The 144179-nt window shown below is 42.0% G+C and overlaps 5 protein-coding genes and 1 long non-coding RNA gene across 11 annotated transcripts in view; 3 read left to right on the top strand and 3 right to left on the bottom strand.

Annotated features, from left to right (window-relative positions):
- LOC139746753 (uncharacterized) overlaps positions 1 to 38032 on the bottom strand; it is a 279420-nt gene extending 241388 nt beyond the window's left edge. The window contains exon 1 of the long non-coding RNA XR_011712219.1: positions 37928 to 38032. This is a non-coding gene — a long non-coding RNA (uncharacterized lncRNA). The remainder of the gene's footprint in view (positions 1 to 37927) is intronic.
- Positions 25613 to 28160, top strand: LOC139746751 (actin, clone 403-like). The gene is made up of 3 exons (XM_071658256.1): positions 25613 to 25770; positions 26617 to 26756; positions 27025 to 28160. Exons 2-3 carry the CDS (start codon positions 26631 to 26633, stop codon positions 28027 to 28029), a joined length of 1131 nt encoding a protein of 376 aa, XP_071514357.1. The 5' UTR covers positions 25613 to 25770; positions 26617 to 26630; the 3' UTR covers positions 28030 to 28160.
- Positions 38033 to 46042: 8010 nt separating the features above from the next.
- LOC139746752 (actin-3-like) lies at positions 46043 to 48460 on the top strand. The gene is made up of 3 exons (XM_071658258.1): positions 46043 to 46188; positions 47066 to 47201; positions 47346 to 48460. The coding sequence occupies exons 2-3, from the start codon at positions 47076 to 47078 to the stop codon at positions 48348 to 48350; spliced, it is 1131 nt and encodes a 376-aa protein (XP_071514359.1). The 5' UTR covers positions 46043 to 46188; positions 47066 to 47075; the 3' UTR covers positions 48351 to 48460.
- A 6612-nt stretch (positions 48461 to 55072) lies between these two features.
- On the top strand, positions 55073 to 59818 carry LOC139746825 (actin-3-like). Its single transcript, XM_071658405.1, has 3 exons — positions 55073 to 55223; positions 58430 to 58565; positions 58684 to 59818. Exons 2-3 carry the CDS (start codon positions 58440 to 58442, stop codon positions 59686 to 59688), a joined length of 1131 nt encoding a protein of 376 aa, XP_071514506.1. The 5' UTR covers positions 55073 to 55223; positions 58430 to 58439; the 3' UTR covers positions 59689 to 59818.
- Positions 59819 to 61915: 2097 nt separating this feature from the next.
- On the bottom strand, positions 61916 to 116524 carry LOC139746823 (acyl-coenzyme A thioesterase 9, mitochondrial-like). 5 transcript variants are annotated; one of them, XM_071658400.1, is made up of 13 exons: positions 116389 to 116516; positions 102463 to 102604; positions 100595 to 100648; positions 99051 to 99178; positions 98040 to 98161; positions 96956 to 97076; positions 94113 to 94336; positions 91437 to 91620; positions 88500 to 88636; positions 78325 to 78410; positions 72179 to 72266; positions 68749 to 68899; positions 61916 to 66785 (listed from the first exon to the last, which is right to left on the bottom strand). In XM_071658400.1, the coding sequence occupies exons 2-13, from the start codon at positions 102582 to 102584 to the stop codon at positions 66685 to 66687; spliced, it is 1518 nt and encodes a 505-aa protein (XP_071514501.1). In that variant the 5' UTR covers positions 102585 to 102604; positions 116389 to 116516; the 3' UTR covers positions 61916 to 66684. The 5 variants fall into 5 exon arrangements, with proteins under 5 accessions (XP_071514501.1, XP_071514502.1, XP_071514503.1 ...); XM_071658401.1 differs by lacking the exon at positions 78325 to 78410 and adding an exon at positions 75125 to 75210; XM_071658402.1 differs by lacking the exon at positions 102463 to 102604 and having other exon boundaries at positions 116389 to 116524.
- An 11257-nt stretch (positions 116525 to 127781) lies between these two features.
- Positions 127782 to 144179, bottom strand: part of LOC139746805 (ATP-binding cassette sub-family F member 2) — a 53837-nt gene continuing 37439 nt past the window's right edge. For both annotated transcript variants that reach the window (XM_071658369.1, XM_071658370.1), the window contains exons 9-11: positions 143936 to 144179; positions 140065 to 140313; positions 127782 to 131478 (exon numbers count right to left, since the gene is read on the bottom strand). The exon at positions 143936 to 144179 is cut by the window's right edge and continues 59 nt beyond it. In XM_071658369.1, coding sequence (XP_071514470.1) covers positions 131350 to 131478; positions 140065 to 140313; positions 143936 to 144179 — 622 coding nt within the window. In that variant the 3' untranslated portion in view covers positions 127782 to 131349. The remainder of the gene's footprint in view (positions 131479 to 140064; positions 140314 to 143935) is intronic.

Here is a 144179-nt window from a genome sequence, read left to right as displayed (position 1 = left end):
GCCGACCTAGACATGGACAAATAAGCACCGCGCTCATTGTCCAGACATACAGCGTCAAACGCTCGTCCGTCAAGGGCATCTCGGCGAGGTGGCAGTTTGAGTGGGTCTATAGCCAGCAACGGCCGAGATGGATCCGACCCCCCGCCTCCTCAGCACCTCGCAGGGATGACACCCACACACACACACGTCCTCAGCCGCTGGACAACACTAGAGGCATTACAGGGGTGTGCAGGGAGAGCCACCTAACCTCGCCATACCTACCGTAAGTGAACCCAGGATTATATATACATATTGTACGTGAAGACTTGACCACTCGCTGGCTTTCTTCCCACCGCTATCTTCACATTTCCCTCCATCGGGTGGGAACAGCTGGCGATCATCAACCTAACCAAAAGGCAGTCAGTAGACAACTATGCCACCAGCACAACACCTAACGAGGCCTCATTTCCTCGCCTCATTTGGGCGGGAACAGCTGGCCATCACCAACCTAACCAAAGGCAGTAGACAACTATGCCACCAGCATGACACCCTCCCCACCTAACATTACGAGACCTCAACGCTTCTAAGCGTGATCGAGACAGAGAGGGAACACAAGAGGGCCACAAAACTAGTGGCCTCCCCCCCATCCTTCACTGAACACCACCGTCTCGTGAGACATTTGGTCAGTCAGTCACAATATTCCATCTTTGGCCGAGTCACCCGTGTTACCACAGTCTTCCAGCACACACACACACACACACACACACACACACACAAGCAACGTCACGCCTTAAAGCAATAACAATCCTCCATGATAATCAATAATGACTGAACGATCGTTTCCCCACCACGCCTTCGCTCTTTTGAGCGTCATTTAACTCCGTCGGCCCTGATTCTACAACTAATAAAAAGCCCCAACGAAGACTGGACGTGCTGGTGGTGCTGCCGCCGACAGGTGTTTAATGCTGACGAAGAAACGACGGGAAAGAGCGAGCGACGGGTGACGCTGAAGTCGCCACGAGCGGCGGTGGCGGCGGATACCACGGTCAGTCAGCTGGTCGCCCACCTGGCCTTATTCTCCGACTCCATCTGTCGCCTTCGCCATCAGGAGGCCCGACCAAAAGGAGTCTGTCTCCTCTGGCTCGAGCCGCTACACCCGCTGCGCCCACCCCGTCGCGCGATGCTCTGCCTGTCTACCACACTCCCTATTCCTCTGGGGGACACCTCTGATACTCGACCATGGAGCCAGATCTCCCTGTGGGAAACAGAGCTCACAGCCTCACTCTCGAGGATGATCCTCCTCCTCCTCCTCCTCCTCCTACACAGTACCGTGGGGAGGAAAGGGTGCGTAGAATCCTCACAAGGGGCTCTGTCCTCCCACTAAGTTCCTGACGCAAGTAGAGACACGTAAGGAAGCGGTGTTGCGTCTCGCTCAGCAGCAACAGCGAAGGAGTGTGGAAGACAGATGCGCGCAAGATGGCGTCCAATCTAAGCAGACATCTGTATTCCACGACACACCATTTGAACTGGCCCATCAATGTAGCCGGAGAAACTGAGGGGAAAAGAAAATGGAATAATCCCAGTCATACATACGACCCCTGAGGGAATGACGTGCTTGGCCTTTTGATCAAACCTTTAAGGGCCAGGTCAAAGGCTAATGATAATAATAATAATGATAATAATAATAATAATAATAATAATATTGATAATAATAATAATAATAATAATAATAATAATGATAATAGTAATAATAATAATAATCATAATAATAATAATAATAATAATAATAATAATAATAATAATAATAATAATAATCACTGTAGACACATCGATCCGGTTGGAACTAACAAATCCTAAAGTAGATATACTACTACTACTACTACTACTACTACTACTAATAATAATAATAATAATAATAATAATAATGATAATCATAATAATAGCTGCAGACACATCAACCCGAATGGAACTAACAAATCCTGGAGGAGTTAACAAAATACACGCAGAGCACTACCAGAGGAGGAGGAGGAGAGGGTGGCAGCTGCCTGCAGTTGCCATACAGTGATGACTCACTGTGCGGGAGGAGGCCACATTACACACCACCAACCCCACGCGAGCGTCATCTACAGATCCCACAAAAGCCTCCTCCTCGAAAGCCTAAGAGCTTCAGCGCCAGACCTCCCTAATTACCCACCCCCCCAGAGCACTGGATCCTAAGCTTACAGAACTTATAATGAGCCATCATCATAATATGAAGGTTCCAGAGGCCAAGCCACGGGACGAATCATTCATTCCCACAAAATATGTGAAGAGGTGAAGGTGTTGAAACTGATGAACCTCACGCTTATAGACACGACTGTGAAGAGCCTTTGAGAACGACTCGAGCGCGCCGCTCCTGGGTACGACGCTCTGGCCTTTGGATCTGTCCCTTTACCACGTCCAGCCACAGGTGAGGGTCGTCCCTGAGCGACCACGTCCAGCTACAGGTGAGGGTCGTCCCTGAGTGACCACGTCCAGCCACAGGTGAGGGTCGTCCCTGAGTGACTACGTCCAGCCACAGGTGAGGGTCGTCCCTGAGTGACCACGTCCAGCCACAGGTGAGGGTCGTCCCTGAGTGACTACGTCCAGCCACAGGTGAGGGTCGTCCCTGAGTGACCACGTCCAACCACAGGTGAGGGTCGTCCCTGAGTGACCACGTCCAGCCACAGGTGAGGGTCGTCCCTGAGTGACTACGTCCAGCCACAGGTGAGGGTCGTCCCTGAGTGACCACGTCCAGCCACAGGTGAGGGTCGTCCCTGAGTTACCACGTCGAGCCACAGGTGAGGGTCGTCCCTGAGTGACCACGTCCAGCCACAGGTGAGGGTCGTCCCTGAGTGACTACGTCCAGCCACAGGTGAGGGTCGTCCCTGAGTGACTACGTCCAGCCACAGGTGAGGGTCGTCCCTGAGTTACCACGTCGAGCCACAGGTGAGGGTCGTCCCTGAGTGACTACGTCCAGCCACAGGTGAGGGTCGTCCCTGAGTTACCACGTCCAGCCACAGGTGAGGGTCGTCCCTGAGTTACCACGTCCAGCCACAGGTGAGGGTCGTCCCTGAGTTACCACGTCTAGCCTTAGCTTGGAACTGTCCATGAGTTACTACGTCTAGCCTTAGCTGGGAGTGGAACATGACTTACCACGTACAGCATTAGCTGGGACCCTTAGCTGAGAACCTTAGCTGGAAACCTAAGCTGGGAGCCTTGGCTGAGACCCTTAGCTGAAACCCTTAGCTGGAAACCTAAGCTGGGAGCCTTAGCTTAGACCCTTAGCTGGAAACCTAAGCTGGGAGCCTTAGCTAAGACCCTTAGCTGGAAACCTAAGCTGAGAGCCTTAGCTGAGACCCTTAGCTGGAAACCTAAAATGGGAGCCTCGGCTGAGAACCTTAGCTGAGACCCTTAGCTGGAAACCTAAGCTGGGAGCCTTAGCTGAGGACCTTAGCTGGAAACCTAAGCTGGGAGCCTTAGCTGAGACCCTTAGCTGGAAACCTAAGCTGGGAACCTTAGCTGGAAACCTAAGCTGAGAACCTTAGCTGGAAACCTAAGCTGGGAGCCTTAGCTGAGACCCTTAGCTGAGAACCCTTACCTGGGAGCCAGCACTGCCGATGATAAGTGTAGAGACGAGTGTGTGTTAACAAATGAGAAGCCTCTGTACAATAGGCAGAGACGTTTACGAGCACAGGCGGAGCCAACCTTCCCATTCGAGACGAGAGCCTCCAGCATGACGATGTACGGCTCCCCGCCACCCTGACGTGACCTCTCTTCTCTCCTGACCCTCGCGAATCAGGTCAACAACTAGTCACCGACCGTCCGGCTAAAAAAAAAAAAAAAAAATCGTATATTTCTTTAACCCGAATCTGTCCATGAGACCCACACACACACACACACACACACACACACACACACACACTGGTAAAGCCAACAGGGCTGAGAGGGAGGGAGTGACTGGAGGACAGACAGATGACTGACTGGATCACGAAGGCATGTCTGGAGACACCGTCCTAGCACCAGTCACGGTGGTGTGTGTGTGTGTGTGTGTGTGTGTGTGTGTGTATAATATACGTACATTATCAAATAAAAATATCTTTATTGCTTATTAATAAGGGCAGCCAATCGGGTCTAAAAGTACACAGCTGAGATAAGAGAGAGATTACAGAAATGAAAGGTCATGACAGTTACTAGTTAACTAATCAGAAATGAGCATAAGCTGGCAATTTGGACAAGCACCCATGTGTGTGTGTAGTGTGTGTGTGTGTGTGTGTGTGTGTGTGTGTGTAGTGGCGGGAGTAAACGTCTTCATTTGGTGCGGGCAACTTTAAGAGCGCCACCCCATGACACAGGCGACCTTGCCACACAGTTTAATTAACCCCACTCCCCACCACCGCAACCTCCCTCCCTCCCGAAAACTACCCACAGACACACACACACACACCCACCCTCTCTCTCTCTTTCTCTCTCTCTCTCTCTCTCTGTCTCTCTCTCTCTCTCTCTCTCTCTCTAACTCACCCCTTCCATCACAACATGGAGAGCCCACTCCACTACAGAGCATAACCGAATCATCACACGCTCGTGTCTTAACGGTAAAAAAAAAAAAAAGATCGCTATGGTCTTTTTACAATAACACAAGACTGGGTTGGCCCCGGGGCAGGCAGCCGCCCGCCCGCCCGCCCACTGCCGACGCTGACGACGTCTGGCAGCGGCGTCACACGTGCAGCGGGGGTTTCTTCCTTATTTGGTCACAAAATCATTCATTCATGGGAGAGGCTGCTGGCGGAGGCACGACGATGCTCCGGGCGGGCGGGCGGGCGGGAGGAGGTGGTGGTGGTGGACGGCGGCGACGAAGACGACACCACCAGCGATAGCGGCGGCTGTCCCTTCTCCTCCTCCTCCTCCTTCCTCCTTACGACCCTGGTGAGCTGAGGGGGATCACAGGGGCAGGTCGTGTGGTGTGGTCAGCAACATAGCGACCCCGGGCAAGGTCGTCACGGGAACTTTGACTCTAAAATATATTTTTGGGGGAGGAGGAGGAGGAAGGGTGTGTGTGTGTGTGTGTGTGTGTGTGTGTGTGTGTGTGTGTGTGTGTGTGTGTGTGTGTGTGTGAGGTAAGGAAAGGGGTTACCGCGCAACGGTATTGTGCGGGAAACGCTCATGTGCAAACAAGTGCATCAATCTTATGGACTGATTCCTATTCTCTTCCCCTGGGGGCTGTGGGAACTTATTCTCTTTCCCTGGGGGCTGTGGGAACTTAGTCTCTTCCCCTGGAGGCTGTGGGGACTTATTCTCTTCTCCTGGGGCTGTGGGAACTTAAGTCTCTTCCCTTGGAGCTGTGAGAACTGTTTCTTCCCCTGGGGTTGTGGGGACTTATTCTATTCCCCTGGGGTTGTGAGAACTATCTCTTCCCTGGGGTTGTGGGAACTTATTCTCTTCCCCTGGGGTTGTGGGAAGTTATTCTCTTCCCCTCGGGTTGTGAGAACTTAGTCTCTTCCCCTGGGGTAGTGAGAACTTTGTCTCTTCTCGTGGGGTTGTGAGAACGTAGTCTCTTACCCTGGGGCTGAGAACTTAATCTCTTCCCCCTGGGGTTGTGGGAAATTTATCTCTTACCCTGGGGATGTGAGAACTTACGTCTCTTCCCCTTGGGTCGTGAGAACTTAGTCTCTACCCCTGGGGGCTGTGGCTCCTCTACACCGCGTACGCGTACGTAAAGTGTGTGATTCCCCACTGGTACTGTATAGGGAGGGAGTCCAGCTCCACCCGTGGGGCACCGTTTCTTGCGTGCTCTGTGTGTATGTGTGTGTGTGACAGCCGGATAACTTGCGTTCAAACCCTTTTGGAAGGATAGGTCTAAGCAAACCTTGCAAAGAACCGCCACAACAACTTATTCTAAAAAAAAACAAGAGACCTGAAATTCAAAGACTATTGTCCATTTTTTTCTTCTTCTTTTGCATCCAGTTCGTAAACTTTACACGATCTGAACGTCTATGGAATGGTCGTAATGAAGCTTACGTAACGGGCCAACTTCTGTAACAATGTCATCATGTAAGCCCACTGAGGTGTGGGGTGAGGAGGAGGTGGTGTGGTGGTGTCTGACTTTAAAAGACCCTTTGTGGGGCGCCCCCCTCCTGTAAATCCTTTTGCCCTGCCGTTCACTCACGGGGTGAGCATGTGGGGTGGTGGTGGTGGGTGCACACACACACACACACACACACACACACACACACACACACGCACGCGAACCAGCCCGTGATGACACAGGCCCAAATCAAACAGGGTAGTGGGGTCGAGGTCACGAGTGGACTGGAGGGACACGTCATCCTCTGAGGTCACTACCGGCGTCCGGTAACATTCGTCGTTCGTGGACTGGAGGGGACTGGGTGAGGAGGGGGACTTCAGTCACGGAAAGAGGATCTCACTTGCAATCTTTACCTGAAGAAGATGATGATGAAAGGAAAAGGAGGATGTAAGACGGTTCTGGGGCATCCTCTAAGTCAAGAGTGTTGTACTTCCCTGGGGTGGTTGTTTGTCTACGACCTATTGACACGGAGGGTGGTGGTGTAATAAGATGGTTCCGGCCATCACCCCAACGCTCCCAAATCAGTATGGAAATGATGGGAGATACCAGGCCCTATAGAAAGAACACACACAGTTACAACAGCGAAAGCAATCATGAAGTGAATCGGTCGTGACACTACAAACATTGGGGCAATTTTGACCATTATCATCAATCTAAAAAAAAAGAAAATGAATACTCAAGTTAGTTGTATATAGTTCGCCTTTCCCCCTAATTTTTTCCCCCCAGTTCTCGTACCACTGTGAAGATGAACGCCCGCGACACTAGCGCAGGCAGTCGTGACATACATACATCACTGTCACATTGTGGCCTCAGTCCTCTCAACATTACCCTTTGGTGGAGAACTGGTGCCGTGCTACCCTTCCCTTGAGGAAGAGGAGGAGGAGGAGGAAGATTGGGGGAAGGGGGGCGCGCTCTCTCTCTCCACACTGACGTAACGTGGAAGGGAACGTCACTGAGATGCGTCACACGGAGTAGGACACCTGATCCCGTGGTAACGTGACGTCACACCGCCAAACCACCGCTCCCGCTATGGTAACGGGCCGCTGGCCACCGGTTCCAAAGTAACCTAATTTATTTATATATATATATATATATATATATATATATATATATATATATATATATATATATATACATATATATACTATCCCTGAGGATAGGGGAGAAAGAATACTTCCCACGTATTCCCTGCGTGTCGTAAAAGGCGACTAAAAGGGGAGGGAGCTGAGGGGGAGGGTGGAGGGGAAATCCTCCCCTCCCGCTTTTAATTTTCCAAAAGAAAGAACAGAGAAGGGGGCCAAGTGAGGATGTTCCCTCTAAGGCTCAGTCCTCTGTTCTTAACGCAACCTCGCTAACGCGGGAGATGGCGAATAAGCATATGCATATCAGCTGACATATTTCTTTCTTGTATCTCCCCTGATGATGTGATTATTACACGAGAGTGCACTTGGGAACTTATCGTGTTTCATTTTCTCCGTGAACTCATAGGAATATACTTGATCACGCGCAAAATTGTGATCCTTTCCAATGAATAAGAGGCAGACAGTATGAATTACGTACATGGGTATATATGTGTGTGTCTGTGTGTATATATATATATGTATACATTGAGATGTATAGGTATGTATATGTGCTGTGTGGACGAGTATGTATATACATGTGTATGTGGGTGGGTTGGGCCATTCTTTCGTCTGTTTCCTTGCGCTACCTCGCTAACGCGGGAGACAGCGACAAAGCAAGATAAATAAATAAATTAATATGTATATATATATATATATATATATATATATATATATATATATATATATATATAAGTGCGCATGTTGGATGGGCTTTAATACACACTGACACATAACCAGACGGTGTGTACCATAGCCTTAAGGTGACTGAATTCTCCCCACTTATGCCCTTTTTAAACCCACCCTCCCAGGACGCTGAAGGTGGTGTCACCGCTCGCTCGCCCTCCGCCGAAAGACAGCCCGGGACAACCATTACATCTCAAATGGCTCTACGGTACGTTGAGTTCGCCGCTTACGGCGTCAGGAGGGATGAAGATCCTCTCAAGGATCTCCGGGAGGCGTTAGGAGGCCTTAATATGGACGGGCGTCTCGTTCCCCCAGGGCCGAGCTTGCTCGGGTTTCGCTAACATGGCCCTGCCGTCTCCGGTTCGAGGCGGCAGCGACAACGCACACTCACTCACACACACCACACACACTCCATATCAGGATGACGGGAGGGAGATGGACATATGCAGTGTGTGAACCCCCTGAGGGAGGGCTACGTGTGGCGTGGATGCCAGAGACTGCTGTGCCCGTGTGTGTGTGTGTGTGTGTAAGTTTGAATGGAGACCTTGCACGGGGTCTCGTCTGACGAACCACTCCACGGCGCAGAGTGGACAGGTACGAGGCGCAGACGACCTGCTTTGAGTACAGCGAAGCGACGACCCTTAAGCATGCCGGTAACGACCCAATTACGCAGACTGTAAGACCCTTGGGTATGACGGCTTTGGTGTAAGACCTGAGCCTTATCAAGGGTCAGGTCAAAGGCTGGGTCATTGTACTCAAGGGTCGTGCCGTCGTACTCACAACGGGGTATGTGGGAGACCTTAGCCCTGGGCCCTTGGGGTCACCACAGATGGAACCCTTGGTCCACCTCAGTGGGACACCGGGCCCTTGGTCCATCCCCGGTGAGCCACTGAGCCCTTAGTGCACCCCAGGAGGGACACCGGGCCCTTGGTCCACCCCAGGTGGGCCACTAGAGTCCTTGGTGCACCCTAGGTGGGACACCAGGCCCTTCTTGGTCCACCAACCAGACGTAGACAGGAACTGGGTCAACAGGTGATGCACAGGGACAGGCACGTACAGGAACTGAGAGGGTGAGGAATACGCTCGGGTCCGTTGCTAGGAGACTGGAAGCGGTGTGTGTGTGTGTGTGTGTGTGTGTGTGTGTGTGTGTGTGTGTGTGTGTGTGTGTGTGTGAGGTAAGGAAAGGGGTTACCGCGCAACGGTATTGTGCGGGAAACGCTCATGTGCAAACAAGTGCATCAATCTTATGGACTGATTCCTATTCTCTTCCCCTGGGGGCTGTGGGAACTTATTCTCTTTCCCTGGGGGCTGTGGGAACTTAGTCTCTTCCCCTGGAGGCTGTGGGGACTTATTCTCTTCTCCTGGGGCTGTGGGAACTTAAGTCTCTTCCCTTGGAGCTGTGAGAACTGTTTCTTCCCCTGGGGTTGTGGGGACTTATTCTATTCCCCTGGGGTTGTGAGAACTATCTCTTCCCTGGGGTTGTGGGAACTTATTCTCTTCCCCTGGGGTTGTGGGAAGTTATTCTCTTCCCCTCGGGTTGTGAGAACTTAGTCTCTTCCCCTGGGGTAGTGAGAACTTTGTCTCTTCTCGTGGGGTTGTGAGAACGTAGTCTCTTACCCTGGGGCTGAGAACTTAATCTCTTCCCCCTGGGGTTGTGGGAAATTTATCTCTTACCCTGGGGATGTGAGAACTTACGTCTCTTCCCCTTGAGGTGTGAGGACTTAAGTCTCTACCCCTGGGGGCTGTGGCTCCCCTACACCACGTACGCGTACGTAAAGTGTGTGATTCCCCACTGGTACTGTATAGGGAGGGAGTCCAGCTCCACCCGTGGGGCACCGTTTCTTGCGTGCTCTGTGTGTATGTGTGTGTGTGACAGCCGGATAACTTGCGTTCAAACCCTTTTGGAAGGATAGGTCTAAGCAAACCTTGCAAAGAACCGCCACAACAACTTATTCTAAAAAAAAACAAGAGACCTGAAATTCAAAGACTATTGTCCATTTTTTTCTTCTTCTTTTGCATCCAGTTCGTAAACTTTACACGATCTGAACGTCTATGGAATGGTCGTAATGAAGCTTACGTAACGGGCCAACTTCTGTAACAATGTAATCATGTAAGCCCACTGAGGTGTGGGGTGAGGAGGAGGTGGTGTGGTGGTGTCTGACTTTAAAAGACCCTTTGTGGGGCGCCCCTCCCTCCTGTAAATCCTTTTGCCCTGCCGTTCACTCACGGGGTGAGCATGTGGGGTGGTGGTGGTGGGTGCACACACACACACACACACACACACACACACACACACACACACGCACGCGAACCAGCCCGTGATGACACAGGCCCAAATCAAACAGGGTAGTGGGGTCGAGGTCACGAGTGGACTGGGGGGACATCCTCTGAGGTCACTACCGGCGTCCGGTAACATTCGTCGTTCGTGGACTGGAGGGGACTGGGTGGGGGAGGACTTCAGTCACGTAAAGAGGACCTCACTTGCAATCTTTACCTGAAGAAGAAGAAGATGAAAGGAAAAGGAGGATGTAAGACGGTTCTGGGGCATCCTCTAAGTCAAGAGGGTTGTACTTCCCTGGGGTGGTTGTTTGTCTACGACCTATTGACACGGAGGGTGGTGGTGTAATAAGATGGTTCCGGCCATCACCCCAACGCTCCCAAATCAGTATGGAAATGATGGGAGATACCAGGCCCTATAGAAAGAACACACACAGTTACAACAGCGAAAGCAATCATGAAGTGAATCGGTCGTGACACTACAAACATTGGGGCAATTTTGACCATTATCATCAATCTAAAAAAAAAGAAAATGAATACTCAAGTTAGTTGTATATAGTTCGCCTTTCCCCCTAATTTTTTTCCCCCAGTTCTCGTACCACTGTGAAGATGAACGCCCGCGACACTAGCGCAGGCAGTCGTGACATACATACATCACTGTCACATTGTGGCCTCAGTCCTCTCAACATTACCCTTTGGTGAAGAACTGGTGCCGTGCTACCCTTCCCTTGAGGAAGAGGAGGAGGAGGAGGAAGATTGGGGGAAGGGGGGCGCGCTCTCTCTCTCCACACTGACGTAACGTGGAAGGGAACGTCACTGAGATGCGTCACACGGGGTAGGACACCTGATCCCGTGGTAACGTGACGTCACACCGCCAAACCACCGCTCCCGCTATGGTAACGGGCCGCTGGCCACCGGTTCCAAAGTAACCTAATTTATTTATATATATATATATATATATATATATATATATATATATATATATATATATATATATATACATATATATACTATCCCTGAGGATAGGGGAGAAAGAATACTTCCCACGTATTCCCTGCGTGTCGTAAAAGGCGACTAAAAGGGGAGGGAGCTGAGGGGGAGGGTGGAGGGGAAATCCTCCCCTCCCGCTTTTAATTTTCCAAAAGAAAGAACAGAGAAGGGGGCCAAGTGAGGATGTTCCCTCTAAGGCTCAGTCCTCTGTTCTTAACGCAACCTCGCTAACGCGGGAGATGGCGAATAAGCATATGCATATCAGCTGACATATTTCTTTCTTGTATCTCCCCTGATGATGTGATTATTACACGAGAGTGCACTTGGGAACTTATCGTGTTTCATTTTCTCCGTGAACTCATAGGAATATACTTGATCACGCGCAAAATTGTGATCCTTTCCAATGAATAAGAGGCAGACAGTATGAATTACGTACATGGGTATATATGTGTGTGTCTGTGTGTATATATATATATGTATACATTGAGATGTATAGGTATGTATATGTGCTGTGTGGACGAGTATGTATATACATGTGTATGTGGGTGGGTTGGGCCATTCTTTCGTCTGTTTCCTTGCGCTACCTCGCTAACGCGGGAGACAGCGACAAAGCAAGATAAATAAATAAATTAATATGTATATATATATATATATATATATATATATATATATATATATATATATATATATAAGTGCGCATGTTGGATGGGCTTTAATACACACTGACACATAACCAGACGGTGTGTACCATAGCCTTAAGGTGACTGAATTCTCCCCACTTATGCCCCTTTTTAAACCCACCCTCCCAGGACGCTGAAGGTGGTGTCACCGCTCGCTCGCCCTCCGCCGAAAGACAGCCCGGGACAACCATTACATCTCAAATGGCTCTACGGTACGTTGAGTTCGCCGCTTACGGCGTCAGGAGGGATGAAGATCCTCTCAAGGATCTCCGGGAGGCGTTAGGAGGCCTTAATATGGACGGGCGTCTCGTTCCCCCAGGGCCGAGCTTGCTCGGGTTTCGCTAACATGGCCCTGCCGTCTCCGGTTCGAGGCGGCAGCGACAACGCACACTCACTCACACACACACACACACACACTCCATATCAGGATGACGGGAGGGAGATGGACATATGCAGTGTGTGAACCCCCTGAGGGAGGGCTACGTGTGGCGTGGATGCCAGAGACTGCTGTGCCCGTGTGTGTGTGTGTGTGTAAGTTTGAATGGAGACCTTGCACGGGGTCTCGTCTGACGAACCACTCCACGGCGCAGAGTGGACAGGTACGAGGCGCAGGGCGCAGACGACCTGCTTTTGAGTACAGCGAAGCGACGACCCTTAAGCATGCCGGTAACGACCCAATTACGCAGACTGTAAGACCCTTGGGTATGACGGCTTTGGTGTAAGACCTGAGCCTTATCAAGGGTCAGGTCAAAGGCTGGGTCATTGTACTCAAGGGTCGTGCCGTCGTACTCACAACGGGGTATGTGGGAGACCTTAGCCCTGGGCCCTTGGGGTCACCACAGATGGAACCCTTGGTCCACCTCAGTGGGACACCGGGCCCTTGGTCCATCCCCGGTGAGCCACTGAGCCCTTAGTGCACCCCAGGAGGGACACCGGGCCCTTGGTCCACCCCAGGTGGGCCACTAGAGTCCTTGGTGCACCCTAGGTGGGACACCAGGCCCTTCTTGGTCCACCAACCAGACGTAGACAGGAACTGGGTCAACAGGTGATGCACAGGGACAGGCACGTACAGGAACTGAGAGGGTGAGGAATACGCTCGGGTCCGTTGCTAGGAGACTGGAAGCGGAGGTCCTCCAGCAACACACACTCCTACAGAAGATGCACATCCCACACTTCTCTACCCCTGGCTTGGCTGCTGCCTCAGACGTGAGAGCATCTGTAGAAAGGTCGAATTGGGCCGGAAATTTTCCTGACCAACGTAGAATCACAAGAAATAAATATAATAATAATAATAATAATAATAATAATAATAATAATAATAATGACAATAATAATAAGCAGAGCGGGAGAGGAACTTGGAGTTATCTTTTATGAATGACACAGAGGACGACCTACTGACGGAAGGGTGCAAGTCTGGGTAGGTAAAGAGGATGACGGTGAGGGTGGCAGGTAAGGAGGCAAGGTGGGGGCTGTTGGTGGGAGGCTAAGAGAGGCAGGGGGGAGTGTGTGTGTGTGTGTATGTGTGTGTGTCTATACTTAAGTCGAGACATACAAGTACAACCTTGCTGCTCGTCCTGCAGTATCTCGGCCACTCTGTCCCTGGCACCCTCGCCTGCCTCTTTCTCCCTCCCACTCCAACCCTCGCGTATCCCCTGCCTCTTTCTCCCTCCCACTCCAACCCTCGCGTATCCCCTGCCTCTTTCTCCCTCCCACTCCAACCCTTGCGTATCCCCTGCCTCTTTCTCCCTTCCACTCCAACCCTCGCGTATCCCCCTGCCTCTTTCTCCCTCCCACTCCAACCCTCGCGTATCCCCCTGCCTCTTTCTCCCTCCCACTCCAACCCTCGCGTATCCCCCTGCCTCTTTCTCCCTCCCACTCCAACCCTCACGTATCCCCTGCCTCTTTCTCCCTCCCACTCCAACCCTCACGTATCCCCTGCCTCTCTCTCCCATCCTACCCCACCCCTCGCGTATCCACCCCAATAGCAAGTCGTTCTCACCACCTGTTGGCAGGTGGTCTACACCGCCTCCCAACATGGGGCAGCTGGCACAGTCACCCATCTGTGCTCCACAGGGTTACCATGTAAGCTCTCCGACACTCAGCGGGTTGGACCAGTGCACACCCAGTGCAATAGGTGATGCTGCTGCCCTCATGGCTTAGTTATTCTAACCCCCAGGAGAGACTCACTGCCTAGACGATGTTACTTCGGTATCTCTATCGTCGATTAATCACGATCGGGTTCTCCAAGTTACAGTGTCCATACGCCTCAGGCCCTTGGAGAACTAAGGCGCGACCCATGATAACGACACTGTGCGACCCTTGGATACGAGGGCACATCTCTACGACCTGAACCTCCTTCAAAAAGGGGTCTTGGTCGAAGACTAGGTCATCATACCCAAGGGCCGTGCCACTGTGCTACAGCTCGGGATCAGCAGCTGGTGACACTGGCGTAAGCTGCTGTCCCCAGCGGCGACGCCTCCACCGGGTGGGTAATGTGTGTGTGTGTATGTGTGTGTGTGTGTGTGTGTGTGTGTGTGTGTGTGTGTGTGTGTGTGTGTGTTGCTTCCACAGCTTCACTTCGACGCTTTCTGACAAAACAATAATAAAACTTGGCATCGCTAATGTGTATATATATGTACATATTCACACATATACCTACAGTTACATATATGTATGCAAGGTGGAGTCTCACGAGTTAGGATGTGTGTGTGTGTGTGTGTGTGTGTGTGTGTGTGTGTGTGTGTGTGTGTGTGTGTGTTGACACCAATAAACCTTCGCAAGTTTTGTCTGCCATTACCGTCTGGGTGGAACCAACTGTTCTCCGTTATTCACTCGCTGATTCCCGTTACACGACCACCATCCTCCGTCGTGTTCCTCACCCCCCCCAGCTGGCTCCCCTCGTCTTCCGTCTCTCTCTCTTCCCCGTCAGGAGTTCCTCTGCCATGCCCCTTCCACTACATCATCCAATCCCCTTCCTTGTTGACCTCTGACCCTTGAGAGCACGAACCGTCCGATCCTTTGGGCATGGATGACCTGGCTTTCGACCTGACGCTGAAGGGGGCCCCCCCCACACACACACACACACCCGTCGTGCTGGCGAGGTTAAGCGAGGTGCTGGCGGTGAGGTGGGGTGGATTGGAGGCGAGGCTCCGTAACGGGAGTAGAGAGAAGGCGCTAGCCTTACCGCACACACACACAACGTCATGACCCAACGCATACGCGGGGCTTCACAAGAGGCTTCCCTTATACAGTGACCCACCGGGAAGGTGTTGTCACCGCTGTAGTGGACTACATCACTCCTCCTTGGCCGGAGAGTAGAACTGCGTTCCCCTTTTCTTGTTTTTTTCCCCCCGGCCGCATTCATGAAAACGAGGAATACACACTGCGCCACGAGAGGATCACAGTCCCCCACTGGAAAAGCGACTTGCCCTGAACTCATGGAACCTGGCCCCGTTCTACGTCATCCAGACATATTCTTAAACGGACTGTCGGCTTGGAACAGTGATGACAAAAATGCGGAGAGTCGTATATCCATTAGGAGCAGCTCATGTCTCCCTCGCCTCCCTTACCTTCTCACGGTGGCCCCAGCCAAGACACATGACTATATTAGGCAGGGAGAGGCGCTCCTGACACGTCCATATTAGGCAATCCTGGTGTGTGTGTGTGGCACTTCCCTCACACATGCTTGTCCGCTAATCTCTTTACCTGTCGTCACCCATATCTCCCTGTTGTCAAGACCAGGTCACGCGGTTAGCCTATCTAAATACCGTCCGGCATTATCCCCTACCCCTACGTAGGCTTAATTAAACCGTGCCTCAAATACTGGCTCGGACCACAGCTAGGGTCGTCTAGCACGAGCAAAATAGCTGTATGGTGACAGAGCCCAAAGGGGTTTTGGACGTATGACGGACCCCTGGGGGTTCTGGACGTATGACGACTCCCGGGGGTTCTGGACGTATGACGACTCCCTAGGGGTTCTGGACGTATGACGACCCCCGAGGGTTCTGGATGTATGACGACTCCCTGGGGTTCTGGACGTATGACGACTCCCGGGGGTTCTGGATGTATGACGACTCCCGGGGGTTCTGGATGTATGACGACTCCCGGGGGTTCTGGATGTATGACGACTCCCGGGGGTTCTGGACGTATGACGACCCTCTGGGGTTCTGGACGTATGACGGACCCCTGGGCCTCTAGACGCAATACAGATGGAGCCATCTGTCGCCACGCCACAACACGACCTAATGAAAAGATATCTCAACCATCGAAGGACGAGGAGAGGCGCCGTTGGGTTCGGGCGTGATGGCCGGCTAGTTGCATGGCCTCCCTCCCTCGCCCATACCCACACATGTAGTAGATTCGGACACTTACGCGAGATCGTTCGCGTGACATGAGAGAGGCTTGACTGTGCAGAGGGAGGTGAGGTGGTGTGGGGGTCACCTCTAAGATATATGGTATGGTCTGGGGAGTCGACTGGCCGGGTGGTAGGATGCGATGGATGGTTGCGCGAAGCTTGGACGTCCTCAATACGTTTGTCATGATAATGCAAGGGCGTGTTCGATCCCTTGAGCAGACGGCGGTACTACGATCCCTGAAGCAGACGGCGGTACTACGATCCCTGAAGCAGACAGCGGTACTACGATCCCTGAAGCAGACGGCGGTACTACGATCCATAAAGCAGACGACGGTACTACGATCCCTGAAGCAGACGACGGTACTACGATCCCTGAAGCAGACGGCGGTACTACGGTCCCTGAAGCAGACGGCGGTACTACGATCCCTGAAGCAGACGACGTTACTACGATCCATAAAGCAGACGACGGTACTACGATCCCTGAAGCAGACGGCGGTACTACGATCCCTGAAGCAGACGGCGGTACTACGATCCATAAAGCAGACGGTGGTACAATCCCGTAAAGCAGACGGCGGTGCAATCCCTTAAGCAGACGACGGTACGATCCATAAAGCAGACGGCGGTACTACGATCCCTGAAGCAGACGGCGGTACTACGATCCCTGAAGCAGACGGCGGTACTACGATCCCTGAAGCAGACGGCGGTACTACGATCCCTGAAGCAGACGGCGGTACTACGATCCCTGAAGCAGACGACAGTGCAATCCTCGAACCACGTCTTTTACGGCCCTCAGGTCAGACGACGTGGCCTGTGTCCTGACCCGCCCAGGTTATAACGAAAGCGTCTCGCCGTCGTGCTCAAGGGCTGGAAAGAAAGACGCATACATAACACTCTCTCATCTGTCATGGCTGCTCAGATGGGTCCCCACACACACACACACACACACACACACACGCACACACACCGAAGAAGATTCCCTTGAATTTCTTCCTTGACAGAAAACGATGGGAGCCAAGTTTCTATCTTCCCACCCTAACTCTCTCTCTCTCTCTCTCTCTCTCTCTCTCTCTCTCTCTCTCTCTCTCTCTCTCTCTCAATCTCATCCCACCCCTCCTCCCTCTCTCTCTTCGCTGACAGGAGAGGCGCCTAACGAACGGGAATGGAGGGAAAGCTAACGACAAGTCGGATCTCAACACAGTCGATTTACGTACCCAGGCCCTCGACTGAATCAGTAGCCCCACGTTGCTTCCGGGACCGCTACACGAAGCTCCAGGCCGCTCAACTAGTTACCCGCTAACATCTCTCGCTTTGTCGCTAAACCTAACCTGAGGGGATAAGTCTTTTAATCTCACTCGCTAACTTTGCATCTTCAGAACTGCTTTTTCTGAATCATACATCCAGATTCAAGCTGGACATCACAGCTTGACGGTAGAGAGAGAGAGAGAAAAAGTTACTACTGACTACAAAATAAGCCACGGAGCGTCATAATCGTAGACGAAAGCTTGAGCACCTTGTGGCGACTGACCACTAAGCTGGCGGTGAAGCTGTAAACAAGCGTGAGTGCGCTTACTGAGCGCATTCCTGAGCGGCCGCGGGGCGCTGTTCGGGGTTGGGAGGGGAGGACCCAGTAGGCACCAGTGGCCCGCTACCAGCCAGCCACCCAGCACCATCATCACCTGTTGTTTGGCCACTGCTTCAGGAACCGTGAGTCAACAGTTCCCTCCCTCCCTCACTGCTTGCCTCTCCCTTCACCCACCATGTCTGCCACTTCCCTTCGTCCTGGTTAGCTTGCTTCCCCTTCGCCTTGCTTGCTTGTAACCCTCACTCCCTTCCTCCATGCCTGTTTGCCTCATTCCCTCCCTGGTGGCATGCAACCTTCACTCCCTACCTTCCTGCTTGCTGGCTTCTCTTTCTCCCTGTATGCCTCCCTCCCTCCCTCCTTCCGCTTCCTCCTTGCCTCCGCCACAACACCTGACCATCTGCTTCCTGTGCACGGGTCTATCATTCTGATCTTTTACTATTGCCGACAGGGCAAGGGAGTGACCATGCCCCAATCGTGTCCACATCACATGAGAGAAAAGTAAAGAACATGAGAGAAAAAAAAAAAACGAACTGTAGAAATAAATCTGAGGTCCTCGGGTGTTTGAACACCTCATCCTTCAAGGAGGAAAAGTTGAAAGGAAGAGTGAAAGAGGAGAGACGGAGGTGGATTCCAAAGTCTCGCCGTTCGAGGGGAGGAGGCATCATAACGGTCAACCCTCGTGTGGCTGGCACCATACACATAAACTATGGGAAACAGCAGCAGCCAGCCAGGAGCGCGCTACGGGTCCGTCCCACTCATGTCAGGGACATGCGCAGACAGCTCACGAGAGCAGTGGTCGAAACAGTACCTGTAGACGGCAGCATCACGCCGGAGGGGAAAGAATAGTTGAGGAGAATTGATAACTGGGGAGCTGACACAGTGGAAGGCTCCTGATTCCATTCCGGCTGGGAGAAAGTTGAAAGAAGAGCACCCCTTCTCCTTAAACATGGGAGCCGCGCTCCAAACTGGGCTGAATGAGACGCCTGCAGATGGGGAGCAGCTGTTCACAAGAAAAGTTATCTAAGCACCTGCACAACACCTCCAGCTTTTGGGAAGCAGGTTTTGGTAATGATGGTTCAGTGCGGCTTCCAAAAGAGTACAGTAGAGGCATAAAAAACAAGTTATACCAACCATATTCTGTATTTCTACTTATGCAGAGACATTGGTAGTGTGGTGCCATTTCTACTTGTGCAGAGACATTGGTAGTGTGGTGCCTTGTGGTGCCTTGAAATCTAGAAGAACACGAGTGAGATCCAGATGGATATAAAGGGAGATGTGTTACATTGGTAAACCGTTCAGTTGGCCAGGTTACCACCGCCAACCCCATTATGAGATGATGTGCCCGTCCGAAGTGACACACACGGTGTATACACCGACGGAGGAACAATGCACACTGCAGCCTGTGAGGAAGAGAGAGGCAGTGAGAGAGAGAGAGAGAGAGAGAGAGAGAGAGAGAGAGAGAGAGAGAGAGAGAGAGAGAGAGAGAGAGAGAGAGAGAGTTGAAGCATGTATTGCAGAATCATCATCGGCAGGAGAACGAACACGGTTAAGAAGTTTGAGACATTTCATTTACGGTGTGGTGATGGAAAGAGCGTGGGTGACGGGACAGAACCTTAAGGGACACTGCAGTTCACAGGATACTATGGCACGACTATAGAGACCTATTACATTAGAAGACGTCGACAAAAAAAACTCCAAAAGGGGGATGGAGGAAGAAGACCTTAGAGCAGAGACTTCTGCCACACCTTTCTCAGGAGCTTCCCCATACACCGAGGGCCATGAAGACTACGTACGACTCACCAAACTACTACCTCCGAAGTGGAGACCCGAAGGTTAATCTCATCGAAGTGACCCCTACAGGCCGTTTTGGCGACTCAAAAAAAAACGAATAAGACTGGGGACTTGTGGGTTCTGAAGGAAAATGAGAGGAAAGGAGAGTGTCACAGGAATTTCGTACATGGACGAAGCAGGAGGCAGCGAGGCGATAACTATAGACGACTGTTGCCGTCTCTTTCCTTAGGGGATGGGCTTCACCGAGGCATGTGTGCCTCTCCAAGGGAAAAAAAGAGCCTGGTACCTAGTTTTTTATATAAGACAAGAGACGACACATGTGAGCAGCAATGATCCGATCTCCACACTCCCTCACGGCACTGGAACATATGCCATCCGGCACCTTTCGCTTTGGCTCACCACCAGTATGTACAGTCACACGACTCGAGCGACAATGCACGGGGGAAAACACAGGAGCGAACATGGACTGTACATTACATCTTACAAGGACTAAGTCAGTAACGTGTGTGTGTGTGTGTGTGTGTGTGTGTGTGTGTGTGTGTGTGCGTGCGTGCGTGCGTGCGTGCGTGCGTGCGTGTGTGTGTGTGTGTGTGTGTGTGTGTGTGTGTGTGTGTGTGTGTGTGTGTGACTTCATTATCACTATCTTCATGATAACATAACCCTAGAACACACACACACACACACACACACACACACACACACACCTTTATAGAGGCTAATGCAAGTTCCAGGGGTCGCTACAATCAGGAGCAGGGGAATGGTGGACTCCTTTACCTCAACGAGGCTATACACTCACCTTCGTCAACTAACGATGGTGTTGCGTAATCGCGGCGCAATCACATGCAGGCGGCGGAGTCCGGTAACACACACACACACACACACACACACACACACACACACACACACACACTTCAGCCTCAGCCAGTTACTCAATTATCGACCAACCCTGAAGCAGGAGGAACAGCTGGGTATTAGCTATGGGCCCATCTGCCTCGCCTAGGATTCGAAACCCTGGCGTGAATCATGATCATCGAGGCTAACCACTACACCATGGAAACCCTTGTGTGTGTGTGTGTGTGTGTGTGTGTGTGTGCGTGTGTGTGTGTGTGTGTGTGTGAGGAGAGTATGAGGGAACACAGCAGTGCCAACAGCGAGTGTGTCAGACAAGGGTTCAATCGCTAATAATTCACAAGGAACCCATGCGCTGCACAACCTTGGCAGCTGTGTCGCTATCGTTTCGTTCATCGCTATTCTCTCCTGCCCTCTGGGTCAAGCACGACCGGGACGACCCTCAGACCACCAGCACGACTGTACGACCCCCTTGGGAGCGACGGCCACCAGCACGACCCCCTTGGGAGCGACGGCATGGCCTCTGACCTCAGTTTAAAAGGGTGTCAGGTCAGGGGTTGCTGAAGCCCCATCACACGCAGGCTGGTGCCATACCGTTGGACTGAAGGGCCGTGTGCCGCCGTGCACAGTGGTCGTAGCGTCCTGCTCATGGGTTGTAGCGCGGTGCACGAGCGCCGCCGTACCGTCGAAGTCGAGGGTCTTGTGACTTAGGTCGCACCTTCGAGGTCGAGGGTCTTGTGACTTAGGTCGTATCGCCGAGGTCGAGGGTCTTGTGACTTAGGTCGTACCTTCGTGCTCAAGGGTCGGTCGTGCAGTCGCATCCAACCATGGGCAAGGACCAATCCAAAATTGTGGCGTCTTTACGTCACCACCACCACCACTCCCCCTGACCAGCAGCGCCTGACACGGGAATCTTGCGCCTCAAGAAGTCACAATCCCTCCCTCCTCTCGCTGGAATGCCACCGGCGTCCTTGAAGGCGGGGCGCACTAGAAAGAGAGGGGGAAGAGGGAGACCGTGGCCTGAGCACACAATTCAGATCACCTGGTGTGCCTGTAACATGCCCCAGCAGGAGGAGGAGGAGGAGGATAAGCAGTAGTCTACTCTCGATGTGACCCCCGGCTGCCGCGGGGAACAAGAGCAGCAGCACCAGCAAGTAGAGTAGAGAACTACCTTCGTTAGCAACAGATGCCGGGGCCCGGTGGCAGGAGAAAGTAACGCGACGATGGCGGCGCGTCCGAAAATGGTGGTGAGCGTTGCCTGGCCCCCCACCCCACCCCAACCTTACCATAGCTTCGTTGGGCCTCCCTCCCTCCTCCTCCTTCTCTCTCTACCCCCTACCTCACACCCACCCTTCACCTCCCCACACTTGGACACACTACATCCCCCCACGGTGGAGGGCAAGTGACAGTAGCAGGTGCTGGCGATGATGAGGTGAGGTTTTGGGTAAGGTCACACACCTTTCCTTTCCTTTGCCACCTCTCACCCACTCCCTTCATCTAGCAACCTCATCCCCAAATCGCCCGCCCCCTCCCCATCAATCAATCATACCCCCTCCCCCTCTCCTGACCGAGCCAAACAAGCACCAGTGCATGAGTCTTGCTGGGAGTCGCCAGAACTAGAAAACGACAGACCCAGGGGACGGTAAAGTCAAATGACATACACATAAATGGACTTGGGGGTCCTCTCTCTCTCTCTCTCTCTCTCTCTCTCTCTCTCTCTCTCTCTCTCTCTCTCTCTCTCTCTCGTGTGTGTGTGTGTGTGTGTGTGTGTGTGTGTGTGTGTGTGGAATGACGTGGTCTGGACACGACGACGGAGCCGCTGGAGATCGTCGGCGGGTCGCTGGCTCTCCCCACTGGTGCAATAACACCCGAGGCGCCAGCTGGTGAGGTCGAGCCTCCCGCTCCTTAAAGGTAATGCTAATCACCCAATGCCTCCTCCCAGCCTCCCCACCGCCGCCCCCTTCCTAAAACGCCTAGCGTGTGTGTGTGTGTGTGTGTGTGTGTGTGTGTGTGTGTGTCGGGGTTGGGAGTGAGGAAGGGCCTTCGTAAAACCTGTCCTTCATACCGCTGCCTCCACCGCCGGAACTAGACTGTGCAATATCCCGGACCGTATAAAGGACATCCAGCGCTGTTGCCATACTCGACCTTCATATCTTATCTCAGCGTTCGCGGTGGTTGCCATTTTTCCACACCTTACGTCCTATCACGTCTATATACTTGTAGTCATTCTTGCACTCCATCACAGGAGGATGCGGGGTAGGGAGTCTGATATGGGGTGACACATGTGGGCCATAGGCTGGGGTGAGTGGGGGCGCCCAGGTGGTGATGGCGGAGGAGGTATAGCCTGCTGGTGGTGGACCTTCACCCACGGCTCTGACTCACGGGGATCCCGGCCAGCCAACAATCGTCAAGGCAGCGATAAGCAGTGCTCGACCGGAAACACCTGCAGTACAGGTATATGGTGCAGGTGTGTCTCCGTGTGCGTGCGTGCGTGCGTGTGCACGTGCGTGTGTGTGTGTGTGTGTGTGTGTGTGTGTGTGTGTGTGTGTGAGTCAGGAGGAGCGAAGCAGGCCTGCATCCCAACACAGAATAGACATAGTGGATGTTTTTTGGCATGACTGTACTGAGCACGACGGTACGACCCTTGAGCACGAAGATGCGACCCTTGCGCACGACGGTACGACCTTTTGAGCACGACGGTACGACCCTTCGAGCACGACGGTACGACCCCTTGAGCACAACGGTACGACGATCCCTTAAGCACAACGGTACGACGACCCCTTGAGCAGAACTGTGCGACCCTTGAGCACGACGGTACGACCTTTTAAGCACGACGGTGCGACCCCTTGAGCACAATGGTGCGAACCCTTGGGTACGACGGTGCACAGGCCTTTGACCTGATCCATATAGGTTCTCAAGCTAAAAAAAAAACAAGAAGCCAGGCTATGATACATCGTCGTGCTCAAGGGTCATACCATCGTACTGAAATGGGTTAAGCCATCGTACTCAAGAGAGGTCCCAGTCGTCGTATGCAAGCGGGATCCGTCGTCGTACTTCAGAAGCTGGATGGCCACAGGCACAGCCGAGTGTGTACGTGGTCTCTGAATCATCCTGAAAAATGCTTACCTTCTCCCGCCTACCATCATGGCACCATCAGCCTTCACCACTCCCGGTGGTGGTGACCTTCCACGCCCGCAATCAGGGCAAACGCGTCGTACCCACGCCTCTGTGGACTGACTGTGCCTCGCCCTCTCCCATACCAAAGGGGGAGATTTAAACGCCCAGGCTGAGGTAACAACCCCTCCCCCACCAGGTCATGTCCTGCATACCATGCCTGAACTCTAAACGGCCATTGGGAATACCCTAAAAAAAAGTCCCTCTTTTAACGACCACATCCCATCCTCTTCCTCCCACACCGTTAACTTCACTGAACAAGACGTAACCCTCCGCTGAACGCCGAGGGCACGACGCAACCACACACTGAACCCGGGTGCACGGCTCGAACCAACGACCTAACCACACAATGAGCACGGCCCAGGAGCACGAGGGCACGTTGCCTCAGCATGACGACCCGACCCCCGAGAATTATGGACTACCCTCTTAACCTGACCTTTAAGGGTCATGTCGGAGACTAGACCATCATACCTAAGGGCCATGGGGGCGTGCCATATGAAGGGCCGTGCCGTCGTGCTCTAGGGAAGAGGGAGGGAGGTAGGGGTTAACATCTACTCCCTTAACATTTGCACCGTGCGGTACACCTCCGGATCAATACTTTTTTGAAGTATAAACTGACTCAGAGCCACACCCCATCCTCCATGGAAGAGGAGGAGAGAGAGAGAGAGAGAGAGAGATAATGCACCAGCCATCCCTGCCTCTTGTAGATAGACAACACTCCAACCACGTCACTTCCTTCCGTGGCTACATAAGCCGGACAACAACACGTCACTTCCTCCATCGATAAACAAGACTAAATCACCACCACGTCACTGCTTCACCCCCACCCCTCCGTGGCTACACAAGCATGACAACGCGTCACATCCCCCATAGCTGAACAAGCCTAAAACACCACCACGTCACTGCCCCTCCGTGGCTCGACAAGCCTAACACACACTACGTCACTTCAACCGTTGCTACACAAGCCTTAACAAGACGTCACTTAGCCCGTGGCTACATACGCCCAGCTATCCAAGCCACGCCTCTCCCCCCCACTAGCCGAACTCATCCCCCATACCTAGAAACTGGACTACGCCTATTCTGCGCCTTTACCCCCATAGCTGGACAAGGTTTTAAGCCACGCCCCATCTCCCCCGGGGGGGGCTGGGCTCCCGAACCATGCTTTGTCCATGAACTACAAATTTTACCAAACATCAGCGGCGAAAACCCCATCGTCAGCAATAATTAAACAAAACCAGTTTCATCTCTCTCTGGCGACCTAACGTTCCACCGTCTCATTACCTCGCTCTCTTGTTCCTTGTGGCAGAGTTGCTCCCTCCCACACCGACAACTATACACACTACTATGATACAACCCCCGCTCCCCCACTCCACTCCACTCGTTCTTAAGCTGAGCGATTATCGATTAGTGAGACCGTGTCTCCTTCCACGCCCTTTGATCTGAAGGGCAAAACACAGCAGTTATGTGCTACAGAGAGACACCCCTCCCCCCCATCCCTAGATGGACGGATGGTCGGAGTCTGTAGCACTACGAACAAAACGGTTATAGATCGAGAGAGAGAGAGAGAGAGAGAGAGAGAGAGAGAGAGAGAGAGAGAGAGAGAGAGATCCCCCCCCCCCACTGGCCACAGCAGCAGCAGCAGCAGCAGCAAAACCAACCCCCAACGGCTGGCTACAGCGTCCGCGGGGCTGGCTACACCTCGCCACAATGCCTACCCTAATATGGTCATTGTTGCCGCATTCCGCCGAATATCACTCCATGTCGGAAACTCTTCACGGTGTATGTTCAACTAAGGCGAGACACATACTCGGGCTTCGCCCATGGTCACTCACGAATATCACACGAGTGAAAGCGCGCCAAATCAGGTGGGGCCTATAGATGACCTTATTAGCACAAAAGACGATTCAGCTCTCGTGAAATAATCAATATCGACGTCTACCGTCATCAACACGAGAAAGGCTGTGTATGGAAAGGAGGAGGAGGGGAGGAACATTCAAATTCGCGTGTAGCAACAGCACCACCAGCGTCAACAAGAAAGGTCCGCGTGGCAACTCAGTCGGCTTTCAGATGTGTGACGTCACGGTGGATCTTGCTATAAGACGGGGAGCGTCACCGCTGGTAGTCAGTCCCTGGCAAGCTACAGCCAAGAGAAGGTCTTAACTTCGCCCACTCGATACTCACCAACGGTAACTATTGAAGTTCCCCCTAGTGATAGTGTTGTGCTGCTTCCTCTGTGTTGAGACACGAGTGTCTTTCTTCAAAAACTTGTGTAGGTGTCACACACACACACACCACTTAATCGACTGGACTTTATAATCTGCCGAGTGTCTTGCATACTCCTCGAATTAAGAGGAAAGACACTTTAGAAGTCTTAAGTGGGGAAAGACACTCTCACAAGTTTTTAAAGTGTTATCGAGTGATGATGATATCTCGTAGAAAGAAGTGAAATTAGTGCATTACCAACAGATCAAGCCGTGACCGACCAGTCTCCGACACTGAGGGGGATTTCAACGCTGCGACCCTCAAAGCCGACATAGAATTTCAGGGTGTTCAACGCCATTCATTTTCTATCTTGCTAACCGGTCTTAGTCTTAAATGTTTAAACGCTAATTAAACCTACACATAGTATATTTTAAACTAACACATACGACACCTAGTTGACGCACAAAACGTTAAAAAAAAAAAAAGATTTTAAAAGTCGGTTAACGTATTTTTAAAATTGCCAAGTTGTGGGGAAGTAGGGTTTACTGACCGGCTTGGTAGGGGAGGACGCCAGGTGGTCGGTCGTCACGCACGGTACCCGCCCACATTAACGGCCGCTCGCCCGTAGCTGTAACTGTTTGCTCGCTCCGGTCCAGTCCAGTCCCTTCCCTTTATTCGATTTTTAAACTATTGATATTCTGTTTTCCCTTTGTACATTACGAGGCATCTGTTCAGTTAAGCCTCCTGTATACATCTGAGTCTAAACGTTTTTAAATTGAATGACGATGCTCGTGCTCTCTGACTAAATGTAAATTTTCTTCCCTTTCCAGTATCCAACTCCAAGATGTGTGACGACGAGGTTGCTGCCCTGGTTGTGGACAATGGCTCCGGCATGTGCAAGTCCGGGTTTGCCGGGGATGACGCCCCCCGTGCTGTCTTCCCATCCATCGTCGGCCGACCCCGTCATCAGGTGAGTTAACATGTAAACCCAACATTCAATATTCTACCACTGAAATATCCGTCACAGAGAGGAATGACAAACTTACTCTATGCAGACCCGCCTGTTACCCTCCCATTTTGATGTACGCGACATCCTTGCCTCCACGTACCCCCCTCACCCATGTTGTCATTACCATGCTTTGTCTGTATTTAATAAGACTAATAAAACTTTTTAAAATTTGATTCATTTCGTTAATATTGGAATCTGAATAACCAACCCCGAACTTGTTTATCGCCAGGGCGTGATGGTCGGTATGGGCCAGAAGGACTCCTATGTAGGTGACGAGGCACAGAGCAAGCGTGGTATCCTGACCCTGAAATATCCTATTGAGCACGGTATTGTCACTAACTGGGACGACATGGAGAAGATCTGGCATCATACCTTCTACAATGAGCTTCGTGTCGCACCTGAAGAACACCCTGTTCTACTGACAGAGGCTCCCCTCAACCCCAAGGCCAACCGTGAAAAGATGACCCAGATCATGTTCGAGACCTTCAACACCCCTGCCATGTACGTTGCCATCCAGGCTGTGCTCTCCCTGTACGCTTCCGGTCGTACCACTGGTATTGTGCTGGACTCTGGTGATGGCGTCTCTCACACAGTCCCCATCTACGAGGGTTATGCTCTTCCTCATGCCATCCTCCGTCTGGATCTGGCTGGACGTGACCTTACCGACTACCTCATGAAGATCCTTACCGAGCGTGGCTACACCTTCACAACCACCGCCGAGCGAGAAATCGTTCGTGACATCAAGGAAAAACTGTGCTACGTCGCCCTCGACTTCGAACAGGAGATGACTACCGCCGCTTCTTCCTCCTCACTGGAGAAGTCCTACGAGCTTCCTGACGGTCAGGTGATCACTATTGGTAACGAGAGGTTCCGCTGTCCTGAGGCTCTCTTCCAGCCTTCCTTCCTGGGTATGGAATCCTGCGGTATCCACGAGACCACGTATAATTCCATCATGAAGTGTGACGTCGATATTCGTAAGGACTTGTACGCCAACACCGTGTTGTCTGGTGGCACCACCATGTACCCAGGAATTGCCGATAGGATGCAGAAGGAAATCACTGCCCTTGCCCCATCCACCATGAAGATTAAGATCATTGCTCCACCTGAACGCAAGTACTCTGTATGGATCGGCGGTTCTATCTTGGCTTCCCTGTCAACCTTCCAGCAAATGTGGATCAGCAAGCAAGAATATGATGAATCTGGCCCATCCATCGTCCACAGGAAGTGCTTCTAAGTCAATCACCTAAGATATAGCTTTAATATGTAGATATCTATATATATAATGTGCACAATGCGAAGATTTTTACTATGAAAGTTAATGTAATTGTAAGGATGGCTATTTAATTAAATTAATGATTTTTTTAATTACTGTCTTTTTTCCCCGAGTATTTGGTTGTATGTTTGATGAAAAATATTATCCCAAGTCTTACAGAAAGATGCAAATCTATACAAAATAAGAATCAATTCTATTTCAACTACTTGTGGAAGTGAACATCTGGATTAATTATATGATGATTGGTGATAATTTTGAGCACATGACCTTTCTGTGCTACAGTGCAAGACTTAAAAGCCTTTGGAAGTAAACCATTTAAAAGGCAATGACTTCTGAGACATATCTTTCTAACAGTATTAACATTATAGTGAACTATCCTGACGTTCCCACGTACATGGGTCAACAATTCAACAAACCTAACTTGAGAATATAGTCATATCTGCAACCAGCTAGATAACTCGTTACATCCAAGAAATTCACTGTAATGACACAGTAAAGATAATAGAGTTCAAAAATTAGCAACAGACACTAACCTTGCAGTATGCAAGCTTTCATTGACATTGTTCACACGGTGGAAGAGGAAAGGTTTTGCACATACAGCTCAAACTTGGTTACTATTTACATCTGAGTGAAGTAATTAAAAAGTTTTGGTAAAAGAAAATCATCCATGATCAAGAAAATATACTATATATATATATATATATATATATATATATATATATATATATATATATCTTTCAAACTATTCGCCATTTCCCGCATAGCGAGGTAGCGTTAAGAACAGAGGACTGGGCCTTTGAGGGAATACCCTCACCTGGCCCAAGTCTCTGTTCCTTCTTTTGGAAAATTAAAAAAAAAAAAAAAAAAAAAGAGAGGGGAGGATTTCCAGCCCCCCGCTCCCTCCCCTTTTAGTCGCCTTCTACGACACGCAGGGAATACGTGGGAAGTGTTCTTTCTCCCCTATCCCCAGGGAAAAAACTTTCATACTTGTCTGCCGTTTCCCACATTTGGCAAACAGCGCCAAAACCATAACGAAGAAAATGTTTCATTCGTTCACATCTCATGCATCAAAACCACAGCCTCTTACCCACCCACGGTCCCTTACATACCTTTTTTCCACATGTACACACAGACAGATGTGACGTGAATTAATGTGGCAATATACATATGACAGTGAACTTAGTTAATTACCCAGAATAGCACATAAAGTATATACAAATATTGATTTCCAATGTGGTCCTTACATTGCATTCAAAACGACTTCATGTAATAAGATATGATTAATAACACTGAGAATATATAAAAGATAGTCAAGCTAAATACAAGACAGAATGCCTTCATTAGACAGCCGAGCAAAGTTACTAGCGACAATGAACAATTAAAAATTAGTTACAAAGCGCATAAGATGTCAGCAATTTCACCGCCAAACGGGTGAGGTTCAGTGTCAACATACAATCTTTAGCTGTGCATATGTTAGTGTTCAGACTCTCATGTTGCTGAAAGGAAACAACAAAAATACTACTAAGCCAGTCTGATATTCGGTAGTATTTGGCGAGATGGAATACAGGCCAATCAACTGCCAAGATCATTATGTCCATTTACGATAACATAAACCCACCAACCGAGAAATTTGGAACACTAACACACCTTTGCAGCCTAGGCTGTGATTTAAATGAAATTCAGGTTGAGAAATCTCATATGTTTGCGAAGTCTTATGAAATGAGAGAAAACCTGAGATATACAAGTACCAAATACTGTGACAAACATTTTTTCATTTAAAAATTTCTAAGAGTCGACTGAGTGTTGAAAACCTATTATGATCACACGGAAAAACCTTTAAATATAATGCATAATGCTATCAATAAAATATTCCTTAGTCACCGCTACACGTTCTTAAGAGGATGCCATCAGAGAAAATGTCGATTCTAATTTGGGATAACAATTACTAGTTTTAACTTTTTTTTTTAACATTTCCATCATCCGGTATTTTCAAAGGGATGAAAAGACAATGCTTTTGAGTTCAGGATAAAATCACAATTCACATTTCCTTCGTCTGCCATAGAAAACCAATCTAATCTCATCAACACTTATATGTCTTATTATGCTACTATGTGTTCAGTCTACTGTCTGCAAGTCAACGTAAGTAATAATCATGGGCAGGACACTTCCGAAGCAAAAAGACAGAATATTTTCTGTATGGAAATGATTGGGATTCATTTTCTTCAGCTTTTAACTATAAAAGACTAGTGCTGTTCGTGCACAATTATGTTATCAAATCAAACGTTTTTCGATTCATTTGCAGTTCCTAGCAACCCACAAAATCAGACGAAGAGACCTACTGTCCCATATCATAATCCACATACGATCATACTGACATACAAATAATTTATATTACTATAAGCATTGCAGCAGGGGGTAGAGGCGGTTTCCCCTCCACACACCATCAAATCCGCGCGGATTCGAGCCATTTGCTGAAACTGCTTCATCTCACTCGGGCAAATTACGAACTTAGCCACTCAACACATCGAATTTATCCCATAATTAGATTTAACACATTTATCGGCACAAATTCCCAATGCGAATGGTCGATCGTGCCCGATCTTAATGGCAATAGTTTCAATTTGGGGAAACCATATAAATAACTTATAGATCTTGATAAAAACTCATATTTCCGCTCTATATTTGAAAAAGTTAATTCGCAAAATGGGAAGGGATTGGATGAAGATGGAAATTTTGTGTGTGTGTGGTGTGTGCGTGTGTGTGTGTGTGTGGGAGGGGGGGGGGGAAGATAAGCAAAATACATGAAATTAACGTAACCAAACTACTTAGAACAGGAAACCCTTGAATCAAAATTCCAAAATGGTCTTACCTTACCGAGAATCGTACAGTTGACCTGTTAGCAGAAGGAGCTGTGGAATCCGTCTGTTTTCCGTATATTCTTTCAAGGACACTTAGAAAAAATAACTTTCGACAGACAACGAGAACTTTCGTTAAAATAAGCACTTTTCTTATGCACAACGTAACCAAGTGAGCATGTAACTATGCGTAGTCACATGTAACAACAAAAGTGCGAGAAGTTCCACTGTAAATGGCTCGAAAAATTACACTGAGCACAAGTGGACGTTCGGATATTCAAATCATATGCAAAAGGACACGTAATAAGTTTTCTGCACTCTTACACACCACGATAAAGTTCCACACTGTTCAAACACACACGCGACCCATGGTCTACTGTCGGAAACACCATTTATAGATAATTATATAACATGAATAATAAAATAAAAACTAATCAATCAATCTGACGTTAACTACAAAGACAACGTATTCAATCCCATCCAATAGTATCGAAACTTCTTTGAATCTTCGCATCTAAGCCTTTATACTTCTGACGTCACACCTGGAAACGCGGTGGTAAAACAAAAACAAAAAATTGACATCTCGGGCGAACAATAGAAATTTATAGAAATAAACTAATACAAACCGAAAGCAACCGAAATTTATAGAAATAAACTAATTCAAGTTCATTAAGTAAGGTAGAACGTGCATAGCGATATTTCCCAAGTATATGAACCTGTGTTTGCCTACACGAACATCACCAAACGGCGAAGTGGTCAAGAAACGCCAAATTTACGGTCTAAATTTGGTCTAATTCGTTATACTTTACAAAACAGGAGACGTCTCTATATAAGTTTAATTAATTTCTCCATGTATATTACCACAAAATTATATTTCTTTAACCCACTTTTCCTTTAAAATCATAGCGTTGCTCTCTCTTATCGAGTATCAACTATTGCCGGATGAAAATTAACGGTGTACCTCATACTCTCATAATCTAAATTATCAACACAACTTACAAAAAAAATCAATTCATAAACGATTCATAGAAATCCACATGTTATTTCTCTAGTGCCCCTAAACTACAGCTTAACGTCTTCCGTGAAGTGGACAATCGAGATTTAAAAGAAAGGGCTTCACTTTAGACCTGGTAGTTACGTGTAAGTGCCATCTGGGATTATCATCCCTTCGGATGGCAGCTTCGAAGTGGTGTCATATCATGATGGATTTGACGCAGAGCCTCCCGGAAATATGGGACATGCATGTGAAGTGTATATCGCTGAAGATTCGAAGCTTCTGCGGTTCGACCGCTGGCGACATTAGTCGCTGACAATATAATTTCACAATGGTTTTAATAAATTTAATACACTTATGCGAAAATGCGATAATCCTGGTATCTACCCCGGCCACAGGTCCTACACTATATAACGCACATTTAACGGGCTTAATCTAACTGGAATATTCAAAATCACGCGGACAGTTTTCGACACCTGTTCCAAAGATGGGCGAAATATTTACTGTTTTCTGAGCTTCTGATATTGAATTCAATATCTGTATTTAGTATTAGTAAACTATACGTAACTTTCCTTCCATCATTTTCGTAAGTTCAGGACGAACACTGTCGTTGTTGCACATTACACTATGGATAAACATTGATTGGATCACAATGTAATGTAAATACGCCCTCCCTACATTTTCTCAGCTAGGCTCGTTTACATTGCATTACGTTTGTTTAGGCTCCAGGTCTAGGTTAGATTACTTTAGGTTTGTTTATGCTACAGGTCTAGATTAGATTATCATAGCCTAGGTTAGATTACTTTAGATCTGTTTAGGCTACAGGTCTGATAGATTGTAATAAGGCTTGGTTAGATTACTTTAGGTTAGGTTAGGCTACATGTCTAGGTTAGATTGTCTTCGGCTAGGTTAGATGACTTTAGGTTTGTTTAGGCTACAGATCTAAGGTAGATTGTAATTAGGTTTGGTCAGATTACTTTAGGTTAGGTTAGGCTACAGGTCTAGGTTAAATTGTACTTAGACTAGGTTAGATTACTTTAGGTTTGTTTAGGCTACAGGTCTAAGTCAGATTGTAATTAGGTTTGGTTAGATTACTTTAGGTTAGGTTAGGCTACATGTCTAGGTTAGATTGTCTTAGGCTAGGTTAGATTACTTTAGGTTTGTTTAGGCTACAGGTCTAAGTTAGATTGTAATTAGGCTTGGTTAGATTACTTTAGGTTAGGTTAGGCTACAGGTCTAGGTTAGATTGTACTTAGGCTAGGTTAGATTACTTTAGGTTTGTTTAGGCTACGGGTCTAGGTTAAATTGTACTTAGACTAGGTTAGATTACTTTAGGTTAGGTTAGGCTACAGGTCTAAGTCAGATTGTAATTAGGTTTGGTCAGATTACTTTAGGTTAGGTTAGGCTACAGGTCTAGGTTAAATTGTACTTAGACTAGGTTAGATTACTTTAGGTTAGGTTAGGCTACAGGTCTAGGTTAAATTGTACTTAGACTAGGTTAGATTACTTTAGGTTTGTTTAGGCTACGGGTCTAGGTTAAATTGTACTTAGACTAGGTTAGATTACTTTAGGTTAGGTTAGGCTACAGGTCTAGGTTAGATTACTTTAGGTTAGGTTAGGCTACAGGTCTAGGTTAAATTGTACTTAGACTAGGTTAGATTACTTTAGGTTTGTTTAGGCTACAGGTCTAGGTTAAATTGTACTTAGACTAGGTTAGATTACTTTAGGTTAGGTTAGGCTACATGTCTAGGTTAGATTGTCTTCGGCTAGGTTAGATTACTTTAGGTTAGGTTAGGCTACAGGTCTAGGTTAAATTGTACTTAGACTAGGTTAGATTACTTTAGGTTTGTTTAGGCTACAGGTCTAGGTTAAATTGTACTTAGACTAGGTTAGATTACTTTAGGTTTGTTTAGGCTACAGGTCTAGGTTAAATTGTACTTAGACTAGGTTAGATTACTTTAGGTTAGGTTAGGCTACATGTCTAGGTTAGATTGTCTTCGGCTAGGTTAGATTACTTTAGGTTTGTTTAGGCTACAGGTCTAGGTTAAATTGTACTTAGACTAGGTTAGATTACTTTAGGTTAGGTTAGGCTACAGGTCTAGGTTAAATTGTACTTAGACTAGGTTAGATTACTTTAGGTTTGTTTAGGCTACAGGTCTAGGTTAAATTGTACTTAGACTAGGTTAGATTACTTTAGGTTAGGTTAGGCTACAGGTCTAGGTTAAATTGTACTTAGACTAGGTTAGATTACTTTAGGTTAGGTTAGGCTACAGGTCTAGGTTAAATTGTACTTAGACTAGGTTAGATTACTTTAGGTTTGTTTAGGCTACAGGTCTAGGTTAAATTGTACTTAGACTAGGTTAGATTACTTTAGGTTAGGTTAGGCTACATGTCTAGGTTAGATTGTCTTCGGCTAGGTTAGATTACTTTAGGTTTGTTTAGGCTACAGGTCTAGGTTAAATTGTACTTAGACTAGGTTAGATTACTTTAGGTTAGGTTAGGCTACAGGTCTAGGTTAAATTGTACTTAGACTAGGTTAGATTACTTTAGGTTAGGTTAGGCTACAGGTCTAGGTTAAATTGTCTTCGGCTAGGTTAGATTACTTTAGGTTAGGTTAGGCTACAGGTCTAAGTTAGATTGTAATTAGGTTTGGTCAGATTACTTTAGGTTAGGTTAGGCTACATGTCTAGGTTAGATTGTCTTCGGCTAGGTTAGATTACTTTAGGTTAGGTTAGGCTACATGTCTAGGTTAGATTGTCTTCGGCTAGGTTAGATTACTTTAGGTTTGTTTAGGCTACAGGTCTAGGTTAAATTGTACTTAGACTAGGTTAGATTACTTTAGGTTAGGTTAGGCTACAGGTCTAGGTTAAATTGTACTTAGACTAGGTTAGATTACTTTAGGTTAGGTTAGGCTACATGTCTAGGTTAGATTGTCTTCGGCTAGGTTAGATTACTTTAGGTTTGTTTAGGCTACAGGTCTAAGTTAGATTGTAATTAGGTTTGGTCAGATTACTTTAGGTTTGTTTAGGCTACAGGTCTAGGTTAAATTGTACTTAGACTAGGTTAGATTACTTTAGGTTAGGTTAGGCTACAGGTCTAGGTTAAATTGTACTTAGACTAGGTTAGATTACTTTAGGTTTGTTTAGGCTACAGGTCTAGGTTAAATTGTACTTAGACTAGGTTAGATTACTTTAGGTTTGTTTAGGCTACAGGTCTAGGTTAAATTGTACTTAGACTAGGTTAGATTACTTTAGGTTAGGTTAGGCTACATGTCTAGGTTAGATTGTCTTCGGCTAGGTTAGATTACTTTAGGTTTGTTTAGGCTACAGGTCTAGGTTAGATTGTCTTCGGCTAGGTTAGATTACTTTAGGTTTGTTTAGGCTACAGGTCTAGGTTAAATTGTACTTAGACTAGGTTAGATTACTTTAGGTTAGGTTAGGCTACATGTCTAGGTTAGATTGTCTTCGGCTAGGTTAGATTACTTTAGGTTAGGTTAGGCTACAGGTCTAGGTTAAATTGTACTTAGACTAGGTTAGATTACTTTAGGTTTGTTTAGGCTACAGGTCTAGGTTAAATTGTACTTAGACTAGGTTAGATTACTTTAGGTTTGTTTAGGCTACAGGTCTAAGTCAGATTGTAATTAGGTTTGGTCAGATTACTTTAGGTTAGGTTAGGCTACATGTCTAGGTTAGATTGTCTTCGGCTAGGTTAGATTACTTTAGGTTTGTTTAGGCTACAGGTCTAAGTCAGATTGTAATTAGGTTTGGTCAGATTACTTTAGGTTTGTTTAGGCTACAGGTCTAGGTTAAATTGTACTTAGACTAGGTTAGATTACTTTAGGTTAGGTTAGGCTACATGTCTAGGTTAGATTGTCTTCGGCTAGGTTAGATTACTTTAGGTTTGTTTAGGCTACAGGTCTAGGTTAGATTGTCTTCGGCTAGGTTAGATTACTTTAGGTTAGGTTAGGCTACAGGTCTAGGTTAGATTACTTTAGGTTTGTTTAGGCTACAGGTCTAGGTTAAATTGTACTTAGACTAGGTTAGATTACTTTAGGTTTGTTTAGGCTACAGGTCTAGGTTAAATTGTACTTAGACTAGGTTAGATTACTTTAAAAAAAAATTGTTGACAATCAATGAAATAATAGTCAACAAGTGAAAATTGCTAAATTATCAAACATCTTCGGAAAAAAAAGGTGTAAAATCAGTTGAAAAGAAGACAGTGGTTATTGATTTAGCTAAGACATCGTAACATTTACAGATAAACAATATTCGGTACCGGACACACAAGCCATTATCAATTTCTTCTTACAAGTCAACACATATTGTTCTTCCTTACAAGACCACAGGTAACCAAACGATGATGATTCAGACACTGTTGTTATAAGTCGGGTTCCGCATATCGCAAAGCACTGAACGCAGGATCACTGACAGCATTTTTCACTTAGGCATCGACAAGGAGGAGTTGGTCTCGCAAGACGCGTGGCTTCGTCCGTTAACTCAATCGAGGCTGGAGGAAGTCCCTGAACAATACAGCACAACATATGAGAGATTCTAGTGTTTGATCCTCAGTATTCGCTGTGCACTATGTTCAAGTGTGCCTTGGGGTCGTAGCTTCGCCACTGTAGATCTCAAGAAAGTCTACAAGACAGTAGCGAATGCTGTCAAGAATTAACGGCATCTAAATGTAATTTCTATATTTTCTTTAATGTTGTAATTAGTTGCATCCGTTCCATCTCGCGTAATGCTTGAGTTCCTAATGGCATGTAAAAGAGGGCAAGATATATTGCTGGATCATATCAATGAGAGCTTTCTCCTTGAGGAAGGTAGTAGCGTGGCTGAACGGCTGAACAATTAGCAGTCCTTTTTTACTTTTGTTAAAAATGCAATGACGAGCTCTTCAACTGCACCCTTACCATGTATAATACTTTTATCAGTTCCAATCTTACATTAAAAATATTGCAAATACTTTCCCTTGTGAAACAGGCGTTCAACAGGAATGACGAATACCGGAGCGGACATCACAACCATTACCAAATGTATCAAAGTAATATAAAGATTTTACTATCATTTATCTTTACATTAATGTAAGTGATATATTACTTCTGTCTCTACTGACTGCCAATAAAACTGCACACTGCAAAATCCGACTCAAAAGTCTTGTATAAGTTTTCTTTTCATTTGTCAGTTTACAGAAATTCGCATCTTATACCATTTGTTATGATACTAGGCTGCATAACATCCTGTATATCATGCAAAAATACAAGGGGAGGACTCCTGCTCAGCCATCAAAAGCTACTAAGAGGGGCTTTCCAGGTCAGGTGCTGCGCAAACTATCGTTTTCTTTTACTCTTGCATTTGAGAAAATGGGCTAAGGTACGGGGGACTCTATGAATTACTTATTATATTTTCAGAATTTACATGAATTGTAATGGCGTGAATATTTCCGCAATTTCAGTATGTTTTCAAATGGATTCCCATTTGCCTATAATCTTTTTTGCACTGAAGTGATTAAAAATCTAAGTAAAAATGTCATTCACAGCTCAACTGGGAGTTATCTAAATAAGTTGATATACCTCGTAAAACTCTATACATTACATACGTTTACTTGACATAATGTCCTGTTATACGAATACACAAAATAAAAAGGGATTGAAACTGGAAAGAGCAGTCTCTCTCTCTCTCTCTCTCTCTCTCTCTCTCTCTCTCTCTCTCTCTCTCTCTCTCTCTCTCTCCATTTCCATGTCCCTCCTCTTTTAATGTCATATGGCACCCAGGACCTGACTCGTCCGTAGTAGGTTTCACAAACTACTGCAGCCCTGGTCCGCATACCTGTTGTAGATCTCGCCATCCTAATCTACATCCATATGGAACTTGATCTAACTGTACTTGTTAGGTCCTGTGCCACCTCTGAAACCCCTACTACCCCTCCACACTCACCCCTGCGCCCTCCTCCATCATATAGTCAAAAATCATGCACTGGACTCTCACTATCTCCAAGAGGTGCTTCGTACTTCACGTGTCCTGTGAAGACGCAAGGTCGTGCAGTGATGACGTGTCGTCCCCCACTCTCCTAGATCTCATATACTCCACGACAAGCAGATGCACGGGGGTTCTCCTGCACACATTCGAGGAACTGGTGGTGCCTTTAGTGTCTCCCTGTCTCTATGAACACCTACGTAGCCCCAGCCTACCAGCCTATCTCCCTTGTCTCTCTCCGTCTCCCTCCCTCACCATCCTTAGTATTCGCTTATTTGCCATCAATATCAAATACCCCCTGCAAGAACTACAACACCCGATTCCACCTCATGCAACAACACCTTCCGAGTTGGCAACATCTCGAGAGCTGGCTGGGGAGGAATCAGCCCGCGGCTTACGGGTGCACGTGACGAGCTGCTTGCTCCAAGCAACAGCACACGAGCGTCATCATGATGGGGCGGGCGAGCGAGCGCAGCACACACACACACACACACACACACACACATTGCACCTTGATCATCGTCCGTGATAATGCAACCACAGTGACTTCACTGTCACACGAACTGCATATCAGTGTGGGAAAACCCCCTCCCCACGCCGTTAGGAAGACGGGTCGCGTTGTCAAAATACGTTTCCTGTTCATTAAGGAGACAACGGTAACAAACGGGTACATCTACATGTAAACGGATAATATTCCCGAGTCTTTATTACCGTTGTTAACCCTATAAAAGGATCGCTGGGAGAGGGATTCAGATGTCATCACCACACGGGGCTGCGATCAGAAAATACCGCCACATTTGAGGCAGTCAGCCTCTCGGGCGTTCCCTTCATTGACCCCCCTCCCCGCTCCCCCAGCCACCGTGTATATGTTCCCTTCATTGAACCCCCTCCCCAGCCACCGTGTATATGTTCCCTTCATTGAACCCCCTCCCCAGCTACCGTGTATATGATTCCCATGTTCTATTCTCTCGTCTACGTCTGCCTTAGCGACTCGTGTGTGAAATCTTCCCACAAGTCTCGGTTTTCTGTGTGGCACTCCATCTGCCATTCTCTTACACTGATGACTTTTCGTTCTCCATCCTTTACGTTTCCTTGTTTTACTCCGTCTACTTATCTAAGTTTACTTCAGCTCCTCTCACGTACTTACTTATACTTAATACATGAAACCAAAGACATAATAAGTCTTCCAAGCCTCTGCATTATCATGCTGTCAAATCTTATAAAATCCTTATATATCTAAGGGAGAAAGAATACTTCCCACGTATTCCCTGTGTGTCGTACAAGGCGACTAAAAGGGGAGGGAGCGGGGGGCTGGAAATCCTCCCCTCTCTTTTTTTTCTTTAATTTTCCAAAAGAAGGAACAGAGAAGGGGGCCAGGTGAGGATATTCCCTCAAAGGCCCAGTCCTCTGTTCTTAACGCTGCTTTGCTAACGCGGGAAATGGCCAATAGTACGAAAGAAAAAGAATCTAAACAAACATATAAATACCAAGGAAAATAGATCAGACATTGCAAAACAGGTCGATATCAAAAGCGATGAATCTCAAACACAGAATCAATGTAAATCCGGGTCGGTGAGCGGTGTAAACAGGGTTGTGATATACACTACCCATCACAACCGCAGGGGTAACAGGGTTGCGTCAATGGCCGCATGCTCCTGGTTGGCTCCACCACCACAGCGAACACGGTGTGTTCCTGCCGCTGACCACACCACCGCCATCAGCACAACCACACCCAGCGCATGACCGGTCATAACCCCCACCAGCCTCTCTCGCCCACCCCCACCCAACCCACATCACGATCCATTGATAACGCCAGGCGGTACATACATTCCTGGCCACCTCTGTCATCTAGATAAACCCCTGACCATCACACTACACCAACATAAAACCTCTCTCGCACATCAAAAGGCAAAACAATTAATCATATATGTACATATAAATTCTGATCGACCTTTCCCTTTCACTTTTCCTGCAGCGTAACACAACTCAGACGATATAATATACCTCTGGAAGCCTTCGCGTGACTCACTGCACTACGCTGGTGATCCACCGTCGTGTTCAATGTCCTTATATGGTCACGCCATCGTCTGTTGGCCATATATGGTAATGTTTGTAGCCAGCGGGGCGGGGCGGAGCGGGAGGCCGGCCGGGCGAAGAGCCAGTTTATCAGTCCTGATAAACTGGCTCCGACGCTGATTACACACACACACACACACACACACACATCAAGGTCTGATGATGATAAGATACGAGAAGAAAAATATTCGAGACACAGGTAGATTCAGTGAGCTCTCTGGTAACAACCTCTTAAAACGGAGGGTATGGGAAACCAGGAAACCAATGTCCCTAAATGCTTCACACAACACCGATCATAACGGTACAGACCTGAACAACAAACGGACCAATCAGACGCCAGTGAGGGTGCGACGTACCATGAGGCGTCATTCACCATACACAGACGTTAGAGGGTACGACACACACATGTAGGGGATGCCTGCCATCTGTGCAGTGGCCAGGGACGATACTGAAGAAGCAAATGAATAAAGATATTCAAACTTGGGTGACTGTGGACTAACCTCATGGAAAGTCCTGCAGACGCACAACTCATTAACGAAAGTGGATCACACACACACACACACACACCCGCGCGCGCGCTGCTCAGTAGTGTATCACAAGACTGTGGAGGGTTCTATCATGATTTAGGATATCATGTATATTTTCACCTTTGATATTCATTTTCCCCTCCCCAGTACTATGGGTCAGGTCAGGTATACACAGTCGCCCTACATATCCTCAACCCAGACCCAGTGTGGAAGAAGTGAAACATGGATTACTACACCCACTTATGTACGTGTTTGCTTCCATTTTCCACTTTCCACCTCAAGTCGATCCGTCAAGTGAGGCCATTGTCTCTCCACTCACCGAATGCTTCCACTGTAGCTCATGCCCATCCACACCCCTATAGCATCTTCCATCTGAAATACCCCCCTTGCCTTAATCAATTCTCTGCGTCTATCCACATCAACATGGCCTCCAACCCAGGACGTCTCCCAGGACACAGTAGGATGGAGCCAAATCAACCAAGTTTCCAACCCAGGACGTCTCCCAGGACACAGTAGGATGGAGCAAAATCAACCGGGTTTCCAACCCAGGGTGTCTCCCAGGACACAATAGGATGGAGCCAAACCAACCTGGTTTCCAACCCAGGACGTTTCCCAGGACACAGTAGGATGGAGCAAAATCAACCTGGCCTCCAACCCAGGACGTCTCCCAGGACAAAGTAGAATGAAGCCACATCAACCTGGCCTCCAACCCAGGACGTCTCCCAGGACACAGAAAGATGGAGCCAAATCAACTTGGCCTCCAACACGGGTCGGGCACCATCTAGCTAGGGTCCATTCCCTCCCAGTTAGCCACATTCCTCCATGATAATTTACGTAATCCTCGATGACGAATCAAACTTTCATACTTCTTGTGGAATAAAGCTTCCGAACTTCCTAAGGATGTCAATAAAAACTTCCGAACTTCGTGAAGATGCCAATGAAAAACTTCTTAACTTCCTAAGGATGTCAATAAAAACTTCCGAACTTCCTAAAGATGCCAATGAAAAACTTTTTAACTTCCTAAGGGTGTCAATAAAAACTTCCGAACTTCCTAAAGATGTCAATAAAAACTTACGAACTTCCTAAGGATGTCAATAAAAACTTCCGAACTTCCTAAGGATGTCAATAAAAACTTCCAAACTTCCTAAGGATGTCAATAAAAACTTCCGAACTTCCTAAAGATGTCAATAAAAACTTACGAACTTCCTAAGGATGTCAATAAAAACTTCCAAACTTCCTAAGGATGTCAATAAAAACTTCCAAACTTCCTAAGGATGTCAATAAAAACTTCCAAACTTCCTAAGGATGTCAATAAAAAACTTCCGAACTTCCTAAGGATGTCAATAAAAACTTTCCGAACTTCCTAAAGATGCCAGTGAAAAACTTCTTAACTTCCTGAGGATGTCAATAAAAACTTACCGAACTTCCTAAAGATGCCAATGAAAAACTTCTTAACTTCCTAAGGATATCAATACAAACTCCCGAACTTCCTAAAGATCCCAATGAAAAACTTCTTAACTTCCTAAGAATGTCAATGAAAAACTTCTTAACTTCCTAAGAATGTCAATAAAAACTTCCAACTTCCTAAAGATGTCAATAAAAACTTTTGAACTTCCTGAAGAGAGTCATGTTTCATTCAGGTATCCTCATTGCTACATTCAACTTCAAAATGAAAGAAAGACATCATAAGATATCCTGTAATCCTCAAAAGAGAGAGAAAGGGGAACAAAAGGAGAATTGCAAAAACACTGCCTAGCCTCCTCTACCAGTCCAAAAGACACAGAATAGTGCAAAGTGCCATTGTCATAAAAGCATAAAGCCAAACTTTAATGATATAAAAAAATACAAAGGAATTCAAACGGCAACAGACCTTTGGGTCCTTTCGAGGCTGTTTGTGACAGTGGAACAATGTATATGTATCTATACATATTGTATTCCTGAGAAATTATATGGGAGGATATTGATTGAGAGGGTGAAGGCATGTACAGAGCATCAGACTGGGGAAGAGCAGTGTGGTTTCAGAAGTGGTAGAGGATGTGTGGATCAGGTGTTTGCTTTGAAGAATGTAAGTGAGAAATACTTAGAAAAGCAAATGGATTTGTATGTAGCATTTATTGATCTGGAGAAGGCATATGATAGAGGTGATAGAGATGCTCTGTGGAAGGTATTAAGAATATATGGTGTGGGGGGAAAGTTGTTAGAAGCAGTGAAAAGTTTTTAGCGAGGATGTAAGGCATGTGTACGAGTAGGAAGAGAGGCAAGTGATTGGTTCTCAGTGAAAGTCGATTTGCGGCAGGGGTGCAAGGTGTCTCCATGGTTGTTTAATTTGTTTATATATGGGGTTGTTAGGGAGGTGAATGCAAGAGTTTTGGAAAGAGGGGCAAGTGTGCAGTCTGTTGTGGATGAGAGAGCTTGGGAAGTGAGTCAGTTGATGTTCGCTGATGATACAGCGCTAGTGGCTGATTCGGGTGAGACACTGCAAAAGCTGGTGACTGAGTTTGATAAAGCGTGTGAAAGAAGGAAGCTGAAGTAAATGTGAATAAGAGCAAGGTGATTAGGTACAGTAAGGTTGAGGGACAAGTCAACTGGGAGGTAAGTTTGACTGGAGAAAAACTGGAGGAAGTGAAGTATTTCAGATATCTGGGAGTGTATTTGGCAGCGGATGAAACCATGGAAGCAGAAGTGAGTCATAGGGTGGGAGAGGGGGGCGAAAGTTCTGGGAGCGTTGAAAAATGTATGGAAGGCGAGAACGTTATCTCGGAAAGCACAAATGGGTATGTTTGAAGGAATAGTGGTTCCAACAATGCTATATGGGTGCGAGACGTGGGCTATAGATAGAGTTGTGCGGAGGAGGGTGGGTGTGATGGAAATGAGATGTTTGAGGACAATATGTGGTGCGAGGGGGTTTGATCGAGTAAGTAATGAAAGGGTAAGAGAGATGTGTGGTAATGAAAAGAGTGTGGTTGAGAGAGCAGAAGAGGGTGTTCTGAAATGGTTGGGTCAAATGGAGAGAATGAGTGAGGAAAGATCGACAGAGAGGATATATGTGTCAGAGGTGGAGGGAACGAGGAGAAGTGGGAGACCAAATTGGAGGTGGAAAGATGGAGTGGAAAAGATTTTGAGAGCAACGTAGCCTCATTACTTCCGTCGAGCTTCACCAGACGGGCTGGGCCTCACCAGTCTAGCCAGCCCGGTCGATGCGAAGAAAAGCCCTCGACATGCGATCTTGAGGCAGGATGTGTGAAGATGAGGGTGTGTGGCGGGCGGGGGGTAGTGTCAGGAAGATAGGGCCTATACAGCCGCACCCTTGACTCTGCCGCTACATACAGGTCACCAGGTAGGTCAGCGGTGTGGCAAGAGAGTGTGTGAGAGAGAGAGAGAGAGAGAGAGAGATAACACCCTAGATAACTGACGAATGTGGGACGTTGGCTCACCTGACTGATAAATCCTCAACAGCCACACAAGACAATTAACGACATATCTCGGCACCCTCAGGTAGCGCCCTGTAACAGTAGCTAAAAGACTTTTTCAAAAGTCTTAGATTTCTACCCTGACTCTAAACCAACGTAGCCTAAAAAAGTATCGAGGACCCTATAAACACAGCTCAAACTAATAGCCTGAAGAATCGGAACCTGTAACCAGCAGGCGTGTATGTAATGGAGTTTACTCGGGGCGAATATGAAGCTCCTACAGTAATATCTTAGCGTCCTCATTTCCAGCTAGGCTCCTGATGTCTTGGTCCCGTAGGCTGCTGATGTTTTGGGGTTTATAAGATGTTACCGCAACGGCCGTTCATACAATGCAGCTGCTTCTAAACTTGCTGGCTCTTGCGGAGGTGTGTTCTACACTGAGCTAAACTGCCTCCTACACAGCTGCTACCTTGGCCTTCTATAGCTGGTAACCAGGATTTGAGGCGTCTGCTACCCCGGGTCTTTCGACCTACGACACTCTGAGCCTCACACTCGGCTGACCAGGTACTTCAGACATTTAATAATTCGGGCCCTGAAGTGCCATCCCGACTGCAGCTAGTCTCGGTCCTGCCTCAGCCCTAACCAGGATTCTAGACAAGTCCTACTGTAGCTCCATGACTGCCACCACCTCTAGGCTCTTTACTGCTGCATCTTGGGCTTAAACTGTTGCTGGTCGATACTACAGCAGGCCCTGGGCCTAAGACTGCCCCATCCGTGGCTTGCTACTGCTACCCTAAATCCCATACTGCCTATATCCTATTCCCTATACTACTCTGAGCCCGACACCTGTGCTATCCTAAGTGAGGTCTGTACACAAGCACCTGCTCAGGCTAACATGACAATCTATGTGATAATGACAAGCTTGGGTAGGCACAAGACCGGATGCACACTTATGACTCAGTTATCACAACACTTTCCAGATGACTGTAGCTTACATGCATAGGAAATAAGCTCCAGAGCAAGCAAGTTATATACTTTTGCCAGTGCATCTTCCCCCAAGAATATGAAAATACTGCAAAAATATTTAAAACAATAAATAAATACTGTACTATGTACTGTTTTGAAACGTAAATAACAGTCGTTTCATGATCATCATGGCCCCAAAGTTGCCTCCCTTTTTCGTATGTTATGATTTGCATGGTGTGTAACAGTCCCATACGAATAAAGTTATAGATTGGTGGGTTGTGTCATTTTGGGCCTCAGGCCTAAATAACCGCTAGGTTCAGTGAGACCATCAACGTCTTCTTTTGTGCTACCAAACGTTGAAAAAAAATTAACAGCAAGTGTTACCAGATAATTCTAACACACACACACACACACACACACACACACACTGCATATATGTCTCGCTAGTTCCCGTCAAATTGTAATCTTACACAAAAAAGACAAATACAAGATCTATAAGCAGTCCCTTAATGTACGAAAACAGACTTACGCAGTTCACAGTCTTATTACAACGATCTCTTTATGACGAGTCTGTAGAAATAACTATATTCCTCCAGTTTTTATACGTGTGGGGAATATCAAGAAGTGTGTATGGTGTGATAACCTGACATATATGAAGTATATACCTGTTCAAAACGTCAAAAAGTGGAGGTTTAACTTGGAAACTGACGGCCCCAATTAATAGCCCCGGCATTTGATAGGCTTTAAGCCCAAATACACAACTATCTATCTACACATCATCCACAAACCAACATATGAGTTATTGATATACATATGAATATGTCGATACTTATGTATTTCTTGTACACTGATGTGAATTCATAACCTGTATGATGACGGTGTCAGTTGGAAGTCGATATGAATGTACAACATATATGTCTTGCATGTTCGCGTGTATGTATAACTCGAATGTTGATATCTGTATTCAATGAATGAATGGCCCAGGTTAGGTATGTTTGACTTTTACGTAACATTTCTGGTTTGACTGACAACGCAAACGGGTCGACAGCCCCTCCCCTTAATTACATACAATTAGAAAATACTCCTACACTTCCTACATTTACCGGAGACGTGTCATTCGTCTTCGTGGTGATAGAAAAAAAAAATTGAATGACACCATACGTCCATTTCCCGTGATGACGTCAGGTTTCCGCCGTCCCTGGTATATAAAGGGTAGCGAAGCAGGGGGAAGACGGGTAGTCACCGACCAGCCATCAGCGGAACATTACAGAACGCCATCACCGCAACTTTTCCACTCTTATCAAACTCTCATTATCGGTAAGACTTTTAATAAGGTGTCGTCACTTAAGGTATAGCTCACGTTAACGTAACGCTATTCGCAAGCAATTCACAAATATGTTAAATTGCAATCCATGGGTTATCTAACCTTACCTCCCCATGGAGAGGAACCGTGTCCTTCATATTTTATATCATTCTTATCGACACTTCAGATTGACAACCGATGTTCATAATACTCTTGACATTACTAGATAAACATAAGGGAAGACTGAGTAGTTTTAGTTGAATAATGGTCGTGGATATCCTGCTTGGGAAGCTTTCCTTTCGAAAACTGACTGGAAGAAGCCATCGCGGTTAGGATACGCAACGTATGCCACTTCGGCTGCGCTACGTATGCTGGGATAGGCTGCGCTACGTATGCTGGGTTAGGCTACGCTACATATGCTAGGTTAGGCTATGCTACATATGCCAGGTTAGGCTACGTTAGGCAAGGTCTCCCCCATAATCTTCTTCCTGAGAAAAGTTCAAAGATATTTTAAAGTCGGCGACATGCAGGAGCGAGACACCTTGGCGACTCTTACGTTGACTTGGCATGGTGTCTGAGTAAGAGCATTTTCTTACATATTCTTTCGTTTACTTTCTTGCGGTAAGAGCAACAAATACAGCGCCTCCAAAGAACAGTATCTAGCAAATAAGACCCTATTATCCTAAGCCTATAGTATACTATGTTCCTACAAACTCGCTTGACTTACAAGTAGACCATACTATTTATATGCCACGAAAATACGCTTATCATACTTTACCGAAGCACAGTAAAGTACCGATTAGTGATTAAAAGGAGTGGAGGAGAAAGAAGAATAACTTCGCGATCATAACCTTCCCAATCTAAATTTCTGGCGTTTCTTAACCACTACAGTGCCATCAAGATGTGTGACGACGAGGTTGCTGCCCTGGTTGTGGACAATGGCTCCGGCATGTGCAAGGCTGGTTTTGCCGGGGATGACGCCCCCCGTGCTGTCTTCCCATCCATCGTCGGCCGACCCCGCCACCAGGTGAGTTATTGTTCAAATACGGAAGAAAAATACCGAGGTATCATGACCATACTTAAAAGTGAGCAGCCATCTGTAACCCTATAATTCACTGATTTTCATGACATAAACGTGGAAGTCGTCGATCATCATCTCTACATTTTTTAGGGTGTGATGGTCGGTATGGGCCAGAAGGACTCCTATGTAGGTGACGAGGCACAGAGCAAGCGTGGTATCCTGACCCTGAAATATCCTATCGAGCACGGTATTGTCACTAACTGGGACGACATGGAAAAGATCTGGCATCATACCTTCTACAATGAGCTTCGTGTCGCACCTGAAGAACACCCTGTTCTACTGACAGAGGCTCCCCTCAACCCCAAGGCCAACCGTGAAAAGATGACCCAGATCATGTTCGAGACCTTCAACACCCCTGCCATGTACGTATCCATCCAGGCTGTGCTCTCCCTGTACGCCTCCGGTCGTACCACTGGTATTGTGCTGGACTCTGGTGATGGCGTCTCTCACACAGTCCCCATCTACGAGGGTTATGCTCTTCCTCATGCTATTCTGCGTCTGGATTTGGCTGGACGTGACCTTACCGACTACCTCATGACAATCCTCACCGAGAGAGGCTACACCTTCACAACCACCGCCGAGCGAGAAATCGTTCGCGACATCAAGGAGAAACTGTGCTACGTCGCCCTCGACTTCGAAGAGGAAATGGCTACCTCGACACAGTCTTCATCCCTCGAGAAGTCCTACGAGCTTCCTGACGGCCAGGTGATCACCATCGGCAACGAGAGGTTCCGCTGTCCTGAGGCTCTCTTCCAGCCTTCCTTCCTGGGTATGGAAAATGCTGGTATCCACGAGACCACATACAATTCCATCATGAAGTGTGACGTCGATATCCGTAAGGACCTGTACGCAAATACTGTAATGTCTGGTGGCACCACTATGTACCCAGGAATTGCCGATAGGATGCAGAAGGAAATTACTACGCTAGCACCATCCACCATGAAGATTAAGATCATTGCTCCACCTGAACGCAAGTACTCTGTATGGATCGGCGGTTCTATCTTGGCTTCCCTGTCAACCTTCCAGCAAATGTGGATCAGCAAGCAAGAATATGACGAATCTGGCCCAGGCATCGTTCACAGGAAGTGCTTCTAAACACTTCATGGCTTCATGACATAATTACAGACCCGCTCTACTCTAACTTATACCACAGCTTTGCGTTTAGTTGTTAAGGACAAAACTAGAATAAATAAGTTTTTGTACTATTCATTCTTCTCAATTCCCTACGAATTCACTTACTTTTCCAATGTCACCAATTACACATTGAGAGTTACACTGTACATCATACGTTCAAAGCAAATGTGTCAAAAAGGCAGGAATGGTGTTCATGTACGAATGGGGGGGTATGCCAAAACCCATCACGGGGATGTACAGTATACAGAGAGGCCAAGATCACAGATAAGACATTGAGACCTGACGCCAGGCTAAATCTAGAGGACGTATGTGATGGGAGCTATTTACATATGAACTTCAAACCGCTTACCCTAACCTAACCCAACAAGAGAGACGTAAAGCATCCAGAAAATCGTCTCCGGAGGCAATACAACAGAAATCTTGTACTAGTAATTCAACAATCTTCGATAACCTGAACAAATTTCTTGGTTAATAAAACCTTCATATTCATACGATTTATACAAAATTCCAGAGAGAATTTTCAGTGCCGTTAAACTGCTGTTCGAGCTTACATGCAGCACAGAATGATGCTTTGGTTCCGAATCTATCGTCTTAAGCAATTCTGACGCTACAACTTTGAGAAAGACAAGAAAACTAAATGGACTGGCAGCATAACGATGTTTTAAACAGCCCCTCTACGAAAAACTGATGCGTTCTCTAACAAAAATCCACGAAAAGTCTAATAAAGTTTGGACAATATATTAGAAGCTCGATTAAAAAAAAAAATGGGTTTATAAAAGTCTGCACTCATGATTGACGGACAAAAAGGTGAATGACTCAAATGATTAATTAAGAATATAATATTGGAACACTGAAATAACTCGTTTGCAGACTTGACGAATCCAAAAACTATAAAATCAGTGAAATGATAGAAAGTCACTACCTAATAATAAACAACCTACTTATACCACACAACCTTGTTGTCAACCCTTAGGTACCCTTGTGCGACCGGAAACAGCACATTTGCACTCTCTACATAACTTGACTTGCAAGAGGTCACAGTGGTGCGCGTGATCTATAATATAATATATAACATATATCTTATTCTCCCCTTAAAGTGTAATGCACGAGAGCATATATATATATATATATATATATATATATATATATATATATATATATATATATATATATATATATATGGGAAACGAGTAATGTCCTGAAGCACCAGAAATGTGGGAGAGTGAGTACTAAATGACTAGCTTGAAAATCATTAAGATCAAGTCATAACGTACTTGGGAGAGATCACGGGCACCAAGTGCAAGAAGACGCAGCGAGCATGGACAGGGATGCAAAGATATAAAACATCCAAGAAATTTTGACGAAATACAAAGAAAAAAAATGAAATACAAAAAAGAAGGAAGGTTGAACTGACTGCAAGATGGTGCCATCCGAAATAATGTGGAGTGGCTGAAGGCATGTCTACCACTGACCTTGGACAAGAGAAAGAATTCTTTGGTATCCGACTTCTAGCTACTCAGGAAAGAAACATGCCCTCTAAATACCTGGTGAAGTCTGTAACGTTTCTACGTAGTATTAATCATCTGGCGTACATTGCTCTTCCACTTACTATGTGTTGCTCGTACCCTCAAGACGGTCACTGGGAGCAGCAGAAATACTGGAAAGAAAAAAATAATGTTAAATCTAACCGATACAGCCTACAAATTATATTACAGAACTTATTACAGAGGAAATTGATGAAACTGTCAAAGTAATTCAAAGCTGATTGTAAACCATCACATAATACATGAGATTCATGTACACTTAAGGACTAGTGAGTAACGGAAGTACATATTGTGGGACTGGTTGGTTGCGCGCTGCAACAGACTTTGTGAACTGCCAGCAAGGTGTATTTGTCCTGAGCCGTTTGATGTCTGTTCCAGTACTAACTGTTCCACAAAAACAAATGCTAAATTTCCCCGTTCCACTATGTTGCACAAAAACTACAGAGATTCTGTTTAAGGGAATGGGTAAAAAAAAAATGAACTTTAAGTGGTACGTAAGCAAAACTGAATTTTGAGTTATATATATATACATATATATATATATATATATATATATATATATATATATATATATATATATATATATATATATATATATATAACGATCAGATGAAGCCCAACATGTAATAGGCTTCTCTTCGCGACACACACACACACACACACACACACACATACACAGTTTCATCAGCCTTGTCTCAGTATTAAGCGGCTTATCAAGCTAATCCCCAAAGAATAAACCTTCGTAGATTGTCGCCTTTAGCATGATACTAAAGGCATGATATATCACCAAATACGGCGATATTCTTCGGGCGGGAAATTGAACTTACGTCACAGACACACGACGGGTGTTATGAGCTGATACGGACTGTTTTATTCGCCGGTAAACCACCTATCCGATGGTCAATTGATCGCCATCAGCAACGAGAGGTTCCGGTGTCCTGAGGCTCTCTGCCACCCCTAATCATTCCTAGGTATGGAAACTCACGGTATTCACGAGATCACCGACAACTCCATCATGAGGTGCGACGTCGATATCCGTAGAGGGACGTGTACGCAACTACCGTGATGGCTGGTGGCACCACAATGTAACCTGGTATACTGCTGACAGGTTGCAGAGGGAAAATCACTGCCGATATGAGTGAAAATCATCGCACCGCCAGAGCGATAGCACTCTGCATGGATCGGCGGTTATAAATACATTACCTTCCCACTCGCAAGATTATGTGGAATCTGGTCCTGGTATCGTTCACAGGAAGTATTTCTAATGCGAGGAGTCGGTAACAGCCTATCATGAAAACAGTAATTCATACCCGATGACAATTCATGTAAACCTAATTTTCTACGTTAATCGTCCTAGGCTGGCTGCGTTAATACTGGAGTTTTTTCCAGTTATTCCTAGGCTGACTGCGACGGACTAGGCTGCCTAGCCTAAGTCGTCCTTGGCTGGCTGCGTAAGTGCTGTAGTTTTCTTTATTAATCCTAGGCTGGTTGCGTAAGTACTAGTTCTCTTGGTTAATCATCTTTAAATCGTTAATATTGGATAATTATACATAAAAAAAACATCACAGCTAACACTGTACAGTAATGCATCCTTCAATCTCCATCGATTTTTGACATCAGAACTTATCAACTTTGTCACCTGTATAAAGCATAATGGACTCCACAAGCACCAGAATAAATAACATTATATTCCAACATTTAAATGTTTCCACATCCCAACTCTGAGGCAGTCGCTTCGTCGTTTTTCCAGATAAGCTTATACTAGGCTGAAGAAAAACGTATGGTTAAGAGGAAAAATTGACAGGATAAAAGAAAAAAAAAGTGTGAAGATGATATGGTATGTAGGATGTAAAAGCATACGAGGCAGTAAGCTGTAACTGCATATAACAATATTCGGGGAAATAGAAAACGAACAGACAACATGAACATGAAGGAAGAACAGTTTACTTACTTGACCATCAAGTGAAGCTGGGAAAATAAATAGACTGACATGCGTTTGCGGAGGCACTGAATAGCGAAGTAGAATTAATAGTACTGAGGATGGGTTGGTGTGAACAATATGCATTAAAATCACTTATCAAATTTTGACTTTTTTTCACGATTTTACGCATTGCCTTCCCAAAGTACAAGTCCTTAAATCATCCATCCTTAGAGCCGGATCGAAGATAACTTGCTTACACTAGTCTAATTCTCATTCTGAAATCTTGTTTAACATGATCGAGTTTCAAGTTTAAACAATGTTCCAAATCTTGTCAATCTCCTTTATTTCCCTGTAAGCAAGATATACCCACAGTTACATTAACTAAATGACTTTCACAAGTTTCCGTGCGGAGCTAAACTCGTAAATTGCCAGGCATTCATAAGCCCACACCTTCAATAATAATAATACTACTACTACTACTACTAATATATATATATATATATATATATATATATATATATATATATATATATACTTCAAGAAAAATACGTACGATTCACTTTGTAATGTCTAAAGCTATGAGGCAAGTTTTTATGTTTACAATACCATCACGGGAGGACAAGATGGGACCTTCTCAAGCTGAACTGTACACAGAAGAAACCGAGAGTAATATCTTATTCAAGCCTACAAATTCACGGCCTTTATGGGACAATGTAAAATTACGCAAAAAAGTGGTGTAGTCAACACTGCAGATGAAGCAAATGAATGTTCTTCTGCCACATAACTGTACTTGACTGGAAAAAAAATCTCAATACGTAATGATTCCTAATTCACGAATTAATTTAATCCTAGACTAAACTGGGATCTGCTAAACATGGGTAAAGTTATATTATACCTGCACAAACCCATCAACCTTTGCGTGTTTTAAAAGCTTCAATGAGGTAAAAATGACCAGCTGCCGGTATGACAGGTTGAACTCACATTTGTTGATAAACTCTGTGCAAGAGACGCCGATGCAATGGAATCTAATTGACATTTGCTGTATGATGCCAAGACTTCCTTCCTTCATACTGTTCAATCTTGCAAAATCTTGCACAATATATTATTTGATAAAATATTAAAATGCCAATGACGCTCAGCCCTAATTACTCTACAAGACAAGAATTTTCAGATAAAACGGAGATGAAATCTGCTCGCAATAAAACATTACATATTTCCATCACTTGCATGAAGATGCTTTAAGAAAGGATCTCATTAAATTAATGAACACACTAAAATTAATTCATGGTGAATATTACGACTTTGGGATGACGGGTGAATTTCTAAGTGGGGCAATGGTGATTTCGTGGGTCACCACGGGAATCCTAGTGTAAGTTTATTGCATGTATAGTCTAACAGACTTGCGAATTTTTAAGAGACGGTAAGCTCGTTTTTTTTTTTTTTTTTTTTTTTTTGGAAAGCTAGCATCACAGAAACTACCGAAATAAGGAAATGATCAAATCATACTCAGGACTTCCTCTCCCTATCATATCCTTGGGGTTCCATTGGCTTCCTCGTACTGAGAATTCCACCGCGCGTCAGATATCAACACCACATACTTAGGGATCTTCTGTCTTCTAGTCACCGTCACTATAGCCTCAAAAATTCCTTTACCATTCATTCCACATTCCACCATCATTCATTCAAGATTCCATCACCATCATCGTAGTCAAGATGCCATCACTGTTCTAAGGTTCCATTAACATATATACTCTGGGTTCCATCACCGTGCACATTGTTCATAAACAGAACTCAAAATCCCATCGCAATATATAAAAAAAAAATCCAAAACCACGCACTCACAATTCCATTATCACAAACTTGATATCATATCGGCCGTAAGTTCGTGAATTCATTATTCGTGGTCAAGATTCCACCTCATGCAGCAACATCTCTTAGGTTTTCACCACGTTACACAGAAGAATCCACTCATTATTACTAAGGTTTCCATCTTACTGAACTTATACACAGGACACGAAATCCCCAATATACGAGTGAAACTACAGTCGAAATTAGGTATTCAGCTGGCGAAAAATTGATGATTTCTAAACACGTCAGAATCAATCTTTACCATACCGCAACTCCAGTAAGAAATTCATTATAAGAACTATGCCAAATGGATACCTCACAAAGGCTCTTACGGTCTTAAAACTAACCTCGTAACTACAGGAACGCGGTTATGCTGGTTTCAATGAGCAGCGGTGATACAAGCGCTCACAAGCATTATACAAAATATTTGTATCGTAGGGAACGCCAAATCTCTTTCCAGACGCTCCTGGAGCCCAAAGCAGTGGCAGGAAAAGGTGAATTCCTTTGGGGCAAGTCTTTTAAAGAGGATGTAGTACTCCCCCCGTGATATAACCCTGCCAAAATGCCTTTGCACTCGCTGTGTAATCTCAAGCAGGCGGAGTTCAGTAACACCCCCTTATAGCATATGATATGTGTGTGTGTGTGTGTGTGTGTGTGGATGTTTGTGTGATTATTTGTGCAGACGCAATTTTATACGTGTGGGGCGTCATAACCTTTCATTTTCTATATCTTTTATTTACGCCCGCAGGATTCGAAGTTTCTTCAGTTAGCTTGTTCCACTGATCGACCACTCTGTTCAGAGTACACAGAAGTCTATGTATTCCTTTTTACTCGAAAACTGAACATTCTAAGCAAAGGTCTGTAGGTATCATGTTGTGTGTATGTAATATTTCCAATGAAGGTTGCTGGAGGAGCGAGCAGTGAGGCGTCAGCTTGCATATATATTACATAACTTTGCTCTTCAGATGTTGCAATAAAATCATGCTTTATGATGTTCCTACTCACGGAGACCATACCCAGCGTAAGATCATTATTACGGTGCAAAAGTTCTGGCGGAATAAAGGGACTGGTAATTCCCGGTGGTGGAAGTCATTGCAAGGGACTGTGTGTGGTGGGATGGGTCCATTATCTTCAACCTCCCTCGCTGATTAACCTGTGGACGCGGCTATCTAGTTAAGTACACGGCTAATTATGACTCATGACATAATCACAAAAAGAAGGATAAAGCTTATTTTTCTGCGTGTGTGATTACTGAACCATTTTTGCTCGTGTACTAGTTATTTAACATAGACCAAAGCGTAGTCACAATTTTTTACCTATATGTGGAATTCCGCATTCGATTGACTTTACTGATATGAAACATAGCCATATTTGGTAAAGATCTTAGAGTGGGTAGTGTCCACGTCAGAGATAGCAGGCTAGTGGGCCCAAGGGTGGGATGCAGTGGCAGGCCAAAGCTAGTCACTGGCAAGCGACTCCTGCAGCAGCCTGTAGAACACCTGATCTCACACTCAACTAACGGTAACTCTGTTCAACGTTGGTTTGTTGTGGGCCTGCACCTTGTGATGTTTCAGTGATGGATAATGAGTGAGGAGGGAAGAGCCTTAGACTCAGCGGTGCAAAGTACATTTCTACAATATACTTATTAGATCTTTCCCTGCAGAGAACTTCATCCACTCTTGCTTACTTACACTTAAATTTGTACATGATAATGATAACAGGTTCATTATGCCAAGTCTCTAAAGAGTCGTTGGATTAAGAAAATGTCAATAGACATACGGCTGAGGAAGTAGCCCCTGTAGGTAACTGTGGTGACATAAATCCTATCCTAGCTGAGAAAACATTTCAGATGACGTACATCCTCATCTTATGAACAGTGTATGATAGAGAACCCTAAGACTTTCCAAACTACTCTATCGCTTCTTGATAATATCATCACTTTACGTAGTGAGTTGATCCATCAAAGCAAGACTAAAACGTCTCCACACACAAACCACTCACACACCCACACCCTCCCCACTGTGCACGAAGAAAAATCATTCCTCTCACATTCTTACAGAAATATACTTCTAACCCTAACTAGGTAACTGCATCATTCCATTTTGGTTTGTATCTTACTTCCCACGTAGTGCCTCTTAACTATATTACCGTATTTCTTCAACTTATCATCTGGCAAATGTCTCAATGGCCTATCATCCACACGTTCTTCCTACGTTGTCTTTATATCCCCTTTTTTTTTTTGACAGAAAGCGTAAGGTTTGACACAGATGCAACTTACAACTCAGACTAGCCATTTCCATGCACAACGTTCAAATTTTCCTCTTCATCAGAATTCTTTGTTCATGTTTATTCTACAGTTTTTCTCCGTTGCAATCAGTGCAGCAGATTCCCGATACTACAAAACAGAAATATTAACCATACTGTACTAGAACAATAACACAATGGTCGCTGTATACTTTGGCTTTGTTCAAACGAGCTGGTAGAATAAAGTTTGATGAAAAATAATGACCCGTAGCCAGTCTTTCAAGAACCAAAACCTTCCTCCTATTCGTATTTACCTTCAACACCTACTGCATAAACATCAAAATAATTTACCTATCAGGCCAACTCCTCCTCTGATTCACCAAATGGAAGAGCTTCATCTCCACAGTGATAGTCGTAATTTCCACATTTTCCCAGCACTGTTCACTGTCACCAAACCTCCTCACTTGCAAAATGACACATGTATGACACAAACAATAAACATGGCGGTGTTGCAATGTGTTTTATGCATTCCCGTTCGAATTATAGTCACATCCATATATTTCCGGCACTCATACCACCATGAATTTACACTCCAACAAACAATATTTCTAAAACACTTAAAGAAAAAGGTCTATAAGTCTTCCAAGCACAATTTAAAAAGAACTTCCTAAATACCTTTTCAGCCGACTTTTTCACATTATAATTTATCTAGACTTTTCTATCGATAATATACAAATTAGATTTAGTTTACACTCATTCTGTCCTTCAATCACTTGTCTGATCTGAGTTGTATTAATCCAAATTTGATCAGGAAAAGTAGACTGAATTTAAGGTAATTCTAGCGAGTTTAAAAATGGCATCCAACATGTAACAGTTAACGTCACTGAGTCACACATACAGGGTTCACCAGGGATCAAATCTGCAAAGGTTTGAATCCCGGTTGCGGCAGCCAGTCCACCTAGTTGTTCATCCTCCCTTAGGAGCTGGTCGGTATAACTGATACCAGGCATAAACTAAGGGTGTGTGTGTGTGTGTGTGTGTGCATACAATGGAATAAAGACATAGTACACATAAACAGTCAGCAAGTATGACCATCTGGGATCGAACCCGCATTGTTTCGAATCCTGGTCACAGCAACCACTCCAAAGTCCACCACCCACCTGTTCATCCTCTCCGAGAAGCTGATTGATAGAATAGCCGCCTGACAGGCTATGGTGTGTGTGTGTGTGTGTGCATACATACACAGGAGTTAAGACATGGTTAACATAAAGAGTTAAGAAGACGGGGCAACACGAGTGTAAGACTCTCCCCGTAAAACATATAGTAATCACAACTATGAGGGCACAAGAGACAATCTATAACTAGGAAGGTACATTTCCAAAATCGAATTTTCATTTGTAAATATATGGACTGGGAAAAATGAGCTTCTCGTGGAGACAGAAGTTCTGGAAAACATGACATTGAGCACACTGTTACATCATCATTACTACATCTCTACACATATAATGTAACCGATAAAACAGCCTATTTTCGGTTTTTGCTCTATAGAGCTGCCTGCTTGTGTGCCCCCAACACAAGTTAGACTAAGCAATACTCGGCAAGTTCCTGCATCACATGATTAGTGTGGCCGTTGGCAACTCACTGGTGGTCCATTTTGATGTTTTCTTTCCGTACACCTCGAAGCTTTGGTACTCTAACCTCACGTGTACTTAATAGCTATGACCAGGCACATTTTAAGAGTTTTTTTACTTCCAAAATTCGTAAATACTTTTCTTCTATATTGCCCTTTCATTAACCTCTTTAAACTTCAAGGCCAGGATTTAACGTGGACTCTTGTCCTCCAACGTAATACTTAAGTACACGAAAATGCAGTTACAAAAAGTAATCATGTAGTGCTCGAGTTTGTGGTTCATGAGGACATACGAGATGACACTAGACTCAATTAGATACGTACTGGAAACTTCTAATCAAGTTCTTTGAGACCATAAGTTCTGTAAACACGATTTAGGTCATTGTTGTGGAAGTTTCAGTACAGATAATAAAGATAGTAAGAACATGAGCACTTTAACTTCAAATATAGTAAGAACATTCTAAAAATATACAGATGTGATTCAATGAAGCGTCAGCAAACGCAAGAGGTAAGGTTACAAATTGCGCAGATCTTATGGCAATATGGCCAGCCAAGCATTTGAAAGGGCAAGAGCAAAGACAGATAAAAAATGAGGAAGAGGGAAATCTTATAGAGCATGGATAGTTTGTTGATCACCTCTCATGACAGTGTGGTTCAAGCACAGTACAATGAGATCTCAAGATAAAAGGAGAGTCTTTCTCTTTTTGATGAAGCTTTAAGGTTAACAATTAAACCTTTGTCTAACTTACAAATAACACATGAAAGAAGTTTCTGTCTGCCTCAACAAAACATAAATCAAAGACCACATCTTAAGTTCATTGAACGTGGAAACTTTATTTCTCTGGTGTTTCAGCTCCATCAAGATGTGTGACGACGAGGTTGCTGCCCTGGTTGTGGACAATGGCTCCGGCATGTGCAAGGCTGGTTTTGCCGGGGACGACGCCCCCCGTGCTGTCTTCCCATCCATCGTCGGCCGACCCCGTCATCAGGTGAGTACTAAATATAAATTGCAAATGCATGCGTGGCAAAGAACATTCGGAAAAATTTCATATTATCGATGAATTCTGGGACATGGTCTTTGGTTTAGAACTTACAATTTTTTGCCAGGGTGTGATGGTTGGCATGGGACAGAAGGACACGTATGTAGGTGACGAGGCACAGAGCAAGCGTGGTATCCTAACCCTTAAATATCCCATCGAGCACGGTATTGTCACTAACTGGGACGATATGGAGAAGATCTGGCATCATACCTTCTACAATGAGTTGCGTGTGGCTCCTGAAGAGCATCCCGTCCTACTGACAGAGGCTCCTCTCAACCCTAAGGCAAACCGTGAGAAAATGACCCAGATCATGTTTGAAACTTTCAACACCCCTGCCATGTATGTGTCTATTCAGGCTGTGCTGTCTCTATATGCTTCTGGTCGTACCACTGGTATTGTGCTCGACTCTGGTGATGGAGTTTCACACACTGTTCCCATCTACGAGGGATATGCACTTCCGCATGCCATCTTGCGTATGGATTTAGCTGGACGTGACCTTACCGACTACCTGATGAAGATCTTAACTGAGCGCGGCTATACCTTCACAACCACGGCCGAAAGAGAAATTGTTCGAGACATCAAGGAGAAACTCTGTTATGTTGCCCTCGACTTTGAGCAGGAGATAACAACTGCTGCTTCCTCTTCATCTCTCGAGAAGTCTTATGAGCTTCCCGATGGTCAGGTGATCACCATTGGTAATGAGAGGTTCCGCTGTCCTGAGGCTCTCTTCCAACCTTCTTTCCTGGGTATGGAAACGGCTGGTATCCATGAGACCACATACAACTCCATCATGAAGTGCGATGTTGATATTCGTAAGGACCTGTATGCCAATACTGTGATGTCTGGTGGTTCCACAATGTACCCTGGCATTGCCGACAGGATGCAGAAGGAAATCACCTCCCTGGCACCATCAACCATGAAGATCAAGATCATTGCGCCTCCTGAACGTAAATACTCTGTATGGATCGGCGGTTCTATCCTAGCCTCCCTTTCTACATTCCAGCAGTTGTGGATCAGCAAGCAAGAATATGATGAGGCTGGTCCATCTATTGTCCACAGAAAGTGCTTCTAAGGCTTGCACCTGCCTTTTTTTGATAAAAGTTAAAGACTGAGAATTATATCATTAATTAATTGAGAGGTATGTGTAAGATGTATTTTTTAATGTGAGAATTATACCATTAATTAAATGAGTCGTACGTGAAGCATGTCTTTTTTTTAATGATCCTTGAATTACCCATCATATATTGTAAGGTGGTTTACTATCTCCTCTTTTTATTTCTCCATTCTGTAATTCATTAGTCTATTCATATCCATACAGTGTTTTGCTTTATTTCTGTTGCTCTTTGAACTCATTAAGTTTAATCACAAAAACAAGGAATGAAATATGCAAAAACAGTAGTGGGTATCATACTAAGACATCCAGTTTTCAAAAGCATATCTATCTGAGCAGTGGGGCATTTGTGATAGATCTAACATCAGGGTGATAACTGATGTTTATTGCACTGAAAAGTGGAATTTTAAAGCCCTCAAAGATGGCAAACTCATGAGGAATTATGGAAAGGATATGAAATTACTGGATCTTACAATAATTAAGCTTAACCAGAACATAAAACAAGTAGCTTTGTTAGTGAAGGAAACCATAATATCATTAGTATAAAAAAAACCTAGGGAAGATATTTTGGAAAAAAAAAAGCTGTTACTTTTGGTCAAGGACAAGGAAGAACAAGCAGTAGAAGAAAAATTATTATACTTCCATTTCATAAAGTAATCTCTCCACGCCCCACAGATTTTCTTTCCAATCTGTTTTGTTTCCTACCTCTGTATCTTTTTGTTCTTTTGAAACATAAAAATGAAGAGAATTACCAGCCTCCTATTCCCTCTCCTTTTACTCACCTACAACATGCAAGAAATGCATAGAAAACAAATTACATATTTGCATTAATTTTGTATGAAACCTGGAAATAGACGGAAAGATTATTTTTACCAAGTCTAACATACCAGATCACTAGCGAAAATGGCCTCATGGTGTGCATGAACCATGGATTGCATGAAGGGAAATTTTGCAAGATCGTATAAATACCTCCTTCCTGAAAAAAAAAGCAACATACTTAACAGAGACAGCTTTGCCATAGAAGAGGTAGTAATCCTCCCGAGGTTGTACACGAAAAAGAATTCCGGCATTGGAACAGGTGCTGACAGTCTGGAGCAGGAGTAGGGTGTTAATTAGTTTGCTCCAAAATAAGAATGGAAAAAGTGAGTTTCATCCTCTCCACTACCGATGTGGAAGGACTTCCAGCCACTCTTTACAATGTGCACCAAAATCCCATAAGGCAAGGCCCTTAGCCTGAGGATGAAAGGATACCAAAGTTTCATGGCAGGAGTCTGGATAACTGATTAATACTCTAACGTTTGTAGAGCTTAGGAAATCAGCTGAAAATTAAGTAATGAATAAACCCTCAGTCAAATGATGTCAAAGTCTGAAGACAAAAGACAAGGTATGATACAGGTGTACTGTTCTTGAAATAAGAAACTACAACCATGAAATGAAACTGTATATGTAAATCACTGCCAAGAGAAAATTCCAGGTGGGGAGAATCAATACACTGTTAAACCTCCAATAGATGCAGGATACATATATCAGAAGTACTAGGTAAATGATATTCAGGAAAAGAAAGCCAAGTAAAAATCTGGAGAGAGTTAGGTCTATCAAAAGGACTATGATCTTGTGAGAGGCTAGAAGTACTTTTATTATTACATCTCTCATTAGCAGAATTCGATCCAATCCAGCATATTCCTTCCGTCAAACACTGTATAAACTGGGAACCAAATCTACCAAATCTTTTTTTTTTTTCATGTTTGAAGACTTGAATAAGATGGGAGGGTACAAGATTGAAGACAGGAAGTGAAAAGAGGGATTTACGTGTATGGTGCATATAGGGAGAAGACTCAGTTATGCTTGGTGGCTTATTCTTTTATGAAAGGGAAAGCAAAACCAGTAATCTTAAGTAAAGTATGTTCAAGATAGTTTTATTCACCAATTACCATTCCTAAGATGGGATGGATGTACTTTTCTGTGTTATTACTGTGAGTAACTTACTATATAAAAAGTTGATCACGTGATATGTACACAAGTAATTCTAAGGTCTAATAAAAAGAGTTAGGGCTCTGGGAGAGGACAGTGGTGCTACCACCTGAGTCCTCCTCCTTACAGGCAACAGATTCATAAGTGTTATGTTGTTGTATGTGCATGCTGTGTATTTGCTAATGACTTAAGTACCTATGGGTGAGGAAACAAAATAATAAATCATCTAAGAAGACTTTATTAAAATGAAAAATATATTTAGTTTTGAAAAAATAACAATACATATTCACTGTGGCTGCATTCTATAGTTTTTTTTTTCGTTCACTCTGACTCGGGCATATGGTACAAATTACAGTTTGGCCTCTAGGTGAAATAGAGTATAAAGCCATTAATGCTTGTAGCAGCATACCATGCATTGTTACCAGCAGCTACAGCCTAATATTTTTCCATACACTGGTCAGCATACATGATGTCAAAGAAGCCAGTACAATATCTGCACTTTCAAGTTTGGTAACAATTTGTGAAACTGTAACACTCTTACAAGGAATCATATTCATTTGTGAAACACAAGCTTCCAAAATACCACATATGCATGACAGTACTCCTGGAGTACCTTACATGCCAAACAGTTCATCCAGTTGACCTGGAGCATATCATTCAAAAAATTACAATACAATAACAAATTTGTGATGTACTTTTGATTATTTGAGAATATAATGCACACACACTGCATAATGGATATTAGGAACGCCACAATCAAAGGGTATCCAATTTATTTTTTGGTTTAAATCTATATTAAGTACAGGTCAGTAACATGAGAAAATTAAAAATGTAAGAGATAAGAAGCACTGCAATATAAGGTGTATATTTACCTTTAACTATCTTGGGACCAAGTCAATGAAAGAGTCCTGGTGTTACCCTTGACCTTTCTAAAGACTGCATCTCACAGCTGCACTATTTCCAGAAGCACAGAAATGGATACTGCTTTGGAAAGAGAAGCTCTGATGAGACTGTAATCCCAATAATACACTTACCAGAGACGACTTTCAATCATAGTGTAACCTTGAGTAGGCATATACACTTACAACCCAAGTCATATAATTACCATAAGCATCTGAGTAATTTCCAATAGTTCTTGCAATACCCTTATCACCTTTGTCATATACAAAGTTACCATCATAACACCAGTCCAGTTCTCAGGATCTTACCTTCATTCCTGATCTCAAATATACTGCATGAAACCACTCATACCCTTTCCAAAAATTTCACTTACTTTACCAATGTTTCATAATTCTTGTGTCTTCTAAAATTCACTCATATCAAAATAGTTTTGACTATTCTACATTGGCAACTATAATGAATATAGTTTCTCCTGCTTTGTTAGCATTCAGTAACACTAAGAGAATTCTTCCCTTTTTTTGTATACATCTGGTTTTGAAAGCATGTACCATCTGTATTGTTTACCTTCTCTCTATGCCTCATGTTTGAAGTGTTTCACTTCTTCTCTAGTTCCTCCCTTTGTTTGTGTGAAACAGCAAGATCTTTGTTTCTCTATAACTGCCATTTCACATTTCCATCCTCAACTATACACAGTCCTTTATTTTTCTATCTAAAGCTCCCACATAAATATGCTGCTGTTTCCCCATATGATCCATACACTTTTCCCAATATCTCATTTGCTTCCCTATGTTCCATGTTAATACAGTTATACAGCCTTATATCTAATGAATTTTTCATAAAATTTTCTCATCTCCTAGCCTCGTTTCTTCTCACCTTTGATCTAAACTTCCACGCTGCTTACTTCCTCACTAGACTATCAATACTATAGCATACCACAGGTCACATATCTACATCAGCACTAAATTGTAAGATGAAATGGATTAGTTTATACCTGAACAATGCCTGTGTGATACACACATTACATTACCAGCATACTTCAAGCAATTTCTGTACCCCTAACCTAAAATTCCCATCCACCCAAGATACTACTTTCAAATTTACCTTTCCTAACCTTTCCATTCGTCATCCACATCAATCCATTTATCCTCCCTCAACGAGTTGGACACTTCAAATAAACAACTTGATATGAATTTTCTCCCTCTAATGAGCTGTTAGTACATACCACATTATGATCAATACTATGACTGTTCCAATTTTCAGTAATCCATAACAATCAACAAACAATGAGCTTTTCACCGATCCATGCGTTTCTTCCACTCAACTATCACTCACATAGCCAGTCTCCTATACTTTACACCCACCCTTCACATATCCTCAAACACAAAATCCAGTAATTATATTACTCCCCATTATTCTTTCCACTCCACTCACTTTTCACTAAAACCAACATATCCAAATTATTCTTCAAAATTCTCCCAAAAGTTGTTTTTTCTTATATCTTTTGCACCTCTAATATTCTATGCATTCAATCTTATCTACACACATACCCATTAAATAATGAATATTTTGGTCTGACAATATTGCTCCAAAGTCTTTTATTTCTAAAATATTTCTCACCAATTATTTCCGAATAAAATTTTCATCTCTTCCCAACTTTATGAGTTTCTTATCTAAATCTATCATCTCACACCATCTTTTGTTCATTTGGTATATCTTACTTTATATAAAGGTAAAAGCAATTTCAGCAACCAACTACAGTGATTAATGAAAAAATTCCAACAAATATCAAGGTTCCTAAAACACCTGCCTTACATAATTCCTCTCTAACATATCCTTCCTCAACAATACTGACGCTAAGATGCATAACAATTTTAAACAATCAATTCCTCACTTTTACCTTTAATATTTCCATAGATCTATGCATATAAACCTGTAACTCACTCCACATGTTTAGTCATGTTTATCTTATGAAAATTAAAAGCTCCAGTATGCAAAATTAGCATCCACTAAAGTCCATACATGTCAAGGTATTCATTGGAATGCATTAACATAAGGTTCTGTGAAATGTAGCTTTAATTCTGCAGGGAAAAACTTACCCTTCATGTCAATTATCAATGAATGAGATGATAACTACATGCACAGTATCTGGTAACTGAAAATCTACTTAATGAAAGACAGGAGCATTCAAAATTCCTGTGACTGTGTGCAGTGGTCACCAACATATAACCCATAACTGACGCACAGTTGAATCAAGTGTCAGTCTTTAGGAAGTGTTAGTTCCTACTGGGCATGCTGTCTTCTACCTTCAATACTGATCTTATATGCCCTCACAGTATCGTAAAAAAAAAGCTAAAGTGATAGCACCGAGTGTAACAATGCTAACAAGATGCCATGTATAACAGAAAAGGTATATATTCACAAAACCTGGACTAAGGCCAGTCAACAAACAAAGTCCATAACCAGTATGTCTTAGAAACCACGAAAGAGCATGATTTAAAGTATCAGCATCAGAAAATATTGAATTTCTATGCTGATAGAGAATCTCAGGAATCTTTGGCTCAGAAAAAAGTGCTTTAGCGATGCTGCTTCCTGTGGAGCAGAGTTGCGACGGGAATGGGTGAAGGCAAGCAAGTATGAATATGTACACGAGTATAAATGTATATGTCTGTGTATGTATATGTTGATATGTATAGGTATGTTTACGTGCATATATGGGCATTTATGTATATATGAACATAAGTGGATGGGCCATTCTTCTTCTGTTTCCTGGCACTACTTCGCTGATGCAGGAAACAGAGATTATGTATAATAAATGAATTATATATTACCCTGGGGATAGGGAGAAAGAATACTTCCCATTTATTCCCTGTATGTCATAAAAGGTGACAAAGGGGAGGGAGTGTGGTGGCTAGAAATCCTCCCCTCCAGTTTTGACTTTCCCAAAAGATGGAACAGAGAAGGGTGCCAAGCGAGGCTTTTTCCCTTTTAGGTTCAGTCCTCTGTTCTTAACGCAACCTCGCTAACACGGCAAATGACGAATATGTATGAAAAAAATATGTATACTTATATATATCATGGTTTAAGGAAAAAAAAAGGAAGGAGGGCACTATTATTTAAGGTCTGATGCTCTCTGAAAACCAAACATTTCCCAGCACTGTGATTTCACCATGGAATGGCTTCAAAAGTTTAAAAAGCAACATAGGATTCAGTGCCTTAATGCCCAAGCAGAAAAACTGTTGGCAAAAAAATGAAGCAGTGAAAAACTTAGTGAAGTAACATAATTTTCCAGTAGCATCTGTGTTTCATTTCTTGATATTTAGGAAATAAATTACCTTACATGAGAATGACAGGGAACAGGAGACCTATCTTATCTAAGATAGCCTGTGTTTGTGTGTGTCAGTGCCATACCTCCATGATGATAACAGAAACTTGAAACTTTGTGTGCATTCTATGTGGACTCCACAGTTTTGCACCTGGGTATTTCAATGAAAAAAAAATCATATTTTATCAGAGAAATGAAGAAGATTGATAAAGGAAAAATTAAAATCCTAATTTCAGCCCAAGCAAAGTTGCATAACTTGGCTCATGGTCCATAATGAAACAAAGTGAATGTATCCAAGGCATGAATTTGGTTAATTTTGCCATTTCTATACTGGAGCTTTTCTATTGAAAATTTGAGCAGATCAAATTTTGATTAATCATGATATGCAGGTATTCATAATTCTCACATTAACAACACGATATAACCAAAATCACAGAAAGTACTGTAGTTCATTATGTGCTCTCCATAACAGACGTTCATAATGGTACCAACTTAACTATCCCCTTGCTAAATTCTCCTGGTCCCAAGCTTTTTGGTTGCCAGATACTCTGCCTATACCTACACTGGGAAAGAGTAGTATCTATTCTATAAGCTTACTGCACACTTTTTGGGGATAACTTTTTTTTTTTCATACTGTATGCTGAAAATGAATAATAACAAGAGCAGGTTAACATCATGAGAGTCAAAATACTAAATGCAGTCAGCCATCTGACAGTCTAGATCATCATTTGACCTTGAAGTCAAAATGACATGCACGACACTACCTATATTCCAGTATCTGAAACTGTTTCTCCTTGGCCATAAAATTTTCGGATTCCACGCACTAGCTGGTAATGGCGTCTTCCATCTAGGTACAGCATGGCTTCTGGATGATGAAAACATGAAAGATGATAACATCATTAAAACATAACAATTTTCTCAATATTTCATTGTACTTAAAGATATATAAGACACTGGGAGATAACTGCTCTATATTAGTTATACTGCAATGTACTATGACAATATGCCAACTTAAAAAGACTCAAATTATAAAATGAAGTCATTTTTTCAAAGCCCAACATCCAGATGAAGGTACTTGAGGTCATAAGTTTTGTTCAGACATCAGTTTGTTTTCCAAATCATATTTGTAATGTTCCCAAAATGTTTATGCAGTGTGTCCTCTAAAACCACAGCAAATGTCAGGACACCAACTGTCAGCAATTCACAGCTAAATAAACAAAGATCTTGTTGCCTCAGCAGACTTATCTGTGGCTTTTGCAAGACAAGATCCACACATGATATCCTTTCTTATGTTACAGGTGATTCCTAATAAGACTTCATGGAACTGCAGAACGCACTGGTGAGAAAGGGGTCTGATCTACATGTTTACGAGGTTGGATGGCGGCAAGAAACTCATGGCTATAGCTTACTTTTTCATTAAGATTATCGAGGAAGGAGATTGCACACCTTAAGTGTTTAATGTGGATGAGACTTGTTTACTTTGGAAAAAAAAGCCAGCCACAGGATTCATTGCAAAGAAAGAAAAGGCTGCTCTGTGGCTCAAGGGCCAACAAAGATTGCTTGATGCTTCGAGTGGGAAGGAATGCTGAGAGAGAATTGAAACTAAAGACCTTGCTAGCATTTCATTCAGAAAATCCAAGGGGTCTGAAGGAATGTATTAACTCTGCATTGCCCTTCAGATGCTGAATCAAATAATCAGGGGATGACAGAGACAGGCTTTGTCCCCTTCCTCTCCCTTCCAACATACCTCACTATCCAATCCCATTAAACCACCACCATAAGATCTCATCATCAGATCTTCTGCTAAGTCCTCATTAAATATCATTACAGTATGCTGAGAGAGCATGTTATGTTGTTCTTAAGTCACATTTTCTTCTCTCTTCTCTAGTGCACAGTTTTCTATCCAGCTATTCCATTGCAGCAGTCATCGGATGATGACCCTATCAACAGATCTCTATCCATAAATGACTTTTCTTCTATTCCCAATCCTATTCACTATTATGCTGACATGTCAGCACTACATATTTTAACTCACTTTTCTATCCCCCCCCACACAGATATTTGTTCTTTCTTTTACAATGAAAATGTTTCCTTTCTTACTTTGAACCTATGCAACATCATGGAGGAAAGGAGATTATCCTAGTCAAACTCAATACAAAGATGTAATTTCTACCTATATATCTTTGAATATCACTCACTTTTACTATTGATTTCAAAAACACTGTAATTCAACCCTGCAATGATATAAACGTATTGGGCATAACCATATCCCACACACCATCTTGGACACCCCTTATAATATTCAATGTAAAATCAAGCTTCTCTAAAGCTAAGGGTGTTGTACAGGCCAACAATCATTTCTTTTGTATGGAGCTATTCCATATTTACAAGGGCCTCAAATATCCCAGTATCAAGTGCAGCTCACGTAACTGAGGTGGTTCTTCTTCCACATCTCTGTCTGCCACAGTGAAATTAAGAGCCCTGCCTTCATCTCTTTCCAGCTACCACTTCCCTCTAACCATCCCATTCCATCCACCATGATGTTGCTTTATCTCCTCTGTTCAAGTAATATTTTAGTTACTGAACCTGTAACCTGTCTGCACAAGTCCAAGTTCCTATAATCCATACCTGTAGAAAGTGTCTTGCAGCTTCTTCCCTTACCTTGAGTGGAGCTGTGGAATTCGTTTCCACCTTTTGCCTTCCCTTTTCCTATGTCCTTTCTATCCTTTCAGTGTTGGGTCTAGAAACACTTAAGAAGCACAAATCAATTCTTCCTGTACTTTCTTCTCTTAAATTGTGTTTGCCAAAATAAAATGAGGATTCCTTACCATGATAGGTCTTTGGTAATGCAGTTGGTACAGGTTGGTCTACTTCATAAGTAAAGTGGAAGATGTTGGTAAGGTTGACTGAAGCTGTGCGTGCATCCACCACACTTGCTTTTGTGCTAATCTGCATGCGATTGCCTTCAGTATACACAACCTTAAAAAATGAAATGAACTTGCATGTAATTCTTACATTTTCATACCAAGCACGATCACTGGGATTCATTTATTTCTAGAGTATTGCCTAATCATTCTAAAATACAGTTGTTTAGAAAAATGTTCAAAGATTTTCTTTCTATACAAGCTACCTATTCTCAGATATATCTATACATAAATACATGTTCAGGCTCCGTACACTCAAAATCCTTTTCACTCCATCCTTCAACCTCCAATTTCATATCCTGCTTCTCCTTGTTCCATCCACCTCTGACACACATATCCTCTTCGTCAACCTTTCCTCACTCATTCGTTCCATATGTCCAAACCATTTCAACACACCCTCTTCTGCTCTCTCAACCACTTTCTTTTTAATAGCACACATCTCTCTTACCCTTTCACTACTTAATCAAACGCCTCACACAACACATTGCCCTTGAACAGTTCATTTCCAACACCTTGTCCCTCATCCGCACAACCATATCAATAGCCCATGCCTCACAACCATATAATACTGTTGGAGCTACTATTCCTTCAAGCATACCCATTTCTGCAAGAGATGCATGTGGGATGCAAAGGGTGGGAGGTGAGCAGATTAGAAAGAGTAATGATTAGTGGAATGAAGTGTGGAATGAAGTAAAGATGCTACTGAAACAGAAAAAGAAAGGCATTTGGGCAATACTTACAAAGAAGGAAAAGCAGCAGAAGGTCATGAGGAAGGTGCATCGGTTGAAAAATAGGCAAGGTTGGGATGCAAGACTATCATTAAACTTTATGGAGAATAAAAAGATGTGGAAGGAGATAAATAATTTGAGAAAGACTAAGATAACAAAGGGGGACATCAGTGAAGGGGCAAAAGGGGAACTGGTAACAGGAAGAGATAGAGTGAACTGGAACGATGTAGTACAACAGGGTTGACGTGCTGTCAATGGACTGAACCAGGGCACATGAAACGTCTGGGGTAAACCATGGAAAGGTCTGTGGAGCCTGGAAGTGGATAGGGAGCTGTGGTTTCAGTGCATTACACATGACAGCTAGAGAGAGAGTGTGAACAAATGTGACCTTTTTGTCTGTTTCCCTGGTGCTACCTTGCTGAATCACACGATAGCAATGCTGTTTCCTATGGGGCAGGGTAGCGCTGGGAATGTCATCAGAAACATACGAATGGAAATGATCACCCAACTAACAATACAATATCCACATAACCCTCATCCAAGTAATCAGATTCACACTCAAATCCTCCCTCCCACCTTTCTACAACTTAACAACTATGAGAACAAGGAAAAAGGCTGACAACACTCATCCAACAAGCCGTACACCTTCTCATCATCAGGCACTACAGAACAGCTCAAAAGCTATGACACCTCCTTAGAAATACAGTGCATAAGAATAAAACTTTAAGAATCTAGATGGGTTGCTAAATGGTTGTGGAGTTACTGTAAATGAGCTTTACCAGTTTCAAGCTTTATGATGATCAAAGGGAGTGAATCCTTATGGATAATCATATTTCTGGAGGGTAAAAATGTGTCCTAATCCCCTAGCAAGTAAGTGCTTCTGAAATGCTCAAAGGGTTCTTCGAGTTGGTGAGAATCTCTATTGTATACTAGGACCTGAGCATATTTCTGACAATTTTTTTCACACACATGCTTAATTTTATTGTCCTAAATCTTCCCATCACATTTGAAATATTCTTATCATTAAAACACATCCTTTGTCACTCTCTTTTCATCTATATTTTTTTATTATACTTTGTCGCTGTCTCCCGCGTTAGCGAGGTAGCTCAAGGAAACAGACGAAAGAATGGCCCAACCCACCCACATACACATGTATATGCATACACATCTACACACGCACATATACATACCTATACATCTCAATGTTTACATATATATACACACACAGACATAAATATATATACACATCTACATAATTCATACTGTCTGCCCTTATTCATTGCTGTCACCACCCTGCCACATATGAAATGAAAACCCCCTCCCCCGCATGTGCGCGAGGTAGCGCTAGGAAAAGACAACAAAGGCCAAATTCGTTCACACTCAGTCTCTAGCTGTCATGTATAGGTATACCACCGAATTTCCAACAACTGATGGTTCGGTATCTTCTTCAGTCCTGACAAAATTACTTGAGAGAACTTGAAATTACCGCAGCCACCAGACTAGTTTACTAGGCGGCCACAGATAGCGTTGTGAGTAAGGGACAGTTATTTACATCCTTTACACTGCACTTGCTGGTGGTGATACCGCAATTCTGTAAGATTCTTAGCTTATTTTGCTTAAATTTAACCCTAGCTATGGCTTCTAAGACATATGAAAGTGTCAGTTGTGGTGTCAAAGATAAACACCATATTGATCCAAGATAAAGTAGAACTGTTGAAAAAATGGACCGTGGTGTTTCCGTGCATAAGCTGCGACATCTACAGTATTGGTTCGTCAACTGTTTAAGATATAAAGAAGCAAAGGGAGAAACTATTGAAATTCTATGCAGACAGCAGTTCCAAGAAGCAAATGACGATAAGAAAAACTATGAAAGATGGTAAGAGCTCTGAGCATGACTGAGTAATGATGGAATGGTTTCGACACCGTCGGAGTGATGGAGTGGACTTGTCATGTAGAATGATAATGAACCACGCTAAGGTGTTCCATAAAGAACTTAAATTACAACATGAGACCAACTATAGTAAAGGATGGCTTCAAAGATTCAAGGAGCATCATGGAATTTCCATGAATAAATTGTGCCAAGAAAAGTGGTCTGCAAACCACGAAAGAGCTGCCAAGTATGTGGACGAATTTGCGAAACTTGTTGCTGACGAGCACCTCAGCCCTGAGCAGGTGTATAATGCAATTCATTTATTAATTCAATTTACATTTAATATTTGTTTACTTTTAAATTTCTAGCAGTCCATGGTATACTTTAGACACATGGGAAATGTATAATTATTGGTTAGAGGTGTGTTGATGAATTATCATTACGTGACCACAGTTGGTCCAATAAAATGGTAAATCCGGCAAGGCTTTGGAACCAAGAGCGCCGGAAAATTGGTGGTGTACCTGTACATAATATATTTTCATTTTCTGTAATTTTCCCAGCATCCACTACATTCTAATATATCTAATGAAGCAGAAAGATGTTTGATACTCAGGATAAGAGATAATGAATATTATTTTCAAATACAGTAAAAACAATGTAATGTCCATCCTGATACTGATGCAAGACCTTAATTCCATCAATAAGTTATATAAAATACATGGAACTCAATATCAACCTGCGAATTAAAGTACAGAAGAGAACCAATTTCCACTGGTTGGCGGAACATGATGTCATCGATGTGTAGTACCCTTGGTCTCTGCTTACTGTGGATGATGAAAAAAATCAATTAGAGGATGAAAATGGTACTTTCTAGAAAGATGTAAAATAAACAGGAAATAAATACCCGAAGGATTTTATAATGACCAAGATGGGGTCACAAACATACCAGCAGAGAGTAAATGACTGGAAGGTACTGTGGGACAGCTTTGCCTCTTTTATCTTTTTTTTTGCCCCTTTACTCTACATAAGATGCAACAGTAAAGATGAAGATAAAAGTATAATACAGTGCCTAGAGTAAAAACTTGAACGCTAGAGTTTCTAGAGATGGCAGTGGCAAAGCAGTATATGAAAACTTAAAAGATAATTTGGCAAATAAGGAGGGCATTTGGTTCTGTGGAAATTTACTGTCAGGCTAGCAGAGGAGAAAATGCCAGTGAAGTGATGTGTGTATATAAGGATCTCATGGATGATGTTAAAGCATATGATACGACTGGATCATGGATGTGGTTAAAGCATATGATATGATTGGATCATAGATGTGGTTAAAGCACATGAAATGACAGGAAAGGAATGAAAAGCATTAGGGAGTTCAGGAATATAGAATAAATGACAGAGTGATGGGTTTTGCATAAAGAGTAAAACATTGAGCTGACGCAGGATGTAGCTTTTGGTACAATATAAAGAAAGAGTTTTACTCTCAAGACCCTATCTCCATTAAGCAGCCTTTCACACATTTGTAAACTAAAATAATTCACCATCTCCCCGTCAATCTTTTCCAAATATCCATCATCCTTTCACTACACCAGCACTAACCACCCGCTTGCCCAGCTTTTTTTCATGGCCTCTGGTTACTCTGGTACAGCATCACTTGAGGAACTGATCACTGTCAACATCATTCAGCTTATCTAGAAACTTGGGTGCTGTTAAAAGGTCTACCCTCTCTCCGCTCCTCCTTGGCGGACATCAGTACATCCCCCTATCTTTCACTGAAGTTCAGTCTTCTTAATTCAGGTATCATCTAGGATACACCCCTCTGGACCCTCTCACTCATAGATCTGTGCTTCTTTTGTTGTGGTGATCAGACCTGAGAGTACAATCCAGTTTAGGTTAGATACCCGTTCCTTCCGGGAACTCCCATCAAAGGGGTGGCCATATCAAAAATGCTTCCACTTTTCCTTGTCCTTACATGGCTCCCTCACATACACGATTCTACAGATGTATGTTGTGAAAAACCTAACCTATATTTCCTCACCTATATACCTAATGCAACTCTAATATTTGTCAACACGGTTTGCTTCTTTTAACATTTCCTAATAAGCAGCTCTGGCAATAAATTGGGCACAATGTCTTGACTAGTACATTTCTTTCACACAAAGAGTCCACTACAGTGAGTTATTTCCCACTGTGATATGACACAAATGCATTATACTGTATCCACAATGTTGTTAAGTGTCCACATGGAAACAGTCGTAAGGCAGGTCACTACATATAAAGCTAGGCAAAACATTTAAAAAAAAAATATAAGGAATCTGAGAACTGAAATATAGTTACAAACTGATAATGTTCTTCTAAGGGACTAGAACTATGCACAAAATGTAGAAATCTAAGAGGACTTTAAAATTTGTGAAAGATGAGGTATTTGCTACAAAATGCTAAATCAAGTTAGTTAAGTGACAAAAAAGAAGAATGGTGAGAGGTTAAAAAGGGTTCAGGATTTCATACAGTTTGAGAGGCATATTAGACAAAGGTGGTGAAATGGACACCATAATATGACATTCCCTCATGACTGAATAAACATGGAGGCAACATAAAAATGTTTGGCTTCCAGGTCATTATGCAAAAGAGAAAAATCATTTAATTTTTTTGAAAAAGAAATGACAACTATTAAGAATATCCGTGATATCTAATTATCACAAAAAAGGATTTAAGTCCAATCATGAAGACCCTTCTCAAACCAACTTGAAATGAACGTCAACTAGTCAAATGGCATTTTTCAGAGCTAAGATCCTCCAAACTCCACATCAAGACAACTTGTCTCACACCCTCAAAAATGTTCATCTGAAATAACTTAAGAGAATATGATAAAACACAGTGGATGCTCATGAATAACAAAATTTTGACAAGATAACTCTTGCAGATGCTGCTTGGGGAAAAAAATAAGGCAAATTCTCTAATATGGTAGTAGGATTCCTGGTTGATATCCTAAAAGTAATGACTACAGCTTCTTACAGTTAATAAAGATTTCTTTAAGTTAACAGGCTTGAGGACCACCAGACACTATCTATCTATAATGGAGGGCATCATGAAGGGAAAAGTAAATGCAACACTGGAGAAAAATGCTAAGAAGGATGGTGGTCTCATGTAATGTAAATAGGTAAACTCTGGGTGTGGACTGAAAACTTGACCAAATTGACATGAATATATAAGATGGATTTTCTGGGGGTGCCTGTGCAATTAACACAACTGATGAATAAATGAATAATGAAGTTAAAGATGTTTCATCAAAAAGGGATTATTCATTAAAAAATGGCAAGTTGCTCAAATGCTTAAGATATGGAAAAAAAATAGGGAATAGGAGAATACTACGAGAGAAGTGGCAAGACAAAGTTTGGAATAACTTGACGTTAGGTCCTAAAAGTATAAATAAATGCAGAGAGATGTGCAGCGACTTCTGTATTAAAATCCCATTCATGATGAGTTACCCTTGTGCGAGTTGGAAAAATATGATGAAGATACAAAAATGAGCTTCTGATCATTTTTCCAGTTACGTACATCCATCTGGTTAATAAAAAAGTATAAAAAGAAAAATAAACAGTACTGCACTGTGGTGTCTCTCGTCATAATGCAAATCAAAACACAGTCACTTAAATACTACCTGTCTATAATCCTCTACTATACTAACCTATAAACAGAGGCATTGGCCCATGAAAGCTCCAATGCCTGCCGCATTAGGAATCCACCAAATATTTTGTTGTAGATATTGCGGTACTGAAACAGAGATAGAGAGAAAAAAGAAAATCTGGAGGTTATCTAAGGACGAAAGGAACATGCCATGCAAGTTTCTTTATGCAGAGTTTGTTTCCATCTTAGTCTTATGCCTCTTCCACTTCAGAAACCTTTCAATAAAATGATATATGCATAAATGGATTAGGTGAAAAAAAGAAAACCGTCACCACACAATACATTAAAATGGAAGAGAAAACAGAAAATTATGAAAAACTATCAAGGATAACCAAATAACTAATATTTTGAAGCCCCATGCATCAAAATCACAAAGAAATTGGAATCAAGGACAGAATTGAAAACAATCTACATGCATAATATAAACATAAGAAGTTTACCAAATCAGTCATTAATTTTCAAATCCATAGGCAAACATGACTTGACATAATATTAATGTAAGGGATATTACTTTGTTGGAAAAAATCATTTATCTTGTATGAATCTCAGCAAAAACTAGGCTTTAAAAATCATACTCAAACTGGCTATGAATTTATGAACACATGTTCATTTAGTCCTTGAAAAGGCAAATTTTATTCAACATTTTTCTCTGTTTTCACACTTGTTCAACGTTTATTGAACTTGAGAGGTGGTGCCATGGCAGATGAAGAAAAGGGCCTTATTTACTCATATCCATATGAGCTGATGAAAAAAAGGACCTTATTTAACTTATATCCATGATATGAACTGATGGAAAGGGCCTTATTCACTCATATCCATTCACTAGCTGTCATGTCTGATGCACAAAAACCACAGTCCCTATCCAGAATCATGCCTAAAGACTTTTCCATGGTTCTCCTTGGCTGCTTTATATACTCTGGTTCACTCCATTGATGGTACATCACCTCAAATACAAAAAATCACTTCAATTCACTTTATCATGTTTACAACTTTAATCCTACAGATGTTCAGACTCTGAGCCCCCAACATCTCTTCATCCTTCCCATCCCCAATTTTCTCTCTCCCTTCTCCTTATGCCCTCCATTTCTGACACATGCATCTTCTTTGTAAATCTCTCCTCACTCATTCTCACCATGTGTCCAAATAATTTCATTACACCTTCTTCAGCACCCTGCTCTGAACATTCTCATCTACAGCCCTTGCCTAACACCATACAACACTGTTGGGACTATTACACCAACACAAATACAGATTTTCTTCCCCACACAGCAACCTCTCTTTCCACACATTCCTTAATGCCCCAAGAAACTTGGCCTCCTTAACCATCCTCTGACTCTCCTCTGGTTAAACAGGTTCATTCACCGTTATGTCCATTCCCATGAGAAAAAACTTTATTCCAACAGGTCTTCTCCATTCAAACACCCTAAACAACCTGCTCTTCTGCCTTGCTAAAACTAATACCTTGCTTTTATTCAAATTTACTCTCAACTTCTTCCTTTCACACATTCTAAAACTCGCACAAAATTCTGTGGTTTTTCATTTGAATCTACTAGTGCCTTTGTCATCAGCAAACAACAACTGACTTACTTCCCAAGTCCCCTCATCCACCATAAACTGCACACCTCCCCCTCTCTCCAAGACCCTTACATTTAACCCCCTCACCATTTGGAACCATTCACTCTCCTTTCTACCTACTTGCATACATGCATTACTCGTGATAAAACTCCTTACTGCTTCTAACAGCTTTCCTCCCACACCATATTCTCATAACACCTTCCTCTGCCACTCCAGACATCAAACTGTTCCTCTCTAATCTTATCTTCCATGCATGGCACCATCCCCTCAAATCACCAGAACTTGTCAAGTACCCTTAACAAATTTAAAATTCTGTTATCTGAACAATCACTTTTGTTCCAAATGCCTTATGCAATGGCAAAATACATGCATCGTTCCACCAATCCTTAGGCACCTCATATCAATGCAACGAAAATCCTGACTAACCAATCTACAACACTGTTATCCCCTTTTACAAAAAAAAAAAAATCAATTGCAATAACATCTGCTTGCCACATTTCATCTTAATTGAGGCTTTCATCACCATCTCTCTCTTCACCAAGCCACTTCTTTGACTCTAACTTCACACATCTCCCTGACCTAAACACCCTACACCTGCCACTCAATCAAAAAACATTCAAAGGTCATTCAAAATACTCACTCCATATGCTGTTCACCTTATTGCCTGTTTCCACCTCCCCATATGCTCATGTTCCCATTTGTTCTACTGTTTCTCTCACACTAATAACCTCTTCCTAAAACATCTTATTTTCCCATAAGTGAGCTCATACTTATGCACCTCATTTGTTCTCTTTTTCAGCCCCAGCACCTTCCTCTTGGCCTTATGCCAATTTCTCTAACACATCTTCCAGTCATAAGCACTCTTTCCCTTAAGTACTGCCCAAACACCACTCTTTTCTCTTTTATTAGCAAATTTACTTCATCATCCCATCTCTCACTACCCTTTCTCCATCCCACCTCGCACTACCATTTCTCAACTGCCCTCTCACACATGCAACACAGCTCTCTCACATGTCAACACTATCTCCCTAGATACCATCTAATCCTTACTCACTCCCCTTGCTATGTACTCTCACCTTTTGCCATTCTGAACTCAATCTCGACTACGAATTCTTCACACAAAGCTCTTTCCCAAGGTCAATTACTTTTACCACCCTGTTGTCACTCATTTCCTCCAATCAGAAAACCTCTACAATTCTTCACCCTTGGCTTCACAAGGTAACAATAACATATTCCACCAGCCAGCCCTCTCAGCACCATCACATTAAGGAATCTCTTTTGCATGCCTATTGGTCAATATGTAATCCAATAATGCCTACATACCATCTTTCCTACTCAAATAGATATACTTATGCAAGTCTGTCTTTTCAAACCAGGCGTTTTCGTACACAACTCTAACAGCTGGTCACCATTTCTCATCACCTTACTGAATGACCCCATGCACCCAAATGGAAATATTTACTCTCTCACATTCAAATAAACTATCACTATTATCCAATCCCTTCCATCAAAACTGCTGACATGCTCACTCTGTTGCTCCTAAATCATTTGCCTCTCTTTACTGTCCTTCTCTATTTCAATAATGATTAATGAACAGTGCCAGAAATTCCTTAAAATGATACTAACCTATAAGTAAAGGCACATGCCCAACCTAATTCATAGGCCTGGCGCATGATAAATCCTCCATACACCTTCTTGAATCGGTTCCTGTGCTGTTGAAGGGTGAGGATTTCTTAATCTGAAGTTGTTTGGGAATATACTATAATCTCAATGAAAAAGAAAATGACTAGGTCACATATCAAAAAAAGAAAAAAAAAGTTTTAAAGAATAAACATTCTTTGCGGCAGTGTCCTTCAAGCTTGAGAGAATGCTTAGCATCCATAGGGGTTAGGACCCTTTAAAATCCCGATTTTTTTTTTTTTTTGGGGGGGGGAGGGATAAATCTTTCAACCATCACTAAACTACTCATTTGATGGTAGTGTCCAGCTCACTTGGTCGCAAGCCACCTCTTGGCCTCACACTGGCAATGAAATCATCTTCCCCTTGCTGCCATGGTCTGTACTGACCTGCTCATACATAGATATGTAATTATAAGCATTAAAACTGTTGCATGTCAACATCATTTACTACAGAGGTTTTTTTTCAATAGAACAGAGGGGACACCATGGAGGGGAACAACATCCTAGAAAAATGCTAGCAGGACATCCTCACAGTGAGAAAGTTTTTGAGTCTTCAAAATTTCCATTTCTCTCCAGAGCCACAAAGTCCCACAAGATTAAAAGTATGCCAGTATGAAGGAGGTAAACTTGAGAAAACACTTGCATATAAGTGGATAACCTAGGCAGCAAAACATTACCTTAAAGTTATAAGGAAGGTCCTCCATGTCTAGATTAAGGTATTGTTTGAAAAATGTGTCCAAGGAATGCCAAAGAACTCTTTGGTGTACCTCCTAAAAGGAAAGGTTTCTCAGGAATACATGGGCAGTACTCTTTCACACCAATCCCCAGAGACAATATATTCATGTGTGTATGTGGCCTCTCTTCATCTGTTTCTTGGTGAGGTTGGTGACCAAGTTTGGAAAAGTGTGTGAAAGGAGAAAGTTGAGTAAATGTGAATAAGAGCAAATTTAATAGGTTCAGTAGAGTTGAGGGTCAAATTAACTGGGTTGCAAATTTGAATGAAGAAAAATTGGAGGAAGTGAAGTATTTCAGATATCTGGGAGTGGACTTCGCAGTGGATGGAACCATGGAAGGGGAAATGAGTCACAGGGTGAAAGAAGGGGCAAAGGTTCTGGGAGCAATGAAGAATGTGTGGAAAGAGAGATCCTTATCTTGGAGAGCAAAATGGTTATGTTTGAAGGAACAGTAGTTCCAACAATGCTATATGGGGCCTTATTGCAAACTGAAAGGCAGTGACAAGCTGTCTTGTTTCATCTTGAAATCTCTCCTTAAATTCTCTTTGTACAAGTAAATTTACAAAAGACAATACAGCACCATTAAATTATTGTAAATCACTGTGAAACTATGCATCTGTGGGAATAGAAAACATCAAATAATGGGAGAATAATAAAGAAAAAATGCATCTAGGTGATGAGTAACAGGCCATCCCAGACTGTAATTAACTAACAACCTAATGTATCTTGCTTGTTACATCCAAAAGCAAGTCCACTGGGACCTCAACTCACAGTGCTAAATTTGCGAAAATGTCCATTGGGTCCTACATATTGACCAGTGGCATTCAAAGAGTGTCAGAGGCCAATTTCCAATTCAATGAAGTCCATTTCCATTCAAAGATTGTTCACATGGCACAAAAAAGATTTTTACACAAGTGAACTACAGGTCTCAGATTGATCACCTGTTAATTTTAAGAGCGCTAACAGATTTCTTGTCCTTATGTCATACCATGTAATTCTTAATGTGTAGAGAAAATTTTTGCGTTGTGTGTACATCCTGCCTAAAATCAGAAAAGGACACTTATCCATCAAAACCACTAAAAAATTGTCATAGCTGATACTGATTATGACAGTGAATGGGATGATGTCATCATTGCCTCTGTGAGGTTTTTGCTTGTAAAGGGGTGGGCTTGACATCAAGTGAGCTACCCACTTCCACTTCATGGCTTAGCGATGGGTGAGAGGAAGTTATTTCATCAGAATGCAAGAAATTAGTAGGTCCTAACCAAAGGGATCTAAACAATTCCCAGAAACTTGTGAAACTTTGAGTCTGGAGAGAAAATAACACAACAATATAATTACCTGCACCATTCATACATATTAATAATCTGACATTTCCTCTATCCTGAGTTAGTGATAACTAAAAACAGATAGGTAAAAAAAAATTTCATGCTGACATAACACTATGATGAAGCAATTGCCTTCTACTTGTCTAAATTGATAGCAACATGATAGAATTCTAAATGAAACAATCCTATTCTTTCTTTGAAAAACCCTTGAAGCTATGTTCTGAAATAATTTATAATAATAAGAATATATGGTGTGGGAGGCAAGTTGTTAGAAGCAGTGAAAAGTTTTTATCGAGGATGTAAGGCATGTGTACGTGTAGGAAGAGAGGAAAGTGATTGGTTCTCAGTGAATGTAGGTTTGCGGCAGGGGTGTGTGATGTCTCCATGGTTGTTTAATTTGTTTATGGATGGGGTTGTTAGGGAGGTGAATGCAAGAGTTTTGGAAAGAGGGGCAAGTATGAAGTCTGTTGGGGATGAGAGAGCTTGGGAAGTGAGTCAGTTGTTGTTCGCTGATGATACAGCGCTGGTGGCTGATTCATGTGAGAAACTGCAGATGCTGGTGACTGAGTTTGGTAAAGTGTGTGAAAGAAGAAAGTTAAGAGTAAATGTGAATAAGAACAAGGTAATTAGGTACAGTAGGGTTGAGGGTCAAGTCAATTGGGAGGTAAGTTTAAATGGAGAAAAACTGGAGGAAGTAAAGTGTTTTAGATATCTGGGAGTGGATCTGGCAGCGGATGGAACCATGGAAGTGGAAGTGGATCATAGGGTGGGGGAGAGGGCGAAAATCCAGGGAGCCTTGAAGAATGTGTGGAAGTCGAGAACATTATCTCGGAAAGCAAAAATGGGTATGTTTGAAGGAATAGTGGTTCCAACAATGTTGTATGGTTGCGAGGCGTGGGCTATGGATAGAGTTGTGCGCAGGAGGATGGATGTGCTGGAAATGAGATGTTTGAGGACAATGTGTGGTGTGAGGTGGTTTGACCGAGTAAGTAACGTAAGGGTAAGAGAGATGTGTGGAAATAAAAAGAGCGTGGTTGAGAGAGCAGAAGAGGGTGTTTTGAAATGGTTTGGGCACATGGAGAGAATGAGTGAGGAAAGATTGACCAAGAGGATATATGTGTCGGAGGTGGAGGGAACGAGGAGAAGTGGAAGACCAAATTGGAGGTGGAAAGATGGAGTGAAAAAGATTTTGTGTGATTGGGGCCTCAACATGCAGGGGGGTGAAAGGAGGGCAAGGAATAGAGTGAATTGGATCGATGTGGTATACCGGGGTTGACGTGCTGTCAGTGGATTGAATCAGGGCATGTGAAGCGTCTGGGGTAAACCATGGAGAGCTGTGTAGGTATGTTTACTTGCGTGTGTGGACGTATGTATATACATGTGTATGGGGGTGGGTTGGGCCATTCCTTTCGTCTGTTTCCTTGCGCTACCTCGCAAATGCGGGAGACCGACAAAAAAAAAAAAAAAATTACAATTAATCATCAAATGTTGGATTCATGCATAAAAAAGACTCAGCAATCATTATCAATACTTAAGAAAATACTGGATGTGCTGTTTCCTACATTCAGACAAAGGTGGGACACGGAAAGTCCTCCAGAGATATTTTGGTCACCACACATTCAGAAAATTCAGTTTACAAAATCCCAACAGAAACCATACAACTATTTTTTTTTTTTTTTTTTTTTTTTTTTTTTTTTTATACTTTGTCGCTGTCTCCCGCGTTTGCGAGGTAGCGCAAGGAAACAGACGAAAGAAATGGCCCAACCCCCCCCCCCCATACACATGTACATACACACGTCCACACACGCAAATATACATACCTACACAGCTTTCCATGGTTTACCCCAGACGCTTCACATGCCTTGCTTCAATCCACTGACAGCACGTCAACCCCTGTATACCACATGACTCCAATTCACTCTATTTCTTGCCCTCCTTTCACCCTCCTGCATGTTCAGGCCCCGATCACACAAAATCTTTTTCACTCCATCTTTCCACCTCCAATTTGGTCTCCCTCTTCTCCTCGTTCCCTCCACCTCCGACACATATATCCTCTTGGTCAATCTCTCCTCACTCATTCTCTCCATGTGCCCAAACCATTTCAAAACACCCTCTTCTGCTCTCTCAACCACGCTCTTTTTATTTCCACACATCTCTCTTACCCTTACGTTACTTACTCGATCAAACCACCTCACACCACACATTGTCCTCAAACATCTCATTTCCAGCACATCCATCCTCCTGCGCACATCTCTATCCATAGCCCACGCCTCGCAACCATACAGCATTGTTGGAACCACTATTCCCTCAAACATACCCATTTTTGCTTTCCGAGATAATGTTCTCGACTTCCACACATTTTTCAAGGCTCCCAAAATTTTCGCCCCCTCCCCCACCCTATGATCCACTTCCGCTTCCATGGTTCCATCCGCTGACAGATCCACTCCCAGATATCTAAAACACTTCACTTCCTCCAGTTTTTCTCCATTCAAACTCACCTCCCAATTGACTTGACCCTCACCCCTACTGTACCTAATAACCTTGCTCTTATTCACATTTACTCTCAACTTTCTTCTTCCACACACTTTACCAAACTCAGTCACCAGCTTCTGCAGTTTCTCACATGAATCAGCCACCAGCGCTGTATCATCAGCGAACAACAATTGACTCACTTCCCAAGCTCTCTCATCCCCAACAGACTTCATACTTGCCCCTCTTTCCAGGACTCTTGCATTTACCTCCCTTACAACCCCATCCATAAACAAATTAAACAACCATGGAGACATCACACACCCCTGCCGCAAACCTACATTCACTGAGAACCAATCACTTTCCTCTCTTCCTACACGTACACATGCCTTACATCCTCGATAAAAACTTTTCACTGCTTCTAACAACTTGCCTCCCACACCATATATTCTTAATACCTTCCACAGAGCATCTCTATCAACTCTATCATATGCCTTCTCCAGATCCATAAATGCTACATACAAATCCATTTGCTTTTCTAAGTATTTCTCACATACATTCTTCAAAGCAAACACCTGATCCACACATCCTCTACCACTTCTGAAACCGCACTGCTCTTCCCCAATCTGATGCTCTGTACATGCCTTCACCCTCTCAATCAATACCCTCCCATATAATTTACCAGGAATACTCAACAAACTTATACCTCTGTAATTTGAGCACTCACTCTTATCCCCTTTGCCTTTGTACAATGGCACTATGCACGCATTCCGCCAATCCTCAGGCACCTCACCATGAGTCATACATACATTAAATAACCTTACCAACCAGTCAACAATACAGTCACCCCCTTTCTTAATAAATTCCACTGCAATACCATCCAAACCTGCTGCCTTGCCGGCTTTCATCTTCCGCAAAGCTTTTACTACCTCTTCTCTGTTTACCAAATCATTTTCCCTAACCCTCTCACTTTGCACACCACCTCGACCAAAACACCCTATATCTGCCACTCTGTCATCAGACACATTCAACAAACCTTCAAAATACTCATTCCATCTCCTTCTCACATCACCGCTACTTGTTATCACCTCCCCATTTACGCCCTTCACTGAAGTTCCCATTTGCTCCCTTGTCTTACGCACCCTATTTACCTCCTTCCAGAACATCTTTTTATTCTCCCTAAAATTTACTGATAGTCTCTCACCCCAACTCTCATTTGCCCTTTTTTTCACCTCTTGCACCTTTCTCTTGACCTCCTGTCTCTTTCTTTTATACTTCTCCCACTCAATTGCATTTTTTCCCTGCAAAAATCGTCCAAATGCCTCCCTCTTCTCTTTCACTAATACTCTTACTTCTTCATCCCACCACTCACTACCCTTTCTAAACAGCCCACCTCCCACTCTTCTCATGCCACAAGCATCTTTTGCGCAATCCATCACTGATTCCCTAAATACATCCCATTCCTCCCCGACTCCCCTTACTTCCATTGTTCTCACCTTTTTCCATTCTGTACACAGTCTCTCCTGGTACTTCCCCACACAGGTCTCCTTCCCAAGCTCACTTACTCTCACCACCTTCTTCACCCCAACATTCACTCCTCTTTTCTGAAAAATTCTATATGAAAAATTCTAAATGAAAAATTCTATATGATGTACTACCAATCACATAAACAAAGATATGTCTCTAAGACAGTTCTAATACAAGTGAACATGCATATAAAAAAAAAAGGCAATTTATGTATCCATAGATACTTTTGTTCAAGAATTATATTTAACTAAATGATATCAAAATAAAAAAAAAATCAATATAAGAGCAGCCATCGAGTATTCCTGGTAAATTATATGGGAGGGTATTGATTGAGAGGGTGAAGGCATGTACAGAGCATCAGACTGGGGAAGAGCAGTGTGGTTTCAGAAGTGGTAGAGGATGTGTGGATCAGGTGTTTGCTTTGAAGAATGTATGTGAGACATACTTAGAAAAGCAAATGGATTTGTATGTAGCATTTATGGATCTGGAGAAGGCATATGATAAGAGTTGATAGAGATGCTCTGTGGAAGGTACTAAGAATATATGGTGTGGGAGGCAAGTTGTTAGAAGCAGTGAAAAGTTTTTATCGAGGATATAAGGCATGTGTACGTGTAGGGAGAGAGGAAAGTGATTGGTTCTCAGTGAATGTAGGTTTGCGGAAGGGGTGTGTGATGTCTCCATGGTTGTTTAATTTGTTTATGGATGGGGTTGTTAGGGAGGTGAATGCAAGAGTTTTGGAAAGAGGGGCAAGTATGAAGTCTGTTGGGGATGAGAGTGCTTGGGAAGTGAGTCAGTTGTTGTTTGCTGATGATACAGTGCTGGTGGCTGATTCATGTGAGAAACTGCAGAAGCTGGTGACTGAGTTTGGTAAAGTGTGTGAAAGAAGAAAGCTGAGAGTAAATGTGAATAAGAGCAAGGTTATTACGTACAGTAGGGTTGAGGGTCAAGTCAATTGGGAGGTAAGATTGAATGGAGAAAAACTGGAGGAAGTAAAGTGTTTTAGATATCTGGGAGTGGATCTGGCAGCGAATGGAACCATGAAAGCGGAAGTGAATCATAGGGTGGGGGAGGGGGTGAAAATCCTGGAAGCCTTGAAGAATGTGTGGAAGTCGAGAACATTATCTTGGAAAGCAAAAATGGCTATGTTTGAAGGAATAGTGGTTCCAACAATGTTGTACGGTTGCGAGGCGTGGGCTATGGATAGAGTTGTGCGCAGGAGGGTGGATGTGCTGGAAATAAGATGTTTGAGGACAATATGTGGTGTGAGGTGGTTTGACCGAGTAAGTAATAATAGGGTAAGAGAGATGTGTGGAAATAAAAAGAGCGTGGTTGGGAGAGCACAAGAGGGCATTTTGAAATATGTTTGGGCACATGGAGAGAATGAGTGAGGAAAGATTGACCAAGAGAATATATGTGTCGGAGGTGGAGGGAACGAGGAGAAGTGGGAGACTAAATTGGAGGTGGAAAGATGGAGTGAAAAAGATTTTGAGTGATCGGGGCCTGAACATGCACGAGGGTGAAAGGCGGGCAAGGAATAGAGTGAATTGGATCGATGTGGTATACTGGGGTCGACGTGCTGTCAATGGATTGAATCAGGGCATGTGAAGCGTCTGGGGTAAACCCTGGAAAGTTCTGTGGGGCCTGGATGTGGAAAGGGAGCTGTGGCCACCAGCGCTGTATCATCAGCGAACAACAACTGACTCACTTCCCAAGCTCTCTCATCCACAACAGACTTCATACTTGCCCCTCTTTCCAAAACTCTTGCATTCACCTCCCTAACAACCCCATCCATAAACAAATTAAACAATCATGGAGACATCACACACTTCGCTCCCTCCCCCACCCTATGATTCACTTCCGCTTCCATGGTTCCATCCGCTGCCAAATCCACACCCAGATATCTAAAAACTTTACTTCCTCTAGTTTTTCTCCATTCACACTTACCTCCCAATTTACTCGACCCTCAACCCTACTGTACCTAATAACCTTACTCTTATTCACATTTACTCTCAACTTTCTTCTTTCACACACTTTACCAAACTCAGTCACTAGCTTCTGCAGTTTCTCACATGAATCAGCCACCAGCGCTGTATCATCAGCGAACAACAGCTGACTCACTTCCCAAGCTCTCTCATCCACAACAGACTGCACACTTGCCCCTCTTTCCAAAACTCTTGCATTCACCTCCCTAACAACTCCATCCATAAACAAATTAAACAACCATGGAGACATCACACACCCCTGCCGCAAACCTACATTCACTGAGAACCAATCACTTTCCTCTCTTCCTACACGTACACAAGCCTTACATCCTCGATATATATAAAACAGCCCGATGGCACATCAGTTCATGCTGTAAGTAAAGAAATGTGTACGAGCTTCAAGTGATTAGTAACGGGTGGTTAATAATATCAGTTGGGTGGCTGTTGCTGATTGGATAAAGGTGGGCCCATTTGACAGGCACTTGCTACATAAATCAATGAACTGAATGTAAAGCCTGAGCATATGATGCTCCATCCTTTTTTAATATAAGGCTGCATATGATCTAAGCCAGTATATTCCTGAGGAATGGTCTCATGCTCGCAAAATGGACTACAGAGGGGAGAACCAGGAGTGAGTGATTCTATCATGACAAAAGTGAAGTTGCTGGTGAGGAGTGTGTAGAAAGAGATGTCACCGCCTTAAAGGGAAAAGATGGGCATGTACAATGGTATTGTGGCGCCACTGGTTCTGTATGGATGTGAAATAGGGGCCTTACAAAAAAAGTAAAGAGTGGATGTGCTACAAAGGAAATGTTTGAGGACAATGTGTGGTATGAAGAGGGCTGACCGAGTAAGAAATAATAGGATAAGAGAGAGGTGTAGTATTAAGAGAAGTATGTATGCGAGTTACAAAAGGTATATTTCAACATTTGGAGATATTAACTGAGGAGAGGATGACTATCAAGCTATACATGTCAACTGTAGAACGAACAAGGAAGAGGGGTAAACCAAGGAGGTGGTAGGATGGAGTGAAAGATACTTAAGGCTCAAAGACTGAACATGCAGGAGGATGCAAGGCATATAAGGATCAGATAAAATTGGAATGATATGGCTTGCAGGGGACAATGTGCTTTCAACGGGCTGAACAAAGGCATACAAAGCAGTCAAGGGAAGAAACGGAGAGGTCTGTGGGGTCTGTTCAAGGATAGGAGGTTTTGGTTTTGGTGCATCATGTACAACAATAAGAGAATGGATAAGAGCAAATAAGGCTATCTCTTCATCTGTTCCTGGTGCAATCTTGTAAAATGTGAAACAACTTTACATTGGTCATGAAATAAGAACAACAGATACAAAAACCTAGTACAGATGGAATTATGATAAAAAGAGAAAATGAAGAAAAAGAGAAATATTTAGAGTAAAAAAAAATAAATGGGCACATGAATGAGTATTTCAGGATGATATGCAGAATATACAACAAATGGCTGGTTGATGAAAAAGAAATATAGCAGTAAAGCTGAATGTAAATGTAAAAAACAGATTGGGGCTGAGGATATTTCTGATTTAGGATCTTGTAGGAATGATTTGGGACTGAGGGAAATGAAAGAATTTTTTTGGCAAAGTGTTGTGAAAGGAGATGGTAGTCTCACAGGAATGAACTCACAGTGCAAAGACAAAAAGTAAGCAATACTTGTGTAACAACTATAGTACTCGCTTCATTTCAACATAGAGCATGATACAGGGATATGCGTTTGGTAGAAGCCTCTGCAAACACTGCACTAGAGTTGCCTTCTACCAGTAATAGCTTGTTAAGGGCGAGGCACCAAAGGCTAAGAAGCAGCACCAGAGTTCACCAGTTGTGGAGACTTTTGCCGTGGCCACCCCCGTAAGGGAGGTCCAGTTGGACTGACATCAGAGATACAGATAGGCAGAATAGTGCTAGTGATGTGAGAGGTTGTACTTAACTGATCTACCTCATGAAAGTTGGAGTAGGTTCAGAGATGAAGGAAAGATATCACACAAATAATCCTTATCTAAGAAAGAGATAATCAGGTTAAGGACTTCAGATCTTGAATACTTGTTTACCTCAGGATGGCATATAATAAGGTTTTTTAGTTTGGTTTCTTCTATCCACACAGAATTTTTAGGTGTTATCTTGCTAGAAAAGGAGAGTTCTTTTGGGTTGGCCATCGACATGAACACTTCATGAACCAATGTTTTCTCTGGAAATAAAACAAATATAAATCATGCATTGAATGTTTTCCAATACATATGTTATTAGTTTTACAGTGCATAACTGCAAATAGGATAACTGTTTGAATATGGACTTTCCAACAAACCTTGATTTACATATTCCTATTTAAACACCACACACTCATGAAAATGTGCTCATCTACCTTGAATGATCTTGAAAATGTGATGTGGATTTACAATAACAAATGTTTTATGTTATCATATACATTCACGAGTTAAACTTTCTCGCCCAAAATATGGACACCTCCCATCTCTCCCAAATTAAGAATATAAAGTTAACATATCACGTGACTACTCATACCCAACATGCAGCTTCCATAATGAAGACCCTGAACACTTGCACCTCAGTTGCCCTACACTTGCCTCATCACACATCCATATACAATTTACCAAGCTTCTTGATTTAAAATCCCACCTAACGGAAAATGAGCATTGTGGTGCCCTCAAGAAGGGAATCCTATGAACAAAGTATATCATCACAAACATATACTGTTAACGCGTAAATGAAAAAAAAATATGCAGTGTTTATCAAAGGATAAACAACAAAAAATAAAGTAGGGCAGATTTTACTTAAGTAACTATAATTGCAGAGGCAGAGAAGGGAATCCTGGGGAAGGAAGTATATCATCACAAACAAATACTATTAATAACATGTAAATCAACAAAAAATGATATAAAATGTTTATTGAGGGATTAAAAGCATAAAATAAGGTAGGTCAGATCTCACTTAAATATCTGTAGTTGCACTTAGGCAAAGATATTCTGTCCTCCTAAATAACCCAGTAAAATATTTGTAAAACAATTTAAGAAAGCACCTACTGAGACTGTGTTTTCCAGTACTTATTAGTTTTTCAAAACAGTTACATATATACATTTTTAGATATTTTTTTTATTACACTTTATTGCTGTTTTCCGCATCAGCAAGGTAGTGCCAGGAAACAGGCGAAGAACGGCCCATCCACTCATATACACATATATATATATAAATAAATGCCCATACAAGCACATATACATATCAACATATACATACACAGACATATACATATATACACATACAAATGTTCATACTTGCTTGCCTTTATCCATTCCTGTCGCTACTCCACCAAACAGGAAATAGCATCGCTACCCCCTGCTTCAGCGAGGTAGCGCCAGGAAAGCTGACAAAAAAGGCAACATTCATTTACACTCAGTCTCTGGCTCTCTCATGTAAAGCACCGAAACCACAACTCACTATCCACATCCAGGCCCTACAGACCCTTCCAAGGTTTACCAGATGCTTCACATGCTCTGGTTCAGTCCACCGACAGCACATTGACCCCGGTATACCACATCATTACAATTCACTCTATTCCTTGCGCACCTCTCATCCTCCTGTATGTTCAGGTCCAGTTCACTCAAAATCTTTTTCACTCCATCCTTCCACCATCCATTTGGTTTCCCACTTCTCCTTGTTCCCTTCACCTTTGACATGTAAATTCTCTTTGTCAATTTTTCCTCATTCATTCTCTCCATATGTCCAAACCATTTCAACACACCCTCTTTTGCTCTCTCAACCACACACTTTTTATTTCCACACATCTCTTTTACCTTTTCATTACTTACTAGATCAAACCACCTTACACCACATATTGTCCTCAAACATTTCCAACACATCCACCCTCGTCTGTACAACCCTATCTACAGCCCATGCCTCGCAACCATATAACACTGTTGGAACTACTATTCCTTCTAACATACCATTTTTGCTCTCTGAGATAACGTTCTCTCCTTCCACACATTCTCCATAACTCCCACAACCTTTGACCTCTCCCCCGACCTGTGACTTATTTCTGCTTCCATGGTTCCATTCCCTGCTAAATCCACTCCCAGATATCTATAACACTTCTCTTCCTCCAATATTTCTCCATTCAAACTTACATCACAATCAACTTGTCACTTAACCCTACTGAACCTAATAACCTTGCTCTTATTCACATTTAATCTCAACTTCCTCCTTTCATGCACTTTTCCAAACTCAGTCACTAACTTCTGCAGTTTCTCACCTGAATTAGCCACTAGAGCTGTATCATCAGCAAATAACAACTGACTCACTTCCCTGGCCCCCTAATCCTCAACAGAATGCTCAACCCTCTCTCCAAAGCTCATGCATTTACCTCCCTAACTACACTATCCATTAACAAATCAAACAACCATGGGGACATCATACACCCCTACCACAGACCAACATTCACTGGGAACCAATCTCTCTCCTCTCTTCCAACTTATACAATGTGCATTATATCCTTAGTAAAAACTTTTCGCTGCTTCTAGCAACTTACCTCCCACACCATATACTTTTAAGACCTTCTACAAAGCATCTCTATCAACTATCATATGCTTTCTCCATCTGTTTTTCTAAGCACTTCTCACACACATTCTTCAAAGCAAAATCCTGATCCATGCATCCTCTACCACTCCTGAAACTATGCTACTCTTCCCCAATCTGGTGCTCTGCACATGTCTTTACCATCTCAATCAATATCCTCCCATATAATTTCCCAGGAATACTCAACAAACTTATGCATCTACAGTGAGCACACCTTTATCTCCTATGCCTTTGCATGAATGCCCTATGCATGCATTTTGCCAATCCTCAGGCACTTCACCATGATCCATACATACGCTGAATATCCTTACCAACAAACCAACACCCCCTTCTTTAAAAAATTCTACTGCAATACCATCCATACAAAAAACACAACTTGGAAACATATGTTCAGTACAACTAACCAGTCTCATTTGGCGGGACCCTGAATAAGCTTTCCTCCTGAATCAACTTTCGATGCAGCTTATTCACTTCTCCAGCATGGTATATTTTACGCTCCTCTGATGTCTCGCATACAAGTGGGTTGATTATTGCCGAGCCTTGGTTGAGGTGATCTCGTGCCACCAAGACAAACACTGCTTGTGTAACCTGTAAGAAAGGTGCTTTCATGTTAAAAGAACCATCTTAGTATGAGAAGCAATGAGGGGAAAAAAAATCAAATGATCTCTTTTTCAATTATCAAATCTGACTAATTACTAGTTTCATGGTAAATGTATCATTTTCAGGAAACTAATTTCATATAAACATGACCTCCTTCATATACCTATCAGATGTCATCCCAAAACAGATTTAGGTAGCAGTACCATACCATTATCAATTCAAACATGACTTCCTTAATATACCTATCGGATAACATCCCAAAAAGGCTCAAGAAGCAGTACCAAACCACTATCAATTTAAGTACTATGCAGCCCTTTCACTCATATTATATCAACAACCCTCTTCTAATCAAAATAAGGTAGATCAAGTGCACAAGGCTTCCAATATTTTGTATGCACATGTGCATATACTGTTTTCCATTCTTGTTTGCCTTTTCCCGCCTTAGCATGGTTGCAACAGTAACAGTTGTAAACAATGGCTTCATTTGCTCACATCCACTCACTGGCTGTCACATACAATGTGCTTTAGTTAGAGTCCAACATCCACAGCAATGTCTCACATGCTATTCTAAGGTTTCCCCTGGCCAATTCAGATGCACAAGTTCAAGCCAATTCATATTAGCAATGCATACCTCTCAACATTTTTGCTGCTCAGGCCACAATATCTCAAATCCTCCAACACTCCATCTTTCCATCATCTTCTTGGTCTCCCTTTCATCTCAGCTCCCTCTAGCTAAAAAAGATCCTCTTAATCTTTCTTCACTCATCCTCTCTATATGTCTGGACCATTTAAGCACACCCAAGTCAGCTCTCTTAATCCCACTTCACTTACTACCTGAGCAATTGCATGATAATGAGAATAGGAAAAGAGTGAAGCACGAAATGAGCTTCAGGATTCTATGTGTGAGAAGAGATGGAATTTGACATCATCTCTAGCCTGTTACAAGAGTACCACATTAGGAAGATAATCAAGGAGACACTCTGTCATCAGCCAATGTCAGTACAGCTTTCAAGCATATGGCTAAGGAAACATTTAGCAAGCTGTCTATATCCTACATAAAATCAAAACTAGAATATGCTTCTCAAGTTTGAACACCACATCTAAGGACACAGCCACAATAGAGAATAGCCAGAGGCAGACAACAAAGCTGGTACCAGAATTAAGATAGCTGTCACAGAGAAAGGATAGAGGCTCTAAGTTTACCCACCTTTAATGAAAGAAGGGTAAGGGGTGACCTACGCACAATCTTGTTCTAAAACAAATTCATGACATGGACAATGAATACTTCTTTAAGAGATGCTGGGGTAGAGCAACAGGAGGACATAACATGAAAGTAAGCAAGAAATTTGTTAAATAATATGCAAAGAAATACTCTTACAGTATAAAAGTGATGGATGAATGGAATAAGATAAATGAAGACATGGTTAATGCAGACAGCATATATAAATCTATGAAGTTGTAGGACAGTACAGAACATTCAAGAGTTGGGGCCCCACAAGTAAAAGAAACCCAATCCCTATGTAGTACATACAGGTAACTGGCAATTACTTAAAAACATAAACTCCAAAATAGACTTAATATTTGGGTGATGAAATTCAACCCAAGCAAATGCAAAGCAATGGGGATGGGACAAGGTGAAAGGCTTCAATATCATCATCTTATAGGAAATAAGCTTCAGGATTCAGTATGTGTGAACTTAGAAAATAACATCATCCCTAACCTGTCTTAGAGTCCCACATTAAGGAGACTCCAAAAGAAAAAGTTGGCAAATACAAAAGGCAATCCATTTCTCATTACAGGGATGTCTGAACTTTCTCGAAAGTTTCCCATAAGTTTGCCTTGTTCTGACTGTCAAGGTTGTGAAGCCCATACTGTGTTCAGATACAAGTCGTCAGTTCCTTTCTCCTCCTGAACAGGAAATAGTCATTCCTTTCTGTCTTTTGTCCTTTTCATCATTTGTCAACATGTTTGTCTCTTTTATTAAACTTCTGACAGAGATGGTGATATTTCTGAAAATCATATTAACTATGAATGGAGAGGTTGCATATACTGAAAGTCCCATTATATAAAATAATACCACAAAATAGAAATCATTCTATGCACTAAAAAACTAGGTGAATTTCTAGAATCTCAGCAAAAGCCACATCCCATCAGAGTCAACTGCGGGGGACACTCTACTGTTAAAGAACTCATATCTTCGATGGATCTGGCTACTATCCAGCAAATACATTTTCATAATGGCATACACTAATACTTAAAAACCAGTTTCAGATTTCCTAGCCACCTAACATCAAGCATAAGACCAAGCAGATACATTTCTGCAATAATCTCAGCATATGTGGATTACAGACATCCCAATATGTAGAAGACTCTCTATGTTGGAAAGGAAGAAAAACGAATTAGCGAGGTATGATGTTAATGGCTGACTGCTGATTAACTAGTTCAAAGATAATTATAAAAAATTATATCCATTTCCATACCTGTTTCCATAAACCATCAACATACTGCTCCACTGCAATGACAGTTTCCATAGATGAGCGGCCAGCCCATGAAACATGCCCAGAAAGCTTGATGTCCTGATCTGCTTGTAAAGCAACCCCTTGATGAAAATCAATCCGGTCCATAAGGGCTGTAACAATAACGTAGGGGCTGGGCATATCCTCTTTCTGACGAGGGTTTTGAACATGTTTATAGCAAAGCCACACTGTAAAAAAGACACAAGGTTACAAATCAAAAGTGGAACACCTAAAGTTGGCATCCACGAGAATTTAAAATACACATATAAATTCTTTTACTGATGTCTTCTTTCATACAGACAATCATTACAGCATTTTCTATCGCTAATTTTTTTTTTCTAGTGACTTCCATTTCACTTAATATATTCTCCTCATACTATCCTTTATTCATCTCCACTGCAGTCTACCTCTTCTTGTACCTGAAACTCTACTACATCTTCTACAACAACTCATCAACCATATTCTCATTATCACTATACCTGAAAAGACTTTCATATATTCAACACACAAATAGCATTTGCAGAACAGTTATCATCGAAGTTATGATTTTACAAATAACTATACCTAAAATTACACTATCATGCTACCATAAATATGATTCCACATAAGGACAAAACAAATAGATCTGTCATAACCCTCATAACTGTGAACTTTAGTCGATAAAGAAATCAACTTTTTAAAAATCAGATGAAGGTCCATTCCATCTGCTTTCATCCACTTTCTGAAAACTGGTGATTAATCCGACACATTTCTGTACACATAAAACATATATATACAATCTAGTCTTTTCCATTCATCCACTACTCCAATAACACAAACGTCTTTCCTGAACTTTTTTTACTCCTCTCTTAATTCATCTCAAACACAAAGTTTTAGAAGAATGAAACTAAAATTAGTCCATTCATAAAACCACTGCCTTTGAACCATTACTTTTCATCAGAAAAAATCTCAAGTTAGCAAGGCATACAATTCATTTTATGTATATGCTCCACACAACTAGATAAGCCATGAAAGCTTCGTCACTTCCTTGGTTCATGCAATGAGCACCTTATATATGCCTTACATTTCTGACCCAAGAGTCACTTCTATAGGGCTCCCACTGTGCTCCTTAAGTTGGTTACATCCACAGGCAAGACTACAGGTCATAAATGGTGATGATGTGTGCAACCATCTAAGGAAATTACAGGGCAATTGAGAAGTAGGTGCTCATTGTCTTAGTGTGAAAAACTGCACCCTGTGCAAGAGGTGTGATAATTTGAAATTGTCCAGATCAAATGCAGAAAAGAATAACTTGTACATGCCTGGGGAATGTGGTTTCAGAAGGTCATTTGTCTGGTGAGGTGTTTAGCTCCTTCAGACTTGTATTTACACGAACTGGGCAACTTCTCAAGACATACATTAATGCATCAAGTTTCATGCCTCAAATTTGAATGCCACCCACTAAGCCTAGGCAGTTACCAAGCTGAAAGTGAATGACAATTTCCTCACAGTCAGTCATCTTCAAGCCACACTAATGATATTTCCAGGAGGGAAACAGAGAAACTTTGGACAAAGATTATCTGTCTTTGTATCATGTGGAAAGTCACTCTATGGACAATGACTTTTGCAGCATTGGAAGTTGTCCAAGATACAGCAGGAGGAAGGTTCTAGCAAAAGTGGAGGCAGTGGTGACATAGCACACCTGACCCTGACAACACTGCAACTGATTGATACACCTGGTAACATGAGACTTAAATAATTTGCAGTTATATAAAAGTTAACTGTGAATCACACAAATCATAAGGAAATATCCATTATACAAAACAAAACAGGAGCAGACATAATAAGTTCACAAACATTCACATACATTTCCTAATTGTCATGTGTAATGTACCAAAACCACAGCTCCCTATCTACAACCATGCCCCACACACCATTCAATGGTTTATCCTGGATGCTTCACATGCCCTGGTTCAGTCCACTGACAGCACATCAGTATACCAATCCGTTCCAATTCACTCTTTCCCAAACACACCTTTCATCCTTCTGCACCTTCAGGCTGCAATTGCTCAAAATCTTTTTCACTCCATTCGCCCATCTCCACTTTGATATCCCTACTCTACAGGCTCCCTTCACATCTTATACCCTTTTTGTCAACCTCTGCTCACTCATTCTCTTCATTAATCCTAACCATTTCATCACACCCTCTTCTGCTCTCTCAACCATACGTTTTATTACCACACCTCTCTATTAACCTATCATTATCTACTCAAAGCCCTTCACACCACATTTCGTCCTCAAAACATTTCATTTATTGTACATCCACTGCCTCTTCACACCCTTATCGCAGCCATATAACATCATTGGGACTACTATTCCTTTAAACATACCCATTTTTGCCCTCCTAAATAACATTCCCTCTTTCCACACATTCTGCAGTGCTTCCAGAACCTTTGCCCCCTCCTCTAACCTATAATTTACTCCAACTTCCATGTATATATACCAAACCAATCATAATCATTTCCACAGCAGAAAAAGGGTCCCATTCCCAGCGAAAGCTTAAGTCCCCTTAAGACAAAAATTTCTGTACCTTACTAAAAGTCTTGATGCAAACAATGATAACAATCCTAAGAAAAAATATTATAAATAATGCTGAAGGAACATTATAAATGAAGATACTATACTTACCAATACATTCTGAACACTAACAAAATGTTCTACCAGCAAACACAGGAATCAATTTTGAGATACTAAGATTGGATTTTCTACAATATATTTCTGTCTACTTTCTGTAGATTACATGTTTTGCATGAGGTCATGATCCTTACCAGCAAAGACATCAAGATCTTCTAGGAGACGTCCAATCCTTACTCCACCCATAAAGTTGACATATTTCTCCCGAAGCCTTTCGTCTGAACCTAGAGGGATAATAGCACAATCCCAGCTATCCTGTTAACAAGAGATGATCTTTTCACTTACAATGTACAAATATATATAGTACATTTTTCCTAAAGAATGCATTCTATGAATTCTATATTTTCCCTATGGTCAGACTTATCTTCAGTCTGACCATAATGTTCATAATATTCATTTGTGAATGCTAATACAGAACAAGCTGACTTATCATATGAATTTGGGGTGCATATTTGCAATAATTGAGCTCTTCTTTGATGGGTAGGGAAGAGATCCATATGATATCTACAACACATAGCAATACACTAACAGTCTTTTAAATGAGCAAAGCTTGTGCTGAACTTGTTAGAAAAAGAAACTATATATATATCTATTGTAAAACTGTTGATAAGAGCCTTATAGAAGATGCAATTTCTATCTTTAGAAAACCCTTTTAATTGTCTAAGACTAACTGATAATAAGTGCAAAGGATTTTAGTGGGGGTAGAGTGGCAAAGGGGAGAATGTGGGCCCAACTCCCTTATATATAAAGGGCATATTAGGTTGGTTAACTGTATGAACCACTTTCTTGTTTTCATGACCTTCTCACTCCCTTTCTACCATACTTTTTCAAAAAAAATTTTCAAAACAGGAATCTCAATGTACAACACAAAACAATGATCTGACAAGCCAATGCCAAGCTACCTCTTCACTATTATTCATTAAGTGCATCTTCATTATTAGTCTATTTTTGTCATAAAAATAATCAAATTTCAGAATTTTCTCAATAATATCCTTGAAGATAATAAGGGACAAAGACTGAAAAATGTTGATATATCTTTTGTTCCTACAAACACAGATGATGTTTACTATCACATACAACTTAAAAATCATCGATTGAAATCAGTTTACACAATTACTGGAGTTACTACACTGTCAAACTGTCTTTTGTAAACCTTACATGGACCACTGTGCGACTGGATACAGTACAAGTGATACCGACTCAGTGATGAGCATTTACCTTCATGGTACGGGAGGGCAGTTCATCTTGGGATGCCGGCAACAGTTCTAACAAAGAACTGCGATCCTGTTTCTGATGGAAACTCTTTGCTGCTCCAACTGTTTCTTTTAGGTTTTGTATTACTGGAATAAAAAGTTCATATTTCATGTAGTTATTTCATATTATCTCAATACAGTTCCAAGTATAAATAATCACTTACCAGATATACTGCAAACAATGAGGTTTTTCTCTTCCTTTCATACTTGTCTTTTACATGAGTGAGGCAGCCATAAAGGGACTCCTTAAAGGTTGAGGTGTCCAAATGGTTGTAGATAAAAAAAAAAAAAAAAAAAAAAAAAAAAAAAAAAAAAAAAAAGGCAATGGGAGGAGACAGGAGTTGCAATAGGTATGTACAACGGTACATACCAAGAGTATATGCAAAAAGGGCTTATATCCAGTGAGAAAGCTGTAATCGGCCAACAGGTTATTCAATGCCTTATGGCAGAGAAAAATCATGCAAGTGTCTTTTGAATGACAAACAAAACTTGAGATCAGGATGAGAGGGGAATCCATCCCTGGATTTAAAATTTCTTCAACTCTGCAAAGAGATTTACTAGTGTATTTACTCTATAACTTTATCTTGTACATTATCCACCACTGGATAGTAGAAATGAGCCAAGTTCTTTATGAATCTTGCTTTTCAAAGTTAAAGCACCACTTCTGGAAACAATTTTAGAAATATGTCTGTGTTTGCCAAGCAGCCAGTGATTTCTAAGGGCTATTTTGCAGCTTTGTTATATTTGCTTTTGAGAGGGTGGATGACCAGGAAGAAGAGGTGGAGTATAAGATGGAGCAAATGAACTTTCTGTTGGGGATTCTAAGATTCTAAATGTTGAGGAATGAAAGAACGAGGGACAAATATGAGGTTAAATACATCAGCTTTTCTATCATTATTGTTCATTAAAATATTCTCAACAAGTCAACACATCTAAGAATAAGGACATAAAAGTTACAGTTGGGAAAATATATTACCATCTCTTATTTTCTTTGGAGGAGAATCATCCTGCACATCCATATATAACTGTCTAACTTGTGTCAATGATGCTGAGCCTCTCTGAAGCCCATCTGTGTAGAGTCTTCTCCATCCCTGGAATCTGACACTAAACAAGGCAAACATAACTTCATCAACACCTGTTCACAGATGGACTACATAATCTTCAAGCTTCCATAATAATCACTATTCACAACATAAATCATGGCATTACAAGAGTTAAACTAAAGCATAAGCTACCTACAATTCTATCATTGTACTCATCTATTTCATCTTGCTACTTCAAAGTGCTACCTATGCAGAATCTCCACAATCTAGTTAAGGCACTTTTCCGCCCACTTCTCCGTCTCTACTCCTCTAAGGCACATATAACCTTGCAGAGGTCAAATGTCAAATATCTATTTTTTCAACTAATCTCGAAGGTAAACGAAAGCAAGAGTCGAGAATTTACTTTCCTGACTAATTTCAAAAAGGCTTCTTCAGGAAAATAATGATACATCATGACAGGTTCACAAAGCTCAAACAAAAATGATGCATCAAGGAACTGGATGCACATAAGAGTTACTGCCCAAGTAAATTCCTGATATTCACCTGCCATGAACTGGCCAATCACCAAGCTGCTGCTTTGGACCAAGTGAAGGTACCTACTTTAGTGTTTTTGTTTCTTTTAACAATAATATTGACTACTGGACCCATGCTCAAGTTCGTCTACTACTTCCACTTTTTCTTATGATGTAGAGGTCTTTCGTCTCATTTTGATGGGTGCACTTGTAAAAGCTGTACTTACTGGATGCTTAGGCATACTTGTGACAGGTACACACTGGGACAAGTGTAGAATTATACGAGTAGAAAATCATCCGTATTTAGATTTTGAATACCATCAGTGAACTAATGTGGTGGGCATCATGGTTTAGGCAGCATGGCATGTATAGCATCTATTGGGTAAACCATGTAGCCAGCTGGACTAGCAATGTATTGTGATGGCTCACAACATACAAAAAAAATATGGGAGTAACTTAGACACATGCAATATACCAAAATTAATGCATCATATTGCGCTCAATCTTGACCTATCTATAATGGTATCTGAAACACATTGGACAGGTCCTAAAAGGTAAAATAACCTTATAAATCAACAAGCAGAAAATTTTAAAACAGCCAGACTGGGTCAACGGTTAAAAGGCTATCTTGAAAAAATGTTCTCATATGGATGCAAAACTCATTCTAATGACACTAAGAGCTCTAAATATGAAATTACTAGACAAATCGCTACATTCTGTTAAAAATGAAAAAAATTTAATTCTACTTCAGCCATGATCTACTGTTATTTTTCAACTACATATTCATCTGCATTATTGAAGGTCATTCCATTTAGTAAGGGGTTTCCATAACATAGATTCATGTAAATACATAACTGGGCTGTCTATCACTATCATAGTGTGAAATTTCTGCGATCTTCCATTATATTAAAACTACTAAAACACTAAATTTTTTTCATGCTTGAAGTTAAACTAATACAACTCACCTCACTCTCCTAGCCATTCCAAGTGCGAGGGGCAAGTAATTCATCTTGCACAACCTAGAATGAAAAACATTCATAAAAGGTACAAAGGTTATCACACAAATAAGGTCAGAAAATTGCAAAGCTTACCATCTGTTAATTTCAATGACAATAATAATGAATGGACTGGAAGAATTACCACATAAACAACTGCACTTAAAAAGTAACCAGTTACATCATTTCAAATTCCACTATACTGTAACTAATTGGAATGTGAACAGGGTCACCTTTGTTCTCAATACTTATTCAAAAAAGCTGCAAATAGGAAATTTCTGTTTATGACATAACCTAACTTCATCTCATCTTTAGGAAGGCTTACATTTTTGGTAATAAAGGTACAATTTTGGAGACTTATTATTGGCCACCTGGCAGAATTCCAATCCACTATTCAGACTGCTGACACCAATGATTTAAACAAGAACTCATAGAGCAACTACCACATAAATATTGGTAAAAGGCAAGTTTAGTACTGCCCTACCATTACCTTTCAAATACTAATAAAAGTTATCAGTTGACACTGTACACTGTGTGTGCACTGAAAGTATTTTGAATTCCTTTTTTTCCTGTTCATAGGACAATAAGTGACAAATTCTTAAATGGGAAGGGCATCAAAAATCAAGGTAATCCGATTATAAAACAATGAAAATAATCTATAAAAATCAAAAGTTATGAAACCCTTATTCAGCTTTCTATCTGGGTGACATATACCATACCTTATTTTCAGAGTAATTCATATGTCATCACTGCAGTCTTGTCTTTTCATCCCACTGCTACTATGGCCATGTATGTTAAAATTAAGACTATTCGACAGTTCTGATATGAAAAATCAGGGACAATTACTTGTGACTGATTAAAAGTATAAAAAATAAAATGCTAAATAGCAATGATAAGCATTCTGATCAGACTAATTAAAACATGCTTTTAACACACACATGGCCTAACCAAGTGCACAACAGCAGACCATAATAACATTTCTAAAATAGCACCGAGTATCATAAATGCTAAACCTACAAAAAGTTCAGCGAGGCCTCCATACCTTCTAAAGATTTTCATAAATTTTCACTGCTTTACATTATCAAACTCCATATTCCTCATCAGAGCTCTGCTCACTTATGAGTTGTAGAAAGGGATAAAAGAACACATTTCTTAAAGCAGTTTTAATATAATTGAATAATAAAGCTCATCAGTATGCATTATTTAATGTGGCTATGGGGTAACACCTAAACTAGTATGGCTGGGGGGTAACATCTAACCTAGTGTGGCTGGGGGGGTAGGGGGATCTAATCTAGTGTGGCTGTGGGGTAACATCTAACCCTAGTATGGCTGCTAGGTAACACCAACCAAGTATGGCTGAGGTGACACCTAAACGAGCGTCGCTATGGGGTAACACTTAACCTAGTGTGGCTATGGGGTAACACCTACCCTTGTGTCGCCATGGGGTAACAACAATCAATTCAGCATAAATAACTGCGGAACATATTGAATAACTGCCGGCGGACCAGTGACCTAACCGAGGATGCATTACTCTCTCCAAGAAACATTCAACATAAAAAAAAATCATGTGTGTATATTCGTACACCCGACCTTGTTCGATCTCAGTCAAAACTGCTGTAGAAAAAGCAGGTTAAAAACGCCTATTCGTAAGCCGGCAATTATTCAATCTTAGCCAAAAATATAGTCATTTCTAATATAGTCAACAGCGACAGCTCACGTATTTACACTAGCACTGCGGAGGTAAACACTCACCATCCACAGCTCAACGGTGATACCAAGCTAAAACAGGCCCAGTATCCACGGCTAAATAGCGACACGAGGCTAAGATAGACACTTACCTTCTTATCTCTTTCACTTCTGTACTATGACCTAAATACTCTCCACAGAGTGGACTTCTTCGTAACTTGCTGCCAAAGTTGTCACTGTGGCTCACACACCCACACCAGCCGCCAGCGTACATGGCCAGCAGTTCTCACACTTCTGACGCACAAGATCGGTAGCGTATAAATTTGGTGCTATTCGTTCCATAACGGTTTGTACAATATTTACACATTCTACATATCTTTTTTTTTTTTTCTGCATTGGTGTCTTTAGTATAACTTTTAATCTGTAATAGAAATAAAAAATACTCATGTTCTGTATTAGCAAATAGAGATAAATGGAGTTACCTATCAGGTTTTGCGAAAACTATTATGGTGAATATTTTGTACAATTTCCGAGGCTATTTTCTGTATGAGGGGGAAAAAACTACTAATCACAAAATCCATAATTCGATCGTGGACCTCAAACACACTGGAAATCTAAATCGAGTTATTTTTTTCCCCGTATGTTGGGTGTTCTCAAAAGGCTGCTTAGTCATTTTCCTTTGAACAACTTGCTCACAGGAGTAAAATGTGTAATGAAGAATAATCGTCGTGCAATCGCAAACTCGTATACACGTCAGATACACCAAAAAATGTCTAAATAATCACATGATTGTTTTCCATACATTTTGAACTTTTGAGAAAAAAGTATTCATCTCAGAAAATTCTCTTTGGATATGGGAGTTTCGTAAACCAAAAAACACTCGAATATACATCAGTTATACGTAAAACACACATTGTTCATTGAATTTTGGTTATTTTGAACTTTTGTGAGATAGGGATCCTTTTAAAGAAACTGTTGCAATGAAAATTATCATCACATAGTTTCTGAGAGCCTTTTAAGGAATCTGTTGCAATGAACATTAAAATAACATAGTTTCAAGTTTGTTTGTCATGCATTTTTCAAAAATTTGTGAGCATGCTTAAATGTTTGGAGGATGAACTGTTTTATCGCATTTAATAACCTTATGCCCAAGGGGTGGCATAAGGGGCATATCCCCCCCCCCCCATTTGAGCTATACAATAAACTTACCAATATTAATGATGACTGACATATTCTTACAATTGTCCTAGTCCTTTAACTCCCCCAAAAAGGAAAGCCGAAATCATTTATGTATACGAGTGACCAATGAAACAAAAACCAGCTTCACCACCTTCCCAACACAATGCAAAGGTAGAGGACAATGAAATTGAATTCTAATTAGAAAAAAACAAACTATTTCAATGAATAAAACTCCCTTGATTACTGCTATCAGCAGCCTGATGTTATCATACAAAACTGGTTGCCACTCTTATAATTACTTGCCTCTAAACATCTGAATTCAATCATAGTAGAACTTGGTTATCAATGACTGAATCCAAGATCTAAATAACTTAAAAGCGCAGACTTTCAAGACTTACAATGTCTTCTTATATATTACTCTTTTGGGGGGCATCATCCAACACCCTACCTCCAGACTACTCTCCTGCTTTTGCCCTACCTTTCCAAACAGATTATTCGATGATAAAAGTCTGACGGCATAGTATGGTATTCAATCCAAAAACTGATTCAAATTTAAAGTTCATTCCATAGTTCTCAGAAAAAAACTTCAAAAATTTGAGTACATAAAGAATATACTAGTACCCGTTGGTTTTTTGTTTTTAAACAGGGCGGTTTTCACACTGTGAATTGTGTACATGTTTATATATGTGTCTGTGTGTGTGTATATATGTGTACACTGAGATGTATGGGTATGTATATTTGCGTGTGTGGACGTGTATGTATACACATGTGTATGGGGTGGGTTGGGCCATTTCTTTCGTGTTTCCTTGCGCTACCTCGCCACCGCCAGAAAGGCCTATCGTAAATATGGTCATCTTGTTAACGAAGTATGGTTAACAAAGACCCTTACATTAAATGAGCTTACAATTCCACCTACTTTCTTCAATCTCAAATCAATAGAAACTGCAATCTTAATATATGTTTCTGAACAAGGTTACAAAATTAACACTTTAAAAAAAGTAGAAAGGATTGTGTCGTTGGATGCTTACTTGAAAAACTAATGCTTGTTCATCATAACTCATGCTATTGTTGAACACTTACTACTGCATCAACAAAAACTACATAAATGTCTCGATATAAATGACTGATGGATTACAAAAAACCTAACAGCCAAAAAAGTAAGGTTTCATGTAAGCGTTCGGGTCTATTAAACAAACATGGATCATTTATTTTTATCGTTAGACTTACTAAGTCGTCCGGATTTCCCGAGAGACCACTTAATTCATTTCTGCCAAGCTTACATCCTACCAACTATCATTGCGATATACTACCTTATTTTTCCTTTAGCTTTTGATTACTCTTTTTTAAACGTAATGGCTATTTTTTTTTCCGAAGGTCATTTTCTGACAACTTTTCGGTGACCAGAAGACCTAGAAAATTATTCTTATTGTCGAATGACGCGGAAACCCAAGTAGTTTTGCGCCATCATATATACATTTGTTTGCTCGTTGGCCCAAGTGTGGGGCATTCTATGGGACTTCACGAAATCAAAAGGTACATCAGTTCAAAAATCGACCAGAGTTCCTCACTAAGAACCAAAACCTCGCTCTCCCTTTGTCTCAACTTTCGAACCAACCTTTCGTTCACCAACCTATACTTATACCAACATCATACCTTGTCCATGGAGTTATTAATACTATTACTGAGACTAGAGGCAAAAGAATGCTATGCACCAATCTCCAAATAGATGTACACGAGTACGAGAAGCAGGAGTGGTAGGGCTGGAAATCACCCTTCCTGTAGTTCTGTTTCCCCAAAACAATAAAGCCGAAAGGATTTACCTCGAAGGCTTAGTTGTCCTTCCCTGATACACGCTTGCTATGGCGGCAAACAACGGACAAGATCAAAGAAAATTAATATAATAATACCAAACTGACTTTCCAAGACTAACCCAACACGAGATATTCTATGGCAATCATGTATAATGCACCGAAACCAGAGCTTACCATCCACAGAAAAGTCCTACATAAACATTTCCATGGTTTACCATGATCGCTTCATTGAGTTCACTTGACAACACGTCTTCCTGATAGACCACGTCGAGCTCATTCATTCAACACAATGCAGACGATCTTGGCCTAAGACCTGGACAAGGTACCTCCGTTCACTCCATTCATCCATCAACTATCTTGGTCTCTTCCTCCCTCTTATAAAAACCCTTTCCTCACTCATCTTCTCCCTATGTTGGAACCATTTCAGTACACCCAGGTCACCTCTTTCAATATACGACTACACACGCTCGCCACAATGCCACTGCTTTCCCTTGTGATAATTCCAGTTTTGTCAATGTTGTCCTTTATATTTAATCTCGCCATAAGGATGTAAGTACTCGGAGGTTAGACATTTCATCACTTAACACCATCAACTCACTTCGTCCTTACGCATAATCAACATCATATCAAAGACTTGAACGTCCATATTACCTGATGTAAAAAGGGGTACGAAATCTGACCTGGTTTATCAAGGTGTAAGGAGCACGCAGCGGGCACGTCTGTCTTGTAGCAAGGTTGACGCAGATATGACGAGGTTAGCGTGTTGTATGCACATTCAAACTTGTATGTGTGGTTACGAACGAGGCAACCAAGGGACTTAGACAGTTCCTTCCTTGGAGGCAACGACGGTTGGAAACTGGAAAAGTGCTAACCTTTCTCCATACCACTGAATACATTCCATCGGCTCCTGATGTTGGCTTTCATCAAATCTAGACCTATAAGAACATTATTTGCTCAATGTTCGTGGATTCCAGCAATAATGAGATCTCTTTCAATATGGAGCACTTTCTTATCTTTCTCTTGATGATAACATATGAAATATTACCCAAGAGACCTCAGCCTTTTCAATGTGTCAGGTTGTACAATTCATTATTAACCCATGGTCTTGAGCACGTCAGGAATACCAGCTGCAGTTCGGATTTCAGGTTAGTGGTGAGGTGAGCTGAAAACCTAAGAAAACTGGAGCACTCAAGCACAGTTGACGCAACCTGAGCCATTGAAAGGAGGAGCAGCAGCCCCCAAACGCGAACTGCTCGAGGGATTTCGATATACGGAGAGGATTTTTTGGAGCGCATTGAACAATTCCCAAATGACGTAATGCTTCTCCTTTGACTTCGTAAAACAAAGCTGTCATTATCACCTGGGCAATTCCGACTCCTGTTTAGAGGAATATTAGCTATAAATCAAAGTGCATATGTTACCGAAAACATACTTCGCATACGACATAATGGAAGCAAACGGAGAACTGAAGGTGGTGTAGCGAGCACATAACGCAACTAGTTATGTTTACATCGTAATCCCAAGTAGTACAACGTCAGCTATCACGATTTTTGCGACTTCAAGATGTTCACTATTTGACAGAGGGCATTGCAGCTAAACTGTGCTAGATACAGCTACGCCCTTAAATCAAATAATTACCTACTTTTTTTTTACATTTTTCCCCTAAATCATCAAAGGCAAGAATATCCTCATGTTTCACGCAACACAAGTGGACAAGGGATTGATGATGAGGGAAAGTGTGGGGGTTAAGCGACACTTTAAAAGTCGAAAGCTGACCAAATCTGTGGTTTGCCGCTATCAAATACAGTACATTATCCTGGGGCATATTTTAAAAACCTACCATTTATGCTACATACGCACAACATGCACGTGGCGAGTGTGAATGTGCTGGACAATATATACATGGCGTAAGGAGGGATGATCAAATAAGAAGTGATGGCCAAGAGAGAGGTGTCTGGCAGGCAGTAAGAGGTGTATATATATTGTTCCCAACACAGTCGGTAATTGCCTCTAGCTGCCAAAGCACTGTCTCCTTTGTCATAGTCACTTCGGCTATGCTCCCTTGTTTCTTTCAAGACAGAGAAAAATGTTGTAATAGATTCAACTTCACATTTCACGAGGGGCAAAAGGTACCTATTGCAGGCGCTACCTATGAAACACGGAAAGCTGAAAACAAGCTAGAAAAAAAAAAATGTCCGTCATTCTAGGCTAGCACAGACCTTATATTGTAACATTATCAAATATTGTACCTAAAATCACCGTTGGTTCTGAGGGGAGAGGCAGGAGAGGCATGACCAAAAATCTTTGTCCAATCATTAAATTTATGTAAAGGTACAGTATAGAAAAAAAAAAAAAGAATAGGACCAGCGGAGTATGATCAGGGATCTACCTTCCTTTTCATCCTCCGATAAAAAATTAAGAGGAAGGCTTTTAAGACCAAGGAAAAAGTATGGTTACTTAAAGGAGCAACACTTAAGTTTCTTTGTAATGACCGACATGGCAGAGGCAAATCAATGACCCCAATTAAGACCATTTTAGGTGAATAGAAAAAAAATCACAAAAGCGTATGTATCTTCGTTATTTCATTATCCTTATGGCTACTAGCATATCCCTTAATCATGATATATATCACATATAAATATGAAAATTATACAACGCAGTACATACGAAATATATACACAATGTTATATACCTGAATAATATGGCAACAATAATCATAAGGCCTATTCCCATCTGAACTATGTACAATCTATTGTGCATGTCAAGCTGCATGCAATCGCTCAAAACATCCATGAACAAAATACTTTCATATACACCGTGAATACACATGAACAGTATTCACCATTTGACGTGATTAAACTTTGCCAACCCCATTCTAAGATCACATTAAAGCACAACACAACCTTAAAACATTACGAATAAATGTAGTGAAACGAATTTCGTTTAAGTTATTAAACAAAGCAGATATGTTAATCTTACAATACAACAATGTTCCGTTACTTTAGCCAGTCCATCACCAAACCCTACCAAGAAGCACAGTTATACGTTAATAAGAACGAACTTAAATGTTTGCTGTTGAATTTGATGGTCATTTACAGAAAGAGTTTATTTAACCAGATTCCCTCCTTACCATACACATCAAAATGCAGGACATTGCCAGAGTAGTAACTGCCACAAGTTAAGAGGCTGCCTCGCCCATACGAAAAGTATATTTGCACCAAAGATGTACAAATAATACTGCACCAAAGATGTACAAATATGAGTCAAATCAACAACTCATATTAACAAGAACAACAACATGTCACCAGCGGATATGATTACTCATAGTTCATCCAATTATATGTGGTGCAGATTCTAGCCTTGTCCATCAATGGCTACCTAAAGCAAAAGATCTTCAAAAAGTTATTTCATAGTATTCTGGTATAGATTACTTAAATAATTCTTGAATAAAAATTAAAATTGATGGCATTACCATGTCACATGATTTTAAGTAAACAAGAAAAATGTTTTTGGTTAAAAATATTAGCAAATACAAGTAAAACACCATAAAATTACAAAATTCAAGTAAATATAACATTATATTTATATGAAAATATACAAATACATAGCTGCTACTTTGTTTCCGCTCCAACATTTAACAAATACAGAGCACAATAATAATACTGGTTACCTTACCAGTTTACATTAAATAAATAACAGCTGATAACATTTATCTAACAGTATAAACACATTTGTACATATCCTCTGATCGAAGTTTACCATGTGAAATATTCTACAAATATTTATGTAACTACTAAATAACAATGTAACAGATAGTTCTCAATGAAGGCTACTCATAAATATGAAAAATTCTAATTTGCATATAAAATAATTAGTAGTTATTTGTGCAATTAATACCATTGCTGTTATATCCACAGTACAGTGGTAAAATGTATACTATCAACCACACAAAAGATTCTATAGAGCCAACATGGAACCTATACTAAATTCCTTGAGTAACTTCTGTAGTAGCAGTAGTGATGAGTACTTGAAGCTTTCCTTCCTGTGGTGTAGCCGTCCTGATGACATACTCCAGTTCAGCGGCGTGCTAGATAGTCGTAAACGAGAATAAAGACGCTTATGATCATCTAGCACGGCACTGGACATGGACATAGTGGCCTAGGAGCAGTCTCATTGCTACACGAACCCTGCAGTGGAGAGGAAGCGCGCAGTTCGTGCATCTACCCACTGTATGTTCTATCCTTGCCTTCATCACTCGTACCCTTCTGCCAGATTCAGATTTCAGGCCATCACAAGTATGCTTTGTCTGTGTTTAAACAAACTATCTTGAGTTAAATATCTTGCCTCAGTTATTCACCCAGTGTTTGGTAAATACGACAATCTTAGTGACTGGGAGTGGTCAAAAAACGCAATATGCCCTGACAATTTTGAGGCAAATCATTTCACATAAGTTTAGCATTCACTAGTGTTGCGAAAAGAGGGAAAGTTTTCAATTCGTAACAATAATGGACAAGATGGCCGACAGAGTTTCTTTCAGCTTACTGGGGTTATCAGTCAACCTTGAGCAACGCAAATGGCGATTATCACCGCCACAGAACGGTACAAGTGTTGTCCAGAGACCCGGAGAACCTACCTCTCCACCAGGGTACGTGGAAGCTAACTGGGCGCCCCTACAGCAAGTGGGCCACCAGTGTGAGCGGCAGGCAGACCAGTGGTGTGGGCGACGGGCCGGAGAAGGATGACTACACACACACACGTCCACGAACACCACCACACACCACGGATGACGTCACAATATGACACGTTCCAAGAGAATTGTATTTCAACTTCTCAAGATATCGGACCGCTTTAACATACTTACGCTTTCGCATATAACCTTATCTTCTCGTGTTTCAAGACCCACATCCAGCTGAGGAGATGGAAAATACCAAGCCATCACAGGAACCTATGAAACAGGTAGGTACTTGTGCCGAGGAGTGGGCGCGGGGCAGGTCCTACGACCTGGCATGTGGCGACAAGTGGTAGGGAGCGGCCCAGCACAACACCCTGGCTGGCTGCAACGTGTGAGCAACATGCACCAGTGCAAGCCTCGGAATCAGTAAACAGAAAAGAGAAAGTGTCAAGCAAGGTTCACAGGCTACAACACGTCAGATGTGCTGGACCTGACCTGCCGCCTGGGGACCTCCCGTTTAAATGCACTGTAATTTAAGACTGCGTTCCTCTCAGAACCAGGGAGGTGATGGACTACTTAGGAGTGTGACGTTCCTCAATGAGACTGCATTCGTATTCGTCCACTTACGATAATACTGCGTCGCCGAAGGTGTCTTTTCATGTACGGTGTAACCACATGCAGTCTTGAGTCCTCTTCTCTTCATATCCATGACGGGAAGAACAGCATTTCTATATGGAGTCAGTACACTTTAGACGGCGCAACACTTCAGCATTTAACCTAGCTTAACTCTTACGGGTCAAGTCAAAAGTCAATCCATCATACTCTTGGGGTGTTGGGCTAACGCTTAAAACCTACTGCAGCACTTTGGTCTAAGTTTTGTCGAACAACAGACTTCATGGACACCAGCAGGCCTTGTGTGGATAGTGTTAACAAAAGGGAAACAATAGAAAAAGTGAAAAAAAATATTTATTAGAAGTATATGGAGCGTGTGGAAAACACATCCCAAATTACGGGGGATAGTACTTCCCTCAAAGGTTTAAGATGGTTCTGGGCTTAACTCGAGAAAGTCAAAACGATAGCAATGGACTAGGCTGGATCCGTTTCTAACCAAGATGTAAATATCAACCACCACCACAAAGCTGAAGAGGTTTCAGAACATGCAGGACTTCTTACCCGTAGATAGCAGACTAATAGAACAGAAACTTTATGAAAATGCATTTACAAAGTAGCAACTTATTTCCCTACTGATGCTGAAAAAAAAAATCCTTGCCTTACTAGAAGACATTTGTTTACATCGCCAGTGAACGTATCTGGTTAGGTCATTTTTTGTTCGCCAAACATAATTAAAGGCAATTTACAAATGAAATACCTCTGCCCATGGTTCTGCTGTAGCTATCTCCAATGTTTTCATACACAGGCACGGCAATACAGCCTATGCTCTGTACGTACTCCTCGTTGATGACATTTAGGGGCATTCACGCTCAGAGGGAATACACACAGTACTAGGGTCTAGGCATGGGTTTCCCCTTGGTGCCGTCATAACATGCCTGTGTATGGAAACTATGGACATAGGCAGCTACAACAGAATAATGGGCAGGGGTGCCACGTTGTAGATATGTGGATGACGTTATAGGGATTATTCGCATGGGAAATCAACATGGAGATATACAATATTCAGTGGATGAGGATGAGGGAGGGAAGCTGCCTTTTACAGATACGATAACATGATGGTCTGACCAGGGTGTGAATTTCTGTGTTCCACAAATCTACCAACAGGAAATGTTTTTTCATCATCTTTCAGCCCATAACAAACAAAAATCTAGAGTAATATTTGGGTTCTAGTTGAAGGGAATCACAGTATGAAGTGATGAGGATTTGAAAGATCGCCGAGGCGTTAAAAAAAAGTTACCTGAAGGGAGACAATGAAACCTAAAAAAGCCAATAGTAAAGTTAAAAGGTGCAGAGAGAATGCTGAAAGCAGCACAGTGGAAAATAAGAGATATGTAACAGTCTCCGATTGAGGGAAGGTCTTAAATGTGGATAGATACAGAAGACGGGAATAAATGTTGCCGTTTTAGTCAGGGATGAAGGCAGGTGATGTCTTGAAAACGTGAAGTGATAAAAGTATTAAGAAGGGTAGCGTGGTCCATGGTCTACCATGAAAAGGATGTCCGGCCATATACTATGGCAAAATTGGGCGAAGTATAGCCAAAAAGGAACATAAAAGCTGATATGTCATAAGATATCGAGCTCATTTGTCGCCCACATGGACAAGTAAGGACACCTACCAAGGCGAGACGAGGCTACAATGATGCATAATGAGCTGAGCAAGTGAGAAAATCCTTGGAATCAACCTACATGAGCGTAGGGGAAATGACTAACAATCGTATGAGGTTTTATGTTCGGCGGATCGTTGGCAAATTGGCAGTCACAGAATGTAGGGGTTGAGCAGGGTATCACTGAAGGCAGTTGACCAAGGACCGCAAGGTAGGATTTATGTGAGGATATATACATACGAACCAAAAGCTCTCACTTGTTTTTACATACACTATCCCAATCCACACACATACACACACATTATATAAATATATATATTTCTTTTATACTATTCGCCATTTCCCGCGTTAGCGAGGTAGCGTTAAGAACAGAGGACTGGGCCTTTGAGGGAGTATCCTCACCTGGCCCCCTTCTCTGTTCCTTCTTTTGGAAAAAAAAAAAATGAGAGGGGAGGATTTCCGGCCCCCCGCTCCCTTCCCTTTTAGTCGCCTTCTACGACACGCAGGGAATACGTGGGAAGTATTCTTTCTCCCCTATCCCCAGGGATAATATATATATATATATATATATATATATATATATATATATATATATATATATACTGCATACCGCAGCAATAACACCACAAACGAGATGTCATCTTCGACGACTCAGACCCACCGTCAGCCAACGGAACGGAGTAAAACTTCGTAGAGAACATTCCAGCCATGAATGAGTCCACCTTCTCCCGTGTAAGGCGTACCCACGAAGCTGCTGCAGAGGCAACATAAAAGAGAACCCTGGGCTGCATGATTAACAAACATGTGCAGAAAAGAACAGGGGGGAATGCGCATGAAATAGCCTGGCGCCAGAAATACCACAGTGAGGCGAAGCAACCAAGATAACACTTTACAACACGTAAGCCGCCATGTCTCGCCACGGCCCATGTTAAATAAAGCTAGGCTGTGTTCAAAATACCTCACTCCTAAGTCTCTAGTGTTTAACGTAAATCATATAAATAATCTAACTGTAAACGGGAATTATATTCACTCTATTTGCATTCACGTCACCTCGGGTCACCTACGCCTAAAGTTCAATACCGATTTCTCGATAAACTGGATTTTCTTTTTCATTAGATTACCAACTTTACGTATACACTGCACAACAGTGCGTTTGATCCCTTATGCCTCACCACTTAAGTCTTACGTCGGATTTTCTACACATTTCTGCAGAGAGCGGAACCTGTTGGTTACAATCCAATACAGATATTACCCTGCTAAGCGAACTAATACAAACACAATTTCAGGCAGCGAGATAATTTTGTTGAACATTACAAAATTCACACGTTTATTGGTCACAGGGTGCACCCGAGTCGAGTTGCCCGAACGCACTGTATAACCCTCTGGGATGGTGGCCTGATATAAGGTCAGGTCAGGTCAAAAGTAGTATTATCGTGCCCAAGGGTCGTCACGTCGACTTCGTTCAAGTCCTAAAGGATGTCTTGTTCACTTCAACATACAAAAAAAAAGTGTAAGTTCTAAGTAAGTAAATTTCTTACATGCACCTGTAACGTGAAGTTAATTGCATATTTGAATTAACCACCACAATACAAGCAAATTACATGGAAATTTCATATAAAACCTGCTGCCACATTATCCATGAGAAAGTTAACACATGAGACTAAGTACAGAGAGTATAGAACCACATATGAGTATGTAAATACTCAATCTCCTGATTATAAAGCGATTAAGCAACGATTTCAATCTCGTACTCCTTTTGGGCTTGAAGAAGGTTACCATAACTCGCACTGGATAAATTCAACTTCTACCTGTTGCCATTCCATCAAAAATACTTCTCTTAACTCACTCCATCACCTATGGTCTATCTACCCGTGGAATGACCAATTTGCAGCACCAGGGTGGAAAATATAAACACATAAGGGATGATCATACAGATGGAAATAGCGATGCAACTAGAATTTTCAAAGGTTGACCAACCACTTACATTCATAGAAAGTCCTATACCCTAGAACATCGTTAAACACGGGCGTACATACGAAATCTGTGATCCAGATTGCGAAATGCTGTCCTACATTTGAAAGACAAAACGAATGATGTCGACATCAGTTTCTGAGCACGTCTATATTTAGCTCCCTGGTTACAGCGATATCAACTTATCGGCTATATCAACTTTTTTATCGGCGATGGTAAACTTCCCGTTGATAGATACGAACTTCTCATACATTACAGTTTATCGACATCAGGCAATTGCGACACAATATCGAGTAACATCAACAAAATCTCTGTGAACTAAGACAAACTAGCTTAACTACTGGAAGCCTATATAGCCTACCATAGACCAATCAATTTCATGAAGAAATTATAGCACAATACTACACCATCATGTTCCATTTCTACAAGTCAGTACAACATCCAATTCTAAAGCGATTTCCAAATCACGTAATCATAAGCTCCTAAACTTGTAATTTCAGCTACTTTAATCTTTCTACCTTTATCAGTAGCGTCAAAGCTTCCGACGATTTATTTTCAAATATAACTCAGGTATTCTGTAAAAAAAAAAAAGAGGCTACGTACGTTAAATTATTATGTTACATTCAAATGAACTTTAAGGTGTGCTAACTACAGTTGATAAGATGTATGGAATTTCACTTAACCCAACTGGGATTGATTTTCTTACATTCACAAACGTGTGGACTGAGACTAAAGTTAACTTGAGACTCTGGTGATCTGGACTTTGATGTATAAGTGTGTTAGTGATCTGGACTTTGGTGTGTGAATTGTGTTACAAGCTGTGGCTCTGAATTGACACCTCGCTTGTTTTAACAATCAAGAAGTGAGCTATGCTTGTAAATGCTGACATGCTATGAAATGCTCCATGTGAATTCTACGTGTTCAATTTGTATACATTAAGAATTTTTTTCATTCCTAAAAAGACAAATCATAGTTAAGCTATGGAAATTCGATTCTACGCCGCTCGATAATTTAGATCAGTGTTACCGGACTACACCTGCTCAAAATTATATCGCGAATGTAGTCTTCATTTCCCTGCTCCTGGAAGTAGCACAGCAGGATTTAAAAGGGTCTTGGGTAACACCAGTACCTTTCATGGACATTAGTCTCAAAGTCTTTATATATAAATCATACAGAACACAATGCCACGTCTAAACATTTAATAAAAATAAATCTATGTCAATACAACGGACGCCAAAATATAGTCAGTTTAATAGTGTTATTTGACTGAAATGTTCACGTTCCCGGTACTCATTTCTTTCAACTAGGTAGCTGCAAGTATTTGTTACTATAACAAGTAACTTCAATTATTTCGAAATGGTGCAGTGCAGACTAGCCATACGATAAGACCTTTGAGAGTCAGAGAACATAAACAGGGATGACTCACGTATGCGGATTTTATCTTCGTTATACATACAGCAACCATTTAATAAGAGTCCCGCTTCCTATTAATAAGAAAAGATATTACCCAACTTCGTACAGCTAGCTTATAAAAACGGTATAGCTAATTAGATAAATACTAGTTCACATGATTAACATTCCGTAAATATTCACCCAGGCACTGCACTCTGAACCTTATACCATTATCTTAAAACATCCCAAGATCACCTAACATCACACACAACATATGCACCAAGTTAAACTATCCCGAATGGACATCTCTACACATTCACCACGAAAACACCCAGCAAAGAAATTAATATATATATTGTAGAGTTGTAGGTCAAGTGTCCTCAGGGGCGAGGCCCACATGCTGGAACGTGTTCCCGTTGGGTGAGGGAGGGAGAGGTGCGAGGGTGGTGGGCTGGGGTTGCTTGGGGGGGTAAGAAAGGACTTACCACCTCCTTAACATGTTTTGGCCTGAGCTTTCTCTCTCTCTACGTCCTATATGTAGGATATAAATCTCCTTGGGTCACGTTATTTTCCTGCCTTTATCCTCACCACCTTGAATATCAAAGCTATGGCTGACAAACTGTACCATTTACACATATAGAGTTTCAACAAAGTGAACTGTCATTCAACGTGCGTAAATACCAACAAGTTAAGAGTCAGCACAAATTACTATAAGACCACACGAATAACGAATAGTAATCATAACAAATATATATGAATATGTGCTTCATTACTTACAGATCACTTTATATGTAACTCGTGTCCATTTTCCAGCTTGTTCACCAGTATTATATTCCGAATCTGTCTTCATATTTGCAAGCAACGGAGAGACAATATGGCACACAGACTCACTTGCTGCCCCGGCCGATCAGACCACACGACTGAACCTTACCAACTCCCGCATCATATTATGTTAGCCCTCGTTTGCCTGTCATAATGCCACTTTGCCATAAATATTCTTATTTCTACACACGAACAAGAAACTTTGGAAGACAATTGAAATATGAGATGCTCACAGGGATAATAGTAGATATAAAAAACGGTAATATTAGATTAATAAAATGGTTCACTGCCATGAAATATGTAAAAGTATAAGTAGTAGTTGGAGCCTCTTGCCTCACACTGGACATGTTGTGGCACGTCGCCTGCCGATCAGCCTAGCCTCTGACCATCTACGACCCAGATTACAAAGACGACTGTCACTGTAAATTCAACATACTCGTTAATACAAATAAAAATTTATGCATCCAACATATCATTCTCTTTAGAGAAATAAGCCACTTTGTGATGAAAAGCCTGTGAGTTATGTAAAATGTGAGAATTAGCAAATTCACAAGGTTCACCAATAGGGTACTACAGCACTCACTCTAACCCTTATAGTATAACGGTGTGACCGTTCAACGAACACCTGTGGTACGACCCTATGACGACCCCGTAAGGATCTGGTCCAAGGCCATGTCATAAAACCCAAGAGTCGTACTGTCATGCTCAAACGACATATTTTTTTTTTGGTCTACGTGGAGATTGGGAATTACATTCAGGTTGTACATTGGCCAAAAATATAACTTAGCAAAGAAAAAAACGAGGACGAATGACGTAATTCCATTTATAATGTTAACGTATAAAACTTAGGTGAAGGTCTTGGCTCCTGGTGTGTTGTGATCAAATTCGGGTTAGGCGAACATGTAGACAACATATGGAGTTAATCAGTTCACTGTACAACTCTTGCATATCTCTATTGTACTCTTTAAAACAATGTTGTACACGTATGCAGCTGACAACGTTGATATTAACCATCAAAACAATGATATACGCATATTTACATTATAATTCTTAATCTATAACCCATTATGAATAATATTTGAATGCTCATATTGCTTAGTCGTAGACATTTAAAAGCTGTGTTGAAACGTAGTACGATCACTCCCTTGACGGGGATAAACAAGCCATATGACCATATACGCACAGTACGCGTACCCAAACAGTTAAACGAAACGGGAATCTCTCTCTCTCTCTCTCTCTCTCTCTCTCTCTCTCTCTCTCTCTCTCTCTCTCTCTCTCTCTCTCTCTCTCCCGACATCGTAATTTGCTTAAAGAAGATTAGTTTGATTTATTTCGCTACGACTGAAATCGGTAAGATCAGCCTACAGCTGACGGACATTTGCAAGGACGCGTGGTATACGCACTCGATAAACACACACACACACACACACATATATATATATATATATATATATATATATATATATATATATATATATATATATATATATATATATATATATATATTCCTATGAGTCCACGGGGAAAATGAAACACGTGGACTCATAGGAATATCTTGATTACGCGCAAAATTGTGATCCTTTCCAATATATATATATATATATATATATATATATATATATATATATATATATATATATATATATATATATATATATATATATATATGGACAGGTGATCGTTGGAAAGACTGTATGACTAGACACAAGTTTGTGGAAAATCGCCATTGGCCAGAGGTCGGCCAAGCGTGATCTTAATGAAATCAATTATTCTTTCACGTCTCCTTCACACACCAGGCCAATTCATTCACAAATCCTTAATAATGAATATACAGAGTGATAAAACTGGGAGGTGGAGGTCCTTCTCGTGCACCCTGTTAATTTCACTGCTGTGGAACCCGCACACCCAACCCGCCAAACATTGGCTGACTCACTGCTGATCCTCATGGTGACTCATGCTAAGCTACTCATGACTGAACCTAAAATGACCCCTGCTAACCTGACCCAACGTGTCATACTCACCCTAAAAGTTAAACTTTAAGCCTAAATCATTCGTTCTCTCACTCACCCAAGGATGTAGGAGTCGTCAAAAAGGAGAATCATTGATTCAAAAGGTATATTGATAACACAGTACTGTCTGAATACGTAATGATAACTTTCTTTATAAAAGGTATAGAGTTGATGATGAAAATGTGAATAAAGTATATATGTTGGAAAGGATCACAATTTTGCGCGTGATCAAGATATTCCTATGAGTCCACGGGGAAAATGAAACACGATCAGTTCCCAAGTGCACTTTCGTGTAATAATCACATCATCAGGGGAACACAAGAGAGAAATATAAATCAGCTGATATACATCGAAGAGACGAAGCTAGGATGCCATTTGGTAAACATGATGATGTGATTATTACACGAAAGTGCACTTGGGAACTTATCGTGTTTCATTTTCCCCGTGGACTCATAGGAATATATATATATATATGTGTGTGTGTGTGTGTGTGTGTGTGTGTGTGTGTGTGTGTGTGTGTGTGTGCGCAAGGAACACAGTAAATTGGAACGATGTGGTATACCGGGGTCGACGTGCTGTCAATGGATTGAACCAGGGCATGTGAAGCGTCTGGGGTAAACCATGGAAAGTTCTGTGGGGCCTGAATGTGGAAAGGGAGCTGTGGTTTCGGTGCATTATTACATGACAGCTAGAGACCGAGTGTGAACGAATGGGGCCTTTGTTGTCTTTTCCCTAGCACACATGAGGGGGAGGGGATTGTTATTTCATGTGTGGCGAAGTGGCGATGAGAATGAATAAAGGCAGACAGTATGAATTAAGTACATGTGTATATATGTATATGTCTGTGTGTATATATATGTATACGTTGAGATGTATAGGTATGTATATTTTGCGTGTGTGGACGTGTATGTATATACATGTGTATGTGGGTGGGTTGGGCCATTCTTTCGTTTGTTTCCTTGCGCTACCTCGCTAACGCGGGAGACAGCGATAAAGCAAAATAAATAAATAAATGAATATATATATATATATATATATATATATATATATATATATATATATATATATATACACACGAGTCCAAATTTACTATTGCTGCGTTATATAATCATCAGCCAAACTGAAACGAATAACGTAGAAGGAATTCAGAAACAATTTACAGCAAGAAAACAACAGGGGAAAGGACCACTTCGACTACGATGGAAGGCTGAGAAGGTTGCAATTGTACAAGCGTTAAAGAAAAGGAAGACGGGATGATTTATGCTTGGCGGCAAATAAGGCAGGAAAAAATAAGTGTACTAAATAAACGCCTCACATATAAGAGGAGTGTGATTAAATCTGCATGTATTCCCGGGAATCATGAAGAAAGATGCCTTGCCGTATCCACGAAAGTACTGTAGTGACAGATGCCTAGCTCTACACATGAACGTACGGCATAAAAAGATACCTAGTCCATATACATAAAGGCACTGCAAAGGAAGAAGCAGAGGTTAATGACGAACTTAACCGGTGTCAGCCCACTTTGCTAAAACCATAAAAAACACGGAGGTGATTATTTTTCCACCAACTCATGCCAGTGAACTTACCCTTGTGCCCTGAGCCTAACTGCAGGTGAGGTGTTGATTACTTAAACACGAGCGAACGTTAGGCACATCTGTAAGACCCTTGGATGTGGTGGGCCTGCCCTTTGACCTGACCCTCAAACAAGCCTATAGGTATTCGTATCGTTCCTAAGCACTGACACGAAAGAGACGCTATATCCTGAGCCGAAATGAAGCGTATTTAAATGTTATTGATCTGCATCGAACCCCTACATCATCTCACATGATATAACCCAACACCACGACGGCGACGCACAGACAAGGAAGTACGAAACGCAAACCGGAAACTGATCACGTAGTGAACGTGTGACGTCATATTACGTCAGCCCTGGGTAACAGTAATTTAATCTAGATTATCGTGATGAATATGACTAACTGAAGAAACAAATCCAATTATCGCTGAACAGCTCAGCAATACTTTAATTACAAGTCATTATATCAATGTATACACGTCTGTTTATAAATTTCTTTCATTTTGTGTTCACTAAAAGATATTTACATATACTTTTCTGTGCACTTACCTAAACAATAATACATCACGTGAGGAACACGTCTTCGAGCGTAAACTACTTGAGATAATGTTAAAACTAGAGATAATGCAACAGAAAGTAATATGTAAGGTATGAACATAAGATTCCATCGCTTATGAAAAAAAAAAAGCCATGAACATTAGATTCCATCGCTTATGAAAAAAAAAAGCCATGAACATTAGATTCCATCGCTTATGAAAAAAAAAAAAGCCATGAACATTAGATTCCATCGCTTATGAAAAAAAAAAAAAAAAGCCTCCGGGCCCTATTAATACTACCCCCACGGCAAACACCAAGAACGGAGACCGCGAGACATTTCCTGCTCGCGCGCGCGGCTGCTGGACGCACTGACTCAGTGGCAGGAGGGAGGGAAAGGGTGGGTTATAATACCTCCCCGCCACCCGTGATCACCCCACAACCGTCCCTCCCTCCCTACACAAATGATGATTGCCAATTTGAGAACTTGTAAGCTTCGTCTCTGAATACCACTGTTTCAACACCGTGAGTACCATAACTGGGGGCGTCCGTGTGAGGTACCAAAGTACCAGATACCTGGGCTGATTGGTAGCCTAGGCTCAGATGAATGCTTTCCAAATACGATCGATTTTTTGTTACATATTCCTGTCACGAACGGTTATGTTGAACATGTTATTTGGTTAACGATTTTATGTGTAGCATTTAGAGGCACCACCCTTATATTTTACATTATGAAGACGGAACAAATATGTTTTCATATACAGTCCTAATTCATACTTTGTATAAACAATGAAGAAATTCCCTTTCAGTAACGTTTCATAGATGTTTTCATTAAACAAAAAAGACATCTCAGGTTGAAGTCAACTTGTTGATAAAGAGGAATTACACCAGGAACTGAAAGTATTTCCGTGGACTTACTGGCTGAAACATGTCAAGCCTAACGGACAGGGGCGGTTCACAGCTGCACAGGGTCCCAGACACTGAATCTATAAGCTACCCATAACGATTAACTGAGAACTTTGACTCTCCCCAAGAAATATGATCTCGTAAATGCGTGATTCATGCGGCTAGATCTAGACGTTCAGCGGAGTTGCCAAGTCTGCAGAACCTTAAAGTGGGAGAATTTTAGTTGAATGGACCCTGCGGCCGCTGTCGGCCAAGACTAAGCGTTTTTTCCGGACAAAATTCCAAAAAGACTGGTCAAAGGTCTACCACTCTACACTCTCGTAAACAACCCATACATCTATAGGTAATGGCTACGTAGGTTTTCTTTAACGTAATACCCAGTAATTTGTAAGGTCGTGAAACTTACTGCATCGCAATATAACAAAGCCAAGTCAATTTAAATCGAATGACGAGTAATTTCTCAACACCATACGTTTCAGGTGCAAGTTAATATAAAACTTGTAATATTCAGCCGCTAACATTCCTTATACCATTATAAACACAACACCTCTGTCAATCAATCCATATTCTTGGGTTTGTATATATATATATATATATATATATATATATATATATATATATATATACTTTGATGAGACTGTCCTCTCGTATGACAGCCTTGCCAAAGGTGACTTTTCACTCCCGGTGTAACCTCGACCAGAGAAGGAACCGGTGCTTTAGACTTACTTTAGGAGCAATTGAGTCTTGTTTTCTTAACCAGCATCACCTGTCCTGCCCGAGGCGTGCGCAGTCCCTCCTGATGGGGTTAGTGTCTCTCAACTGTTGATGATGACTCAGTCGAGTTCGAGCGACTCGAGTCTGCCCGCCGCTTCCGTTGTCCGCTTCAATATGCCTTAGTGTCATTAGGACTAGTTACCTGTTCCATGTCAAATGATAAAAAAAAAAATGTTACTAGAGGTAATTCAGTAGGAGGACCACAACATAATTCCTGTGAACAACGCTTTAGTTGAAATAATTTTACGCAGGAAGCTGTTTTGAAATATCTTCGTTGACCTCGGTACGTGATATTGAAATTGACAGGTGAAATACCAATCATCTTATTTCACACTTCCAAACTATACAAGTACATTATTGAAGTTTGACGCGGCCTTAATATCCAAAAGAGAATTCCTTGGCTGTTTCAAATGAAATAATGCGATATAACCTCTAAGACCCGTTTAAGATTGTAAACTAAAAATGCCATAATTAGCGGGCGATGAATTAATCGTTTCCTTTCCGTATGCACCAAGACCCACCATAAACAAGACCCTTTAACCAGAATGACCAATATGTATAAATCCAATGAAAATTAGTTTTATTGTTTGACCCCCGTTAAATCTTTGAAAATACCTTACATATTAAAATTCAGAGAAAGGGTGTTTGGGCAGTCAGCCTAGGTGTTTTTTTTATTCAATCCAGGAATATTGGTATGGCGCTGTATTGTTGTGTGAAACAAAAACAAATTATAGCAAAATGTTCTGACTCACATGGCGGAAGACACAATAAGAAAATAGGTTGCCTCCCATCGAGTAGTGTTGTGGTGGGAGGGGTACGTTCCCCTACCATCCGCTGCATCACACCCAGTTTTAACCCAAGACAAAGGAGCGTTGGTCCATGTGGTTTGGGCATCATGATTAAACTATTTATTGATAGACGTCATTTATTTCTAGACGTACAAAGAGGGGCTTAAAAGTAAACGCGTGCATCCGAGGTAAAGACGCATAAACTATTTATTGACAGAGAAGCCATTTTTTCTAGATGTGCAAAGATAAGTTTAAAAGTAAACACGTACGTCATAGGTAAAGACGCCACTGTATGAGACTTAAATGAGAGCGTTCTTAGAACGGAATACGCAACTTTAGCAATGGGTTGAAACAAGCCTTGTGGTGATGAGGCAAATCTGACACGATAGCTTGCTCTATATTTAGCTACTTTTGGTCAGTCTTTGTCAGCACCAGACAGGCTATCATGTTCTCGGAGTTTGTAGCTGGGACAGAAAATTTCAAAGTTTCCCTTTTACATGTTTATATACATCTTTCATACGGGCTCAATTAACATTCGCCTGTTTGACGTTACAAATCAAGCGTGCGGTGGATGGAATGGTAAGGTTGCCGTAGGTTCCAGTACATCAAAGAACTTTTCTGTCCAAAGGAATTTATTCTTCCCTGCTACTTTAGAAAAGGTCCTGGGTAACATAATGGCTCGCCTAGAAAGTAGTCAGGCTAATGACAAAGCAAAATTCCTTTCACAGACGTTGCCTTTCCCAATAACTCTGACCAGGAACATAAGTTCTTCCACTTCCTTCAAAATTCATAAATACTTACCCCCTTCTCTTCCTTTTCATAATTCTCTATATTTCAGTTAAGGCAAAGCCTTGATTTGGACTCTGTCCATTACGAACCTCCTACGTAAAAATACTGGTTAACTCCACCACAGAGGAAAGCACATTATGTTCAAAACTTTCCAAGGATTCACAGTTCTACACATTTGTAAGACCACTCTCAGTTAAGCTTCCAAGCTAGTAGTGGAGGATCATAGCAGACTGTAAATTTTAATAAAAGTGCTGAAATTGTTGACAGTTTCAGATGTGTGCGCAAGTAATTGACAGATGGACCCGAGAAAGTGTTGTACCTGAAAAACAGGTTAACTGAACGATGGAGCAGGAGAGTGTAGGCAAGATTTTTTTTTTTTTTTTTCCCCAAAAAAAGGAACAGAGAAGGGGGCCAGGTGAGGATGTTCCCTCAGAGGCCCAGTCCTCTGTTCTTAACGCTACCTTGCTGATGCGGGAAATGGCGAATAGTTTGAAAAAAAAAAAAAAAAAAAAAAAAAAAAAAAAAAAATGAAGCTGGTGAATTGTGTGAGGAGGATATTAAGAAATGGGAGCATTAGTGAGGGGGATTGGTAACAGGCAAAGAGGTAAGGAGATGAATTTAGTATTCTAAAAGATTATTGAATATATTAGATGACAAGGTGGCAGCGAAGGGAGCTTGGGACTGTGTTAACTTCCATTTCATTTACCATGATTTAACACCACTGTACACTGTCAATCATAGACACTGAACAACCAGGATGATTGCTCACTATTGCTTGCACACTGAAATATGTAACGGAATCCTCATAAAGCCAAATACCTTCACATGTGCATTACATCTATAATAAAGCTCAAAGCAGCATTAGTAATATTCCATGCACATCATACTGTATGGGAACTTTCTACAGACTTTTCCTGTAAAGGAATACATGTATGGAAGCCCTTAAGGAGAATATGGTCATGCATAACATTTTACCTTGCAGGTCAGTCAAGATTTATAGCAGTACTGTAGTTGGGAGGAGAATATGTAGATTGCAAAAGTGGATATGGATATTTCAGATGATAGGAACAAAGTTGGGATATTGTGTGCAATGGAAACATTATGTATATGGAAATAGTATAAACAGTCAGTTTGTCGAAAAAGAAGAAATACAAGACCAAACAATATGATGATTTAGGTTGGTTTCGATGCTATATGTCCCTTATCTACCCCCATTGTCTTTCAGTGCATGACAGCTAGAGACCGAATGTGAACAATTATTTTTTTTTACTTACACTATCTCACTGTGGGGTGGGGTAGTGCCAGGAATGGATGAAGGCAAGTATGAGTATGTACATGGGTGGATGGGCTATTCATCATCTGTTTCCTGATGTTAACTTGGTGATGCAGGAAACGGCGATCAAGTGAAAGGGTCAGAGAGAATGGTTCGGTAAATAGAAGAGGTAGTGAAAGCTTTGTGGAAGATGAAAGCCAGCAAGACAGTGGGTTTAGATGGTACTGCAGTGGAATCTATTAAAAAGAGGGTGACTATGTTGTTGACTGGTTGGTAAGGATACTCAATGTATGTATGGTTCATGGTGAAGTGCCTGAGGATTGGCGGAATGCACGCACGGTGCCATTGTATAAAGGCAAAGGGGATAAAGATGAGTGTCGAAATTACAGAGGTATAAGTTTGTTGAGTATTCCTGAGTAAATATATGGGAGGATACTGATTGAGAAGGTCAAAGCATGTACAGAGCATCAGATTGGGGAGGAGCAGTGTGGTTTCAGAAGTGGTAGAGGATGTGTGGATCAGGAGTTTGCTTTTAAGTATGCATATAAGAAATACTTAGAAAAACAGATGAATTTGTATGAAGCATTTATGGACCTGGAGAAGGTATATGATAGAGATCTTTGCAGAAGGTATTAAGATGGGGTTGTTGGGGAGGTAAATGCAAGAGTTTTGGAGAGAAGGGCAAGTATGCAGTCTGTTGTGGATGAATGGGCTTGGGAAGTCAAGTCAGTTGTTGTTGTTCACTAATGATACAGTGCTGGTGGCTGATTCGGGTGAGAAACTGCAGAAGCTGGTGACTGAGTTTGGTAAAGTGTGTGAAAGAAGAAAGCTGAGAGTAAATGAGAATAAGAGCAAGGTTATTAGGTTCAGTAAGGTTGAGGGTCAAGTCAATTGGGAGGTAAGTTTGAATGGAGAAAAACTGGAAGAAGCGAAGTGTTTTAGATATCTGGCAGTGGATATAGCAGTGGATGTTACCATGGAAGTGGAAGTGAGTCGCATGGTGGGGGAGGGGGCAAAGGTTCTGGGAGCATTGAAGAATGTGCAGAAGGCAAGTACGTTATCTCGGAGGGCAAAAATGGATATGTTTGAAGGAATAGTGGTTCCAACAATGTTATATGGATGCGAAGCATGGGTTATAGACAGGGTTGTGTGGAAGAGGGTGAATGTGTTGGAAATGAGATGTTTGAGGACAATATGTGGTGTGAGGGGGTTTGCTTGAGTAAGTAATGAAAGGACAAGAGAGATGTGTAGTAATATAAAGAGTGTGGCTGAGAGAGCAGAAGAGGGTGTATTGAAATGGTTTGGTCACATGGAGGGAATGAGCGAGGAAAGAATAACAAAGAGGATATATGCGAGGAAAGATTAACAAAGAGGATATATGTGTCAGAGGTGGAGGTAACGAGAAGTGGGAGACCAAACAGGAGGTGGAAGGATGGAGTGAAAAAGATTTTGAGCAATTGGGGCCTAAACATACAGGAGGGTGAAAGGGGTGCAAGGAATAGAGTGAATTGGAATGATGTAGTATACCGGCATCGATGTGCTGTCAATGGACTGAACCAGGGCATGTGAAGCATCTGGGGTAAACCATGGAAAGTTTTGTGGGGCCTGGATATAGAAAAGGAGCCGTGGTTTCGGTGCATTACACATAACAGCTAGAGACCGAATGTGAATAAATGTGGCCTTTGTTGTCCTTTCCAAGTGCTACCTTGTGCTATATATGTGTGTGTGTGTATACATTGAAATGTATAGTTATGTATATATGCAGGTATATACATATGTGAGTGGGTTGGGCCTTTCTTGCACGTTTCCTTGCGCTACCTTGCTAACGCGGGAGTGGATGGGCCCATTGTTTGTCTGTTTCCTGGCGCTACCCTTCTGACACGGGAAACAGCGAATGTGTAATAAATAAATACACAAAAATTTTGCATTATGGAGTACTTACCCCAACTCTGGTTCATGGATACAAAACAAAGGTATAGATATATGATTATGTCTCAAAGCATTTAAAGTATCAGCATCAGAGACTCAAAATCTGCACTGTGTGAAGGGAGACAAAGAACATAGATGTGAGGATACTGAGTGACATGCAAAAAATAATTGGAAATGTACATAGATAAGTCATTTCCCATATTACAGTCATATAAGATGAATAGCAGGTGATAGGTAGCGTCTGAAATATTTGAATAGATGTGGTAAAACTGACTAAGGAGGGTAAAGATCAAACGCAATGGAAAAGTTTTGTGCAGAGGTGGTGTGAATAAAGACGGGTCCCACATGATAAATCAACTTTGTGTGCAGTGAAAAATGACAAAAGCACTTATGCAACTATGATAGTACAAGCTTCATTTAAAACCCTGGGTACTGGTTAAGGAGAGATATTTTGCTAGGCTGCATGTACATGGTCCACCTAAAGCAACTGGGAGCAAGCATAAAAGATAAAAATCAATATGACCAATTCTTATCCAGATTTCTCCTGCTATCCAGCAGAGTGTTTTATGAACTTTCTCCATGCAGCACTGCCTTCACAACATAGTACAATTCTAACCCTTCTGACATGATTACACACCACTGTGAATTTGTTCAACTTATTGGTGCTGAAGACTGCATGGCCATGGAATACCATTACCAATACATGGTATACTCTCGTATGCTCAAATCAATCCATCCAAAGACATAATCTTGTCTTTAAATCATAGCCTCTATATTTCTTAGAATTTATTGCATTTTTAAGAAAGCCAATACCCATTACATTAATATACATGCACATCCTAAGGATGTTTTGTAAAATCTTCCCACAGTAAAACTGTGTTAAACAAGCCAAATATCTTTACAGAACGTCAGCACTACATAGTGTGCAATGCAAAATATACACAGGAATATGCTGTTGTTCAGTCATTTAAAACACAGTAAAAAAAAAATATATGTATGACCAGCCTGCTACATGAAGTACCAAAGTTATATAGATCAGTTGTTGTATAACCAACAAAACTTTTGACATAGCAGGCTAAATGTAAAAAAATTCAAGCAATATCCAAGATTAAATACCAAGCCAATTTGAATGAAAAAATTCCAAACCCATACTCTATTTTCCAGCTTATTGGTATGGTGTTTTTTTCCAAACAAAAACAAAAGTCAGAAATATCCAATTTCCAAAAGCTACAAATGGAAAAAACAAATAAAATATATATATATAAAAAAAATCCTAGATGTATAATCCTAAGGCTATGCTATAAAAATTTTAGGGACCACCCCTCTTAACCAATTTCTTCACAGTAAAAGCTTTCACCCACAAACATAGCTGGATGGCATATGCAAAATCTTTCCAAGATACTTTAGATTTTCAGTTTCGACTCCCAAAGAATGACAAATATTTTAGGTTTTGCATTCAGGTCTAGCTATTGCTTTGTTAAGGTAGGCACTATTTAATTGCAAAATAATAATGTGCCAAGAAATGTGGGTCATTTTGGGAGGTATACATCAGGATAACTAAAGAGGCCAAGAAAAGGTCACGAGAAAACTTGAGCAGGACATGTGAAAACAGCTGTCTGAGGGACCAAACTGAGTTTAAGGATGCAGCAGATCAGATCTTTACAACAGCAATCTTTGAATGTGCAGTCGAGTCCAACTGGTTCTTTCTCAGCATTAAAAAATGAACAAAGGCCACTTGGTTTACTACCTGGATAATGAGATGAGGAAAAGAAGATAAGGTAGCAAATTTTATACGCATATTTGATGGTACCATGAGGATGGAAGGGTATAACTGGGACTGTGAGGGGGTGGTTGGGTGTAAGCTGGGGAAACATTTTCTCAATATTCTTGTCCTTGTACAGAGGGATGCATAACAACAGTATGTCACATACATATCAACACAAAAACAGCTTAATTTTCTGATACTAGATATGTTTCTGTACACTTAAAAACTTTGTTCTAAATATTCTTAGTTATTTTTTTGCACCAAACTAACTATGTCCATTATTAGAGTTTGTGCAAACAAACAATATTTTCCATTTCAGCTATTTTTACAATAACAAATAGTATATATTGGAAAAAGAAGTCTTTGTAACTCCTCAATTTACAATTGCCTATACATTCACAAATGAACCAGAAATACTTACTCATATTTTTCAATGTAGTAAAGCATCAACTTTCCAATTATAAATTCAAACTGACTGATAAAGAACCAATCTATAGAATTTCCAAAAGCTTTCTCTTACATACAGTTATTCAAAATATATAACTAAAATGGTTAATGTATTGTGGCTTAACTTATGCCCTATGCAATTAATGCTGAGATGCCACACAAGAATAAAACCTTTCAGTTAGTTAGTAACTCAACAGCATTAATTCAACCGAATTCCCTGATAACAGATCTTTTTTGAAAATTAGGAGAAAACGTGGGTATATTCATATCAGCAAATGCACTTCATGGAAAATATTTACAAGGAAAATTTTACCCTATGATTTCCACATTTTTATTGTGGAATGCAAACTTTATCTAGATCTCAACAAAGTTTGCTTTATTAAAGGATTTCAGTACCACCATTTAAAGCAAAATTAACTAAACTTTAAAAGGTTACTTCTCCAAACCTGGAAACTGACATGCCATACGTATATATGCAATCAATGATATAAACTCATGACCCCATTTTCAGGGCTCCTACAAACTTCAAAGACTAATCTACATTCAAGAGAGGGGAGATGATGGAATTTTTTGAATTAAGAATTTCCTTGGCAAGATTGTATTAAAACTCTTTTTGTCCAATGATGATGACAGCCTCATCGAAGGTAACTTCTCACCTAGATTGTTAGCACAAGTAGGTGGAGTCCATTATACGAGAATACATTCTCAGCTTTAAAGAACTTGTTTCAGAGTAAGTCCTGTCCTTACTGCTGAATGCAGCACAACCTCGAAGCTGCAGGAGCCTCTGGAAAAAGGGTCCTTGGTAACACCACGTTCCTTTAAAGGGGGGGATACTAGGGTACATATCAAGTTAATAGTCCTAGGGTAAATATAAATAAAACAAAATTAATAAATACTGGACTCCACCTGCATGTGGTTACATTGTTAGTTGAAAGTCATCCTCACCAAGGTTGTACCAGAGTCTACAAAATGAAAGGGGTATAATACCATTAAAATACTTCTAACTCCAGAGAAATCAGTCTTCTCTCTGATGCTGATTAAAGCGTAACCTTGAATTTGCAGGAACCCAGTAAAAGGGTTCTTGAGGTTATATGAGTAAAACATAAGACTTTCAGCACTGGTATTACCAGACTCCACTTGCTAATGGTTACACCATGGAGGGAAAATCACCAATGGGAGGGCTGTATCATCAAACAAACAAGAGACTCCCAAGATGCCCATCATTCCCCATTCTTAAGTGATATGGAGCCTTGAAGCTGCAGCATCCCCATAAAAGGAGTCCTGAAATTGTACTGTACAATCATGATCATCAATGTATAATCCCAAATCCCTCTTCGGGGGTTCCTGCAGCTTCAAGACCTCACCACAATCAGACACATACAGGTACAAGAAGAACGCCATTCCTTTTAAGTGAGAACTTCCTTGAGGAATACGAGCTTCCTTTCATCAACTGACAATAACAAACCCTAGCCAAGGGTGATTTTTCACTCATGATGTAACCACTTGCAGGAGGAGAGTGATGACACCTGTACATATTTGTATGAGGTGTGATTTTTTTTTTTACTATTTGTGTTACAAAGAAACAGTTTCACACAGCATGTTTACACAAGTAAAAGACAAAGTACACAAACCAGGTTAAGAGACAAGGCAACATAAGAATACAACAATCTTCCCGTAAAGCACAAATAATAATCACAAAAAGTAAAGAAATATTAATCACACCAACACACACGAGAGAGAGAGAGAGAGAGAGAGAGAGAGAGAGAGAGAGAGAGAGAGAGAGGAGAGGAGAGAGAGCTACTTATAACTACCTAGTATGAGATTTTGTCAAAATGACGAGGCAAGCGCACAGCACTTTCTGCATTAGAGAAGGAGTACCTAAGGCACTCACTCCAGGAAAGAGATACAAAGACAGACACAGAAAGTCAATGAATAAATATGTATTCTTACCAGATTAAATTGTCCTGGTTTCAGAAAAAAAGTAAAAATATGTATTGACCTGCTAATGAATGAAAACAAATATAATTTAGGTATATTAAATGTATTATCCATTAATGAAGATATATAATTTTGTTTTGTTTCTATGAAGAGCAAAGTTAAGATAAATTAGCTCTTGAAATCATCCACACTTAAAATATTTTCTTTCTCTTTTCGTTATCCTTCTGAACTTTGGCTTTTAGCATCTCCTTGTAAGCAAGGATGTCTCCTTGCCATTTGGTCACTGCTTGCTTTTCACATATCCAAATTTCCTCTGCAACCTGTAAAAGGATAATAAAGATAAAACATATCTGGAAAGTTCTGCAATAATGCTAAAAAAATGCTCTCATACAATATATAAATACAAACACAAATATACACATAAATTGTATTTATGCACGTTTTCTTCAGGAAGCTCAGGCATGGACATAGTTTCTTCTCATTTATTGCCTCCCAGTGTTGAAGAATCTCTAATATGTAGGACAAATCCAATGAAAACCTGGTAGTACAGCACATGACTACCTTATATCCGATCTATCCCATCTTGTTGTGATAACTGCTTTTAATAATCCCTAAATGGCATGCATGGCATTAAACTATCCCAAGTGTAAAAACTATTTTCACTTTAAGAACTGACAGACTGGCATGAAAAAAAGTTAAACAACTATTGCGCTGGCCTGGTGGAAGGCCAAGTGAGCACGAAGAAAGGATGTGGCAGACTCACCTGGGGCAATACTTCAACTTAATACGAAGGGAGGTTATAAAGGTCATTTGTTCCCCCACCATTAAGTGGAATGGCACTCTACTCTTATCACTTATAAAGGCACAGCATATGTCGTGAGTACCATGAACATATAAAGAAATACTAAAGCAAGCTAAAACAGGTAGGGAGGAGTGTGTCTGACTGGCACACTAGGGGCAACATTTCCTCATTTTGACATAGGAAGGCACATCATGGAGTACTTGTCCATTTTTTCTGAACTTGGTATCATTCCATACTCTTAACCTTTACATAAGTAAGGAATAACATGAATAATGTAGAAACACTACAAACCAAATAAATTACAACTATTTATTTTATATTTATTATACTTTGTCGCTGTCTCCCGTGTCAGTGCAGTAGCACAAGGAAACAGACGAAAGAATGGCCCAACCCACCCAAAATCGCAGGTATGTACATACACGTCCACACACGCATATATACATACCTATACATCTTAACGTATACATATATATACAAACACAGACGTAAACATATATGCATATGTACATAATTCATACTGTCTGCCCTTAATCATTCCTGTCGCCACCCCGCCACACATGGAATGACAACCCCCTCCCCCCTCATGTGCACGAGGTAGCGCTAGGAAAAGACAAAAAGAGACCACATTCGTTCACACTCAGTCTCTAGCTGTCATGTATAATGCACCGAAACCAAAGGTCCATTTCCACATCCAGGCCCCGCAAAACTTTCCATGATTTACCTCAAATGCTTCACATGCCCTGGTTCAATCCACTGACAGCACGTTGACCCCGGTTTACCATATCGTTCCAATTCACTCTATTCCTTGCACACCTTTCACTCTCCAGCAAGTTCAGGCCCTGATTGCTCAAAATCTTTTTCACTCCATCTTTCCACCTCCAATTTGGTCTCCCACTTCTCATTCACTCCACCTCTGACACAACTATAAATAATTCACAGTTAGAATATGATTTTCAACATTCTAACCATTTACCATAATCTATCACATCAACATCATGGTACTACAGTGAAAAATTATGTACATCTGGTAAGGAATCTGTTCAACATGACCACAAAAAGGTCAAGCATATGAAAAAAGATGATGTAGGTAATAAGGTCACATGAAGACTATCCATCTCCTTACTCCCAACAAATTACTCTCACTTTTCTTGTCTCCTTTCTCCTGTTGCTCTTCTTCACTTTTCTTGCTAGCTGATATATCTGATCAACTTTCCTCATCTCTCAGGTCATCCAAATTCTTGGTATTTTCCAGAGGTCAAAGCTCATGACTTTAGATTGAGGAATGTAATGGTAATGAAAACAAAGTTTTTCCTTGTGCCAACTGGTTGATGGAAGAGACATCCATCGACTGAGAATATTCCAAAAAATCTACTGCCAATTTAGGGATGGGAAAAGTTAAAACAAGATGATGATGGCCACCATTGAGGGTTAAGTTTCTTGACTTTTGTTTAGACAATGTCCATATAACCACAGTGAAAAGTGCAAGCTATATCTCTACAAATACACCTTGCATCATGAAAAGTTATTAAAGCACTTGTGTGAGGAAGTACCACGAGAGACCAAGTACAGAATGTAGGAAGGTGAGAACAAAGGACATAAGGTGAGTGGGGGAGGAATGGGAAGCAGTGATGTCTTGCACAATAGATGCTTGTGGCATGAGAAGCGTGGGAGGTGGGCAGATTAGAAAGGGTAGTGAGTGGTGGGATGAAGAAGTAAGATTATTAGTGAAAGAGAAGAGAGAGGCATTTGGACGATTTTTGCAGGGAAATAATGCAAATGACTGGGATATGCATAAAAGAAAGAGGCAGGAGGTCAAGAGAAAGGCGCAAGGGGTGAAAAAGAGGGCAAATGAGAGTTGGGGTGAGAGAGTTTCATTAAATTTTAGGGATAATAAAAAGATGTTTTCGAAGGAGGTAAATAAAGTGCATAATATGAGGGAACAAATGGGAACTTCCGTGAAGGGGGCTAATGGGGACGTGATAAGTAGTGGTGATGTGAGAAGGAGATGGAGTGAGTATTTTGAAGTTTTGTTGAATGTATTTGTTTATGGATGGGGTTGTTAGGGAGGTGAATGCAAGAGTTTTGGAAAGAGGGGCAAGTATGAAGTCTGTTGGGGATGAGAGAGCTTAGGAAGCGAGTCATTTGTTGTTCGCTGATGATACAGCGCTGGTGGCTGATTCATGTGAAAAACTGCAGAAGCTGGTGGCTGAGTTTGGTAAAGTGTGTGAAAGAAGAAAGTTAAGAGTAAATGTGAATAAGAGCAAGGTTATTAGGTAAAGTAGGGTTGAGGGCCAAGTCAATTGGGAGGTAAGTTTGAATGGAGAAAAACTGGAGGAAGTAAAGTGTTTTAGATATCTGGGAGTGGATCTGGCAGTGGATGGAACCATGGAAGCGGAAGTGGATCATAGGGTGGGGGAGGGGGTGAAAATTCTAGGAGCCTTGAAGAATGTGTGGAAGTCGAGAACATTATCTCGGAAAGCAAAAATGGGTATGTTTGAAGGAATAGTGTTTCCAACAATGTTGTATGGTTGCGAGGCGTGGGCTATGGATAGAGTTGTGCGCAGGAGGATGGATGTGCTGGAAATGAGATGTTTGAGGACAATGTGTGGTGTGAGGTGGTTTGATCAAGTAACGTAAGGGTAAGAGAGATGTGTGGAAATAAAAAGAGTGTGGTTGAGAGAGCAGAAGAGGGTGTTTTGAAGTGGTTTGGGCACATGGAGAGAATGAGTGAGGAAAGATTGACCAAGAGGATATATGTGTCGGAGGTGGAGGGAGCGAGGAGAAGTGGGAGACCAAACTGGAGGTGGAAAGATGGAGAGAAAAAGATTTTGTGTGATCGGGGCCTGAACATGCAGGATGGTGAAAGGAGGGCAAGGAATGGAGTGAATTGGATTGATGTGGTATACCGGGGTTGACGTGCTGTCAGTGGATTGAATCAGGGCATGTGAAGCGTCTGGGGTAAACCATGGAAAGCTGTGTAGGTATGTATATTTTGCGTGTGTGGACGTATGTATATACATGTGTATGGGGGTGGGTTGGGCCATTTCTTTCGTCTGTTTCCTTGCGCTACCTCGCAAACGTGGGAGACAGCGGAAAAAAAAAAAATTGATGATAGAGTGGCAGATATAGGGTGTTTTGGTCGAGGTGGTGTGCAAAGTGAGAGGGTTAGGGAGAATGATTTGGTAAACAGAGAAGAGGTAGTAAAATCTTTGCGGAAGATGAAAGCCGGCAAGGCAGCAGGTTTGGATGGTATTACCGTGGAATTTATTAAAAAAGGGGGTGACTGTATTGTTGACTGGTTGGTAAGGTTATTTAATGGGGAGGTGATAACAAGTAGCGGTGATGTGAGAAGGAGATGGAATGAGTATTTTGAAGGTTTGTTGAATGTGTCTGATGACAGAGTGGCAGATATAGGGTGTTTTGGTCGAGGTGGTGTGCAAAGTGAGAGGGTTAGGGAAAATGATTTGGTAAACAGAGAAGAGGTAGTAAAAGCTTTGTGGAAGATGAAAGCCGGCAAGGCAGCAGGTTTGGATGGTATTGCAGTGGAATTTATTAAAAAAGGGGGTGACTGTATTGTTGACTGGTTGGTAAGGTTATTTAATGTATGTATGACTCATGGTGAGGTGCCTGAGGATTGGCGGAATGCGTGCATAGTGCCATTGTACAAAGGCAAAGGGGATAAGAGTGAGTGCTCAAATTACAGAGGTATAAGTTTGTTGAGTATTCCTGGTAAATTATATGGGAGGGTATTGATTGAGAGGGTGAAGGCATGTACAGAGCATCAGATTGGGGAAGAGCAGTGCGGTTTCAGAAGTGGTAGAGGATGTGTGGATCAGGTGTTTGCTTTGAAGAATGTATGTGAGAAATACTTAGAAAAGCAAATGGATTTGTATGTAGCATTTATGGATCTGGAGAAGGCATATGATAGAGTTGATAGAGATGCTCTGTGGAAGGTATTAAGAATATATGGTGTTGGAGGCAAGTTGTTAGAAGCAGTGAAAAGTTTTTATCGAGGATGTAAGGCATGTGTACGTGTAGGAAGAGAGGAAAGTGATTGGTTCTCAGTGAATGTAGGTTTGCGGCAGGGGTGTGTGATGTCTCCATGGTTGTTTAATTTGTTTATGGATGGGGTTGTAAGGGAGGTAAATGCAAGAGTCCTGGAAAGAGGGGCAAGTATGAAGTCTGTTGGGGATGAGAGAGCTTGGGAAGTGAGTCAGTTGTTGTTCGCTGATGATACAGCGCTGGTGGCTGATTCATGTGAGAAACTGCAGAAGCTGGTGACTGAGTTTGGTAAAGTGTGTGGAAGAAGAAAGTTGAGAGTAAATGTGAATAAGAGCAAGGTTATTAGGTACAGTAGGGGTGAGGGTCAAGTCAATTGGGAGGTGAGTTTGAATGGGGAAAAACTGGAGGAAGTGAAGTGTTTTAGATATCTGGGAGTGGATCTGTCAGCGGATGGAACCATGGAAGCGGAAGTGGATCATAGGGTGGGGGAGGGGGCGAAAATTTTGGGAGCCTTGAAAAATGTGTGGAAGTCGAGAACATTATCTCGGAAAGCAAAAATGGGTATGTTTGAGGGAATAGTGGTTCCAACAATGTTGTATGGTTGCGAGGCGTGGGCTATGGATAGAGATGTGCGCAGGAGGATGGATGTGCTGGAAATGAGATGTTTGAGGACAATGTGTGGTGTGAGGTGGTTTGATCGAGTAAGTAACGTAAGGGTAAGAGAGATGTGTGGAAATAAAAAGAGCGTGGTTGAGAGAGCAGAAGAGGGTGTTTTGAAATGGTTTGGGCACATGGAAAGAATGAGTGAGGAGAGATTGACCAAGAGGATATATGTGTCGGAGGTGGAGGGAACGAGGAGAAGAGGGAGACCAAATTGGAGGTGGAAAGATGGAGTGAAAAAGATTTTGTGTGATCGGGGCCTGAACATGCAGGAGGGTGAAAGGAGGGCAAGGAATAGAGTGAATTGGAGTCATGTGGTATACAGGGGTTGACGTGCTGTCAGTGGATTGAATCAAGGCATGTGAAGCGTCTGGGGTAAACCATGGAAAGCTGTGTAGGTATGTATATTTGCGTGTGTGGACGTGTGTATGTACATGTGTATGGGGGCGGGGGTTGGGCCATTTCTTTCGTCTGTTTCCTTGCGCTACCTCGCAAACGCGGGAGACAGCGACAAAGTATATAAAAAAAAAAAAAAAAAAAAAAAAAAAAAAAAAAAAAAATGACTCATGGTGAGGTGCCTGAGGATTGACGGAATGCTTGCATAGTGCCATTGTACAAAGGCAAAGGGGATAAAAGTGAGTGCTCAAATTTCAGAGGTATAAGTTTGTTGAGCATTCCTGGGAAATTATATGGGAGGGTATTGACTGAGAGGGAAGAGCAGTGAGGTTTCAGAAGTGGTAGAGGATGTGTGGATCAGGTGTTTGCTTTGAAGAATGTATGTGAGAAATACTTAGAAAAGCTAAGGGATTTTTTATGTGGCATTTATGGATCTCGAGAAGGCATATGATAAGAGTTGATAGAGATGCTCTGTGGAAGGTATTAAGAATAATATATGTTGTGGGAGGCAAGTTGTTAGAAGCAGTGAAAAGTTTTTTATCGAAGATGTAAGAAATGTGTATGTGTACGAAGAGAGGAAAGTGATTGGTTCGCAGTGAATGTAGGTTTGCGGCAGGGGTGTGTGATGTCTCCATGGTTGTTTAATTTGTCTATGGATGGGGTTGCTAGGGAGGTGAATGCAAGAGTTTTGGAAAGAGGGGCAAGTATGCAGTCTGTTGTGGATGAGAGAGCTTGGGAAGAGAGTCAGTTGTTGTTTAATGATGATACAGCGCTGGTGGCCGATTCATGTGAGAAACTGCAGAAGCTGGTGACTGAGTTTGGTAAAGTGTGTGAAAGAAGAAAGCTGAGAGTAAATGTGAATAAGAGCAAGGTTATTAGGTACAGTAGGGTTGAGGGTCAAGTCAATTGGGAGATAAGTTTGAATGGAGAAAAACTGGAGGAAGTGAAGTGTTCTAGATATCTGGGAGTGGATTTGGCAGCGGAAGTGAATCATAGGGTGGGGGAGGGGGTGAAAATTCTGGGAGCACTGAAGAATGCGTGAGTCGAGAGCATTATCTCAGAGAGCAAAAATGGGTATGTTTGAAGAAATAGTGGTTCCAACAATGTTATATGGTTGCGAGGGGTGGGCTATGGATAGAGTTGTGCGTAGGAGGGTGGATGTGCTGGAAATGAGATGTTTGAGGACAATATGTGGTGTGAGGTGGTGTGATCAAGTAAGTAACGTAAGGGTAAGAGAGATGTGTGGTAATAAAAAGAGTGTGGTTGAGAGAGAGCAGAAGAGGGTGTTTTGAAATGGTTTGGTCACATGGAGAGAATGAGTGAGGAAAGATTGACCCAGAGGATATGTGTGTCAGAGGTGGAGGGAACAAGAAGTGGACGACCAAATTGGAGGTGGAAAGATGGAGTGAAAAAGATTTTGAGTGATCGGGGCCTGAACATGCAGGAGGGTGAAAGGCGTGCAAGGAATAGAGTGAATTGGAACGATGTGGTATACCGGGGTAGACGTGCTGTCAATGGATTGAACCAGGGCATGTGAAGCATCTGGGGTAAACCATGGAAAGTTCTGTGGGGCCTGGATGTGGAAAGGGAGCTGTGGTTTCGGTGCACTATTACATGACAGCTATGACTGAGTGTGAACAAATGCGGCCTTTGTTGTCTTTTCCTAGCACTACCTCGCACACATGAGGGGGGGAGGGGGTGTTATTTCATGTGTGGCGAGGTGGCGATGGGAATGAATAAAGGCAGACAGTATGAATGCTTCCCACGTATTCCCTGCGTGTCGTAGAAGGCGACTGAAGGGGGAGGGAGCGGGGGGCTGGAAATCCTCCCCTCTCTATTTTTTTTTTAATTTTCCAAAAGAAGGAACAGAGAAGGGGGCCAGGTGAGGATATTCCCTCAAAGGCCCAGTCCTCTGTTTTTAACGCTACCTCGCTAATGCGGGAGATGGCGAATAGTTTGAAAGAAAGTATGAATTATGTACATGTGTATATATGTATATGTCTGTGTGTGTATATATATGTATATGTTGAGATGTATAGGTATGGATATTTGAGTGTGTGGACATGAATGTATATACATACATGTGTATGTGGGTGGGTTGGGCCATTCTTTCGTCTGTTTCCTTGTGCTATCTTGCTAACCCGGGAGACAGTGACAAAGCAAAATAAATAAATAAATACTAACGAAGAACATTCATTCTCAGTAATGAAGGGCGGCTGTAATGTCTGGAAACATATGAAATAAAAAGTATTTATTGAAATAATGTTCAAGTGGAAAGGGAGCTGTGGTTTCGGGCATTATTGCATGACAGCTAGAGACTGAGTGTAAACGAATGGAGCCTTTGTTGTCTTTTCCTAGCGCCACCTTGCACACGAGGGGGGAGGGGGATGTTATTCCATGTGTGGCGAGGTGGCGATGGGAATGAATAAAGGCAGACAGTGTGAATTGTGTGCATGTGCATATATGTCTGTGTGTGTGTGTATATATATATATATGTGTACATTGAGATGTATGGGTATGTATATTTGCGTGTGTGAACGTGTATGTATATATATGTGTATGGGGGTGGGTTGGGCCATTTCTTTCGTCTGTTTCCTTACGCTACCTCGCAAACGTGGGAGACAGCGACAAAGCAAAATAATAATAAAAAAAATGTTTAAGTACACCAAAATGTTTTCAAAATGTTAACCCAAAGAATTAAAACTGACCTGATGGTGACGTCTGAAGTGCTGAAGAACCCGATTAAATAAAATGAGTTTTTAATTCATGGTTTTCAGTCGAGTGTTGAATCAAAAGCTCAGTGATTGCGATTTTCATTTTATAACCCTGAGTTGTCACGTAATCCCAGAATGAAAATAAAAATCCTAGAGACCTCAGAGCCTAACCCTTTGAGCAAAGTCATCCGATCAAGTGGCCCTTGGAGCATTATATTAACCATGGATGCATGTTTACAGACTTTACTGACACCCTGTGTCACATCAAACCTTTAAATACAACTAAACACAAATAGGTAAACTTAAAAATCAACATCAGTGAAAATGCTTACCTGAGAAATCAGCCTGAAGTCATGAGAAACCAAAACCATGCCACCTTCAAAATCCCTTACTGCATCAGCAAGGGCATCTATTGTGTCCATGTCCAAGTGGTTGGTAGGTTCGTCAAGGAGGAGGAGATGAGGTACCTGGTGGGACAGCCATGCAAAGACAACACGGCAGCGCTGACCATCACTTAATTGTCGGATTGGAGAAACTTGCTGCTTTCCTGTTAAACCATACCGCCCAATGATCTTACGTACCTGTAATCAGTGTTTAGAATTGGTTATACCTAGTGTTAAGCAACTCCTACATGTGCCTCAATTGTAACTTCACAAGATTTGGCACATGAAGGGAAAAAAAATGTCATAGAAGGTGATGGAATGGGGTGGGAGCAGGGGGCTGGAAATCTTCCTGTACAGTTTTTACTTTTCCAAAAGAAGGAACAGAGAAGGGTGCCAAGGGAGGATTTTCTCTCCAAGGGTCAGTCCTCTGTTCTGGACGCTACCTTGTTAACACAGGAAATGGAGGAAAACTACAGAGGTATAAGTTTCTTGAGTATTCCTGGAAAATTGTATGGGAGGGTATTGATAGAGGGTGAAGACATGTACATAACAGACTGGGGAGGAGCAGTGTGGTTTCAGAAGTGGTAGATGTGTGGATCAGGTGTTTGCTTTGTGTGAGAAATCCTTAAAGAAACAGCTGGCATTTATGGATCTGGAGAAGGCATATGATAAGAGTGGATAGAGATGCTTTGTGGAAGGTTTTAAGAGTATACAGCGTGGGAGGTAAGCTGCTAGAATCAGAGAAGTGTAAGGCATGTGTATAAGGAGGAAGAGGAAAGGGACTGGTTCCCAGAAGGTTGATTTGTGGCAGGGGTGTGTGATGTCCCCATTTAACTTGTTTACGGATGGGGTGGTTTGAGAGGGAAAGGCAAGAATTTTGGAGAGAGGGGCAAGTATGCAATCTGCTGGGGATGAGAGGGCCCAGGAAGTCAGTCAGTTGTTGTTCGCCAATGATACAGCACTGGTGACTGATTCGAGTGAGAAATTGCATAAGTTGGTGACTTAGTTTGGAAAAGTGTGTGAAAGGAGAAATTTGAGAGTAAATGTGACTAGGAGCAAGGTTATTAGATTCAGAAGGATTGAGGGACAAGTTAGTTGGGATGTGAGTTTGAATGGAGAAAAATTGGCAGAAGTGAAGCATTTTAGATACCTGGGAGTGGACTTAGCAGTGAGTGGAACCATGGAAGTGAAGGATAGTCATAGGGTGGGGGAGGGGGTGAAGGTTTTGGGAGTGATGAGGAATATGTGGAAAAATGGGTATGTTTGAAGGAATTGTAGTTCCAACAATACTAATGGTTGCAAGGCATGGGCTATAGACAAGGTTGTACTGATGAGGGTGGATGTGTTGGAAATGAAATGTTTGAGGACAATATGTAGTGTGAGGTGGTTTGATAAGAGTAAGTAATGAAAGGGTAAGAGGTGTGTGTGGTAATAAAAATAGTATGATTGAGAGAGCAGAGGAGGGTGTGTCAAAAAGGTTGAGACATATGGAGAGAATGAGTAAGGAAAGATTAACGAAAAGGATGTACGTGTCAGAGGTGGAGGGAACAAGGAGAAGCGGGAGACCAAGTTGGAGGTGGAAGGACAGTGAAAATTTTTATGAACAACTGGGACCTGACCAGGCTGGAGGGTGAAAGGCATGCAAGGAATAGAGTGAACTGGAAAAATTTAGTATATCAGGGTCAATGTGCAGTCAGTGGACATCTGGGGTAGACCATGGGAAGGTCTGTGGGGCCTGGATGTGGATAGGGCATTGTGGTTTCAGTGCATTACACACAACAGCTGGAGACTGAGTGTGAGCGAATGTGGCCTTTTTTTGTCTGTTTTCCTGGCACTACCTTGTTGATGCAGGGGGTGGTGATGCTGTTTTCTGTGAGGCAGAGAGGCACTGGGAATGGATGAAGGCAAGTATGAATATGTGCATGTGTATACATGCATATGTCTGGGTGTGTGTGTGTGTGTGTGTGTGTATGTTGATTCGGGTGAGGAACAGCAGAAGCTGGTGACTGAGTTTGGTAAAGTGTGTGAAAGAAGAAAGCTGAGACTAAATGTGAATAAGAGCAAGGTTATTAGGTACAGTAGGGTTGAGGGAAAAGTCAATTGGGAGGTAAGTTTGAATGGAGAAAAATTGGAGGAAGTGAAGTGTTTTAGATATCTGAGAGTGGATTTGGCAGTGGATGGAACCATGGAAGTGGAAGTCAATCACAGGGTGGGGGAGGGGGCAAAAGTTCTGGGAGCACTGAAGAATGTGTGGAGTCAAGAACATTATCTCAGAAAGAAAAAATGGGTATGTTTGAAGGAATAGTGGTTCCAACAATGTAATATGGTTACGAGGAGTGGGCTATAGATAGTTGTGCGGAGGAGGGTGGATGTGCTGGAAATGAGATGTTTGAGGACTATGTGGTGTGAGGGGGTTTGATCGAGTAAGTAATAATAGGGTAAGAGAGAAGTGTGGTAATAAAAGGAGTGTGGTTGAGAGAGCAAAAGAGGGTGTTTTGAAATGGTTTGGTCACATGGAGAGAAAGAGTGAGGAAAGATTGACAAAGAGGATATATGTGTCAGAGGTGGAGGGAAAGAGGAAAAGTGTGAGACCAAATTGGAGGTGGAAAGATAGAGTGAAAAAGATTTTGAGCGATTGGGGCCTGAACATGCAGGAGGGTGAAAGGCGTGCAAGGAATAGAGTGAATTGGAACGATGTGGTATACCGGGGTCAATGTGCTGTCAACGGATTGAACCAGGGGATGTAAAGCGTTTGGGGTAAACCATGGAAAGTTCTGTGGGGCCTAGATGTGGAAAGGGAGCTGTGGTTTTGGTGCATTATACATGACAGCTAGAGACAGAGTGTGAATGAATGTGGTTTTTGTTGCCTTTTCCTAGCGCTACCTCACGCACATGCGGGGGAGGGGGTTGTTATTTTATGTGTGGCGGGGTGGTGACGGGAATGAATAAGGGCAGACAGTATGAATTGTGTACATGTGTATATATGTATATGTCTGTGTGTGTAAATATATGCATACGTTGAGATGTATAGGTATGTATATGTGTGTGTGCAGACATGTATGTATATACTTGTGTACGTGGGTGGGTTGGGCCAGTCTTTTATCTGTTTCATTGCACTACCTTGCTAACACGGGAGACAGCGACAAAGTATAATAAACAAAATAAATAAATAAATGTATATGTATGTGCATTTATGTATTCATGTATACATGTACAAGTCTTCAGTTATCCTTCAGCCATGGTACAAGGAAAATGTTACAGTAAATTGTTACATGATAGTACTTGGCACTATTTGCTCTACATCAAAGCGCTAGTTATTTAGACAATAATCCATTTGGTAAAAACTGATTTGACTCTAATGATAAAGACATGTGCATCTAAACAGTATATACAAGGTGGTGTAGTAAAGAAATGTTGACACTGGGCTAAGCAGCAGTCGCAGCTACCACAACAGTACACTCACACCAGAAGCACTTATTTCTCCTGGGGAAAGTTAAGGGCTATTTCACTTTTTCTATGTTGTTTTCTTATTCATATCTGATAATTCATTTCAAAGGAGAGAAATTCTTTTCCCCTTTACTTGAAAACACCTACGGTTCAATGTAAAGGAAGGGCAAACATGATAATACCTACCTAACTACAAGTACCTATGATGAGATTTTGCCATGGTGGTGAAGGGTTACTGTATTGCACTAACCACTTACAGAGAGAAAGAAAAAAGTATGTGTGTGTTAATGTAAATAAGCCACCCTACTGCTTGAACTAATCCTTACATAACCATTGGTGATCTTCAAAAGTACTCATAACAACATATTCATACCTCATCTCGTTCCTTAAGTTCTGGGAACTGCTGCATCATGTAATCCAAAGGAGATACATCCAAGTCAAGAAGTTCATGAAGGTGCTGGTGATATCGTGCAATCCTAAGGTGAGAGTTCTTGCGAATCATGCCAGTGGTGGGAGTCAACTCTCCATACAGAAGCTTGAGGAGAGTGGACTTGCCTGCACCATTGGGACCTACCAAAGCCAGTCTAGTATCCAAGTCAATACCAAACTCTAAGTTT

This window comes from Panulirus ornatus, chromosome 66 (genome assembly GCF_036320965.1).
Source record: "Panulirus ornatus isolate Po-2019 chromosome 66, ASM3632096v1, whole genome shotgun sequence".
Lineage (NCBI taxonomy): Eukaryota > Metazoa > Arthropoda > Malacostraca > Decapoda > Palinuridae > Panulirus > Panulirus ornatus.
This window is presented reverse-complemented; position numbering and strand designations above follow the sequence as displayed.

What these genes read in the sequence shown, in the direction of transcription:
- LOC139746751 (XM_071658256.1), top strand. Translation starts at nt 26,631, where the DNA reads ATGTGTGACGACGAGGTTGCTGCCCTGGTTGTGGACAATGGCTCCGGC. An exon ending in TCGGCCGACCCCGTCATCAG is followed by an intron (nt 26,757 to 27,024) that starts GTGAGTTAACAT and finishes GTTTATCGCCAG; the next exon opens with GGCGTGATGGTCGGTATGGG.
- LOC139746752 (XM_071658258.1), top strand. Translation starts at nt 47,076, where the DNA reads ATGTGTGACGACGAGGTTGCTGCCCTGGTTGTGGACAATGGCTCCGGC. An exon ending in TCGGCCGACCCCGCCACCAG is followed by an intron (nt 47,202 to 47,345) that starts GTGAGTTATTGT and finishes TACATTTTTTAG; the next exon opens with GGTGTGATGGTCGGTATGGG.
- LOC139746825 (XM_071658405.1), top strand. Translation starts at nt 58,440, where the DNA reads ATGTGTGACGACGAGGTTGCTGCCCTGGTTGTGGACAATGGCTCCGGC. An exon ending in TCGGCCGACCCCGTCATCAG is followed by an intron (nt 58,566 to 58,683) that starts GTGAGTACTAAA and finishes ATTTTTTGCCAG; the next exon opens with GGTGTGATGGTTGGCATGGG.
- LOC139746823 (XM_071658400.1), bottom strand. Translation starts at nt 102,584, where the DNA reads ATGTACGCTGGCGGCTGGTGTGGGTGTGTGAGCCACAGTGACAACTTT. An exon ending in GAAGTGAAAGAGATAAGAAG is followed by an intron (nt 100,649 to 102,462) that starts GTAAGTGTCTAT and finishes TTTTCATTCTAG; the next exon opens with GTTGTGCAAGATGAATTACT. An exon ending in TTCTGTACTTTAATTCGCAG is followed by an intron (nt 68,900 to 72,178) that starts GTTGATATTGAG and finishes TCATTTTTTAAG; the next exon opens with GTTGTGTATACTGAAGGCAA.